General features: G+C 46.6%; 5 protein-coding genes across 6 annotated transcripts; 2 read left to right on the top strand and 3 right to left on the bottom strand.

The window, feature by feature from the left end:
- Nucleotides 1-13,213: 13,213 nt before the first annotated feature.
- Nucleotides 13,214-36,645, bottom strand: SHCBP1 (SHC binding and spindle associated 1). The gene is made up of 13 exons (XM_048516281.1): nucleotides 36,328-36,645; nucleotides 34,360-34,545; nucleotides 33,765-33,880; nucleotides 31,822-32,030; nucleotides 30,632-30,724; nucleotides 28,543-28,776; nucleotides 28,002-28,170; nucleotides 27,706-27,826; nucleotides 21,654-21,785; nucleotides 18,062-18,180; nucleotides 15,644-15,730; nucleotides 15,349-15,490; nucleotides 13,214-14,000 (listed from the first exon to the last, which is right to left on the bottom strand). Exons 1-13 carry the CDS (start codon nucleotides 36,584-36,586, stop codon nucleotides 13,687-13,689), a joined length of 2,181 nt encoding a protein of 726 aa, XP_048372238.1. The 5' UTR covers nucleotides 36,587-36,645; the 3' UTR covers nucleotides 13,214-13,686.
- Nucleotides 36,646-73,902: 37,257 nt separating this feature from the next.
- LOC125443635 (histamine H3 receptor-like) lies at nucleotides 73,903-83,021 on the top strand. The gene is made up of 3 exons (XM_048515875.1): nucleotides 73,903-74,153; nucleotides 78,550-78,716; nucleotides 81,434-83,021. The coding sequence occupies exons 1-3, from the start codon at nucleotides 74,024-74,026 to the stop codon at nucleotides 82,319-82,321; spliced, it is 1,185 nt and encodes a 394-aa protein (XP_048371832.1). The 5' UTR covers nucleotides 73,903-74,023; the 3' UTR covers nucleotides 82,322-83,021.
- A 2,908-nt stretch (nucleotides 83,022-85,929) lies between these two features.
- VPS35 (VPS35 retromer complex component) lies at nucleotides 85,930-111,092 on the bottom strand. The gene is made up of 17 exons (XM_048515849.1): nucleotides 111,012-111,092; nucleotides 106,685-106,783; nucleotides 105,882-105,978; nucleotides 103,768-103,891; nucleotides 103,060-103,242; nucleotides 102,662-102,875; nucleotides 100,804-100,887; nucleotides 100,320-100,429; nucleotides 99,230-99,326; nucleotides 97,595-97,743; nucleotides 96,451-96,658; nucleotides 95,401-95,556; nucleotides 91,575-91,697; nucleotides 91,284-91,463; nucleotides 89,519-89,758; nucleotides 88,415-88,558; nucleotides 85,930-86,952 (listed from the first exon to the last, which is right to left on the bottom strand). Exons 1-17 carry the CDS (start codon nucleotides 111,012-111,014, stop codon nucleotides 86,773-86,775), a joined length of 2,391 nt encoding a protein of 796 aa, XP_048371806.1. The 5' UTR covers nucleotides 111,015-111,092; the 3' UTR covers nucleotides 85,930-86,772.
- A 299-nt stretch (nucleotides 111,093-111,391) lies between these two features.
- Nucleotides 111,392-120,079, top strand: ORC6 (origin recognition complex subunit 6). 2 transcript variants are annotated; one of them, XM_048516189.1, is made up of 7 exons: nucleotides 111,392-111,548; nucleotides 113,551-113,680; nucleotides 114,353-114,516; nucleotides 115,685-115,774; nucleotides 116,269-116,381; nucleotides 117,413-117,487; nucleotides 119,224-120,079. In XM_048516189.1, the coding sequence occupies exons 1-7, from the start codon at nucleotides 111,484-111,486 to the stop codon at nucleotides 119,349-119,351; spliced, it is 765 nt and encodes a 254-aa protein (XP_048372146.1). In that variant the 5' UTR covers nucleotides 111,392-111,483; the 3' UTR covers nucleotides 119,352-120,079. The 2 variants fall into 2 exon arrangements, with proteins under 2 accessions (XP_048372146.1, XP_048372147.1); XM_048516190.1 differs by having other exon boundaries at nucleotides 111,411-111,548; nucleotides 113,556-113,680.
- MYLK3 (myosin light chain kinase 3) lies at nucleotides 119,583-142,068 on the bottom strand. The gene is given in 14 exon segments (XM_048516188.1): nucleotides 119,583-120,792; nucleotides 123,236-123,368; nucleotides 124,667-124,819; nucleotides 125,750-125,878; nucleotides 127,831-127,901; nucleotides 129,468-129,609; nucleotides 131,082-131,191; nucleotides 133,125-133,218; nucleotides 134,014-134,119; nucleotides 135,715-136,150; nucleotides 136,153-136,261; nucleotides 139,188-139,560; nucleotides 140,359-140,449; nucleotides 141,883-142,068. Coding segments are annotated over 14 exon segments (2,181 nt in total). The 5' UTR covers nucleotides 142,045-142,068; the 3' UTR covers nucleotides 119,583-120,720.
- Nucleotides 142,069-142,560: the final 492 nt, after the last annotated feature.

Genomic DNA, 142,560 nt, shown 5'->3' with positions numbered 1-142,560 from the left:
GTAAAACTGAGCTACCAATAGACAGTGTATGGGTTCCTTTATGCTCAGGGAAAAATGTCTATGTAAAAAAATAATCCCAATTGAAAAAAGGGTGTATTGGAGTCTGAAGATGTTTTAAAAGACGTGGAATTCAAAAGGAAGGAAGGAAGGAAGGAAGGAAGGAAGGAAGGAAGGAAGGAAGGAAGGAAGGAAGGAAGGAAGGAAGGAAGGAAGGAAGGAAGGAAGGAAGGAAGGAAGGAAGGAAGGAAGGAAGGAAGGTAGGTAGGTAGGTAGGTAGGTAGGTAGGTAGGTAGGTAGGTAGGTAGGTAGGTAGGTAGGTAGGTAGGTAGGTAGGTTCCAGCCCTTACAGTATCTTGTAGGGAGAAATGAGGTTTGGGGGAAATTCACAATGATTCATTTCTTCCTCTCCTGCTGATTCCTCTTAGATGGCCAGTTCAAACCTACCCAGTTCCAAAAAAGTACCACTGTGCAGTGGGCTGCTCCAAAGATATTCACATTATTACTGCAATCATATTTCCTTTCCACGGATAAACAAAGCAACACGTACTGATTAAATATCTCTTTCCTTAAAGGAGCCCGAACAAGCTGCTCTCAGCTGATTAACATGTTCCCCAGCTGTTTGTCATTCTGCTCCAAACTTCTCTGTTTGTCTTTTTAGCGAAGCAACTAGCTATAATTAGTTCTATCTTCTAAATTCTGTTTTTCTCCCTTGCTATTTACAAAAGATGTGTGATTACCCACTGGTTCTCTTGCCTGTAGCAAATGAGGAAGCCAAAATTCAAGAGAAAATTCACCTTCACCCAAATACCTCACCCGCCTCTCAGTGCTTTCTCACAACTGCAGTGCAATCCTGCTACCACATCTGACACTACTGCTGTTTCTTCCAACTTGAATGGTCATTTTTTTTCATTTAAACCCATGAATTGTATATGTTATGTTGAGACTTCCTCCTTTGAGGTCTGTGAGAGCCAGCATGGTATAGTGGTTAAAAGCAGCAGACTCTAATTGGGAGAACTGGGTTTGATTCCCCACTCCTCCACATGAACGGCGGATTATTATCTGGTGAGATGGGTTTGTTTCCCCTCTCCTCCACATGAAGTCTGCTGGGTGACCTTGGGCCTGTCACAGTTCTCTCAGAACTCTCTCAGCCTCGCCTACCTCACAAGGTGTCTTTTGCAAGAAGAGGAAGGGACAGGAATTTGTAAGCCACCTTGTGTCTCCTTACAGGAGAGAAAGGCAGAGTACAAACCCAAACTCTTTTTCTTCTGCTATGCTCCCGACTATAACGGCCCATTAGCTGCTGAGCCGTCCAGCTCCAGATTAATTCATGCATGTGTATTTTTAAATAACCTCATGGGAGTTTATTTTCCCCCACTTCCTTTTTCTCTACCTCTGTAATAAAATTGTTTTCCCTGCAAAACTACTGAAGGGAATGAGACTCAGGGACTGTAACGCAGTGCCTTCCTTGACAATGAAAAGGAAAGGCATGATCCAAAAGCCTTTTCCCAGAAGCTGCTACCTGAGATCCTTTGGTGAACAATGCCTGGGACTGAGCCTGGAACTTCCGACACACAACATCAAGGATCACACACGAAGTCACAGCCCCTTCCTAGGAATCTGATGGTTGACCGGCTGGCAAGGGAACTAGTAATCCTCATAGCAGAGGCTGATTGTAAGGCAGGGAAGCTATTGACTGATACCATTAGACCAATGCTTTGAGTTACAACCATAAGGGAACAATTTTTGACTGGTGACGACCAGTGGTGGGATCCAAAAATTTTAGTAACAGGTTCCCATGGTGGTGAGATTCAAACTGTGGCATAGCGCCAATGGGGCTGGGCGGGGCGTGGCCGGGCATTCCAGGGGCGGGGCATTCCTGGGTGGGGCTGTGGCAAGGACGCAACCGCTGCACCGGGCCTCAGGCAGAAAACAGATGCACGCAGGCGCAGGCTGCCACGCACGCCGGTGCACCTCCTGCTAGACTGCTTCAAGTTCTGCGCGCTACTGCTGAGAGGAGGGGCATAACTAAGGCAAAAATCAAGTGGCAAAATCACCAATTAGTAACCCCCTCTCGGCACACACAAATAATTAGTAACCTACTCTCAGGAACCTGTGAGAACCTGCTGGATCCCACCTCTGGTGAGGACGCTACACCTCGTTGTTGTCCACGTCAAGGAGGGTACAAAGGTGCCCAGAGGTCTTCAGAGAAAGATCATTGCCCTCTGAAAGCCCGTTTGTTCAAAGAACTCACCCGGTTTTGATCTGCTGTATTTGCCTGCAGAATCACTCCTGCTTTATGTACCTAAATGAATTCTGCTGTTCCGATGTTCTCATTCTCAAAGAGACCGCATCACCCCATATGTCCCTACACGGCCTCTCCGATCGGCGGAGGCCAATTTACTGGTGGTCCCTGGCCCTTCAGTGATGCGGCTGGCCTCCACATGGGCCAGGACCTTTACGGCCCTGGCCCCGGCCTGGTGGAACGCTCTTCCTCCAGCTGTCCGGGCCCTGCGGGACCTTGGGAAGTTCCGCAGGGCCTGTAAGACGGAGCTGTTCCGCCGGGCCTTTGGAGGAACCAGCCGCTAATAGTGCCCCCTTCCTTCGGCTCTTGACAACTGGGCCACCTGTCATCTAACGAGACTCGCCATGCCTCCCTCTCTGAGTGGGGAGGGATTTTTTATTACTGGAATGCTGGACGCCACTTTAATTTGCTGAGTTTTTATAATTGGAACAGGAATTGAAAACTTTTTATCGCTGCCTTAAATGGTTACTTATTTTATATTGTATTTTATATGTTGTGCACCACCCAGAGCCCTTCGGGGATGGGGCGGTATAAAAATCTAATAAAATAAAAAATAAAGAAAGAAATAAAGAAAATGGAAGTATTTTACCACCTTAAAAGGCAGGCAACCTTGGAGTGTAATAAACCACTGTACAAATACCAGGGTACCAAAAAAAAACCCCAAAAAAGAGAAGAAACAGATGTTCACCAACAGATTTCTATTTAGCTGGTTTCCAACAGCTTATTTACTAGAGCTGGATGAAAAATAGACAGCAATAAATGTTTTCTCAGTTTAACATGCAATGTAGGGTTGGTGTGTTGTGTGCGTGTGTCTGTGTGTGTGTGAGCAAGGCTTTTTTTGTGTTTTTAAACTCCACTTGCAAAAGAAGATAGAATTCTGGTTTTCCGTTATGATTTCCTGCAGTCGCAAAGATGCCACTTAAGACGAATGTGAAACCATTACAGTTATATCATGTGGGTTTTTCCAACTGCTGATGAGAAGCGTAGTTCTTTGGACCTGAAAAAAGCTGTTTCCATGCGCTAAAGATTCATAGTCAGCAGCAGGGTGATAGCACAGACGTTTCTCTGATATTCTGCATCTGAGAAAATCTATCTCACTTATGACAAGGATATTTGGACAGTGCAAAAAATTTTCAGGGAGGTAGCCACGATTGTTTGCAGTAGAAGAGCAAGATTCAAGAAGAGGAGTTTGGATTTATACCTCACTTTTCTCCCCCGTAGTTTCAAAGCAGCTTACAAACTCTTTCCTTTCCTCTCCCCACAACAGACAACAGGTAGATGGGGCTGAGGGAGTTCTGAGAGAACTGTGATGACCCAAGGTCACCCAGCAGGCTTCATGTGGTAGAGCAGGGAACCAAATCCAGTTTAGAAGAAGAAGAAGAAGAAGAAGAAGAAGAAGAAGAAGAAGAAGAAGAAGAAGAAGAAGAAGAAGAAGAAGAAGAAGAAGAAGAAGAAGAAGAAGAAGAAGAAGAAGAAGAAGAAGAAGAAGAAGAAGAAGCAGCAGCAGCAGCAGCAGGAGGAGGAGGAGGAGGAGGAGGAGGAGGAGGAGTTTGGATTTATATCCCCCCTTTCTCTCCTGCAGGAGACTCAAAGGGGCTTACAATCTCCTTGCCCTTCCCCCCTCACAACAAACACCCTGTGAGGTAGGTGGGGCTGAGAGAGCTCCAAAAAGCTGTGACTAGCCCAAGGTCACCCAGCTGGCGTGTGTGGGAGTGTACAGGCTAATCTGAATTCCCCAGATAAGCCTCTACAGCTCAGGCGGCAGAGCTGGGAATCAAACCCGGTTCCTCCAAATTAGATACGCGAGCTCTTAACCTCCTACACCACCAGATAAGAGTCCGCTACTGATCTGGAGGCGTGGAGGATCAAACTGGGTTCTCCAGATTAGAGTCCACCTGCTCTTAACCTCAATACCACGCTGGCTCTCACACACCTTGTAAGGTAAGTGGAGCTGAAAGAGATGAATCTTGATAAAAACTTTTTGCATTGTTCAAATAGCCTTGTCATGAGTGAGATAGATCTTCTCAGATGCAGAATATCAGAGAAATGTCTGTGCTAAAACCCCGGTATGAATCTTCAGAACATGGGAACAACTTTTTCCAGGTCCAAAGAACTACGCTTCTCATCAGCACCTGCCTCAGAAGATGTCTGTTGGGGGAGAGGAAGGGAAGGAGTTTGTAAGCCCCTTTGAGTCTCCTTGCGGGAGAAAAAGGTCAAGAATAAATCCAAACTCCTCTTCCTCCATTCTACTGGCATCCGGGGAAGGGAGTTTGGACTCTTGGAAGCTTAGGCCCTGGAAGTTCTGTTGGTCTTTAAGGTGCTACAGACTCAATTCTTTTTCTCGGACAGTTAAAATAGTCTCAAATAAAGGCAGGAAGAACTTCATGGAAAAGGGCAGGAGGTGCAAGCAAACTGTTATCCTGAAGGGCAAAGTAGCAGTTCCCATTATCTAACCCCTTCCGCACATGCAGAATAATCCACTTTCAATCCACTTTGGCTCATTCAGCACATGCAGAATAATGCACTTTCAAGCTGCTTTCAGTGCTCTTTGAAGCTGTGTGGAATAGCAAAATCCAGTTGCAAACAGTTGTGAAAGTGGTTTGATAACGCATTATTTTGCATGTGCGGAAGGGGCCTCTAATGCACTTTGCAGCTGGATTTTACTGTGCAGAATAGCAAAATCCACTTTCAAACAACTGGATTGAAAGTGCAGTATTCTCCATGTGCGGAAGAAGTCGAAGTCAACCTTTTATGCATATCGGGCACAGTGAGGGATTTCTTAAAGAGCTCTTTTAATAGTGACGAGGCTTGGCATCAGCTCTGAAGGAACATGGGTGCCTGATTTCCTTCCAAGTTGGAAAAAATGGCATCAGGGCTGCAGCCATCCAGGGGAGCAAATGGCCTTAAACAGGAGCGGGAAAATGAAAGAGTGCCAGGTGATTCGCACACATTTCAACACTGTTCCACTTAACAGTTACAAAAAAAGAAAAGATCACCCCCAAAATTCAGCACAGCTCTAAACTGTGCACCCTGCATTCCTTTGGCCATTTTGCACCACAGGTTCCGAGCATTTCCCATCGCTAGGACTGCACTCCAGCGACCATAAAAGAACACCTTGAAATTGAATTATCATTAGTGCAGAATCAGTGCAGGTATTTTATGTGCCTAATGAAAAGAAAAATCAATGGCCAGCTATTGTGATTGTTTTCCCCTGCTAAATCTTTATTGATTAGAAGGAAAAGGCAACTCTAAAAAGTACAGTTTCATTTCCTTCATTATTTAAGTGCAGCTTCTCCAAGAAAGAGGATGGACAGTGGTGCTTCGGTTGGCGGGGGTCGTTCCCCTCACCCAAGTCTTGATTCTGTCCCTTTAACATTCTCCTCACATGCAGAAATTCTGCTTTTCCAGGCATAACGATCAGCCATTTTCCTTCACTTTATCTCCATGTCGAGAAAAGCTTTACCCGCTTAAATTCCACATCCTGGGCTCCTGTTAAAACACAAGATCTTGCACATATTTATTCATCTTTACTACATGTTTGCAGGGAGAGGGGAAGACAAGACTCCGGGCTGCTGTTTCCAGTGGCAGCCATGGATCCACTGCAACGTGCACAGTACGCCCTGCAATTTCTGTTATCTGACATTTAGGATTTCAATTTTTTCCCCTTAATTTCAGAAGCATAACCATGTCGTCTGGTACTAGTCTAAACCAGGTGACCTTCTGCCCTACAGTCTTACTTAGCAGCTACTACTGGGTAGAACAGCAGGAGAAAAAAGCAGGGAGAGCAAGTATCGTGATGATGTATTAAACTCAGAAATGTATTGTCGAAGGCTTTCACGGCCGGAATCACTGGGGTGCTGTGTGGTTTCTGGGCTGTATGGCCGTGTTCTAGCAGCATTCTCTCCTGACGTTTCGCCTGCATCTGTGGCTGGCATCTTCAGAGGATCTGATCCTCTGAAGATGCCAGCCACAGATGCAGGGAACAACAGAGAATGTTACTAGAACACGGGCCACAGCCTGAAAACCACACGGCACCCCAAACTCAGAAATGTCATCGATAGTGCTCTAGGATTCCCCTGAAAACCACCGAGATTTGCAGAAATCCTAGAGCGTCATGCAATGTCATGTCTGGGTTCGCACTGTAAGTGATATCAAGGCATTGGTCCAATGTTTAGTAGCATATCTGCAGCCAACTGGAACTCCCACTGCTTGGCTGGCAACTCTACCTGCTACTAGGAAAACAAAAAGACCTGTTGTGGTTCAATGGAGACAACAAAAAATGACTCCTTTTTAACTGGTCCACTTCCTATCCCTTTTACATCTATACTCTTTACATTGATATTAGTTGTGACCAGATGCTGAATAAACAACTTGACCTAAACTACATTTCCCACCCAGGCTGGGCATCTGAAGGAGAGAAATAAAAGTGATCAAAGATTAAGTTCTCAGGTCAATCGATAAATTAAAAATTAACAGGCCATTAGCTCTGGGTGGGAGCAAATGGAGAGTTTTTTTAAAACCTCAAATGCAAACAGAGGACTAAGTATCCACTAAACCCCTCCCCATAATGGAACATTTTCCCATTATCTAAGTCCACCTTTTATGTTTATCAGGATACAGAGAGGGTTTCTTAAAGAGCTCTTTTAATAGTAATTAGTCTTGGTCGAAAAAAACATCTGTGCACAAAAACTCTGCAAGAGGCATGGGAAACATCTTAATGAGGTTGCACAGGCAACTGAAGATGTTTTCAAAATGCTTCAACCAAAGAATCATTTTAAAAGGGCATTCGTCTAAAACGTTTTGAGGCTGCGAATAAAATGCGTGGGGGTAAAAACAATGCAAAAACCCATGCAGGAAACATTTTATTTCCTGCCTCAAAACGTTTTAAAAGGTTTGTGCAGAAAGGAAAAGGGCTGTGTGGAAAGGGTCCTTGTTTCATCTGCTTTCTCTGCAAAATGCTCTGCAGGCATGCCAATAGTACTTCTGGCTGTTTTTAAAAATGGAACGTTTCCACTGACAGTACAAAAATCAGAAGCTGGGCCACTCTGGGGGGAGGGGGAATGCAGGATGGTGGATCCAATGTGCAAATCCTGTCCGCTGCCCATCAGATCCTCCCCATTGTTGGATCATGTTGTGTGTGACAGACTTCAGAGAATAAAGTCACTGTAAAAATTCCCTATTCATATGACTTCCTTCACGAAGTTTTCCCTTATCTTAGCCAGGTTGGTGAATGTTTCATGTTCCACAACTCCACCTTCTGTGGGACCAACAGAACAGCAACATCCGATGCATCAGGAATCGTCTTTCGCACTAAAAGATCAGTATGTGCCAAGATACTGAGAAGGAACTTCCACTAATTAGCAGGAAATGGAAAAAATTCAGTTTTAAGAAAACCTGCCAGCTGGCAACTTCTCTTTGTCCTAGAAAAAGCTCTTCCAACACATGGTAATGTATTGCTACTGGCAAGGCAGTTGCATTATAATACTTAATTATCACTTCTGACAAGGTACATCAAGCACAGATTTTAATTTCACAGAAGACAATGAGGTGGTCTGTTTCGCCTCCCTTTCATGGGCCACAATGAAAAGGCCGCAACGGTAATTGCTGACCTAGGCCATTCTCCACTTTTAAGTTTGCAGAATGAAAGGGTACAACACGCATCTCCCGTCCTGCATGCAGCAAGAAAGGGGGGTGGAGAAGGGGAGAAGAGATAGTCCACCAACATTGAGAAGTTCTTCAGCTGGTAAATGGAACTATTGTATAATGTAAGAGTATTCTGAGCTGTGTATTATATGGAAGAAGAAGAAGAAGAAGAAGAAGAAGAAGAAGAAGAAGAAGAAGAAGAAGAAGAAGAAGAAGAAGAAGAAGAAGAAGAAGAAAAAGAAGAAAGAGGAGGAGTTTGGATTTATATACCCCCAGCCCTTTCTTTCCTGTAAGCAGACTCAAAGGGGCTTACAATCTCCTTTCTCTACCCTCCCCCCCAATAACAAACACCCTGTGTGTGGGTGGGGCTGAGAAAGCTCCGAAGAACTGTGAATAGCCCAAGGAAATCCAGCTGGCATGGGTTGGAGTGCACAAGCTAATCTGGTTCATCAGATAAACCTCACCAGATAATCTGGTTCACCAGATAAGCTCAAGTGGCAGAGTGGGGAATCAAACCTGGTTCTCCAGATTAGAGCGCACCTGCTCTTAACCACTACACCACAGGGCTGCAGTGAACTTCTCCAAAACACTGCACATGACACCAGCTGGAGTTCTATAAATAACAAAGGGTTATTAATTCCATTGCAATGTAAAGTGAAGCCTGGTTTGCTTCCCCCTCATCGCTGGAGACACAGATGCTAATTTAAGGGTAATTCGGCTCATAAATACACATCCTTCGTTCCCTAAATGCATCTTGACAACCTCCTCTTTTATAACTAGATAATTTTAGACTATAATGCAAAACTGCACCTCTAATTTAAACATCAAAGTGCTTAAAAGAAACGCTAGCCGTAGGTAAAATGTGATCTTAAAAGGAAGAAATAAGGAATGGGAACCAGGCGTATTTCACAGCAGACTGCCCCCACCAGCTGCCCATTTACAGACACTCCCCCAAATTGGCAACAAGTGTTTTGAGTGTGCCTGCCCATCACCGTAGAGGACCAAGAAATCGACCCTGGTTAGATGGCATAGAAATTCTACCCTCTTTATGAGCATCATGCTTAGAGGGGGAAACCATCGCTTGGTTGTGGAGCATTAGGTTTGTGTACAAGACAGCCTCAGGTTTTGATCACCAGCAGCCAGAGGTGGGATCCAGCAGGTTCTCACCAGTTCTCCAGAGTGGGTTACTAATTATTTGTGGGTGCCGAGAGGGGGTTACTAATTGGGTCCGCTTTTCCATCTCCACGCCCTCGCCTCCCCGAGAGGCATCCTGCCTTTGAACGTGAAGGTTCCATATAGCAATTGCAACTAATAATGTATCTCCCTGAACTGGGTTAATCCCTTTCAGGTACTGCAATTCATTGATTCTCAGCCTTTTGTACCTTTTATCTCACCAGTCTCTATCAAAGAACCTGTGTGTTTCACCATTGCTGTGTTCAGATTTGTGAGTTGGGGCATTTTCTATAATGTGATGATGATTTAGAAATGACCTGGTGCAAAAAAAATTTGGGGGGTCGTGGTGGGGTGGCTGCCCATGGGGGGGGGCATCCAACTCAGGTTTTGCCCAGGGCCCAGGTTTGCCTAGGTACGCCTCTGCCCCCTTTGCTGAGGGGGGGCTGGCGAGGGAACTTGTTACTAAAATTTTTGGATCCCACCACTGCCAGCAGCCACTGTTTGAAGAACCTCTCAGGTAGTAGGGATGAGACCTCTCTCTGCCCAAGACTCTGATAAGCTGGTGCCAGCAGATAGATACAGATACCTTTAATGGCATAAGTTACAGAGGTTAAAATAAAATACAAACATTAAAAGATGAAAGTGCAAAGCAAAAATTAAGATTGTATTGCCGAAGGCTTTCACGGCCGGATTCAACTGGTTCTGGTGGACTTTCCGGGCTGTGTGGCCGTGGTCTGGTGGATCTTGTTCCTAACGTTTCACCTGCATCTGTGGCTGGCATCTTCAGAGGTGTATCACAGAGGGAAGTCTGTTACACAGTGAGTAACAGCCTGGAAAACCCAACAAAATTAAGATTGCTTGTTTATGACCGTGCATAAAAACCTGGCTGTTCCCTCCAGAGCATCTCTGGATTCATTGTGTAACTGATAAACAGTTTTCTGTTGGTCTGTCCAGTACTCTAAGGTTGAGAGAAACTTTGTTCTGGCCCCATTATGAAGGGGGCAATAATACAAAACACAATGTACACTTTCTGCTGTTTTCAACGTGCAGATGCAAAAATGTTCACTGCGAGGTGTATTGGAGCCTCTTTCATCCCTCAGGGCAAAAGGAAGCACATCGCATCTGGCCACAGTGACAGCATGTACAGAGCTAAACAGAATAATAGTCTGATCAGAAGGCAGGTCTGTATGTTTTGTTTTCTTCCCCTTGTCTCTATGAGTCACCCTCCTTTCCCAGTTCTCAGTCCCAGAGCAGAAAATGAGATGGCCATTAGTTTCTCCAGGCCTTCACTCTGAGAATGTCCATAAAATGGCGATTATGGGTAGGGGGTAGAGTCACAGATCCTTCCAAATAACTTGAAATGTCTGCAGGGAGAAGGAAAAAAAATCAGGAGGACTCTTGCCCAGATTGCGCAAGCAGGAGACTTTGGATCCAACCCAAAGATTTTTTTTAAAAAAAAAACACGAGTTACTTTTCAGCAAAACAAACTTTCATTTCTCTGTTCATCTCTCAGCAAAGTCAAATACTCAGGGGTAAAAACAGCCAGGTGACCACAGAGCCAAGTATCGATCGCTCCTGAGCAGTCTTATTAATCATTTATCAATGTTTTTAAGAGAAGCTCGAGGGATGCTGATTTGCCTCAAAGGACCACTGTAACTCCTGCACCCCCTCTAGCATGCGGAGTATTTTAAATTCTACTTTATTGACCAAGATGAAGACATCTAAATATCAACACTTAGTTATAATGCTTATGTTGATGAGGATACAGGAGGAAGATACGGTAAATTATAGCACAGTCCATGCAAACAGGTACTGATTCATGGTCTCCAGAGAGGTTGGTAACCTAATCCTTTCTGAGGGTGTCCCAATTTTCTATACACACAAAGTACCTAAATCATCTCACACTGGATTTGGACAAAATCAATGACCCAGGCTATTGGGGGATCCTTGTTCTACTCCGACAGTAACAAGTAAACACCAGGCTGGATCTCCATACAGTAATATGTTTTAAAAGTATTACTTTTTAAAATTTATATATCACCTTAAAAGCCAGACTGATAGATTCAGCAATTGCCTACATATTTTAAAAAATGATAAGCCGGAAAGGATTGACTCAACATGTTTCTCCAACGGAAGCATCTCAACCAAGCTGCTTTTTAAGAACCAGTGTGGTGTAGTGGTTAAGAGCAGGTGGATTCTAATCTGGAAAATGAGGTTTGATTCCCCACTCCTCCACCTGAGTGGCAGAGACTTATCTGGTGAACTAGATGTTTCCGCACTCCTACATTCCTGCTGGGTGACCTTGGGCTAGTCACAGTTCTCTCAGAATTCTCCCAGCCTCACCGACCTCACAAGGTGTCTGTTGTGGGGAGAGGAAGGGAAAGGAGTTTGTAAGCCACCTTGAGTCTTCTTACAGGAGAGAAAAGTGGGGTATAAATCCAAACTCCTCCTCCTCCTCTTCTTCTTCATTCCAAGTTCAAAAGCATGGATCCAAAAGGCGCTGAAGTCTGCCGTCCATTCTTTCCAAGCTTGTTAAAGTTTTAGCCAAAGTCATATCAGCAACAACTGCCCCTCTTCGTTTAGCTTTCTAACAAGAGGGAAAACACTGAGAGTATACAGGAAACGTAACATTTTCGAAACTAATCGATCGGCTCAAGGTTAAAGAGCCTTGGCTACAACACAAACTATCGTCTTCCCTCCCCAGTGACTAGGAAACAAGGCGATGAAAATTAGTTACAATCAACTCCCTGTAATTGGGAGACTAAAGCCACATTTGCTTTGCAAAGGCTCAATCGAAGGAAATAAATATTTGAGGTGTCCTAAGTGGGAGGGACTGAGGGTCGGGGGAGATAGAAAACAGCTTGAAGGAGCAATAAGTCCACCTCCTTGGTATCGGCAGCACAATTTGCAGAAAGGAGCTCGGAGTGCTGACAACCCAAATCTGTCTTTCACTACATTCCCGCGGCACTAACTGCAATCTGCAGGAATGCATTATAGTTTTCATCTGGACTGCAGAGTGAACGGAAGTTTACGTAAGGGTACATTTGCACAGAGAGGGGCGTAATGAGCATTAAGAATTTAAGCAGTGGCCCTGCTTGTTCTAGACAGCTTGTTAAAGTTTCAGTGTGAGACAGTCTTCACAAAAAAAGCCCCTCACAGTTTTGGAGTCTTGGTACCAATTTTATCGCTACTGGTTTAGTTGCTGATAGCATACACCTAGCACTTTCATAGCACTGGGAATAAGTATCTGTATCCTCAATCTTAATAGCAGCCTTGTATATGTTAATATTTATTCCCTTACACTAGATATAGGTGACTTTTGTGTTGAAGAACAGCTTAAGGCCAGCTAGCAAGTTTATGGAAGATTTGAAACAGAAAAATCCTGACTCAAGACTCTGTGCTACCTATCATTATTTGTAATTCTGAACGAGACTATAAAATGCGGATCAAAAAATCCACACAATGAGGCCATGGACAGACATGTAGCATTTTTCTACAAGCTTGGGGAAAATATGAAATGGGGGGGGGGGGGGGAAACCCGGTTGTTAGAGAAAATTCAGAATCACAGAAGCCATATCTACTTTTAAAAGTGTGTATAGTGAGAAGGGAAAGTTTAGTTGGGTATATTGTCCATGTCCCAGGGTGGGGAACCAATCAGTAAGTGTTTGGGTGGAACTTGCTTTGCAAAGGTGTGGTTGAGTGCATTGTATTGCGGGTGGGGTTATCAGTCCATTTTATCAGTCTTCTCACTAGACACAATGTGAAACAGACTTTTCTCTGCGATACACCTCTGAAGATGCCAGCCACAGCTGCAGGCGAAATGTTAGGAACAAGATCTACCAGACCACGGCCACACAGCCCGGAAAACCCACCACAACCAGTTGAATCCAGCCGGGAAAACCTTCAACAACTATCTAGATTCTTCACCAAAACCCAAAGACATTCCTCAGCAATAGACAAAATGTTGCAAAATTTGGGTTACCCCCTCCCAAAAAAAGTGCGTACTGCATTAGCATAAACTAGAATCTATCTTCAGTTTGCATAGGATTTAAAAATTTAGACAGACCATCTGATCTATATACAAAATAAACTAAGTCATTTCCTACATGTTTTATTTAAACACAGCTGAAATTAGAACACTATCATTACATGGGAAACACACATGACCTTTGAGTTGTGGTTGAGAGATAAAAAAAACAACCCTACATAATTCCCCCTTTTCTAGCAATGCCTAGGGCTTTGTTTTTTTTTATTAAAAAGGGGTGTGATATATTAGAGATAAATACTATAATAAAACAAGTGATGAACGGAACAAAAGAGAAGGCGCTTATCAAAGAACTGTCAGGGAACAAAGTTTTGTTGTTTTTCTCGAGTGAAGGGCTCTAAACCCGCTGCCGAGAATACAAGGTTTCATTTGTGCAAAGGATGTGTGTGTGGTTAAAAACCAGAAACAAATACGCCAGGATCACACTGAAGCATAAAAGGCATCAAATGAAAAGACAGAGGGGTGCTGGATGGTTTGAAATATTCTGGAGTCGGACAGATGTCCTCACCGCCACTCCTGGAAGTCAGTAAAGGAACGTTCCGAAGCTGCCTTTCCCATTTCGCCTGAACTGGTTGCCCGCGATGGACACAAACATTTCCTGAGACATCAAGTCGTTGTCTGCCTCCGTGATGCCCAGGATACTCAGCCGTTTCTTGCGCAACTGCTTCTTCTTCAGAGATGCAGCTGAAAGTTCGTTTGTGATTTCTGAATTGCCCTCCGTGTGCTTGGCGGCATCCATTCTTCCATAGGGGTCTAATTCACCACTCGCCCGTTCGGGTACTTCTTCGCCCACTGTGCAGAGAACTTCCCCAGAGGACGGGATATCTGTGATCTTTCCTAGGAAGGAAACAAGAACTGGCATGAAATGCATAAAGATCCCAGCAGCGACCCTATGTCCAACCTGACCAACGAGATGTTGGCTCTAGACTGGCAACAGTTCCACCAATTATAGAGATGTTACAGTTAAATTACTTTTCACTATGGCTAAATAGACATTGTATGGATGCCCCAACAAGGCTAGCCAGATGTTGTCAGATCTCGGAAGCTCGCATTTGGATGGGAGACCACCAAGAAGTCCAGGGTTGCTGTGTAGAGTCAGGCAATGGCAAATCACCTCTGAATGTCTTGCCTTGACCACCCTTGGGGTGGCCGTATGTTGGCTGCATCTTGACAGCACATCCCAGTTCCACACTTGAATGAATAAGCACATACTTGGTGACAACCAGACAAAGGAACAACCGTCTCTTTGCTCTGGCTACTAGATGCCGAGAGCCAACAAAGTCCCTGCTTCCTACCGGCATTTTGATGGATGGTCCTTCGTGAAGGCAGTGTTTTATAGTGGTTAAAGGGTTGTAACATAGTGGTAGTCCTTAATTCCAGCAGGATCATACTCCATCAGCCCCTGCCAGCATGGCCAATTGGCCATGCTGGCAGGGGCTGATGGGAATTGTAGTCCATAACATCTGGAGTGTCAAAGGTTCGCCACTACGGTACTATAGACTATAACAAAAGAGACCCAGATTCATTCAGTGGGTGACCTTGCACTGGGCATTCTGTCTCAACCGAACATAACCCACAGGGTCATGTTTCAGTAAAATGAGAAGAAACCGTGGCCCTTTCCGCACAACTCGCCGAAAACATTTGCAAAATGTTTTCGATTCCGCTTCGGTTCGCCTCTTGCCAAGAAAAGCTTACTGGATCCCCGTACGTTGGCTGCGACTGGACAGAACTTTCCACTAAGATATAAGGACTCTGGTGACGTATATGGACCAAATCACCCACCAACCTAATCCTTGGTATAATACAAACCAGTAGGTTTGTCAGCATTATTCTTTGACATAAACATGCCATCAAAATCAATCTCAAAGTAGGTCGACACACAAACATGAAACAGATTTTATCTCCACCACTGGCCTATGTCCGAATACATGTTTTTAAGGCAAACTCGAATGCTATTAAAACATACTTCCAGTGGAAATTCGGCTGGACTGCATTCAATCAATAACTTGTCTAATGGCTCTTTCGCACATGCAGAATAATGCACTTTCAATCCACTTTCGCAACTGTTTGCAAGTGTATTTTGCTATTCCGCACAGTAAAATCCAGCTGCACAGTGCATTGGAAGTGGATTGAAAGTGCATTATTCTGCATGTGCAGAAGTGTCCTCTGACCTACTTATTCATACCTTCCAAGCTCGCTAAAGTTGCTTCTGTGGCATCACATGAGATGGCAGGTTTCACCAAGACGACGCCGTACCCTTCGTTATTATGAATTACATTGCTCACCAGAGTGATCTTGGGAACCTCATAATGTTCATCCAGGAAGTCCTACAAGCCAAAATTATTTTTTAAAAATAAAAAGAATTAGAGACCTACCAACATGTGAAGCTGCCTGAACTGTGATGGAGCATTGGTTCATCTCACTTCGCTTGAAAAATTCAGCCCAATGCTTTGATATGGGATGGTCCCACTAGAACTCACTTTTATGAGGATTCCCTCTTTGCAGTGATGGATGCCATTTCCCATCAAGGTACACGTGCTGCCCGGATAAATTTCTACACCAGCACCCTAAAATTAAGAGGAACAACAGAAGAACATAAGAAAGAGCCTGCTGGATCAGACCAGAGTCCATCTAGTCCAGCTCTCTGCTACTCGCAGTGGCCCACCAGGTGCCTTTGGGAGCTCACCTGCAGATGTGAAAGCAGTGGCCTTCTGCTGCTGCTGCTGCTCCCGAGCACCTGGTTTGCTAAGGCATTTGCAATCTCAGATGAAGGAGGATCAAGATTGGTAGCCCTAGATCAGTGATGGTGAACCTTTTCAAGACCGAGTGCCCAAATTGCAACGCAAAACCCGCTTATTTATCGCAAAGTGCCAACAAGGCAATTTAACCAGAATACTGAGGTTTTCGTTTAGAAAAAAACTCCGAGGTGCGCGTTACTCAGGAGTAAGCTTGGTGAAGCAACCATGCAACGCTTCGAATGGGTGAATCACGACCCTAGGAGGGTTTACTCAGAAGCAAACCCCATTGACAGCAACCGAGCTTACTCCCAGGTAAAGGATCATGCCCAGGCTAGCCTAGATGTGTGTTTGGGGGGGTGATTTTCTGCTCCCCCCCCCCACATGATGAGCTCTGGGCTTGCGTGCCCACAGAGAGGGCTCTGAGTGCCACCTCTGGCACCCGTGCCATAGGTTCTCCACCACTGCCCTAGATCGACTTCTCCTCCATAAATATAGCTGACTAGCAGTAAAGCCCGCTGTGGTAAGGAATACAGCGGGTTCTAGAAAAGGTTCTAGAAAAGGGTGAGGGCGGGGCGGGGGGCACTCGGTAGGCTGGAGCCAGGCCCTGTTTCCTTTGGGGGGGAGGGCGAGCGTGGAACTTGACGAGCTGGTGCTGGGCCAAGCGGGAGGGTGTTTTGCCATCACTGTCCCACCGGGCTGTGCTTCTTCTTTGGGGGAGAGGCTGGGTGGGGGACTTGGCGGGCCGGTGCCAGGCCAGGTGGGAGGGCACTTTGCTGCCACTGCCTACCCAGGTCCTGCTTCTTCTTGGGGAGGGACCACAGACAGGGAACTGGATGGAGCATGTGGTGACTGGTTAGCAGTGAGTCATCACAAGTTCCAAGCTTAGCGAATTATGTCTTAAGATAGTGAATGAGTACTTCCCAACATAAGCCAGGCCCCCTCCAAAAAACCCAAACACATTTGGTCCAGTGACCCTCATTCATGAAGTGGGGATACTTCCAACGACTGAGGAAGTAGAGGAAGAGTTTGGATTTATACCCCCCCCTTTTTTTTTTTTTGGTAAGGAGACTCAAAGGGGTTTACAAATTCCTGTCCCTTCTTTTCCCCACCAGAGACACCTTGGTGAACCAGCTGTTTCTCCACTCCTACATTCCTCTTGGGCAACCTTGGGCTACTCACAGCTCTCTCAGAACTCTCTCAGCCCCACCTATCTCACAAAGTATCAGTTGTGGGCAGAGGAAGGGAACGGAGTTTGTGAGCCTCTTGGAGTCTCCTTGCAGGAGAGGGGGGGGGGGAGAGAGGACATAAATCCAAAGTCTTCCTCTTCTTCTGAAATCCCATTTTGCAATTTGTTATCAAGGACAGGGACGGTGATCAAATTCAATGCAATACCACCTCCATCGGAGATTGCCCACCAGCCAATTTGTTCACCTCACAACCGTGCACAATTCATTGAATATGATGTTCTCATGGTAGAGACGTTGTGTATACAGTGGTTCAGAGAATCTCTCTCCCTTTTTGGGCATGAGTGTATGTGGGGGTCTCGAATTATTGTTGTTGTTGTCCATTGTATGTATAGTTTATATGGTCATTGATGCATTTTAAAATGTTTATATTAAAATGGAGTTTTACACAGCAGTGGCGTAGGAGGTTAAGAGCTCGTGTATCTAATCTGGAGGAACCGGGTTTGATTCCCAGCTCTGCCACCTGAGCTGTGGAGGCTTATCTGGGGAATTCAGATTAGCCTGTACACTCCCACACACGCCAGCTGGGTGACCTTGGGCTAGTCACAGCTTCTCGGAGCTCTCTCAGCCCCACCTACCTCACAGGGTGTTTGTTGTGAGGGGGGAAGGGCATAAAGGAGATTGTAAGCCCCTTTGAGTCTCCTACAGGAGAGAAAGGGGGGATATAAATCCAAACTCTTCTTCTTCTTCTTCTTCTTAATTCTGTATTAGAGCCAGACAAGGGATTTGTTGTTTATGATTGACAGTTATCAAATTCCCCATGTTGTCCGTCACCTTTTCTATATGAACACTGGCTTAACTAATGCCCTTTTACATGCAGATCATACACAGCACCAGGCCCACCTGCAGCAATAATTTCCTCCTCCCCATGCAAAAAAACCCTACACCAGTCAGTTAGGAAGATCAATTTTTTTACCTTAGCACCATACAAATCTGAATTCTTCATGAACAGCTCAGCGGACTTGCGGACAGCGACACCTGTCGTCTCACACTGCAAGACGCAGTTCTCAAGCTTGGTTTTCCCTTGATGAACGCCTGAAAGAGTAAGACATTCTGGACTGGTTTAGCCAATCAAGCCAATTCAGATGTTGTCGCAGTAACTCCGGCAGACAGAAGCAAGGAATTCTTGGAGGCTTCAGTCACCCACATATTTCTGACAAGCAGGCACCTCACACGATTATTCAATATTTAACTCAGCCTAATATCTTTCTGTATAGGAGCAGCATGGCGTAGTGGTTAAGTGCTTGCACTGCCACTCACACAGTCAGGAGTTCGAGTCCACTGTGGGTCAGATATCCGGGCAGCTGGCTCATGGTCAACTCAGCCAGCCATCCATTCCTTGGTCGGTAAATGAGTACCTAGCACATAGCTAGGAGGTAAAGAATAGCCGGGGAAAGCAATGGCAAACTACCCCACAAAAACGGTTTGCCTATGAAATCACTGCTTGCAGCAGTACCCCAGGGTCAAACACAACTGAAGGGGAAACTTTACCTTTAATATATTTCTATTGAGAAGTTATCCTGATTGACTTGTTTTCAGATGGTACTTAGGGAAAGGGCAGCTAATAATAATAATAATTTAAAGCAATATCCCAACTCATTGGACAACACGATCCACTGGAATTTATGCAATAAATTACAACATTGGGGCAGCTAAAAACTAGTGGGAACATTGTCCTGAGAAAGTTATGGAAAACCAGAAGGTCAAGATCTCATGGGCCTTTTGCATCCAAACAGACTGTTGGCACACAATACACCAGACATCACAGTGATCGAGGACAAGAAAGTGGCCATCATCGTCACAGCAATACCTGGTGACAGCAGGGTCAATGAAAAAACATGAGAAGGTCATTAAACGGCATAATTTGAAAACTGAGATTCGACTACTACCGTGTTTCCCCAAAAATAAGACAGTGTCTTATATTAATTTTTGCTCCCAAAGATGTGCTATGTCTTATTTTCAGGGGATGTCTTATTTTTCTGCGTTCTGTTCGTCGGGCATGCTTCCAAACAAAAACTTTGCTACGTCTTACTTTCGGGGGATGCCTTATATTTTGCACTTCAGCAAAACCTCCAGTACGTCTTATTTTCAGGGGATGTCTTATATTCGGGGAAACAGGGTATGGCACCAACCAGCTGAGGTCGTCCGAGTGGTAATCGGCACCCTGGGCGCCATTCCGAAAACACTGGGGCAACACTTGAAACATCTCCAAATCGACAACATCAACATCTGCCAGATTCAGAAGGCAGCCCTGCTGGGATCCGCATGAATACTTTGTCGATACATCACAATGTCCTAGGCCTCTGGGTGAGGCTCAGATTGTAATGAGAGGCCAACCAAAAGCCAAAGAACTGGCAGCTGGGATATTAAACAAAATTAAATAATAATTTAAAGCAATACTGTTTCTTTGACATTTTGTCCAGGCCTCCCAATGATTTAGGATGTTTCGGATAAAAGGGGGGGGGGGAATCTAGGTCCAGGTCATTTGATTTAATTTGTTTGTCAGCATCACCAATTTCGGACAGCATGGTGCCTTGGCTCTGGAGTTCGTCTTCAGCACGAGCAATTTCCATCAGGGGGCAGAGCACGGCATTTTTAGTGGTGGCTCCCCCGGCTCTCTCCTCGCCTTCAATTCAACCTCAAAAACGGCTCACTAAATAGACTGGATTAGCTGCCGATTCCATTAACTGCATGAATAAGTTTGCGTGGGGGTTTACAAAGCAGCTCCATTTGTTTGCAGGTAGTTTGAGGCTGTGTCACTCCTAAAAACAAATCCATTTTTGTGGCTGATGCTCATTTATTTTGATGGTATTTTACGATGCTGCGCGCCGCTAAGAGCGCAGCGCCGCAAACGAGACTGATACATTTCATAAATAAATCAAAATCAAAAGTTAAAAGGAAGCATATTTTAGAGCATCTGTCTTTCATGACAAAACCACTTGACACAATTTGAAGGACATAATTCTCCAACTCCTGATTGGCAACCGGTTTTTCAACTTCGCACAAATTTGGAAGGCTATCAGGACTGGCTGAGCTCACCTAGCTCAGTTTCCCAAAGGGCAAAGGGCTCTCCCTTATATGAACAGAGGCCTTGGCCAAGTCCTTGCTTTAAGCATATCAGCTGCTTATCTCATTAGGCTTGGCAGCACTGTAAGGAGAAGTCTCCTGCTGCTCACTCGGAAACATATGAGACAAAAGAGCCCTTTGCCTGTTAAGGAGCCCTTGGGGGAAAGTGCCTGAAATACACAACGGTGCGCATGGCAGGGAAAGTCATTTGGATCACAAAGTAACGCTGTTGACCATATAGGAATTCTTTGTGGGCCTAATTTCCCCCACCCCGGACCTCCAGTTGTTCCTTCCCTCACTTAACACAAAGTTGCAAAAAAAGAATGAAGTTACTCATTTAAAAGAATCCTATTTCGGGATCTACAGTTAATGTAACTTCTCTCAGACAGTGGCCCAAGACCCTCAATTAAAAAAAAAAATCGGTGTGCGAATATATTTTCACATAAAAGGTGCCAAAATAGTCCTGCTAACCCGTCTTAATGTTTGTTATTCAAATCTACCTCTCAAACGATGAAGTGTTAATTATCACTTTCTCTGGAAGACAGAAGGGCACGGCAGAGAGGAATGTTGTCAAATGCAAAGGGTGGGGGGATGGGGGGAAGAGAAAGGGGGAAGGTCCTCTTTTAGAAAAGAGAACAAAATTTTCAAGATCAAATCCTGGAAAAATGTTCACATCCACCCATCTCCGCCGGATGCGCCAAAGTTCGAAGCAAGGCTGGATCTATGACGGACATGCGGCACATGTGATTATCTGATCAAATATAGGCTATCAGCCATGTGTTGGGGTCTGCTGTACACTGGATAATCCCCACCAAACCCCAATTTCACAGCCATGTGCAAGATGAGGAATCCTGCCCCAACCCAAAAATAGACCACTCCAGGAAGCAGATTTTTAGCATCGTTATCAATTGACAACGCTGTAGCTCAAGGGGGGATCCATCAAAATGCTCTCCTGAGCAAAGCCGTGCTGAAATGAAGATTCAAGAAGAGTTTAGATTTAAATCCCCCTTTCTCTCCTGTAGGAGACTCAAAGGGTTTTACAATCTCCTTTCTCTTCCCCCGCCTCCTCACAACAGACACCCTGTGAGGCGGGTGGGGCTGAGAGAGCTCTGAAGAACTGTGACTAGCCCAAGGTCACCCAGCTGGCGTGTGTTGGAGTGTACAGGCTAATCTAGTTCACCAGATAAGCCTCCACAGCTCAAGTGGCAGAGCAGGGAATCAAAACCAGTTCCTCCAGATTAGATTACACCTGCTCTTAACCACTACACCACACTGGCTGTCAGGGAGGACAGGTAAAGGAGTACAACCCCCCAAAAATTATACCCCCGGTCAGTTAGTACAATGGGGAAGGCTGATAGACTCTTCCGCCATTGGGGCTATCCCTTGCAAGCGGATATAATTTGGTAAATCGATCAGCCCGAGGCTCAGCTCAGAGCACTTACTTAAGATGCCTTCTATCGCATCATGCTGGATTAGCTTCAAGTTGGAGATTTTCACGTCAGCTCCCGCACATTCAACAAAAGCGTCTCCTTTCCCTCGTTTTTCTATCACGACGTCATCCGGGAAGCCGTAGCCTTTGGAATACAGTTAAGAAAAAACTAATTGGGTGGATTGCTACAGCTTGGGAGCCGGAAGATCCCCCCCCCCTCCGCCACCTCCCTCTGTTAAGATATCACCACATCAGGGGGGCTCCAGATTTTTCAGCCAAGCTTTGTGCTGCTAGGGCCTCCCTCGATTATTCCCCATTATCTGGAGTCATTAATCTTTCAACTGTGCCAGAGAAAATATCCTTGCCAAGGACGGAATCGCTGTTTGAATTTAGAGGCAATTATCCCCAACAAATGCTCCCTTCATTCTGCTAGCTGCTCTTAGTTCTTAGCGAACGAATAGCTTTGAAAACCCCACACGGATTGGGGTATTGAATATTTGTTGCCCTAAATCTTCCCCACTTTTTTTTAAAGTTCTCCGAGTAACAATAATCCTGGTTTATCTCATTTATGTCGTCATTGTGAGGGTTTCAGAAAGAAGGCATTGAAAGAAATGAGCAAATGAGCAAATGAGTTCTCCCCAGATGTTCTAAGCTCTTTGCATTCACCAGCTCAGCAATCCTACAACAACCATTAGCAGGGTCATTCAAAATTACTACATTACTAATGGGCACCATATTATTTAAGGTTATCAATGAGTTAATTGCCAAAGTAGGATTCGAATTTAGGACCTCGACCACAATGTAACATCATCTCTGATAAGTATGGGACAAATTCAGATAAGCTCTGGCTCTCCACGATTCTTGACTCTTATTTATCAGTCGATTGCCTTTGATTGATTATTGATTGACTCCAATTATGAACAACCCCCTCTTTGAAGTTATGTATCATATACCAGGTTATATTTCTCTGAGGCAAGGATATCATTCTACTATGGCCAAGCCACCAGTCCTGGTTCCTCTTCCCAGCCTGTCTCCGCATTCAATTTTGTTGTAAGTTGTCATTCATTTCAGTGGCATTTGGTGAAATCCTTCCCCCGTCCACTTTAACAACCCTCAAAAAGTGCTACAATGCTAACTAAGCTATCCGCAATTGTTTACATCGAACCACTTAAAGAAATTTACGAGCACGTAAAGCTTTTACGGCCTGTCACAGGGAAGAATAAGGACAGGGCAGGTGATAATGCAGATACCATTAGAAAAACAAGAGCCTGCACTTTTCCAGAATAAGAAAGAGCCCCCGCCACCCCGGGCTGAAAAGAGAGACCCGACAAGAAACGGCTCCCAAAAAAACTCAATAAAAGGAAAACAGTAGAAAGGTTTCCAAAAAAGCAAAAGGGTGGGTTCAGAGTCATTGCCCATAGAGGTCACAGGTGTGGACATACAACATACTAATGGCACACGGCTGGCTATTGTGCTACTGTTGAATCCCAGAAATAGTTAACAACCGAGTTTTGCTACTCACACAAGTGGGCCCAGTTGCAAGCTATTGCGACAGCTTGGCAACAGCGAAATCCTCAGCAAGCCGTAGATGCAGCCTTGACAATAGCAACTGCCTACACGTGCATACCATGTTTCCCCGAATATAAGACAGTGTCTTATATTAATTTTTGCTCCCCAAGATGCGCTATGTCTTATTTTCTGGGGAATGTCTTATTTTTCTGTGTTCTGTTTGTCGGGCATGCTTCCAAACAAAAACTTTGCTACGTCTTACTTTCAGGGGATGCCTTATATTTCACGCTTCAGCAAAACCTCTACTATGTCTTATTTTTCGGGGATGCCTTATATTAGGGGAAACAGGGTAGTTCCTATGTGCATTTGATATTGCAGGCAAGGTTGGCATGTTCGAAAGTGAGAGAACAGATTTCCCAACTTGATCGTGCTCTCTTCTCTATGTACGCTGATTCTGTACACACGCACACACACGACTCGTGGCTACCGGCCTAGTGAGTCTTCAAATCTGCTATTAATCAGAGGACAGAAGAGGTCTCCCACCCACCCTTCAATCTGTCTGACTCCTTTTTACTTTCAATCATTGGTGCTTGAGGACATCACAAGAGATTCAGGGTGGAGTAGTGGCTAAAAGTGGAGTAATCTAATTCGAATCAGGTTTGATTCCCCACCTCACTCATGAGGGACAGACTCTTATCTGGGGAACTGGATTTGTTTCCTTGCTCCTACACATGAATCCTACTGGGTGACCTTGGGCTAGCCCAGGGGTCTGCAACCTGCGGCTCGCCAGATGTTCATGGACTACAGATCCCATCAGCCCCTGCCAATTGGCCATGCTGGCAGGGGCTGATGGGATTTGTAGTCTATGAACATCTGGAGAGCCGCAGGTTGCAGACCCCTGGGCTAGTCATAGTTCTCACAGAACTCTTTCAGCCCCACCAGAGGTATCTGTTGTGGGGAGAGGAAGGGAAGGAGTTGACATCCCTTGCAGCAGAGAAAAGCGGGGTATCAATCCAAACTCTTCTTCTACTTCCACTGGCAATGAATATCAGTTAAATTACTCATTGAATAAAGTAGTATTTGTCTGAATTGAGCTTATTGTCCAACATTCATTGTATGCCCCTAGAACAGTGGTGGCGAACCTTTGGCACTCCAGATGTTATGGACTACAATTCCCATCAGCCCCTGCCAGCAATTGGCCATGCTGGCCATTGACCATGCTGGCAGGGGCTGATGGGAATTGTAGTCCAAAACATCTGGAGTGCCAAAGGTTCGCCACCACGGCCCTAGAATAATGGGAGAATGGGGAGGGAGTCTATCTAGCCATTTTCTTAACCCCAAGAATAATTTTATAAGCTTCTATCATGTCCCACTTTAGCGACCATTTTTCCAGGTTGAGAAGTCACACAGTTTCCAACCTTTCCCTTGGATCATAGAATCATAGAGAACCCCAAGGGCCATCAAGTTTTGCAATGCAGGAACACATAACCAAAGAACTCCTGACAGATGGCCATCCAGCCTCTCTTTAAAAACCTCCAGACCCCACGACTCTCCGAGGCAGTTAATTCCACTGTTAAACAGCCCTTACTGTCAGGAAGTTTTTTCCTGATGTTTAGGTGGAATCTCTTTTCCTTCATCTTGAACCCATCACTCCTGGTCCTAGTCTCTGGAGCAGCAGAAAACAAGCTTGCTCCCTCAGTATGCTACAACCCCTTAATCACTTTGGTTGCTGTCTTTTAGATTTTTGCCAGTTCCTCCATATCCCTTTGGAGACACGGTTTTACTAAGGACTAATTTTAGGTTTCATGATGGGGAGATTCTAAATTGTGGCTCTTTTATGTATTTTTTTAATAATCGTTTTGTTTTCGTTGTAAGACACCTTGACCTCTGCAAGGTAGAAAGATGGCCCAAAGATGTTCGAATAAATAATAAATCAGGCAACCGTAACTGCTCACATTTTTCCAAGGAGAAGGTGCCCCATAGTTTCATACAAACATGTATGGTTTCCCTCCTCCATTTTGTTTCCACATTAACTCTGTGAAGAAACTGGGCAAGATGTGATTGGCCCAAGGTCACCCAGCAGAGCTTCCTGTAGTTGAGTGGACATTTGTAGTTAGAGGCATAGTTGCAATGGGGACAACTGGGGCAGCTTGCCCCGGGCTCTGCCATTGCAGCCATTGCGGGGTGGGGCTGGGGTGGAATGGGCCATTTGGGGGGCGGGAGGGGGCGTACAGGCAGTTCATTCCCTGGGCACAGTTCCCCCTCCATTCATCACTGATTGTAGTCCAACACTTTACGGCACTGGCTCCCAGGAAAGCCAACAACGGGATGCAAAGTGGATAGCCCTTCCTGCTGCTGGCATACAGATATTCTGCCTTCAAACACGGAGGTTCCATTACTTGCCACGGACAGATGCGTGATGGGGTTGGTATCATCAGCTACTTTGCGAGTTTTTACCAACCAACAGGAGAGAAGCTGCTGAACAAAATAAATAATTCCCTCGAATTAGCTCCCATAGCCACATCTGGAGGCAGCATTATCTGCAAATTAGTTTAATTGCATGTTGTATCAGGAATGGACCTTTTTATTTTCTTTTTCTTTTTTGCATAAGTTTACGCCACAACAAATCTCCCAGCAGCGTGCCAACTCCTCCCTGCAGCCGAAACCCAAACAGTTAACAACCCAATTATCTTGTTGAAATGACTTTCATTGCTGGACAAGGAGTCCCGACCGCTCCGTTCTACTCCTTCGCTTCTCGTCGTACACCCCTCCCGCATCATTAACACTTCGCCCACTCTCGTTAATACCTTCGCGCCGTTAAAATGTCACCCGCCACTTTTTTATTATTATTATTATTTGCTCCACCTTCCGCGGCTTTCAAAAGAAAAGAAAAAGTCTTTCAGAACGACAAGCAATAACACTTCCCGACACTTGTTCGATCGCTGAGCCAGATCGGCGAATGAACTAAATGCACGCTTTTGTCCCTTAAAAGCTCGCCCGGCTTCAGTGTTGTCTGGCCCCCCTTTTCATTTCCTTGCTAGCGTTTCCCTGACCTCCCTAATAGGATGCAATTTGTCATAAACACCACCCTAAGTTCCCAAACCACCTCACTCTCAACTCCTACAGATAAAGAACTTTATTGCGATCCCTGTCTCCCGGAGCAGCGCTGCATGCCAGCGTGCATATCTCTAGGAATCAAGTCTTTGAGAAGGGAAGGCCAAAAAAGCCCCCTCCCTCCCCTCCAAAACTGGGCACACACGCGTGAGACAAGAAAAGAGGCAGAGGAAATCGAGCTGAACAGCAGGAAATTAAACTCTTCTGCTTTCTCTCCATTAAGGAATTGTGAGGAGATAAAAGATTGAGGCCGCTGCATAAGCCGGCTCCAAACAGCTGGGCCCACCCTGCTGTGATATACAACCCATCATATTAACAGGAGTGCAACAGCAGACCTGACGTTTTGAGTAAAAGCTCTGCAGACATAGGGCGGTCTGCGAAGTCCGCAGCATAGACTGCAACAAACTTGACTCGAGGCTGGGAGACCTCGTGGGACCCCCTAGGCACACAGACTGGGAGCCAGTGACGGGCGAGCAGAAAAAGAAATGGAGCTAGCGCAGCTCCGCTTGCGCAAGATCTTGTGTGACGCCTGTATGTTACAGTCCCCAGAAATCGACTGCACAAGATTTTGCAGAGGGAGAAACACGAGTGGGAACGCAACGACTTCGTGCAAGCAGCCGTTTGGCGTTTCCGCTCGCCTAAGAGCACTGGAGGAACGTTTATGCCGTCACGTGAATTCCACGTTGCGGGGGAAATCGGCTACCTATGGAGGTGGCGAGCCAATTGGCCGTGGTGTCAGGGGCTGATGGGAATTGTAGTCCATGAACATCTGGAGAGCCACAGGTTGCAGAACCCTGGGCTAGATGTATACTTGTCAGGGATGCTTTAGAATCTTGCCCTGAGAGGGAGTTAGCCTGTATGGCCCCTTCCGACTCTGATTCTATTAAATAAGCAAGTGTTTCAGAGGGAGAGCTACACAGCGGCCAATACAAGGTGTTGTCAGGTTCCTGCGCGCCGTGGCAGAAGCTTCAGATAGTGAGCCTGCAGAAGAGGAGGCTGTAGCTGGGCCATCAGGGACCCACAGCATGGCAGAAGCCTCAGATATGGAGTCTGGAGTAGAGGAGGGTGGTTGGGCTATCAGGGGTCCAGCCAACTCAGGCAGACTTGGAGCCTGAGCCTTATACCCCCCTTTCCCCCCTGCAAGAAGACTGAAAGAGGCTTACAAACTCCTTTCCCGCTCACAACAAACACCCTGTGAGGTGGGTGGGGCTGAGAGAGCTCTGAAGAACTACGACTAGCCCAAGGTCACCCAGCTGGCGTGTGTTGGAGTGCACAGGCTAATCTAGTTCCCCAGATAAGCCTCCACAGCTCAAGTGGCACAGCGGGGAATCAAACCCGGTTCTCCAGATCAGAGCGCACCTGCTCTTAACCACTACGCCACTGCTGCTCTCCAGGGAGGGGGAAAAACTTTAGCAACCTTTTCCAGTCCAAAAGGCTCTTACCTTCCAGTTCAATCGAATCCGCGACGTACAACGCTCCCTCTACTGAATAATGACCTGGACAAATTATGATCCTGTCTCCTTCATAGCAAGCATTCATAGCAGAGAGTGGATCACTGTGGAACTGGAGAGAGAAAAGACATACCCCAAAATTCAGTTTCTGGATTGGGGGGAAGAAAATGACTGGGGAGGGGCCGTGGGTCAGTTTCTTTGGAATTGGGTTTTTTTTTTCAACTAGCCAGAAGGAAAAAAAACTGTGAAATGAAATGAAGTTGTGGACACGTCTTCAGCTTCCATACCTGTATTTCTATCTCTTCATTACAAGAAGCTGGAGAAAGCTTGTCTCTGAGAAGACAAGCCAAGATGTTGGACGTCACGGTAGCAGATACCACGTGGGTGATCGTGGTGCCGGCCGGCCGAATCCCCTTTGCTTGAAGACGAGCGTGCTTTTGATAGCCAAATACGTACCTGCAAGAAGAGAACATAACCAGCATGACCAAAGGATGTCACTCACGGCTTGGCCAACATCAACCAGAGCCGGCCCACAGTTACCCTTGGGAGAATCTTGTCAAATCCAAGAACAACCCTTCCCACCAGAAGAATAGAAGAGTTGGGTTTTTACACCTCGCTTTTCTGTACCTCTAAGGAATCTCAAGGCGGCTTACAATCACCTTCCCTTCTCCTCCCCCCAACAGACACCCTTGTGAAGTAGGTGGGGCTGAGAGAGTTCGGAGAGGCTAGCCTAGGGGTCTGCAACCTGCGGCTCTCCAGATTTTCATGGACTACAAATCCCATCAGCCCCTGCCAGCATGGCCAATGGCTCCCAGGGGCCGGCTTTACCTCAAGAGAGGATTTTCTATCAGCTTCAGCTTTTGTTTCAAGTGCTCTATCCTGTCGTAGAGCTTCACCCCTTCCACCACGGAGACATTTTCTGCTTCGGAGTCAGAATCGCTGCCCGAGAGGCTGTTTCTGATGTTCAGGAACTTGCGGTAAAGCTCCTCGCACTGGGACAGAAGGTTGTGGTAGTCTGCGACGAGCGCGGAAGAGACACGGTTTTCCAAGATGTCATAATACCTGAAATTCAGAACCACAAAGCGGTCGGTGGAACGGCCGAGTGGTTCTCATCCCCAAATGTGTCTAAACCCTGTTCCAAGGTATCCAGAATTAAGGTTTGTAGGGTGTGCTCAATTGCTATCAATAGCGTACTAACTGCAGGATTTTGAATTCGACAAGACTAAAATATTTTGTCATAGTGTACAGCACAAAAACTGCAGTAACAGGGCATCAAGAGGGAAATCTGATGGGGGGGTGGTTGGACTTTGTGTTCACAGCCCAGTAGTTTTAGCTCCTAGGGTTTCACCCGCATCTATAACTGTCATCTTCAGAGGCATGTCAGGGTAACATGTATTTCTCTCCACAGAACAGTGTATTTGGGTATCAATATTTGGGTATTTGGGTATCTGAATTTGGGTATTTGGGTATCTGTATTCGGGTATCTATATTTGGGTACCTGTTTTGCCCATCTCCCAGGTGGAAGTGGAATGAGGTGCATTTTCATGCATCCAGGTGGAGGGAAATCTCACCTAGCACCAAAAATTCATGGGCAATCTGAAGAAAAAATGGCTGGTTATTGTGCCTCAAAGGAATTGGGAAACTACAAAATGACCTCAGCAGAACGGGCCATATTCTGAATGTGGTATAGCAGTAAAGAGCTCAAGAATACAGACTGGGAAATCCATGTCCAAAAGTCCTCACTCTCTCTCTGACACACACTGTCTGATCTGCCTTCACAGGGTGATTTTGAGAACAACATAGGGGAAGGAAGGATCACGTTGGCTGCCCTGAACTCCTTGGAAGGAGGATAGAACAAAAACATGATACAGATGAATAACTTTTGGACCAAGAAGTGGCGGGGCGGGGGGGGGGGGGGGGTGTTGGCTCAAAGCATTTGAGTTGATTCTAGGGAAGGATGAACTGCTCGAATTAAAAATACTTCTCCAATAACATCCACAATTGGTTGTGCAGTGCCATCTAGAGGCAAACTGAACTCATGCCTCAAATAGAATTAACACTATATCCCAACACCATCTCAAAAGGGCCCACAGGAAAAGAGCAGGAAAAAAATTGAATCCTTTTGTTTTATTACAGAGAGACAGCGTAGCCTAGTGGCTCAACAGTCACACCAGGATCTGAGAGACTCGGGTTCAAATAGCTCTTTAGTTTGGAGAGGAGATGTCTGAGGGGGGATATGATTAAAGTATATAAAATTATGCCTGGGGTAGGAAATGTTGACAGAAATTTTTCTCTTTCTCACAATACTAAAACCAGGGGTCATTCATTGAAAATGCGGGGGGGGGGGGGGGTTTACAACTAATAAAAGGAAACACTTCTTCACGCAATGCATGATTGGTGTTTGGAATATTCTGCCACAGGAGGTGGTGATAGCCGCTAACCTGGATAGCTTTAAAAGAGGCTTGGACAGATTTATGGAGAAATTGATCTATGGCTACCAATCTCGATCCTCCTTGATCTGAGATTGCAAATGCCTTAGCAGACCAGGTGCTCGGGAGCAGCAGCAGCAGGCGGCCATTGCTTTCGCATCCTGCAGGTGAGCTCCCAAAGGCATCTGGTGGGCCACTGTGAGTAGCAGAGTGCTGGACTAGATGGACTCTGGTCTGATCCAGCAGGCTCTTTCTTATGTTCTTTTAGCAACCAGTTCTCAGACTTCACCTGGATAAGGTTTTAACCCCAGCCACACTGACAGCTTTCCCTTCCCTCACGGAAGCCAGACTGTGCACAGACGTGCTCCCTCTGCAGCCTCGTCAGAGGTTTCGCCGTCACAAACACAGCACGGCGCTGGGCGTTTGCAACCGAAGCTACTCGAGAGCGATCCACTCCAAGGCTCAACAATGTTTCAAGAGGCACTCACAGCCGGAGGCGAGGTTCCACGCACCGAACGAAGTAATCAAAGTCGTCGTCGTCCTCTTCATCCCAGCTCCGCCAAACATGCTTGTAGAAAAATCTTCCAAACAAAAGAGAAAGTCAAGATCCTCTAAGGCTAGAGAGCTGTTCAACCACCCCCAAGAGGGGAGCAAGACAAGTCTCAGCACCTGTCTCAGCACCAGCTCTGCCGGGCAAGAGCGTCAGATCCAGGAGACCCAGGTTCGAATCCACAATCTGCCAGGGAAACTTGCTGAATGACCTCAGCCCAGGCACAAGTTCTCATTCTAATGTGCCTCAAGCAGCTACTGTCAGGATTAAAATGGAGGAGAGGAGACTGCGTGGCAGAGGGTTGGACTCGATGGCCCTTGGGGCCTCTTCCAACTCCTTGATTCTATAATGCCTTGGCTCCCCACTGGGGAGAAGGGGAGGAGCTAAAAGGAGCAGCAGTGGAGTAGGAGGTTAAGAGCTCGTGTATCTAATCTGGAGGAACCAGGTTTGATTCTCCGCTCTGCCACCTGAGCTGTGGAGGCTTATCTGGGGAATTCAGATTAGCCTGTACACTCCCACACACGCCAGCTGGGTGACCTTGGGCTAGTCACAGCTTCTCGGAGCTCTCTCAGCCCCGCCTACCTCACAGGCTGTTTGTTGTGAGGGGGGAAGGGCAAGGAGATTGTAAGCCCCTTTGAGTCTCCTGCAGGAGAGAAAGGGGGGATATAAATCCAAACTCTTTTCTTCTTCTTCTAAATGAAATAATAATAAATAATGCAAAAGACCACCACCAGCCAGTTCAGTTTTTGGCACCTCAAGTTAGAACAGCTCTGGTGGCAGGACTAGAAAGAAGAAGAGCTTGGGATTTATATCCCCCCTTCCTTTCCTGTAAGGAGACTCAAGGGGGCTGACAATCTCCTTTCCCCTCACAACAAACACCCTGTGAGGTAGGTGGGGCTGAGAGAGCTCAGAAGAACTTTGACTAGCCCAAAGTCACCCAGCTGGCGTGTGTGGGAGTGCACAGTCTAATCTGAATTCCCCGGATAAGCCTCTACAGCTCAAGCGGCAGAGTGGGGAATCAAACCCGGTTCCTCCAGATTAGAGTGCACCTGCTCTTAACCACTACGCCACTGCTGCTTAACCACTTTCAATCACCACTGAAACAAATGCCAGAAAAATGAAGCCTACCTGACGTGCTCAATGGCGAGGGCTGTCTGGTCAAACTCCCCGGATTCGTCAAATGCGACCCACAACTCCTGCAACAGCAGCTGATTCCCCTTCAGGGCCAGCAATTCCTGCATAAACCCCAAAGTGAAGGTGGCCCCTTGGGGCTCACACAAGAAAGGGTCGCTGAGTCGGACCACGGCCTTCAGAGTCGAGTACTCCACATCGACCACCTGGGGAGAAATGCCATCTTTATTTTCTTTGCTCCATGGAGTCACCTTTGGACAGAATTGCAGCTGTTTTAAAAAGGAGCTCGGCCCGTCCTGTTTCTAAGATCTAATCGATGGTTTATGGAGGAATTCAATTTAATTTATTAAATGTGATAGGCCAATGGTGGCAAACCTATCGCACTCCAGATGTTCATGGACTACAATTCCCACCAGCCCCTGCCAGCATGGCCAATTGACCATGCTGGCAGGGGCTGATGGGAATTGTAGTCCATGAACATCTGGAGTGCCATAGGTTCGCCTCCACGGTGATAGGCTGCCCCTCTCTTTCCGGGCTCGGGGTGGCTAACATCACAGCGAAACATGTTAAAATGCGCATAAATAGCAAAAACTTGTAAAAGTTTTAAAACATTCTAACCATCGGGCCATCCGTTGATCCGAGAGCAATATAACTATTCTGTAGGGGTGTGTCATAACACCGAACTGGTAACCAAAAAAAGAAGGAAAAACCAAAAAGGAGTTGTGGAAGGAAAGAGAAAAAGGCGGGGGGGAGGAAATGAGAATGGAAAGGAAAGGAAGGAGAGGCCAGATGGTATTTCAACTGCCTAAAACAGCATGAGAATTCAGGGCAGGCTAAAGAATACTCATGCACAGGGACTGGCTTGTGTAGACTGGCTTGGGGAACTCACTGCTACAAGATATGGGGATGGCCACTGGCCTAGATAGCAAGACAGTGGACAAATTCACGGAAAGCCTATTGACGATGGCGGTGAGCCGTGGTAGCAAAAGGAAATCTCCATGTTCAATTGCTAGGCGGTAACAGATGTAGAGGAATGCTTCCTGCTGAGCTGATGGGTTTCTCAGAAGCATCCAACTGACCACTTCTGGAACCAAGCACAGTAGACAGACTGTTGGTTTGATCTAGAAGGACTCTCCACATGCTTTTAAACACAGTAGAGCCCAACTCGGAATCTGCAGGCAGCATTCAGGATCCGCGCGTTATTAAAACCCACCTCTTCTTGCGCAATGCCGGTTTTAGCTGAAATAATGCCAGTTTTGGCTGAGACCCCCGTTTTGAAAACCGGTTGAGCAGGGTCGGATCCTGCCACTTCTCAGAACGCAGACCACCACTTAGAGACCGTCTTGCCAGCAAAGAGTAGAACTGTTCAGGACTGGACTCGCAAATGTATTTGGAGACTGAGGGGGGGGCATGATTGCTCTCTTTAAACATTTGACAGGCTGGGGTGCTGTGTGGTTTCCGGGATCTGAAGATGCCAGCCACAGATGCAGGCGAAACGTCAGGAGAGAATGCTGCTAGAACACGGCCATACAGCCCGGAAACCACACAGCACCCCAGTGATTCCGGCCGTGAAAGCCTTCGACAATACATTTGACAGGCTGTCACTTAAAGAAGGGCGGGCAGCTGTTCCTATTGGCAGCAGAGGATAGTACTCACAATAATAGGTTTAAATCACTGGTGGAAAAGTAGCAACGGGACTCTTTTTTTTTTACACAGAAAATAGTCCAGCCATGGAATCAGCCGCCTAGGGAGGTGACCAGGGCTACCCCTCTCTGGCAGTCTTCAGGCAGCGGCTGGACAAACACTTGTGTGGGATGCTCTCTGCTGATTCTCCATCAAGCAGGGGGCTGGACTAGATGGCCTGTACGGCCCCTTCCAATTCCACGATTCTATCGTTCCAAGCACAGAGTCAAACACGTGGAGAATCCAGGGGCATTTACCTCGACCAGAACTTCGAACACGTCGGTGCGCCAGATCGCCTGCCACCCGAATGGCTCGAGGACCTTTTCCAAATACTCTGCTGTGAATTCTTTCACCTCCGAGGCTTTGCAGTCAGCTGAAAAAAACAAATCGACGCACATCGCACACAAACGGTGCCAGTTTCCGCCGAGAAAGCAAATGAGAAAGCTGTCCCTTGAAGTTAGCAATTTCTAGGGCTCAGAAAGAGCGAAAATGGAACTAAAGCACCAGGAAACGAATGGGCAGCTGCCCGCAAATGAACACAGGCACTTTACTACAGAGCCACCATGGTGCAGTGGTTACAATCTGACAATATTTGGCTGGTGTGGGCCATCCAGGTCAAGGCAAGAGATGTTCAGAAGTGGGTTGCCGTTGCCTGTCTGCATAGCCACCCTGGATTTCCTAGGTGGTGTCCCAACCAAGTACTACCCAGGAGCGACCATGTTTACCTTCTGAGACCTTCTGACAATATGGGGCTAGCCTAAGCAATCCAGGGCAACGATCCACATGAATTATGAAACAAATCTGGAAGAAAATCGGTCTTGACAACACAGCCTGAGCAGCAAAGATGCTTACCCAACATGTAGTCCTGGTAGGCCTTGAATCGCTCGTAGAACAGGAGATTGTTCGTCTGGAAGGTATCTGGGAAAGGAACGTCCCCTTCTGACCCCAGCCGCTGCAGTGCTGTTCCCGGCTTGTCTCCATCCCCATCACTGCTGCAGCTGCCTCCTCCTCCACTGTCAGCACTTTCGTCGCCTGTGTCTGGAGTCAAGAAGAGGGGAAAAGTTTACCTTCCCCATTTATTTCCCTTCTCAAACGAAGACCCACCAAATCAGTGAGATCAACAAACTATCAAGAAATAGCCTTTTTCTTAAACTTCCCATCAAGTCACAGCTGAAAAGAGATTCCACCAAAAAAATTAGGAAGAACTTCCTGACCATCAGGGCTGTTCGACAGTGGAATTCACTGCCTCGGAGAGTGGTGGAGTCTCCTCCTTTGAAGGTTTTTAAACAGAGGCTGGATGAACATATGTCGGGAGTGCTTTGATTAAGTGTCCTGCATGACAGGACTTGATGGCCCTTGTGGTCTCTTCCAACTCTATGGTTCTATGACTTACAGAGACCCCCTAGTGGGGCTTCCAAAGCAAAAGACATTCAGAGGTGGTTAGCCATTGCCTGCCTCTGCATCATGCCGCTTTGAGGTCTCCCATCCACAGGGTCAAGGCTGAGAAGGTGACTGGCCAAAGGTCACCCAGCAGGTTTCCATGGCAGAGTGGACAGTCCAACTGGGATTTCCTAGATCCTAGTCCAACACCTTTTTTTGCTATGCTGGCTCTCACAAAATAGCCTGCTGGCTGCAAATGCAAACTTTTCTGAAACAAGACATGCTATATACAAACCATAATCTGACAATAACAAACACTGCACTTTTTCATAGAATCATAGAGTTGGAAGAGACCCCAAGGGCCATCAAGTCCAACCCCCTGCAATCCAGGAACACACAATCAAAGCACTCCTGTTAAATGGCCATCCACCCTCACTTTAAAAATCTCCAAAGAAGGAGACTCCACCACACTCTGAGGTAGTGCATTCCACTGTCAAACATTCCTGACGGTCAGCCCATTCCCCACTTACCTTAAGCCCCGCGCTATTCGAGGAAAGTAGTGCGGGGTCCCTCGGCACTCCCCAATGAGAGAGGCGGCGACAGCGCAGTCGCCCCGACGCTGCTGCTGTCGCGCCCCTCAGCGCGAGGCATTCCTGGCGCTCTTTCAAAGGGCGCCTTTTGATAACCCCGCGCAGAGTGCGGGGTCGTGGGGACGCCCGGGCGCGCACCAGGGATGCCGCCTGCTGGGAATTGTGCGCAGCAACCCTTGGAAAAGGATAAGTGGGGAAAGGGCCATAGTTCACTTAGAAAAAAAATCTTAAGACTATTCAGGGATGAAATTAGCCCAGCACTGCTATAAGGCATAAAAGTTAGAATTTTCTACAGGTTTTCTTTTCCCCCTCAGAGAAATATAGTTATATGGATCAGAGATCTGGATAAGTTTCCAATCCAAGAGAGTGACTGATCACACAAAGGCAGAATCATAAGACAGCCTAAAAACAAATTCCTGAAAGGTGGAAATTTGCTGCAGCCAACACATTTGTGAGACGTACAGTGGCAGAAGCTTCCGTGAAGGAAAACTCAAATAAAAGGCTTATTCCAGACAGACAGCCACGCGGATCTGTAGCCGCAAAAGACAAACAGAAGCAAAGCTCACTCCCCCCTCCCCAAATCAGCATAAGCCACAGCTCACTTCATCAGGTGCCAAGGAGGGTAACAATCCACTTCAGCTCCCATTCACAAAAACTTCCACTGGAGTCAATGTGGGCAGTCTATCGAGCATTGCTGGACTCCGACTTTATTTTGCACACCTCAGAGGTCCGCAATCCGTAGTAGCACCCCCATAATATCATAAGCCAAGGCGAGAGACCACTTAGAGTCGGTGCAAGGGGGCCCGATAAAAGGGAGATTTGGGGACAGGCAAAAGGGCTGTGTCGCTACCTAGCCTCAGGACGTCTGCATCTTCCTGGTGCTCAGAGTCACCCAAGTCCAGCGCAGGTTGGGGGGTCTCCCCTTCCTCTCCGTTTCCCCCTTTTTCTCCTTCCTCCTTTTTCTCCTCCTCCTCCACCTCCATGGCAGTTTCCAGATCTTCCTCCGGACGACCTTCGCCTTCGCCCCTTTCCTCCGGGGGTGCCGCGAGGGCTTCCACTGCCTCGTCCTCTCCCCATAGCTGCGCCCCAGATCCGGTTTCCGTCTCCATCAAACCGCCCTAACGAGCCGCCGCCAGCCGCGCCCCACCAGCCCAGCCTCCGTTGTAAATTTCAAAACTTCCCGGGCAAGGAAGTGGGGCTTCCTTCACGACGCGCGAGCGAGCGAGCGCCCTGATTGGTCAACGGCGCGCCCTCCGAACGTTGAAAGAGCCAATCGGCAGCTGGGGAAGGGGGGGTTCTGGAACGTTGGGGCGCCGGCCGAATGAATGGGTAGATGACCGGGCAGCCGGGGGGCGGGGAGGAGTGTGTATAGATTCATCAGAAATGAAAGGGAGCAGGTTTATTTCATAGAAAAGTCCCACTTGGCTCGGTGGTTTTACCCGCAAATAGGTGTTAAATGGTTGCAAGCGGATTGATTCTTTTATTTGGAAATAATACTTACTGCTAAGTCAAAAGACGTACCGCTAGGTAAACATGCACAGCAAACCCCCCCCCCCCCAACACACACACACACACTCGTATTTATTTTATTTCTCTCAAGGGACTCGAGGCAGCTTACACATTGACACATAATAAAAGATAATTGTATAAAAACGATTCAAAAATATAAACGTTAAAATCAGCTAATAACAGAATGGCATAACAACCTACCTGACAACATAAAGGACATGCGTGTTACACCCATAAGATCATAAGAACTAGCCTGCTGGATCAGACCAGAGTCCATCTAGTCCAGCACTTTGCTACTCGCAGTGGCCCACCAGGTGCCTTTGGGAGCTCACATGCAGGATGTGAAAGCAATGGCCCCCTGCTGCTGCTGCTCCTGAGCACCTGGTCTGCTAAGGCATTTGCAATCTGAGATCAAGGAGGATCAAGATTGGTGGCCATAGATCAACTTCTCCATAAATCTGTCCAAGCCCTTTTTAAAGCTATCCAGGTGATGTGTAGTGGCCATCACCACCTACCCAGGCGAAGGCCATACATATATGTATGTATGTATGTAGTTTATTATGGTCAACTGACCCATACAAGCATGTTCAAATTACAAATATGGTACAAAAAATCAATCAACTAAATAATAACATAAGTTTTGGGTTTCTCTGATTTGTATATCTGAATACTTCTGTCCAAAATTTTGCTACCTCCAGTGTGATCCTGAGATACTTGCCTTCCACCAGATAGTAGATGCAAGATTGTACTGAACTTCCTCTTTGTGTGTGTAAAAAATTCTGTCACCAGATTCCCAGAGCTCACAATGATATAAGACAGCCAGTAAGTAGCAATATAGAAATATGAGGGTGGTCTAGGGGCAAGCTGCTATATAATACCAAGGAACAAAAGAAAAATCAACACTGACACGTTTGTTTATTTTGATATTTATTGCAACATAAGCTTTCTTGGGCTTCATCAGACACAGCAAACAAAATCAAGCTACAAATACCTGGGAATGAACGTGTGAAATGTACTTTATTTTCAACAGGCTTTTTCACGGGGAAGCATTGAAAAATGTGGGTGCATCTCTCTAATCTGAAGCAATGTTATTCATTCCACAATCTCTGAACTTTATTACTTTCTTAGGGCCACATTCTGCTGCAGGCCCAGACCAGACTACTGACAGGTTTCTGAAACACTGGCTGTCAAGAAAGATTCTGGAAAGGGAGCCATGTCAGACTGTTGTAGCAAAATAAAACTGACGTTCTGGTGGCACTTGAAAGATTAATAGCATATTCTAGCCTGAGTCAGCGAAGAAGTGAATTCTGACATATACAGAAGCTTTTGCTGCAATGTGTTTATTTATTTAGTACATTTCAATCCCGGCCTTCAAATGCATCCCAGGGCGGGCTACGCAATATAAAAATCCATCTAAACAATTACCATAAAAACATCATCATCCACGTATAAAATCTCCAAAAACATACCTAGAAACAATTAACCAATAACCAATGGCAGAAGGCACTCCCGTGAGTAGTCTGGTCCCGGAAGGGAATAAGTGCTATTAATTTTTAAAGTGCCCCTGGGCTTCTGTTTTGTTTTGTAAAGATACAAACTTTAAAATGTGGTTTAATTATTTCTGCCACAAGGGGGCAATGCCACATTTCAAATGACCCTGGACATCTCCATGCCAGCATGCCTTCCATCCGTTGTTGATTTGCTTTTTGCCATCATAGACTTATGGAGACCCCATAGGGCAGTGTTTCCCAACCTTTTCGACACTGCGGTACCCTTGACCTCACTCTTCATATCTCAGGGTACCCTTGAGGTTTGTTTGATTTTTTTTGGAATTTTTTAGGGTTTTTTCTGTTTTTAGTCTGTAGTGGACGCATTATTAAGCTAGCAGCACCACAATTTCAGGGTGTCTTCAGGAGACTCTCCTGATGATGCCACCCAGGTATGGTGAGGTTTGATGTAGAGGGTCCACATTATGGACCCCCAAAAGGATGGTATCATCAAGAGTCTCCTGAAGATACCCTGAAAGTTTGGTGGCTCTACTTTGAAAAATGTGCACCCCACAAACACCCCAGAAATTCCGCATTGGCTGCAATGGAGCCACTTCAGAGCAGAGAATCTGCCAGGCTCTGTCAGCAAGTTCTATGGTGGGAAAAATTGTTTTTTTTCCCCACCATAGACCTCAATGGGGCTTGCTGCTATGCCTAGCTGGCTCTGTGATGGAGATTTTATTGGGGGCTCTGGTGGGGTTTTTGTTCTGGGTAGGGGCACCATATTTCCCACAGGGATGCTTATGAGTCTCCTAAAAAGAACCAGTCAACTTTGCTGAAGTTTGGATGGCTGGGCACTCGTTCTGTGGACATCAGCTTCACCTTCAATTGGGTGCCCTCAGCATTTCCCCCCCCCCCCATGAAAACTTCGAAAAAGTTTGCTGGTTCCTTTCAGGAGACTCACCAGCAGCCCTGCGGAAAATTTGGTGCCCCTACCCTGAGCAAGACCCCCAGTAAAGCCCCTCCCACTGAAATCTCTACCACAGAGCCAGCTGGGCATAACAGCAAGCATCACCCCATCCCACACTTCCCACTGCTTTTTTTGCACCATTGTGGCACCACAGAGTGTGGGATGCATGATTGTTGTGTTCAGACATGTAGCTATGGACTCGGGCTGTGGTGTGATTGTGATTTTGGGGTGACAGTGGAAAAATCAAGAGGATCCATGATGATCTGTGCATTTTTACCTCATGAGTGATTGTTGTGGGGGGTGTAGCAAGCAGGGGCACTGGGAGGGGAAGGTGGGGGTAGTGACAAGCAGGGGAAGGGGAGGGAAAGCAGCATTGACAGCTGCATTGTTTGTTTGCCTAAATTTGGCATGGATTGGGGGGATTTAAAGGGAGAGCTCCCTTTAAAACCTCCACCAATCCTCGCCAAATTTGGGCAAATAAAGCAATGCTGCTTTTCAACATGGTTTAAAGGGAGCCCATGAGGCTCCCAAACCCCCTCCCTCAAATCCATTTGATTCCATTGGGAGGGGGGCAGCAGCATTGCCAGGGTACCCCTGGGACGTGCTCACAGTACCCCAGGATACAGGGACGTAGGTATAGATTTTGTATGGGGGGGTTGGGGGTGGGGCCACACCCCCACCCACCCCTAGGGCATGGCCACGCCTCTCCAAGCCCCGCCCCTGGCCTAGCGCTTATAAAAGCAGCTCTCCGAGGTCGGGGATGGCAGACTCCCCTGCCTTGCCCTCCCCTGCCCCTCCCCTCCGGGCAGAGGCATAGAGGGAAAATGGAGCCTGGTGCAAAAGCTGAGTTTTGTGCCCCCCCTCCCCTGGGCAGCTGCTGTGATGCTGGAATCTGACAATTTTAAAACAGCAACAAAGTCAGCATAAAATGTCAAGTTATACTATCTCCCAAAACCGTAAAACAATTTAGATTTTTGCTATTTATCTAGCTAAACATCTAGCTATTATGCCCTCAAAATAGTATCCCCAGTCCACAAGAGACCCTCACTAATTCGTTGAGCACACAAGGAGGGAGAGCAGATAGATACCAGTGTGCCAGCTCCACTCGCTGCCTCCGTGCTATCACAAGACCGTCTTCAGGGGAGACACTGTGGAGGAAGTGACCCCAAAGAGGTGAGGAGGAAGAGGCAGTAGGAGGGGCCAGTGTGCTTCCACCTGCTGTCCCTGAAACGGAAAACTCCAGCCAAACCCACAGGAACACTTAATAAATTGATGACCAGTAGTTCTGAAGTTTAAGGACTGTTAAAATACGAGCCTCTAGAATTATTTTTATCAATAACAGCCCAGTTGGTGGAGGGGGGGAGCTCTGCAGCAGCTGGGGATGATGCAGAGAAGGTGGCACAGTGCCACCTTCAAAGTGTTGTGGGCAGCAGGGAAGGTGCCAAAGACGAGAGACCTCCTGCTATCTGAAAAGCCCGATTGTAGAAAAAGACTTAAGCCACACTTTCCAGTGGCGTAAGCCTATGTCTGTGGAGGGCAGGGGCAAGATGTGGGGGCAAATGTCCCTGGGCAGTGCCCATTTAATCACCTGGGGGGATAAAATGGCCCCTCCACCCCCCACCCCTGCCCCCTTGGTCACCCTCCAGCCAGCCTCCAGGGCCCCACACCCCAGCACAACCCACCCATGTGACTTGCCAGTCCACGCAGCTCTCCTCCCCTCCTCCCCAGCCCAGCCAGCCATGACCTTCACCCTACTGCCTCCCACTCCCTCCAGGTAGGGGTGCAAGCAAGATGTGGCCCTTGGAGCTGCTGCTGCTGCTGCTGCTGCTGGCAGGGGGCCTCCCACTGGAGGGAGGTTGTTTTTTCCGGGCTGAAACCCTGATGAAAGTCGAATAAAGTCAGCTCCACCCAACAGGAATACCCCTGCCCCTCCTTCACCCCCCACCCCACTGTGCCGGCATGCTCTTGGACACCGGCGTAACTCCTAGGTGGCAGGCACTTCCAGATTTGGGCACCATTGAGCACCATGGCACCCACACGCTGCCGTCTTTGCTCTCTCCACCAGAGTAGGTGCCCTTTACATTGGCAGGGTAGGGAAACACACTGGCGCGGGCCTCCACCACTCCCACAAGCAATTCCCCCCTTCTCATATGGATTGGACTCTAATGATGCTAAAGATTTTATTTTAATGTTCAGTGGCCAAGTGCCACTAAACCCAAGTTTAGAGTTTAAGGTTAATATTCGGCCCACAGAAAACTGGAAGTCTCTGAAACAAGTACTTTATAATTTGGTCAATCTTTGTTTTTATGTATGTTTTGAATTTTAGCTTGGAAGTCCAAAGAAAAAATGGTTGCTACAGAGCGGCCGTGTTCTTCCCTGGCTGGATTTTTCCCGACAAACACAGCATTAACAAAAGACGCTCTTCATTAATGATGCCGCTTCAAGCATCCGCTTTATCTGGTCAGATTCCGGTTTGGCGTTATGTTTTTCAATGAAGAGCTTTTGTCCAAAGAGTACCAATAAACCATAACCCTCTGCAGTTCTCGGAACAGAATGAGTATCTCATTCAGGAAAACTCTGAAAGCAATTACACTCAAATGATAGACTGCTTTTTCTCTTCTTCTTTTTTTACAGAGGTAGAAGCAATCAGGATTCGCTTTTTGATTTTCAATGATCTGGACCTTGTTCTTTGAAGGCTTTGTTGAGGTGACAAAAATCTCTCTTTTGTAAGTTATTTTTCATTTTAAACAGACATGATTTAGGCATGTTATATAAGCAAGTGCCATTCAGCGGCAATTACTACAGCTGGCGAGCTTGTCTAAATGGTTTCCGAAATCATGTCTGAAAGGCCGTTTTGACTGCATAATAGCCACGATGAAAGCCAGGGTGACCGAGGCTGGCTTATTGGCTTGCGGCCTACAAAAGCGAAAATCCCAACTTCTTCGGTTGACATCAATACCCTCTCACTTCAATCAGAGGTTTTTTTTGTGATGTGTAGCTAGATGGAGTTTGTGCAAAGGAGGGGCGTTTTTGTGCACAGACCTAAGTCTCTGTGCGGTTGTGTATATGGAATTCAGTAAGAAGCCAGGCTGTTCCTTAAATACGCGCACAAAAAGAAAGGCAATAAAGAAAGCTATTTCCTCTTCTGCCGTCAATAGCCTGATTCTGTGTGCGGTAGCTTTGTGGGGGTGCCTGTTGTGTGGGGTGGGCTGTGTGCGTGAATAGCTTTTCAGTTTCTGAAGTGTACCGGGTGTCATGCAAGGCTACCGTAGAAGCAACGCAAGCTCCATTTGAGTCTGCAAAGCCATCAGGGTGACTCTTTGGATCTCAGTATGTGGATTTGTTTTTGAGTCTTGGAATCTTGGAGCCAACTGGTTGCAAGCTGGCTACTGATGCCGTCCATTTGGGTTGAAAAAATAACAGAGCTCTTCATCTCCCCAGGAGACCTGATGACTCAGCTACTGACGATGGGGTGGGGAGAGAGAGGGATTGTCACACTTCCCAGCGTGGCAAGAGCTTTTTTTGGGAGACAACACAAGACACCCACAGAACAGGCAACAACAATGTGCTGTTGACTGAGAGTCCTCTTTGTTAGTTGACAGTAGGCGCTGAAGTACCCAGAAAAGTTTAGCAATAGATAGGTACTAAATGGACAGATGTGGGTATTTTTGTGAACTGAACAGAAGGCATGCCTTCTGCACGCCATATACCACCTTCTCAAAGCCAAGCTACTTATAATGTTGTGGATTTGCAATTGGATCTCCCAGCATATGTGCTGATCTTTAATAATTCAGGCTGAAACTGTGACCTTTGGACCAAGGTGGATTCTCTTTCCCTATTTCCTAAATAGAATTTCCTGCTCAGCCTGAGGGGTGGAGCAAGTAAGATACAGATGCCTCGATATTTTTTTCTTTGATGGCCTGTCTTTTTTCTCCATCGTGGCTTATGTGTGGAGAAAGTAAGATACAGATGCCTGGATATTTTTTTTCTTTGATGGCCTGTCTTTTTTCTCTATTATGGCTTATGTGTGGAGAAAGTAAGATACAGATGCCTGTGGTTTTTTTTCTTTGATGGTCTGTCTTTTTTCTTTATTATGGCTTATGTGTGGAGAAAGTAAGATACAGACACCTGTGTTTTTTCTTTGATGGCCTATCTTTTTTCTCTGTAATGGCTTGTATGTGGAGCAAGTAAGATACAGATGCCTGTTTTTTTTCCTTTGGTGGTCTCTGTTATGGCTTGTGCGTGTAAAGCAGTGCAAGTCACAACTGGCTTACAGTGACCCTGTGGAGTTTTCAAGGCTGGAGACGAACAGACGTGGTTTGCTGCTGCCTGCCTCTTCAGAGCAGCCCTGGATTTCCTTGGTTGTCTCCCATGCAAGTACTGACATGGCCAGCCGTGTTTAGCTTCTGGGAAGATCACACTCACCTGGGCTATTAGGGCTGCTACAAATATTGCTGCAGGTGGAAAGTGCCATCAAGTCACAACGAAAGGCAAGATTTGAGCCCTCATCTCAAAGGTGCCACTAGACTCCAACGTAGCTGGAGAGCCAGTGTGGTGTAGTGGTTAAAAGCAAGTGCACTCCAATCTGGAGAACTGGGTTTGATTCCCCACTCTGCCACTTGAGCTGTGGAGACCTATCTGGTGAACTAGATTAGCTAGTTCTGCCTACCTCACAGGTGTTTGTTGTGAGGGGGGGAAGGGAAATGAGTTTGTAAACCCCTTTGAGTTTCCTCATAGGAGAGAAAGGGGGATATACATCCAAACTTCTTCTCCTCCTCCTCCTCTCCTGGAGAAAAAGTGGTCCGCCAAACATGCAGATTCATGGCAAAATGTTTTCCTTATTATCTAGTCATTTTCACATACCATCTCTGAACGGTGGGCTTGAGTCGAAGTCAAGTTTTTTTTCTCCTCGTCTACTGAATACGTTCTGAAGCAGATGCACCACAGCAGAGTGTCAAAGCAACGCACCCCAACACTGAGAACAGGGAGTACACAAAACCATCTAAAGCTTAGAGTTCAGCCACTTGTAGCATGTCTCACTTGCTGTGTGGGAGTGATTGGTGTCTGGGAATCTGCTCCTTATTTTCACGCAAATGTTTGAAGAGGACATTGACGGAATAATTCCACGCGTCAGCCTTCCTGTCACTGAGTCACTCGGAAAGATGTCTCTGAGAGCTTGCAAGCCCGATTCTAGAAGGAGCGGTACTTTTTGAAAAGCCAGAGAGGGCCCGTGGTTCAGTGGAGAAACCTCTGCTTTGCAGGCAGAATAACCAAGGTCTAATCCTCACTTTACAGAAAGGTACACAGTGATTCATTGAGGGATGTCGTAGTTTTGTTATTGATTGCTAGATGGAGTGAGTGACAACTGAAGGCTGTGGCAACCTATGGGAGTCAAATCAATTGTTTGCCCATTTCCTCGCCCCCTATCCCTTGTTCTGTGTTAGGTGCCACTCTAACAAACTCTGTGTTTTATAGTGGAGTGTTGATACTGTATGCTGTTGTGATGCCTGGGCTCTGTTGGTGGGTTTTCAGTCAGGTCTGTGGAGAGGTGTATAGGAATGGCACTTTTGATGAGTCCATTTGGACTAAACTATTGATGAGACTCTGAATGGCTGCTGTAACTATCTGTCTTTTATGGACAATTGTTTTATTGTTTTATTGCTTTATTGTATTAGTAGCTTTCTCAGACCCATTTTAAACAGTCCATTCTCTCATGCTGCAAAATGCCTGATCCGAACCATGGAGATCCACACAGAGGGGTGTGTGGATTCTAATGGCTCTGCAAGCGACACACAATGCATTTATTTAATTAGTTATTCTATGTATAGGCCACCCTTTCCCTTGTGGGCTCAGAGCGCCTTCCAACCTAAGATAACAATACAATCCATGCAATCTTTCGGCATACAAAACGATAACAATCTAATATAATTCCATCCAGGTGGCATTAAAAATCCAATAGATTCAAAACAGATAAATCCCCTGTTCCTCGCTCTTAGCAGCATAAGGAAGAAAAAAAGGACTAATAAAAGGAAACACTTCTTCACGCAACGTGTGATTGGTGTTTGGAATATGCTGCCACAGGAGGTGGTGATGGCCACTAACCCGGATAGCTTTAAAAGGGGCTTGGACAGATGTATGGAGCAGAAGTCGATCTATGGCTACCAATCTTGATCCTCCTTGATCTCAGATTGCAAATGCCTTAGCAGACTAGGTGCTCGGGAGCAGCAGCAGCAGCAGCAGCAGCAGGCCATTGCTTTCACATCCTGCATGTGAGCTCCTAAAGGCATCTGGTGGGCCACTGCGAGTAGCAGAGTGCTGGACTAGATGGACTCTGGTCTGATCTAGCAGGCTCTTCCTTATGTTCTTATGTTCTTAAAATAAAGCGAGGGAGGGAAGGGGAGAGGAAAAGGCAGCCCGCTTGATGGATAAAGTCGCTGCCTCGACCGCAGGGCAGATGGTACAGCTCCATCTGACAGGCCCTGTGAAATCGTGATGCTCATTAGGTCCCATTCAACTGGCAGGATGGGACTTGCCCGCAAGTGGAGTCAGATAAGGCCACTGTATTCCTAAAGCGCCACAACTTCTGAAAAATCTTGGCGATCTGGACTCAAATCTTGCTCTGAAACACTGGTGATGATCATGACATTTTTGCCCTGCCACAGTGAATGCAGGTGAACGTACATACATAACAGCGGCAGTGGACACCTGTACAACCCATGTACAATGTACACTTGATTTTTCTTAATAGATGCATTGAGGAATTCTTGTTTATTTTATTTGGTTTTTAAATGTATTATATTTTTTCATTGCCCTTCCCTGGAAGGCTCGAGGCAATCTACACCCTTCGTTAAAACAATGCAAAGTCACGATCAACATTTTAACCGCATCCTCTTAAAAACACATTTAAATCTGAAATCAGTGGCATAAAGCTATCGCAGCCATCAGACGGTAAATGCCTCTCCCTCTGCCACCAGTCATTTGGTTTAAGTGAAGCCCCTGCAGACAGAATTGGCAGAACAGGTGGGGGGAAAAGAAAGGTAAGGAAGAGAGGGAAATTATTCTAAAAGACAAAAAAGGAAACACTGGTCCCTGGTTTCAATTGCATAGTGAATGCGCACCTTGGCTGTTCATGCATTCACTGTATGCTAGGGGCGTACCATCCTGGGGGACATACGGGGTCAAATGTCCCCTGGCTGTGGCCATTTAGTCACAGAAAATCGCCCCCCTTCCCCCCGGGTCCATACACTGATTTCAAGACCTGGTGCAAAAAAAAAAATGTTGTTTGGTTGTGGTGGGGGAGAGGGGTTTGGCACAGAAAACTCAAATTTTGCACCAGGCTACATTTTTGCTAGATACACCCCTGCTGTGTGCGTTCACAAATGTACATGTGTTCACTGTAACGTGCAAACAGGGCCCTGTAACGTGCAGCGGGCCTAGACTGGAGTAACTCTGTTCCGGATTGCACTGTAAGACTCATCCATATTATTCTGTGCATCGCTGTGGAAGCAACCAGAGGAGAGAGCTGGCAGCTTACTCTCTGCTGCAGTCTGGCACCACCTTGGGTCACAGGTTGTTAAGTGGGAGTGAGCGACCCAAAGGACCAGCGGTGTTCCAGACGGTCCTTTAAATCTGCTGGTTGGGGCTTGGCACCTCAGTCTGAGCAATTCATGGGTCACCTGCTCAGGTTCTTGGACGGCTTGCCTGTTTCCCAGCTGAAGCATAGCAGCCTTTCCAAAAAAAAACCCCCAAAACACTGTACTTCCTCTGGAATCCCAGATCTGAAGCTACTGCTAAGGCAAGACAGCAGAGCCTGACTCACCAGCGATCATTATTTCAAGAAGAATGCATTCCCCCAAAGCTAAACAAATCTGCCGGCTCAACCGGTTTTTAAGGGGTAGTAGTACTTATCGGTGCAGCATCGACAAAGCAAAATTAAATTTATTTGTAATTGGAGTGGAAGGGAGACAGCTGCTTCTCGCCGTCTGCCGTGGTTTGATCAATGGGTCCTTTTGTTTTGCTTCAGAATGTTCAAATACACATCCAGAAAATTAGACACAAATGACATTTTGCTGAGAGAGAGAGAGAGAGAGAGAGAGAGAGAGAGAGAGAGAGAGAAGGTTTTAGGACAATCACAGAACAGCGGCATTGTCGGAAGGACTCAAAACATGACAATTACAGTCTCCACGCTGAAAACATTACATAGCAGGTGTGTGTGTGGTTAATTATAAGCCTCCTAATAAATGGTCTCTGGAGGGAAGGTGGCCTGGTAGAGCCTGATCCTGTCAGATCACAGAAGTGAAATAGAAATAGGAGCAGCAGTGGCGTAGGAGGTTAAGAGCTCGTGTATCTAATCTGGAGGAACTGGGTTTGATTCCCAGCTCTGCCGCCTGAGCTGTGGAGGCTTATCTGGGGGATTCAGATTAGCCTGTACACTCCCACACACGCCAGCTGGGTGACCTTGGGCTAGTCACAGCTTCTCGGAGCTCTCTCAGCCCCACCTATCTCACAGGGTGTTTGTTGTGAGGGGGGAAGGGCAAGGAGATTGTATGCCCCTTTGACTCTCCTGCAGGAGAGAAAGGGGGGATATAAATCCAAACTCTTCTTCTACTACTACTTGGATAGGAGACCATGAGGGATGGCTCAACATAGGAAGGAAACTGCTTCTCACTTGCCTTGAAACTGCTTCTCATTTGCCTTGAAAGCCCCTGGCTGGGATCAGCTGTGACTTGAGGGCACTTTATACACACAATACATGGGATAGTGAAGTGGCTAAAAGAAGGATGTACGATCTGACAAGTCTTGGGTTCAAATCTTATCTCTGACACAAATTCAGACCCTAGACAAGCCCCGTCTTTCTTTGCCCCACATTCCTTAGCTGCAATGCGGAGTCAGATCTATATTATTTTTGAAGAAAGGCAAGAGGATAAAATCATGCCCCGCATGTATGTTTTTATGTTTTTAGGACTGTCTGTTTTAACGGGGCTTTTAACCCCATTAGGTGAGCCACCCTGGGACTTCGGTGTACAGCAGGGCATAAATGGAATAAATAAATAAATAAATATAGTACATGCTTTTTCTTTGTATATACATATATAATCAATATATATAATAGACATTTCTACCGGTAATCAATAAATCTTTTAAACAGACTAAATTGTGATGACTGTATTGAAATTATCTATCTATTATCAATGAAATTCCTCCTAGAATTCCTTTTGCTGTTTAAAGCCAAGGAAGTTCATAGGTAGTCATGTATGTTTGATGAGAGGAAGGCTTGAACTCCAAGACATGTTTGTTGAGAGTCATTCCAAGGCATGAATGCTGGAAAGGGGAGCAGCAAGTGAAGGGCAGGGGGGCGGCTATCCTAAACGAGAGCTCTTGCATGCTCACAGGATCAGTTTTCCAGCGAGGCGGAAATATGGCACAGAATTCAATATGATGGGGGAAATTTAAACTCAAAACAGAGATGCCAACATGGCAGAGCAATCCCCTTTACACAATGACACTGCTTCTGGGTTACGCTGAAGTGAAATCACAAGGTCAACAGTTAGGCCTCTCCCTTTCCATGGAAGTCTTTTACTGGCTAGCAACCCTACATGGCAACCATTTCGTGGTCATTTGCCCTATGACCCATAGCATCCTTTTTGTGGGGGTAGCCTCTCACTGAACTCAACATTCCAGCAGTGTCCATGGGCTCAGTGAGTTTGGGGACTCCTGGGGCTGGGCCCAGGCTAAATTGGCAATCTCAACCAACCATCCTTGGTTCTCTAGACATTCCACATGTAAGTCCCCTGTCACTCAGGAGCAGCTTTTCATGCAATAGAGGAGGCAGGCAGGAAACTCCCATTCCATTGGCAGAAAATTAAGTCTGGTCCTACTTCCTGATCTACGCATCAGGGAGTCCAATCGCATAATATGTAGGAGCCTATTTGATCCAGAAAGTTGCCTGTTTCGTACAAATTAACCAGCAAACGTTTGAGCTTTTCTCCCATTAAAAAAAAATAATGCCACTCTAGAAAATTCAGACGCAGCTTGAAAACCAGCTGTGATAATGATTTAACAACAAGTTTTTCAGTGGTTCCCAAAATACCCTTGCAGAGTATTTACCAAAAAATAATAATCTCATAACCTTTTAACATTCTCAAGGGCATTTTTCCCAGCCCAGCTATTAATATTTACAAATTACAGTCATACGCCACTTTAGTTCTGTAACACACCACTGTAAAAATGCCTTTTTTTGAAAATTTTGATGGGGTTATTACTGTTCCATTTAGCAGTATGTGACGGATGAGAACGCCGTGTGCTTGGCTTAGAGTTTCTTGCTATTTCTTTGACTTTGCATGGCAGAGAAACAGCAGGACGCCAAGAAATTCTTCATCTTCCAAAACACCCAGAGCCGCTTCCAATGCAAGGAGCCAGATATTGAGTCAATCGCCGTAGGCAGCTTTTCACTTATGGAAGAAGCCTTCTGGGCACCAAAGCGGCCTTTCCGTGAGCAGAAAAGCACTTGGCGAGCTAAACTGGTTTCACATTAATCAATCCCCTTTTCCAGTTATATGCCTTGTTCTATTTATTTGTTAGTATTAATAATGGTAATAACCTTCTGTCCTGACTTGGAGGCTCAGGCTAGCCCAGTTGCTGGTGGATATACATTATTAGCAAAGTTTAGCAAATACTAGGAAGTTGCATTATATGGAAGTTTACTAGCGGAAAGGGTAGGGTTACCTGGAGATAAAACAATAAATACTGTACTGTACTGTTACATGAAGTAGCCGCGTGGCATAGTGGTTACGTGCTTGCACTGCCACTGACACAGTCAGGAGTTCGAGCCCCCTGTGGGTCAGATATCCTGGCAGTTGGCTCATGGTCAACTCAGCCATCCATCAATTTCTTGGTCGGTAAATGAGTACCTAGCTCATAGCTAGGGGGTAAAGAATAGCCGGGGAAAGCAATGGCAAACTACCCCACAAAAGAGGCTTGCCTATGAAATCACTGCTCGCAGTGGTACCCCAGGGTCGAACACGACTGAAGGGGAAACTTAACTTAACTGTTACATATTTACAGTTGTTTCAGCAAATGGCTCAAACTGGGGGTCTCAAGAACAAAGAAAACAAGCTACCTTTATAACTTCGGGCATATGTGCTCGCAAATATATAAGCAATGGCTATTCAAACTGGTCAACAGTCAGAGGGACATTGTCCCTGGGCGGTGCCCATTTAGTCATGTGGGGGTGGAAAATCACCCCCAAGACCCCTCCTCCTTCCCCCAGGTCCCGTGTAGCCAGCACTCTCCATGGAAGGAAGGGCCCACCCCTCTGTGGATAGAGTACCAGGCCAGTCACCCCGAGGATGCTGCTGGGCCAACCCCACCGCTGCCCCGTCTGCGTGCCTTCTGGGTGGTGGCCCCAATGGGCAGCAGAGCAAGTCGAAAAGGTGGATCCCCCAGGCTCCTGGCCATTGCCGGCCTCCAGCACCTCTCCTTGCCCCAGGGGCTTCCCCAGGCTCAATTTTCTGTCGCTATGCCACTGCCAATAGCTAATCAATAAGTCAGCTCATCAGAATGTGACCTCAGCCCGCTGTTTACACACAAACAGAGAGCTAAAACTTTCATAACTGGTTGGGACAGACACTTGCAAATACGAACACCAATCTTGTAACATCTTCGGAAGCTAAGCAAGGTCAGGTCTGCTTAGCGCTTGGATCAACCCACTTCCAAGAGTGTTGAGAGGAGACCTGGTTGTATGGCTTGGAGACGTAGAGTGGCAGTGTGGGGATTCCTCCCTGGGTCTCCCAGATCTAGCCACTACACTACACTACACTGGGTTATGTATAAATAAGATCTGAACAAAATACTCAGGAAACACAGAGACAAGCCAGTCATTCACGGAGCGGCTTTTTAAAAAGCCCAGCACATCTCTAAATACAACTGGAGATGTCAAAACAGGAAAGAGCTGCCGTTTTCAGTTTGCACATTATTAGACACCTCCAGGGAGATCTTGTTTTATTCATATAGAGGAAAGGATGGTCTTGGGGAACTAGTTATCTTGGAAACCTTTCCTGTTCACCTGTACAGGTCATCAGTCCGTAGATCTGTAAAGAACAGGGAATTTGCTTTTCAGGGAATTACATGGCACAGTGCGTCAAATCTGACCCTGCAGCCTTTTTTCCTAACATCCTCATTTCCTTGCTTGTCAGGAACAGAGAGATTCGTCAACAGCGTGCTGCATTTTCCCTTGTCGAATTGCAAGCCTGCAGTCTATGGGATACGATCAGCAAACAGCAGCCATTTTAAACCATGGGGTCGTCGCAGTGAGCTACCCCTTTGATCCCAGTCATCGAATCTTAAAACCTGAAATACCAATTGGAGGTTTGTAGAGATTTTCGCACGCAGAAATGCACGCATTCCTGTTTAAGATAGGATTCTTGGCATGCTAACTTGCATCCACACAAGCTGCTGTACAACAGAGGTTCCTATGTATAGAGTCCTTCTTAGCAAGCAAAGCACTGAGGCACGACACAGAGGCCCCTTCCGCACATGCAGAATAAGGCACTTTCAATCCACTTTCACAATTGTTTGCAAGTGGATTTTGCTGTTCCGCACAGTAAAATCCAGCTGCAAAGTGCATTGAAAGTGGATTGAAAATGCCTTATTCTGCATGTGCGGAAGGGGCCTTGGAGAAAATGGCTGTTTCAAATGGTGGATGCTATGGCATTACACCTCACTGACTTCCATCCCGTGTTCATTCAAAAACAACAGCCAATCAGAACGCGGGACACTGGGAATATTTGTGCATGCGTGGATATGCTTGTGATGTAAATAAAAAAGACCCGGGTTTGTGCGAAACAAACTGGAGTATTGGGGTGCTGTGTGGTTTCCTAGCTGTATGGCCGTGTTCTAGCAGCATTCTCTCCTGACGTTTTGCCTGCATCTGTGACTGGCATCTTCAGAGGATCGGATGGTAGGAATATATATATACTGTGAGGTCAAAAGGTGAGGCCATCTGAATAGAGTAGCCTGGCATGTGAGTCACAGAGAAGTCTGTAGCATGGGAGTAACAATGAAGATAGCAAGGTCAATAGGTGGATGGATCTGAATAGAAGTACCTTGGTCTTTGTTCCCTTTGATTGCTACAGTCTATAGTTGTCCTGTGTTTGTGTGGAGCTGATCAGTCACTGTCTTGATTTTAGAGTTTTTCAACTCTAGAGTTTTTGACCTCACAGTATATATCAGTGGTGGCGAACCTTTGGCACTCCAGATGTTATGGACTACAATTCCCATCAGTCCCTGCCAGCATGGCCAAAGGTTCGCCACCACGGGTATATATATTCCACTTGCTTTCCATTCCTACCATCCGATCCTCTGAAGATGCCAGCCACAGATGCAGGCGAAACGTCAGGAGAGAATGCTGCTAGAATACGGCCATACAGCCCGGAAACCACACAGCACCCCAGTGATTCCGGCCTTGAAAGCCTTCGACAATAAACTGGAGTATTTCCTCCTGGTCTTCACTTGATTCCTTCACAGAACTGGGCAGCCATGCAAAAGGAGAAACCGGGATAAATTAGACCCGGATTGTAAAATTCCGATTGTGACCTGGTATAATTGTGCAGTGCAGAAATGGCCATAGAAAACAGGTTACCACCCAGGCCTTCTGAAATGGATGAATAAGCTTCCAGAATACTCAACAAGGGCAAAGCTATCCTCTTTGGCACGTAGCAGAGTATGAACGGAGATCCTTTTTGGATTATACTAATTAATTACCTACAAACTAATTACTTGTATGATTAAAGATTATGAGGACTATACGGATAAGGATAAATGATTGAGTCTGTATTTTAATTTCTTGAGTTTTTAAAATTACTATTGGGGTTGAAGGTGCTGTAACGTCGGATGATAATAGATGTATTCAAGCATCACAATGCTATGTCTGATTTTAATTCCACGCCAAAAAAAGTTTTTAAAATTATAAATTACAAAAATAACAATTATGGATGAAAGAGAGCCCGATATAAGCCTGGATGTTGTGTTTCCAAGCAGCCATGGTAACAGCAGCAGGTTCTGCTGAAGGGTGAAGGCACACAGATTAATTATAGAAGGGCATTGACTAATGGACTTCATGTTACGCACTGGGCTGAAATAAGACTTTTCCCCCCAGATCATAACTATTCAGTTCCACTTAGTGTGATTGAATTAGGTGAGGTCCTGCTTCCGCTACTGACTCTCGAGCTTTCATTTCAGTGATGGCCGGAGATTTTGTTTATTTGCTCAGACGCCAAAACAGACGGGGATGCTGCTCCCAGCATCAAGATGGAAGGGACACCAGCCAATTGGACACAGCCAATCAGTGCCTGACCCACCCTAACGATCAGCCAAGCGATGAAGCCATCTGCTTGGCAAAAGGAATATTTGTGTCCTCCGAGAGCTGGGAAACGTTCCTCCATAGAAGCCAATTGCCACCAGCTGATGCCTGCATAGCTCTCCAGCTGATAGGCAGAAGAGTCAGGACAGATGAAAGGAAATCTTTCTTTATGACAAGTGATTAAAATGCGAGAGTCTCTTCCAGAGGATGCAATGATGGCCATGGGTGTGGAGGGCTTTTCATCCATGGAGGATGAATCTAGCAGTGGCTACTAGCCATGGTGACTGAAAGGATCCTTCATGATCAGAGGCAATAAATCTTGGAATATCAGTGCCAAAAGGCAACCTGATCAGGGGAAGGCCTCCGTCTGTATGCCCTGTTGTTGGACCTTCAGAGGAACTGTTAGGCTACTATGGGAGACAGGATGCTGGACGAGATGGACCTATGGCCTGATCCAGCAGGTTCTTCTTACATTCTGAGAGCTGTCCTGTTCACGGACCAAGAGATCTAATTTCAGATGGTAGGTGCAATACCCTCCACTCCCTGACAGGGACAGAGGCCCGGTAGGGGAGTGTGTGGGGACTCCGTTGATAGCTGCTGTTAGCCTAGGCACCCACCCCACTTACGCACACACAAGCCCTTTAGGCAAAATCCTGTCAGGAATCAGACACTGCCACCTTTTTAGAGGGGAAAATTGAACCCTTAGAGGCTTTTTAACAGTAAAACAAAACTAGAATTTATTAACAGGCTTTTTCTTCTCAGTTTGGTGGTACAGAGAGGTTTTAAGTATTTCTTGTTCTTTAGGCAGATATTACTTAAATGTTATGCATAAAATGCTGTTTCACAGAAATGGCTGTTTCAGTTTCAAATTATAACTTCATACACACACAGTGGTCTCTTTTAAGGGTAAACCTTTTCTACATGGTCTTGAACATTCTCCTAAAACACTCCTTTACTCCTCAGGGTTTCATGCGGGCTTGGGACAGAGCAAGCTCTGGGGTTCCTCTAAACCAGTGGTGGCGAACCTTTGGCACTCCAGATGTTGTGGACTACAATCCGCACCAGCCCCTGCCAGCATGGCCAATTGGCCATGCTGGCAGGGCTGATGGGAATTGTATTCCATAACATCTGGAGTGCCAAAGGTTCACCACCACGGCTCTAAACCCTCACTTAATTCTGCCAGTTAAGCCAACACACCCTCAGGAACTCTTTGGTCCCAATATCTAGGTGTGGTCTCTTACTGAGGTCTTACAAATGTCCCTGTGAAAATAAGTTTCCCTCTTGTCTTCCACCAACACCTGGCCACCTAGCCTCTGGTGAAAACAAGGATCTGTCCCACTCTCAGTCTTTGAGATACCAGTCACAGTGGGTATCCTGCCTTGCCCAGTCTTGGTGTCTACCCACATGCTATTTGTATGTTTTCTAAACAAATACGAAAAGGATGTCCAAAGTTTTTCACTCTACTTCATCTAACCTAACCTTGATCTTGGTGTCCCTAGAACTTGGCGTGAAATGCATAACAGAGCATATGGCTGCTCTGGAACATCTGCAATACTAATTTGCAACGGGGAAGAAGATTAGGGAAAACATGGATGTTGACTTTTCAGCAAGCCAACTTCCACCCAGAGAGTTTTGCCCTAGAAGGTTATTTTCCACATCCGTTTCAGCTGCATCTGGTAGATAGCTTGAGGAGCAAAGGTCCATTTCACACAAGATAATCCCCCTCCATGTTATGGCTCAGCCTGGTCTGGCTGGGGACCCCTGGGAGGAAGACTCAGATGGAGAGGAGGGAACAGTTTTGATTCCAGAGTCCCAGGCACTGCCTGTAAACGCAGAGCCTGAGCAGTCAGTAGTTCCTGCAGGACCAGGTGGCTCGGGCAGAGTATTCAGGCTGGGTTCCACAGCCAGGTCCAAGCTCTGAGATTCTCCAGCCAGGGTTTAACTCTGAGAGTCTTCATAATGAGCCAGAAGGGATCCTGCCAGCCTTGTCTATAAAAGTCTATAAAATTATGCCTGGGGTAGAAAATGTTGACAGAGATAAATTTTTCTCTCTTTCTCACGATACTAGAACCAGGGGGCATTCATTGAAAATGCTGGGGGGAAGAATTAGGACTAATAAAAGGAAACACTTCTTCACGCAACGTGTGATTGGTGTTTGGAATATGCTGCCACAGGAGGTGGTGATGGCCACTAACCTGGATAGCTTTAAAAGGGGCTTGGACAGATTTATGGAGGAGAAGTCAATATATGGCTACCAATCTTGATCCTCTTTGATCTGAGATTGCAAATGCCTTAACAGACCACGTGATCGGGAGCAGCAGCCGCAGAAGGCCATTGCTTTCACATCCTGCACGTGAGCTCCCAAAGGCACCTGGTGGGCCACTGCGAGTAGCAGAGAGCTGGACTAGATGAACTCAGGTCTGATCCAGCTGGCTTGTTCTTATGTTCTTATGTCACCCCCCACCCCCACCATTAGGAGCAATGCAGGAGGAGACTGTGTGCTAGGTTACAGCAAAGGAGATGGCAGCAGCAGGTTAGCAGCTATGGGGCGAGCTGGATTAGGTGCAAAGTCTTTGCAGGAGCCAGACTAGAATAACCCAGTGCAAGAGGTTATTGAACTAGGGAAATGGGAGGCTGGCTATAAAAGAAAGGTTGCAGCTGAGCTAGCTTGTGGTAGCAATGTTGTGGTTCAGTTTGCAGGTCACTGTTTCTAGCCTTGTCTTGGTCCCAGGCTCTGTGTTCTCATTAAATGACTGACCCCACTAAGAACTGTGTCTGGACTGTCTTTGGTTCCTGAGGACCTTTGGTTCCTGAGGACCTGCGACGCTCAGCAACTTTCCTTTCTGACGCTCAGAGACAGAAACGCAGTAGACGGAGACTCTTCAAACAAGCTTCCTCGAGACCACCTGGGAGCTGCTTGCTTTCAAAAAAGAAAGAAGTAAAAACAAAGCATCACAGATCTTCCGAGCTCTGCTTGTGAGGTAGAGTTGTCAGTGGATTCTCCGGGGGGAACAGAGATGGGTTCTGAAGCTACCGCTGAGTGGCGAAATAAAAGGGGCCCAGCAATGCTGCATCTTGGATAAATATGAAATATGATAGCCACATATCAAACAATACAGAGGAACAACAGTAGCAATTCAGAAAGATCCCAGGCAGATCTGCTTTTTCGCTGTCCCCCTCGTTCAGAGACAGGCTTGGCGAGGCACCGCGCTGTGATTCAGAGCTTTGCTTTTTTTAGGGGGGAAAAAATCCCACCGTTGCCCTGCTGTGATAAAGCAGGCCTGCCCAAAGGGAATATGTGTGTTATGTAAAGGTGACGCTTCCCACTCGATGCAGGGTCAAGGAGAATGCACGTGCACCTGGCAACTCGGGAAACCTTCAAAGGACTGACACAGCCAGCAATTAATTGCTGATAAAGAGATCCTCCCATATCACCAGTTCCCCCATATCGACATTTATATATCCAAAGCCCTTTTGAGCATCCTTAAAATACAGGGCAAATGAGGTTAAATACCTACGAGAGGGCCATTTGCACATGCCGAGCAATCTCATCCCTTGTCAGGGCACCTGAACATAAACAAGGTACTGGGACTAGACCAGGGGTAGGGAACCTGTGGCTCTCCAGATGTTCAGGAACTACAATTCCCATCAGCCCCTACCGGCATGGCCAATTGGCCATGCTGACAGAGGCTGATGGGAATTGTAGTTCCTGAACATCTGGAGAGCCGCAGGTTCCCTACCCCTGGACTAGACGATGTTGTAGGCCTTGCCAAGGGAAGGGCTGTGACTCAGTCCTAGAGGGGTCTGCTTTGCATGTGGAATTCCCCAGGTTCAATTTCCATCATCCTCAATTACAAGGTTCTGCTAGCAGGTGATAGAATCATAGAGTTGGCAATCAAAGCACTCCTGGCAGATGGCCATCCAGCCTCTCTTTTAAAACCTCCAAAGAAGGAGACTCCACCACACTGCGAGGTAGTACATTCCACTGTTGGACAGCCCTGACTGTCAGGAAGTTTTTCCTGATGTTAGGTGGAATCTCTTATCCTTTCCTTTGAACCCATGACTCCTGGTCCTAGTCTCTGGAGCAGCAGAAAAGAAGCTTGCTCCCTCACCAACATGACATCCCTTCAAATATCTGAACATGGCTGTCATGTCACCCCTTAACCTTCTCTTCACCAAACTAAATATACCCGGCTCCCTAAGTCTCAGCTCGTAACATTTCACCAGCATGAATGTTTGGCACAGAGGTGAGATCCAGCAGGTTCTCACAGGTTCCCGAGAGTAGGTTACTAATTATTTGTGTGTGCCGAGAGGGGGTTACGAATTGGTGATTTTGCCACGTGATTTTTGCCTTAGTTACGCCCCTCCTCTTAGCAGTAGCACGCAGAACTTGAAGCAGTCTAGCAGGAGGTGCACTGGCGTGCGTGGCAGCCTGCGCCTGCGTGCATTCGTTTCCCGCCCAAGGACCGGCACAGCGGCTGTGTCCTTGCCACAGCCCCGCCCAGCAATGCCCTGCCCCCGGAATGCCCAGCCACGCCTCCATCGTGCCCCGCTCAGCCCCATTGGCGCTACGCCACAGTTTGAATCCCACCACCATGAGAGCCTGTTACTAAAATTTTTGGATCCCACCACTGGTTTGGCATCTTCAGAGGTATGTCATGGCAAGATGTGCTTCTCTCTGTGGTATATGAAGTACATTATGCTGTGACATGCCTCTGAAAATGCCAGGCGTAAATGCAGGTGAAACATCAGGAGCAAAAACTACCAGACCACGCCCCAGAAAACCTACAACAGCCAGTAGATTCCAGCTGTGAAAGCCTTCGACAATACAAAGCAGAAGACTAGATTTTCATATTCAATTTTTCCTCTATCTTAAGGAGTCTCAAAAACATCTTATAATCACCTTACCTTCCCTTCCCCTCCCCACAACAGGCACCTTATGAGGCAGGTGGGGCTGAGAGAGTTCTGAGAAAACTGTGACTGGCCCAAGGTCACCCAGCAGGAATGTAGGAGTGCGGAAACACATCTGGTTCACCAGATAAGCCTCTACCGCTCAGGTGAAGGAGTGGGGGATGAAACCCGGTTCTCCGCCTACTCTTAACCGCTATACCACGCTGGCTCAGTTGCTCAGGGACAGTTGCTCTGATATTTGGCAGGCCCAGCTGCATGTAACATAAAGTTCTGTCCTGCGCTATGACCTCCTCCAAGCTACATATACGTTGAATCTATGAATCATTTTTGACTCCTTTCTCCCATTTATGAAATAGCACCCGGAAAGGAGATAAAAGAAAATAGTCCTGGACATTGTGCTCTCGCTTGCTGGAGTACAAAATGTCGGCAGAGTCCCAGAGCACATTATAAGCCCATTACCGTTTCCCAGGCTGTCAAAAGGAAACAAAGGAACCTGCGTAACCTTGAGTTCAAAACACCAGCTTTGCTTCTAAGCACCGTGATGCGAAAGAATGTGCCTCAGTCGAGCCGCTCTTGTGTCAGCGCTTCGGAATTGTGACTTATAAGAAAATGAGACTTATGTGACTTATAGGAAATGAATACTAGCAGGGCACAGTGAGTCAATGTTCCTCCTTTTCCACGGATCGAGTCTGCCCAGCGAACGCCCACATAGCAAGGGCATTCGATTTAGTCATCTTTGGGGGAAAAAATTAATTGAAGCTACCTTCAAACATTAGGTGTCCGGAGGGTAAAGGTGGCCACAAGGGGCATTTGAATGTTCAGAGAAAGTCCTGATTTCCCAATGAAGAAGCCGCCCTCCAGGTGGGAATCTTCTGGACTTACAGCCCAGTTGCATACAACAGAAACCTGTTCCTCTTGAGAAAAATGGATGCTTTGGAGCAGGGGCGGACTGCCCAAGGGAACATATGGCGTCAAATGTCCTGGGCTGCTGCCATTTAGTTGCCACCCACACCTCTTTTCCTTCCCCCGTGGTCAGAGGTGGGATCCAGCAGGTTCTCACAGGTTCCCGAGAGTAGGTTACTAATTATTTGTGTGTGCCGAGAGGGGGTTACGAATTGGTGATTTTGCCACGTGATTTTTGCCTTAGTTATGCCCCTCCTCTCAGCAGTAGCGCGCAGAACTTGAAGCAGTCTAGCAGGAGGTGCACTGGCGTGCATGGCAGCTTGCGCCTGCGTGCATTCATTTCCTGCCCAAGGACCGGCGCAGTAGCTGCATCCTTGCCACAGCCCCGCACAGGAATGCCCTGCCCCTGGAATGCCCGGCCACGCCCCTGTCGTGCCCCACCCAGCCCCATTGGCGCTATGCCACAGTTTGAATTCCACCACCATGGGAACCTGTTACTAAAATTTTTGGATCCCACCACTGCCCGTGGTCCATACACTGACCCGGTGCAAAGAAGTTGTTTGGTCATAGTGGGGGGGGGGGGCAGCCACTCACACTGGAGGAGGGGTGGTGGAAAACTTAGATTTTGCACTGGGCTACATTTTTCCTAGATACGCCTCTGCTTTGGAGGGTGGACTGTATGCCCCCAGTGAGGTCTCCATCCTCCCCCGGCTCCATCCCTAAATATCCAGGGGTTTCCCAACCTGAATATGGAAATGCTACCCCTGATCCCCTGCCAGTGGCCAGGGGGGACCTGGCAACCCTATTTCCAAAACTGCTTACTAGCTGGACCAGTGTATGGACCACAAATTGTTTGGCTGCCCCAAGGCACGCTTCCACCCGCCCCCAGGGAACAAACCAGACCACACTCAGAATAGACCCACTGACCTCATCACTGTAACATGGGTTGGGTTGCCAATCTCCAGGGGGAGACTGGAGTTCTTAGATTACCACTGATCTCCAGACTATATTGATCAGCTCCCCTGAAGGAAATGGCAACTCCAGGGGGTGGAGTCTGTGGAATCACAGATATTGATCACTTCAAACAATAATTCCAAATGTTATTGTTCATCCCCCTCCTTACTGCCACCCCCAACCCATGTGGCTTTTGCTCATGTTGGTCCCATGATTCCCAGCAAAGCTTTGGCTCATTCCGTACATGCAGAATAATGCACTTTCAAACTGCTTTCAGTGCTCTTTGAAGCTGTGTGGAATAGCAAAATCCACTTGCAAACAGTTGTGAAAGTGGTTTGAAAACACATTATTTTGCATGTGCGGAAGGGGCCTTTGTTGGCTGGCCCAAGGAAACTTGTTCGCCCTTTTTCACCAGAAGAAAAGCTTGCTGGATCCCACCCACCCTTTCTCATCTGTTTCAGCCTAAACTTCCTTACAGTGCTGTTGCCAAAATGAAACAAAGATGGGAGAAGCATACTTACTGCCTTGGATCCTTTGGACAATGGGTGACCTACACAGACATACTAACGAAATAGTTGCTAGCTTTGGTAGAGAGTATCTCCACAATTTACACTCCAAATCCTCAGTCCAAAGAAAAGTTAGGCATGCGCAAATTAGCGGAGGAGGTTGGTCATGACTAATTAATTCCTGCAGTACTTAAGCACATGTTTGATTTTTATATGCAAAATATGCCAGCCATCCCCTTACATAAATCATAAACATTCGCTTATTTTCTTCGTTGCAATGTTTAATAGTGGTTAATTAACAAACAAATCTGTCCTATCGTTGCAAAGGGCATGACATTCATCCTGCCGGAAGAATGCAGAGATGGTCCATTTTGTAATAAATGCATTCTATACAGATCTCTCCTCCTGAATGAGTCTATAATACACTGACATTGCCATCTTAAACTAAGAAGCATCCTTCTGCGTGCACTGAAATTAATACACCCACAAGGGTTTAATTCTGCTTAGGTTTCTACTGTCACTTAAACATCGTATCCAATATCCCACAGAACCATTCATTAACGTGTTGCAAGCAAGATTTATTTTCTAACAATGAGCTGTTGTCATTGTGATGGTTATCAATTCATCACAACTTGCACATGTTTTTTTCTTCAGTTAACCCTTTAAGTTTTTTCTTCAGTTAACCCTTTTTTCTTTCAGTTAACCCTTTTTTCTTCAGTTAACCCTTTCAGGAAGACTTAAGGGAACAAGGACAGCCTTGCTGGATCAGACTGGTTTCCATCTAGTCTAGCATCCCATCTCTCCTTGGATGCTGCTGGTCCCTGGCCTGAAAGGTGTCCAGCTTGCCTCAACCAGGGCCAAGGCTTTTCTAACCCTGGCAACAACCTGGTGGAATGTGAAGGTCAACAGGTATATTTATATATGTAATCCTGTAAGCAGAATAACAAGCAGAATGTAGCTTGTGTGCCACTGTAAATAAGAACAGTTCTCTTGGTGAAGACCAGCCTTTTTACCTCAGAAATCATAAACAAAAGAACTTTACTCATACTGAGAGAGAAAGAGACTATATACACATAGTAACACTTATATACTGATACATTTGCAGTTCATCGTTTGCTTACAATTTGGTCACCATACAAGTATCATTTACAGTATTAAACTTTCAGTCAGAGACTGTTACATAGCTTTAGTTAACAGAACACTTAGCAACATCTTTCCTCAGCAGAAACAGAGAGCTAACTCCATGCGGACCTATCTTGCAAAGCATGACGGAGGTTCCAATTCTAGATATATCTACTAGGGAGTAAGCCCCACTAAATTCACTGAGACTTCTGAATATATGCACTTTTTTATTGCACCGGATGTTTTTCCCACACTGGATGGAGCCTAAAAGCATAATCAACCAAGCAAAATCAAAGACCAACATTAAACAGAACAACAACTCTGCCAGAACAGAAAAGCTCTTAAAACTAAAAACAGACAAGCAGGATGTGCAGTTCGGCATGGAGCCTTAATTATGTCGATTGCCCAGGGGCCATGATGCAGGAGATACAGGGTCACATCACCATGGAGACTCAAATATTAAATTCCCACTAGCAGTAAAGCCCATTGAAGGAACAAATACAATGGGCTCTAGAAAATGGTTGGTGGGTTAATGGTGCCCATGGAGGGGGCCAACCCCTCCTGCATTTCTTCCCTGCTTGGCCTCACAATGTACCACGGATAATAAAAGCTAGCCAATGGGAAGAAAGCTTACTTACAGATTCCCAACTTCCACACACAGAGAGAAAAAACAGGCTTCCCTAACTTTGCAAATGGGCACTCCTTTCTCAGAGTCTCCCGTCGCCAGGAGAAGCACACCATGGGGGGAGGAGGTCAGTATTGCTTCCGACAGCAAAGGTTGCTGGGAAATGTAGTCCTTGCCCCTCTGGGAGGAATTGGAATCAGCCTCCCCCCCTCTTCCCAGCAGTCCTTGCTTTTTCTGGTTCATCGTTGGGAACACGCTGCTCAATTATATAGTGAAATAAGCCAACTCGCTTAATGTTTCCATAAAAGTCTTTGAATACATAAGACCGAACAAAGGAAATAACTGCAATAAATTATACAGAAAATTAAGAACCTGCAACATACTGTTGTTTGTTTACAGTTTATTGGGTTTACATTAAACTCTAAGTGCTAGCAGCACACCTGGGGCAGTGGTGCTATGACTTGACACCCCAAAACCTGCTTGGGCCAAGTGGCATCCTCCACACAACTTGGCTGGGTTTGGCCCCAGCTGCCACACAAGTCTTCTGAGCAACTTGTTACCACACAACCTTTGCAATGTGGTCATGCTTGATAGCAGTGGTGTAGTGGTCAAGAGCAGTGGATTCTAATCTGATGAACCAGGTTTGTTTCCCCATTCATCATGAAGAAGAAGAAGAAGAAGAAGAAGAAGAAGAAGAAGAAGAAGAAGAAGAAGAAGAAGAAGAAGAAGAAGAAGAAGAACAAGAACAAGAAGAAGAACAACAAGAAGAACAACAAGAAGAACAAGAAGAAGAACAACAAGAAGAAGAACAACAAGAAGAAGAACAAGAAGAACAAGAAGAAGAAGAACAAGAACAAGAAGAACAAGAACAAGAACAACAAGAACAACAAGAACAACAAGAACAACAAGAAGAACAACAAGAAGAACAGCAAGAAGAACAGCAAGAAGAACAAGAAGAACAACAAGAACAACAAGAAGAACAAGAAAAAAGACGATGACTCCTCAAAGGGGCTTACAAACTCCTTTCCCTTCCTCCCTCACAACAAACACCCTGTGAGGTGGGTGGGGTTGAGAGAGCTCCGAAGAACTGTGACTAGCCCAAGGTTTTTCCAGCTGGCATGTGTTGGAGAGCGCAAGTTAATCTAGTTTACCAGATAAGCCTCCACAGCTCAAGTGGAGCCGGTGGGTGACTTTAGGCTAGTCACCAATGTTTCCTGTAAGCTGCACATGTGCACGGCCATGTGGCCACCATATTGGTGCTGTGCATATAAGGGGTTGCCCGTCCAGGGAAGCTCTCTTGGGTTGCTTAGTTCCGCTCAGTATTTTGGAACTTCCGTTCAGTCCCTTGGAAGGATTAGAGGGTAAGTTGCTAGTCACAGTTCCCACCAAACTCTCTCAGTTCTACCTACCTCACAAGGTGTCTGTTGTAGGGAAAGCAATTGTAAGCCACTTTGCAACTCCTTGAAAAGGTAGAGAAAATGGGGTATAAAGAACAACTGTTTTTTTTCTTCTTCAGTTGAGAGATGCTAGTTAAAAAATCCAAAGACACAGAAATTATAGAATAAGCATATTGCTGCTTTGAGGCTGGGACTTTACTTATTTTTCTATTACATTTATTAGCCACCTTTCTTCCATACAGAGCTCAAGACAGTTTACAATATGGAAACATACATTTCTTAAAATAATCTATTAAAAAACCAAACTTTTAAATCAGTTTGGGACTGTTAGCACATTAATCAAATGCATTCCTAAATAAAGCCATTTTTAACAGCCTCCTTTAGATCAGAAATCTAGGAAAAAGCTGTTGCTTTTGACTCGGCCTTATTGAAGTATAAAATATTTCTATTGGAAACTTTGTTTAAACTTAACACTTTCTTGTGGCGATTTGAAAAGGAAGGGTCGATAAGCATCAGCCTGATGGGGTTACTCCTTGCAAATTTAATTAATCTAATTAATTTCAGCAGCTTCAGAACATTAAACAGAGTTTTCCTAGTCATGCTAGGAAGCATTTTTTTAGACATTAAAAAGGAGGGAGGGAGGGAGAAATATCTCAGTGGAAGCGGCCAGCCCAGAGCATGATTAAACATCTAAGAAAATGAAGCATAGAGGAGCTGATAGATTCTGTTCCTGCGTTTGATGTGAAGAATACTTATGGTCCCAGCAATTGATCTGTTTCTCGTGAAGAACCAGGCTGTACTGTAATAACTAACATTTGTACCCTGCTGCCCAATGCATTTCTTCCTGAGTAGCAATCAGATCCTCTTTAGATTAGTTTCAGCCGAAGCTCCTTAGATTGCACAGAATCAGCTTCCAGGTACAACGAATGTCAGGGACATCCACCATGATGTCCGTATTTCATCTTTTGGCTGTTCCAAGTTCTGCTTGATGCCATATCAGCTACCCCATGGCTCTTGATGAAGCAAAGGTTCTTTCCCTGTGGAAAGAAGAAGAAGAGTTTGGATTTCTATCCCCCCCTTTCTCTCCTGTAAGAAGACTCAAAGGGACTGACAATCTCCTTTCCCTTAACCCACACCCCACAACAAACACGCTTTGAGGTGAGTGGGGCTGAGAGAGTTCTGAAGAACTGTGGCTAGCCTAAGGTCACCCAGCTGGCATGTGTTGGAGTGCACAAGCTAATCTGGTTCCCCAGATAAGCCTCCACCGCTCAAGTGGCAGAGCGGGGAAATCAAGCCCGGTTCTCCAGATTAGAGTGCACCTGCTCTTAACCACTACATCACGTTGCTCTCTTAAGAGATTATAGAGTGCCCCATAGCAGCTGCCCTGTTCTCTCTTGCTTACCTGGTTTCTTTCACAGCCATGAGGTCTAGTCTGTCTGTGCATAAAGGTCTGTCAAGTTACAGTCAACTTATGGCAACCCAAGAGGGCTTTCAAGGCAAGAGATGTTTGGAGGTGGTTTCCCATTGCCTTCCTCTGCATAAAATCCTTGGGCTTCTTTGGTGGTCTTTCACCCAAGGTCTGACCAGGGCAGATCTTACTCAGCCTTTGAGATCTGACAAGATCATACGATCCAGGAGAGGACATGGCCTAGTGCTACAGAAGAAGAAGAGTTTGGATTTATACCCTGCTTTTCTCAACTATAAGATGTCTCAAAGTGGCTTACAAGTTCCTTCCCCTCCTTTTGTTGCAACAGATCCCTTGTAAGTTGGTGGGGCTGACTCAGTTACTTCAACCGCTTAATCACCAGGTCACTATAGTATTGTTCGGATTCGATCTGACTAAGCGCTTGCTCAGTTGATGCTGTGAGTTTTATATATTTTGTTTTTGTATCAGTTATGCTAATGAGAAGGATTAATTGGGCGTATAATAATTGGGAGGAGATAAAGGAAGGAGTTCTCTTCCGCTCCTTTCTTTGTACCGTGCATAATTTTCAAAATCTCCACCGCGTAGCACCCCGTTATCTTTTTTCCTCTTCCTCCCTCCCCCAGCTAAAAGGCCCCAAACAATCTGAAGGTTTTCCTCTTAACTACAAAACGTGCCAAACGCGCACACAAAGAAGACAGCATCTCAGTTAATGGAATAATAATCTTGGGGGGGGGGGGGAGGTTGCGCACTAATGTAACAAGAGTGAAGCTATCCACTGCATTGCTTAGCAACCGAGAACCCCTCTGCCGCAACAGGTTTGCTTTCGACAACGCCATTCCTCCGATCCCTCTTTTTAAAAATAAGTTTCTTCGGCCAAATGTCCATGTTTGGCTTCGAACGGGTTCCTCTTGCCGGAGCATATGGGCAAAGGTGTCAACCTGCTAAAAAGGCGAGCCTGCCTCCGTTAGCCTGCAGCCGTTTGGGCCAGCATTCCTGACACGGTTAGCCTCTGAACAGCCTGTTGCAAAAAGCACATACAAACAGCCCCCTCCTGGGGAGTCCCGGGTTCCAGAAGTCGCATGGGATTCACGCAGCAGCAGGATGATTGCCAAAGGGCTCCAAGGAGGAGGGAGGGTTTTGCTTACTAACACATTTTCCCGAGGAGGGAGGTGTGGGAAGTCAGAATAAATATGTTTATATGTTAGCAGCTGAAAAAGACTTTGTAGTTCAGAGCAGGGGTCATCAGCATGGTGCCCATGGAAGCTCTCCAACTCTTTTCCTCGTGCCCACCGAGTGTTTCTATAAAGTGGGCGGGCCAAGTGGGGCTTGTACCCAGCGGGGTTTCTGCTTGTCCAGTGGAGATCTGATTGGCTGTGCAGATTAAAAGGTATCCCGATAGACAGCGCTTCTGCCTTGAATATTGAAGAGTTAATAGGAGGGTTGTGCATCATAATGGTCCCTGACATTTGGTGGTTGGCTCCGCCTGCTGTGGAAGCCGTTTTGTTGTTGGGCCCACCACCCCGTGTCAGAAGCCAAAGGTACCCGCAGGATCAAGAACAAGAAGAAGAAGGAGAACGACAACGACAACGACAACGACAAGAAGAAGGACAAGAAGAAGGACAAGGACAAGAAGAAGAAGGACAAGAAGAAGAAGAACAACAACAACAACAACAAGAACAAGAACAACAAGAACAAGAACAACAACAAGAAGGAGAAGAACAACAACAACAAGAAGGAGAAGGAGAAGGAGAAGGAGAAGGAGAAGGAGAAGGAGAAGGAGAAGGAGAAGGAGAAGAAGAAGAAGAAGAAGAAGAAGAAGAAGAAGAAGAAGAAGAAGAAGAAGAAGAAGAAGAAGTTCTTACACCTTCTCAGACACTCACCTTCCCTTCCTGTCCCCACAACAGATATCTTGTGAGGCAGGTGAGGCAGAATTCTGAGAGAACTGTGACTGGCCCAAGGTCACCCAGCAGACTTCATGTGGAGGATCAGGGAAGCAAATCCAGTTCACCAGATAAGAGTTTGCTGCTCATGTGGAGGAGTGGGGAATCCAACCTGGTTCTCCAGATTACAGTTCGCCGCTCCCAGCCTCTACACCATGCTGGCTTTTTATAGGAAACAAACAAATATTATCAAATAGGAGATCTTTGGATGCAGGACAGGAAATATTCTTGCCCGTGTCTTGAAGATGCACTGTGGAAAAGTGAAGAAACTGGGAGTTGTATGACCCTGACCTGAAAATAATATGAACAAATATAGCCTCCAATAATGTCCAGGTTTTGCTTTTGACTCCCTGCAGTGCATTGATCTATACAAGTGAGAGGCTGGTAGCTGGAAAGCTTTTCATGGTCTGGCCGGTTCTGCTCAATGATTCATCAGCCAGAGAAATTAAAAGCTTTTATCAGAGAAGGCTAAATTTAATGAAGTGCCTGCAGAAAATCTATCATGCTCATTTCCTGCCTACTTACCGGCCAGTGCTTGAGGAATTAACATTTCGTTTCCACATGGATTTATTTGTAGCCAAAGCATCCCTTTGGTCATCTCTGACCAAACAACGGGATATCTCACTTTGTTTGCCAGTGAGATTCTTTCTGATGTGTTAGAAGTTTGAGCCGGAGTAATGCCTTGGTCAGAGGGCTGGATTAGGATCGGGGAGCCAGTGTGGTGTAGTGGTTAAGGGCAGGAGGACTCTAATCTAGAGAACTGGACTTGATTTCCCTCTTCTCCACCTGAATGACAGACTCTTATCTGGTGAGCCAGATTTGTTTCCCCATGTCTACATTCCTGTCATTGCAGTGGACTCTATGGCAACTCCATTGGTTTTTCAAAGCAAGGAAAATTCAGAGGTGGTTTGCCAATCCAGTGGACTCTATGGCATCCGTGTTCAGTTTTCTAGGGTAAGAGACATTGGGAGGTGGTTTGCCATTGTGATGGACAGAGTTGTGAAGCAGCTGTGGTATTTCTTGGGGGTCTCTCATCCAAATAGAAGGTGGTGATGGCCACTAGAAGGTGGTGATGGCCACTAACCTGGATAGCTTTTAAAAGGGCTTGGACAGATTTATGGAGGAGAAGTCGATCTATGGCTACCAATCTTGATCCTCCTTGATCTCAGACTGCAAATGCCTTAACAGTCCAGGTGCTCGGGAGCAACAGCCGCAGAAGGCCATTGCTTTCACATCCTGCAGGTGAGCTCCCAAAGGCACCTGGTGGGCCACTGCGAGTAGCAGAGAGCTGGACTAGATGGACTCTGGTCTGATCCAGCAGGCTCTTTCTTATGTTCTTATGTTCTTAAATACTAGCCAGAGTCAGAGCTGAGAGTCTGAGACTGGCTCAGCCACCCAGGAAGATTTCATGGTGCTGGTGGGGTTTGAATCTGGGTCTCCTAGGTCCTAATTCGACACTTTAACCACTACACCAGCGCTGGCTTTCACTGGGCCATTTACAGAATGACAACTTAAAATGTGTGTTCTGTATGTTAGTGGAGGTTTTAACATTCATACCGTCCTGGCAGGTTTTCCCACTTTTCTGTCACATGAAAGAAAAATTATTCCCCTTTTTGCAGCCTGCAGAGTGTTTTGCAAATTGCTGCATTAATACATCGTTAATACATCATTAATACATTGGCTCCCAGTAGAGTTCCGGATCGTTTTCAAGGTGTTGGTGTTGACCTTTAAGGCCTTACGCGGCCTGGGACCCTCGTATCTTCGAGACCGCATCACCCCATATGTTTCCCCACCACGTGACCCCACTCTCTTCAGTTCCGGTAGAGAGCCAATCTACTAGCTTGGTCCCCGGCCCCTCGATGATCGCGGTACAGGCCTCCCACCACGGAGCCAGGGCAGCTTTACAGCCCTGGCCCCAGCCTGAAGATAGGGTGCTGCCTGCCCCACCAGCTGTCCGAGACCTCTGCTTGAGGACCTTGAGTGAGTTCGCGCAGGGCCTGCAAAGGCGGAGCTGTTCCATGGACGCCTTTGGAGAGTCCAGCCGCTGATGGTGCCCCCTTCCGCTGGCCCCCTTCCGCTGGCCCCTTTCGCTGGCCCTTCCGCCAGCATCTACATCTGGGCCTATAACATCTATCTAGAGCCTACCGTTCTCCCTGGGGGTGGAAGAATTTAATATTAGGCACCGGGCGCCACCTACACCTATGCCTATATTTATTTTACATTTAAATGCTAATGTTTAGCTAGTTTTCGCTGCTTTTATAAGTTTTAGCCTATTTATGATGTTTTAAAATTGTATTTATTATCTGCTGTACACCGCCCAGAGCCCCTCGGGGATGGGGCGGTCTAGAAGCCCAAAGTATAAATAAATAAATAAATAAATAAAATCGTTCCATCTTTGAATGCCTGAGGGCACACCTTTTGTACTAGCCTTCTTCTTCGAAGCTGTTCTAGCTCCTTCCAGATACCTAGACCTTAAACTTCTCACTTGCAAAGAAGATTGTACTATTAAATGGTACTGAATATGGAACAGCGAAAACATAAAACCGTGCATCCTTTAAAGCAGTATTTCTTCTGAAAGAAAAGGCGCACCCTTCTCTGAAGGAAAATTGAAAGTATTCTAAACTATTATAGACGCCAAAAAAAATGCATGCAAAGGGGAGGAGAACTGACCACCCTCAAGGAATCCTCTCTGTGCAGATTCTCTGCGTGAGTCACTGTTCTAGGGGTGCCTCCAGTTTGGAAGAAGTCCATAATGACAAACGTGCACAGAGGTCTAGATCTCTGCATTGTATGTGACTGAACCATTCAGAGACACCATAACGCTGATATGCAGCAGAAAAGAGACATTCTTATTGGAGGCTGATTAGGAGGACCCAAACATTGACTCAGACAGAGATATAACAGACAGACCTCGATGTCAAAGGGCAGTCCTGCAACCCCTCTGCAACAGGAATGATGAAATGATCCAAATACACCCAAACAAGGGAAGCAGATTGATGGGGTGAAGGATGAGTGCAGCAATTCATGCAAAGATACAACAGGTATACTCCTTTGAATGTGCGTTATTTCGGCAGTTTTTTGCATCAATAGCAATTCACTGATCCATTTGCATCTGATTCACAGGTTGACCAAAATCGCTTAACCTCAGCAGAGGTCGCTGGTTGTGTTAATTTGAACTTTGGACTCTCATGAACCCTTCACCATTTAATTATTTCTGATGTTTTGCTCTGGAACACCAGCAGTTTTGGTATGGAGAATCACTGGGTGGTTAAGAGCAGGTGAGTTCACCTGCTCTTAACCGCTACACAAGCCAGCGTGATGTGGTGGTTAAAAGCAGGTGCACTCTATTCTGGAGTACAAGGTTGGATTCCCCACTCTGCCACTTGAGCTGTGGAGGCTTATCTGGTGAACCAGATTAGTTTGTGCACTCCGACACATGCCAGCTGGGGATCTTGCATTAGTCACAGTTCTTCGGAGCTCTCTCAGCCCCACCTACCTCACAGGGTGTTTGTTGTGGGGGGGGGTGGAGGAGTTTGTAAGCCCCTTTTGAGTCTCCTTACAGGAGAGAAAGGGGGGACATAAATCCAACTCTTCTTCTTGGGTCTGAGGGTGGGTGCTGAAAATACCAAGAACACCCATTACCGAGATGCCACACAAACATGAATTGGGCATCTGTGCTTGCCGAAGTGAGATGAGCAATTCACAAAGGCGATAGTGGAGCAACTAAGTGTATTGGAAACACTCTGTCTGAGGGCAAATCCGTTTGCCAGAATTATCTGTAAGAGGTGGGAGACAGCGCAAGAAGAAGGCTTAATATTTGCAATTGGAACTGCGGTGATATCCATGTCCCTGAGTCCACTGAACAGCCAGGACTTGAATGTGAAATGACATGGTTTGAGAGCAATACCCCCATAATTTGATAGGAGAGAGACTGTCTGGCACAACCAATTCCTTTCCTCCTGCCAGAGGCAACCTGTAAGGGCAACTGAGGCAGTGAGAAGACAGATGATTGCCAGAGAAACATATCATCTTGTCCTGACCTTACCTTGGATGAAGTCCCATTGAACAAAGCAAGAGATTTCTGAGCTGAGACATGTAGGAGTTGGCTGCTGTTCATCTATGAGCCATTCAGCCCCTCAACATCCATTTTTTGGGAGGAGGGTTGCTTTTGTTTGATTGATTTTTGGGGCCAAGTCACATTAGACATATGGCAACCTTGGTAGGGTTTTCAAGGCAAGTGACACTCAGAGGCAGTCTGCCATAGCCTTCTTCAGCACAGAAAAATAAGAGTTTGGATTTATACCCCACCTTTCTCTCCTGTAAGGAGAGTCAGGGGGGCTTACAAGCACCTTTCTCCCCACAACAGACATCTGTGAAGTAGGTGGGGCTGAGAGAGAGAACTGGGACTAGCCCTAGGTCACCCACCAGGAATATAGGAGTGCGGCAACATATCTGGTTCACCAGATAAGCCTCTGCCACTTAGGTGGAGGAGTGGGGAATCAAATCCAGTTCTCCAGATTAGAATCCACCTGCTCTTAACCACTACACCACACTGTCTCTCTAGTATTCCTTGGAGGTATTCCATCCAAATACTTGCGTAGATTCTGGGACCTGACAAGATCAGGCTAGCCTGGATCATCCAGGTCAGAGCAGTTGGTTTGTGAGATAAATGTATATACCTTTGCTCAACCATTGCATGCCAGGCAGTTTCCAATTCAAAACAGCTACCTACAATATAATACACATAAAGAAAAGGAGTACAGGAAGGGAAGAGAAAACCAACCACGTGAAGATAGGTATTCTTCCAACTTAAGTGGCTCCTCCAAAGAAAAACTCCCTTAAATTGGAGGAAAGCTCCTGAGATAGTAACCAGGCTTCCAACCAGAGCTCAAAGGAAGGGGTGGGTGGGGGTGGAATAAATATTTAAATTAATAAATACCCTTTTCTTAATGGAATGGTATGACAAAGTTGAATCTACCCCAACCCAGATCAAATAGTACATGTAAAAACATTATACCTTTGGGAAAATAAATGTCTTTGTGTTTACCATGAAAAATGGAATCATCTAAATCAGCCAACCCAATTCATAGTTGTATTGGTAGTCCCTCCATGGGGTTACTAAAAGTGAAGATGTAAATAAAGGAGGGTAGACTAGAATAATAGAATCATAAAATGCATAGAATCATAGAATCACATACATAGAATTGTAGAATCATAAAATCATAGAGTCAAAATGTTTTTTATTTACTTATTAAATAAAATGCTTTTATTTCAGGGGGTTTTTTTAAGCAAAAGAGAAAAATGCTGGGAGATCGAACCACAGACTTCTGGTATTATGTTAAAAATCAGCGGAAGTCGTTTGGCACCTTAAAGACTGACAGGTTTTTATTGGTGCATTCCGTGTAGTCTGGCCTTGAGGCACAAAAGGGACCCTAGTCTACCTGCTCAACATGTTAGATGCATACCGAGTTGGGCTTGCAGATGGGTCATATACATTTTTGCTTTTGACTCTTTGATTACTTTTTGATCTCACCCTTCTCCAATTTTGGGAAGTACCCATGAGCTGTTCTCCCACCCGCCCCGTTTTATCCTTACAACAACCTTGTGAGGGAGCCTGTCGAAAATAAGCCTTCAGAAGAGTGTTCAAACCTAGATCTTTTCCAGACTCTAACCATTACACCACACGACCTGCCATTTCACAAAGCTTCACGGGAACGGCCTCACCACTTCTCCACCCGCCTCCAGCTATCTGAAAAGCAGCATGTTCCCTCCAGGTGCCTTGGGGGGGCGTTTCTTAGCGGACACTGAGTCATTTGGCCCCTGGAAAAAAAAAATTTCCCCTCCCTCGGAAGCTCCAGAAGGAAAAGCTTTTGCAGGAAGGCGAGCTTGCATGCTCCGAGATAGGAGACCAAAACAGATTACTCTGGGATAACGGGACACCTGGTTGAACCAAGTCCCCTGTGAAGGCAAGCCCCTCCCTTCCCTGGTTGCAGGGGAAAGCTGAACTAGAGGCACCCAGTTCTCCTCTGGGCGATTTTCTCTCTCGCTGCCTTTCCCTTTTCTATCCCTCCCGTCAACCAAACGCGTCCCCCCCCCCCCCCCCGCGACTAAACTGGGTAGCGGAGGTTGTCCAAGGAGAGAGAGAGTGAATCACTTAAGCGGGAAGCTCCATTGCTCGCTGCGCTTTCCCCAAGAGCCGTAGCCGGAGGGTCCTCAGCCAAGGGATGGAGAAACCTTTGTGAGAAAAAATACCCTCCCCCTTTCCACCCCGACCCTTCGCCCCCTCCCCAGCTTCTGCAGCGATGTCCGGGGAGGCTCTGCTTCCCAATTCCTCCTCCATCGCTTTCCTGGGCAATGAATGCGCGGCGGGCGACGAGCGGCACTTTCAGCACCACGGACAGTTCTCGGCGTCCGTCTCGGTCCTGCTGGCCGCGCTGATGGGGCTGGTGGTGCTGACCACGGTGCTGGGCAACGCCTTGGTCATCTTGGCCTTCGTGGTGGACAAGAGTCTGAGGACCCAAGGGAACTTCTTCTTCCTCAACTTGGCCATTGCGGATCTGCTAGTCGGTGAGTAGAGCCCAACCGTTGAAGGGACTCGGTAGACCTGGCTTCCCCAGGGACAGGGGACTTCCGTCTGGAGAAAGGGAGAGGGTGCCAGCAATGCAGAGGTTCGAAGAAGAGTTTTGGATTTATATCCCCCCCTTTCTCTCCTGTAAGGAGACTCAAGGGGGCTTACAAGCTCCTTGCCCTTCATGGTCAAACACATGAAACCGGCTTATACGGAATCAGACCATTGGTCTGTATTGTCTACTCAGGCTGGCAGCCAGAGCCTCGTGTGGAGTCAGTGGGGTGTAATCTGGAGAGTCCAATCTGGAGAACTGGGTCTGATTCCCCACAACGACACATGAAGGCTGCTGGGTGACCTTGGGCCAGTCGCAGTCCTTTCAGAACTCTCTCAGCCCCACTCACCTCACAAGGTGACTGTTGTGGAGAAAGGAAGGGAGTTTGCAAGCTGATTTGAGTCTCCTTACAGGAGAGCGAGGGGTATAAACCCAAACTCTCCTTCTTATTCTTTTGGTTGGATACATGTAAGACTGAACTAGCCATCTCCTGCTGTTTCATCCAATGACACTGGGAAAGTGTCTCAACCTGGTCATTGACCATAAATAGAGTTCAACATGTAGCCAATTAATTGATTGAAATGTTTTCAGGTGCCCAGCTTGGCCAAGCAGTAGAGAGGGTTTTTTTTAAAGAGGTTTCATCATTTTTAGAACTTGGTAGGGGGTGAGGTCTGGTCTAGGAAGAGGCACTTCTTTTCCTCCCACATGGGACAAGGAGCAGCAGTGGTGTAGTGGTTAGGAGCAGGTGCACTCTAATCTGGAGAACTGGGTTTGATTCCCCTCTCTTCCGCTTGAGCTGTGGGGACTTATCTGGGGAACTAGATTAGCTTGTGCACTCCAACACGCTCTAGCTGGGTGACCTTGGGCTAGTCACAGCTCTTCAGAGCTCTCTCAGCCCCACCCACCTCATGGAGTGTTTGTTGTGGGAGAGGGAGGGAAAGAAGATTGTAAGCCTCCTTACAGTGAGTCTCCTTACAGGAGAGCAAGGGGGGTATAAAGCCAAACTCATCCTTTTCTTCCTCTTCCTATTCTTCTACTAAAATGGAGCCCCCTATGAAACAGTCTGTGCATGAGCTACAAGCTACAAACACAACCTGCTTCTATCCCTTCAGAAGTTTGGTTACATTCCATTAAATCCGCACCAGCACCTTTGATCAACTTGTCTTCGTTAGCCAAATGAGGATGATAACAATGAAATGCTTGCGAAGGCAAACCTGAAACCTCAAGCCTCTTGCAATGCAACAGTGTGCACTAATAGTCTGTATTATTTTCTTGTTTTTAATCAATCAAAGAGGCAATAGTGTGTCTTAAATTGAAATACAGCAATGATCCACGGGTCGATCAAGACCAGACATTTCCACAGAGGAAAGGATTCTGCTGCCAAAAACATGATTTTGCCATCGCTCACGGAAGCCTGAAATGTCTCCTGTTCTTGGGGAGAGGAACCCACCAGGAACAGGATTTGGGTGGGTGGGAGGGAATTGGGGCTGCCCCAGGAAGTGGGAAGCAGGTTTTTTAAAATCACTGTGTTATAAATCTTTGCGCCTGTATAAAGATTAGTCACAATCTGAGGCACAGCGGTTTAACTGCAGTAACTCTGTACATCATTGCACTGCGAAGCTAGTTACGGTAGAGAAGGTATCTTCTGGGGCGTCTCTTTTTCAGCATCAGTTCTCCATCAACAGCCCTGGATTAACCATGAATCAAAATAAGCACATGTTTAGGGCCTTAGGTAAAGAGGGTTTTTTCTCCTTATCTCTGTTGAGAAGAAGAGTTTGGATTTATATTCTTTCCTGTCAGGAGACTCAAAGGGGCTTTCAATCTCCTGTCCCTCCCCCCACCCCACAATCAACACCTTGTGAGATGGGTGGGGCCGAGAGAGCTCCAAAGAACTGTGACTAGCCCAAGGTCCCCCAGTTCATGTGTGTTGTAGTACACAAGATAATCTGGTTCACCAGATAAGCCTCCACAGCTCAAGTGGCAGAGTGGCGAATCCAACCCGGTTCTCCAGATTAGAGTGCACCTGCTCTTAACCACTACGCCACTGCTGCTAAGTATTAAAGATTTGTCACATCAGATTAATTTCAAGGATATGATCAAAGACTCTGCAATTAAAAACTGCAGCAGAAAACATTTTTGTAGTATAAAGTGGTATGTAAGCAACAGTAGACATCCTTTTGCACCGTTGATTCGTGGAAGTTAAAATGCTCCGTATCTTCAAGGCAAGGAAGCAATGGAATAATAGGGGCTTTGTGTCATACAAATAATATTGATTCATTTGAATATATATATTCTACTGTTCACGGTTGTTTTTGTTTTGAATTACATATGCAGTGTGGGACCATAACCTTTTCAGTGCCTTTTTTGGGCCTCAAAAGGTCTTAATCCAGCTCTGCCCATCAGTAAAAAAATGAATAATGAATTTCCTCACCTGGGTACTGTGAGGTCAAGTTAAGACAGGAAAGCTTTTTTGGGGGGGGGGGGGAGGAGGAGATGTTATATAAATGATCAACAGGAGAAAATATTATTAATGACTGCAGGTACACTCCGTTTGTGGTAACGTTACGGTTAAATGACTTCAAACTGGGGATAAAGTACTTAAAAGCTGCCTTTTGTTTTCTTTTGCAATCTAAATGGATTGCAACATCCGGACGCAGGAAGGGCTTTGGCCTTCAGGCTTGCTCGGCCTGGAGAGGGTTGCTTGCCTTCAGGGTAAGGCACGGAAGCCTTCAACCAGTTGCACCGTCTGAGCGAGAGTGAAATGAAATCCCTGGACAAGAGACGCTTCACTGTGCCGCTGTGATCCATGCGACAGTGACCTCCAGGCTAGATTGCTGCGACTCGCTCCATGCTGGACTGCCCTTGAGGCTGCTCCAGGGATTGCGATTGGTCCAGAATGTGGTGGCAGGAGTGCTCACCAGGACTCTGGCGAGGGAACACTTACAACTTGTTCTTCCACCGCTTGCACTGGTTGCCAGCTGAAGTCTGAATCATTTCAGTACTAACTTTTTAGCAATGGCGTATCTAGGGGCGGGAGGAAGGAGCAGACTACCTTGGCACCATTTGCCTGGGTCACATGGAGGGTGCATTTTGGCCCCCACCCCCTCCCTCTCCCCCATGCCCAGCCCCCCTTGCACAGCCCACCCTGCTTGCCTGGCATATGCCCAGAGGTGGGATCCAGCAGGTTCTCACAGGTTCCCGAGAGTTGGTTACTAATTATTTGTGTGTGCCGAGAGAGGGTTACTAATGGGTGAGTTTGCCACGTGATTTTTGCCTTAGTTACGCCCCTCCTTTCAGCAGTAGTGAGCAGAACTTGAAGCAGTCTAGCAGGAGGTGCACTGGCATGCGTGGCAGCCTGCGCCTGCGTGCATTCGTTTCCCGCCCAAGGACTGGCGCAGCGGCTGCGTCCTTGCCACAGCCCCGCCCAGGAATGCCACGCCCCCGGAATGCCCGGCCACGCCCCATCAAGCCCCGCCCAGCCCCATTGGCACTAGGCCACAGTTTGAATCCCACCACCATGGGAACCTGTTGCTAAAATTTTTGGATCCCACCACTGCATACGCTCCTTGCTCCCCAGTCGCCTGGCCTGCGATGCCATTTGCCTTCCTTTTCCTTCCACGCCCAGCCCCCAGCTGAAGTTGCCTACTGCCGCTTGCCCAGCCTGGCCTGCTTCCCTGCCCCAGTCCCCCAACCCCTGCCGCTTGTCCCTGCTCACCCAGCCTGCCACACCACTTGCCTCCCTCTCCCTCCCTTCCACGGCCAGACCCCAGCTGAATGCACCCACTGCTACTTAAGGTTAAGAGGTGACATGAGAGCCACGTTTAGATATTTGATGGGATGTCATGTTCGTGAAGGAGCAAGCTTGTTTTCTGCTGCTCCAGAAACTAGGACCAGGAGTAATGGGTTCAAGGTGAAGGAAAAGAGATTCCACCTAAACACCAGGAAAAATTTCCTGACTGTCAGGGCTGTTCGACAGTGGAATGCACTACCATGGAGTGTGGTGGAGTCTCCTTCTTTGGAGGTTTTTAAAGACATAGCCATCTGACAGGAGTGCTTTGATTGTGTGTTCCTGAATTGCAGGGGGTTGGACTCGATGGCCCTTGGGGTCTCTTCCAACTCTATGATTCTATTATTCTACTTGCCTGACCCACTTCACTCACCTGTCCTGCTTGCAAGGCCCATGCTCAGATGGAGGAAAAGGCTTGGAGGTTTCTTGCAGGGGCAGCGATGCAGCGATGGTGGGGGGAGAGTATGAAAAAGCCTGTGTGCACATATAAAACCACCTTCGCATCAAAGCCACGTATATGCCAGGATGATCTGATTTGTCTTCTCTTGGTCTACAGGTGGATTTTGCATCCCTCTTTACATCCCTTACATTCTGACTGGGGAGTGGAAGTTTGGGAAAGGATTGTGCAAGCTCTGGTTGGTGGTGGACTACCTGGTGTGCACGGCCTCCGTCTTCAACATCGTCTTGATCAGCTTCGACAGATTCATCTCCGTCACCAAAGCAGTAAGAGCATTTGCTGTCTATTGAACAATACGTCTGACACTGTAACTCCTACGCAGTTCCTGCTGAGGGCTGATCCTTGAAAGGAGGGTGGGTATTCAGGAGATGGGTTGATATGAATAGCAGACATTTGTTTTCTTCTTTGTCGACTCCAACGCAGTATCAATCATCTAGTTATTAACCTTCAGCAGATCTTAGCTAATGTTTAAGGCATCAAATCTCAGCCAATTTATGGTGACCCTGTGGGATTTCCAGGAAAGAGGCAAACAAAAGTGGTTTATCATTGCCTGTCTCTGCAAAGCGCCCCAGGACTTCCTTGGTGGTCTCCCATCCAAGAAAAAGAATAAGAGTTTAGATTTATATTCCCCCCCCCCTTTCTCTCCTGTAAGGAGACTCAAAGGGGCTTACAATCTCCTTTCCCTCTCCCCCAGCCCCAACAAACATCCTGTGAGGTGGGTGAGGCTGAGAGAGCTTCGAAGAACTGTGACTAGCCCAAGGTCATTCAGCTGGTGTGTAATGGAGTGCACAGGCTAATCTGGTTCCCCAGCTAAGCATCCACAGCTCAAGTGGCAGAGCGGGGAATCAAACCCAGTTCTCCAGTTCAGAGTGCTCTTAACCACTACACCACACTGGGTCTCCAAGTACTAACCGGAGCCGCCCCTGCTTAGCTTCTGAGATCTGATGAGAGCAGTCTGGACTACCCAGCTCAAAGTGTGGCTGCCAACAGCATTGCAGAATGAAATGTCATTAGTCTCCAAGTGGTTTGGATGACCTTCAGTAGAACCCTGGCGGGGGGGGACACGCAGCGTCCCTCGATCCCAGCTTCACTTCCGCCTATTTAATAGGCCAGTTTGTTCAGTGGTTTTTCATGAAAGTAACTGATTTTATTACATTTCTTTTCCCCCAGTCTTTTGATTCATGGTGCCACTCTATTCACCTCTAAATGTGCACAGTCTCTATGATAACAAGAGACATGCGGCGCAGCTTTAGGAAAATCACTGACTCCCCGCAGACACCGGCCCTGCGACAGACACGCGAGATCAGAACTCAAAGTTGCTGAAGCTCTCTGCTTGTGCCCACATGCAATTAGTGTTTGGGAACAAAGTCACTTGTAGTAGGAAGAGAGACTTTGAATTGTTAAGCGCCTGCTTGAAGCCTTTGGTGCAGTAACCTGCGGCGGACTATCAGCCGGCTAATTAAATTGTGCATGAAACCTTCCGCACTACGCATACATAATCAGCACTGGGACTTCCTGGGCCCACACCTTTCAAAGGATACCTGTCGTCATTCCGTTCCTGCCGACAGCTTGGGCCACCTCCTGTTCTAAACCTCATGGGAGTGTTCTTCCCATAACTAGCGAGCTTCAATGGTGTAGTGGTTAAGAGCCATAGACTCTAATCGGGAGAACCGGGTTTGTTTCCCGACTCCTCCACATGAGCAGTGCACTCTAATTGTCAGGAGTGGTGCCTGCCTGCCACCTTCTGACTTCAGTCAAAGAGGCACCAAGTGGCACACCTGGGCTAAGGAGGAGATCTGTTCAACTGGGGGGAAGGTGCGGCTACTGACCTTCTCTATCTCAACACCTGTTATATGTTAATTGACCTTTTGTTCTGTATCACTGCACTTAGCAACATAGTTAACATAGGGGCTTTCCCCACTGACAGAGTTGAACTGGTTTCTACCTAGGTTCGTCTGTGAATCCCCCCTGCCACTGAGCTCAACATTGTTTTGTCTCAGTTCCCCTCCCCTCAGAACTGCGACATCCTTGTCGCAGTTATGAACTACACTTTTCTGCCAGAACAAGGTCGATACCGCTTCGAAGCTTCGAAGTGGGGAAGCATCGAAACGACACCTCATCTGTTCAACCAATCACGAGCTGCTTTTGTGGCATGTGCAGAACGGGAGAGTTGTGGCAGGCAGAAAGCGCATGTAACTGTAAACTGTGAAAACTGTTTAAAAAAAGAACGCTCCCGTTTCTTGCTGTAACACAAGCGCCAATCATGATGGAGGAGTGAAACAGGCACCAAGATGATCCCGCCCACTTAGCTCAGTTCCAGGGGGCCAACTCAGTTGCTGTGGGGACAGCCTGGAATCGCCCTCCACTGAAGGGAAACGAGTCGACCTTAGCTCCCTTCTGTAGTGGGGAAAGCAGCAGTGGTGTAGTGGTTAAGAGCAGGTGCATTATAATCTGGAGAAACTAAATTTGATTCCCAGCTCTGCCACCTGAGCTGTGGAGGCTTATCCGGGGAATTCAGATTAGCCTGTGCACACGCCAGCTGGGGGACCTTGGGCTAGTCGCAGTTCTTCGGAGTTCTCTCAGCTCCACCTACCTCACAGGGTGTTTGTTTTGAGGGGGAAAGGAAAAGGAGATTGTAAGCCCCTTTGAGTCTCCTTACAGGATAGAAAGGGGGGATATAAATCCAAACTCTTTTTTTTAACTAGAAGCACCCCTACCGTGAGCTCTGGAAGGAGGGAGGGGGACGGAGGCCGCAGGCAGGAGTCCAACAGAATGGTCTTGAGACACTTGCTTTCCCAAACCAACCTGGTGAGGCAGGTCTGTTTCTCTGCTCCTACACATGAAGCCTGCCAGATGACCTTGGGCTAGTCACAGTTCTCTCGGAACTCTATCTGTAAGCCAGGCATTGGCCTGACGGCACTTTACACACACAAATGTACCTGCTAGAGAAATGCCTGAGTTTTTTCCTTGCCTCTTCTCCCAGGTCAGTTACCGAGCTCAGAAAGGGATGACTCGGAACGCGGTGGTGAAAATGGTGATGGTTTGGATGGCAGCTTTTCTCCTCTACGGCCCAGCCATAATCAGTTGGGAGTACATCGCCCAGCACAGCATCCTCCCCGAGAAGGAGTGTTACGCAGAGTTCTTTTACAACTGGTACTTCCTCATGATCGCTTCCACCATCGAGTTCTTCACCCCCTTCATCAGCGTCACCTACTTCAACTTGAGCATCTACTTCAACATTAGGAAACGGACACCCATCCGAATGGGAAACCTCCCGCCAGACCAAGAGGACGGTGGACTACACTCCCAAGGGAAGAAACGAGAACACGCCGTGTTTTTCGTGAAACCGAACAGCCGAAAACAAGGCCAGAGGAGGGCCAACGATCTCTCGCCAGCTCGGCCTGCCACCTCTGGACTCGAAGCCAGCAATTTGGAGAGGCCCTCTGTGGACTTTAACATCACTCAAGACCTCCCGCCTTTACAAGTAGACATACAGACCAGGTCACCATGGGACAGTTTCTACAAAGCTCTCGAGAACATTTCCAGCAACACCAAGAGGATGAACGTTGCCAACACCATGGCTAGCCGTTTCCGGCTTTCCCGGGATAAAAGGGTAGCCAAATCCTTAGCTATCATCGTCTGTGTTTTTGGATTGTGCTGGGCACCCTACACCCTCCTGATGATTATCAGAGCTGCTTGCCACGGCCGATGCGTCCCCCACTCTCTCTACGAGGCATCGTTTTGGCTTCTGTGGCTGAATTCAGCCATTAATCCCATCTTGTACCCACTCTGCCACATGAGTTTCAGGAAGGCTTTTTTTAAACTGTTGTGCCCCGGTAAGGCGAAAATTCACCCAAATATGTTTACGTGAGAATGTCTTTGATGAGACAGCAAGTTTTACAATTGCTTTTAAGAAGAACGCTGGGCCAGGCACTCTAGCCAGAGTAAAAACCTGACCGCGTTAAAAAACTGCCTTCAACAATTCTACTCTGAAATATATAAAATCCATGGAGTTTTTTCCAGTTTTTCAACTGCGTTGAAAAAATATGCACATTCCACACTGCTTTAAAACGCAAGATTTAGCAACCACCTCTTGTGAATCAAGCATACACTGTGAGAACTGACTCCTCCAGATCCACACAAGAGGCTCTACACGTCTTCATTTTGACAGCTCCTAAATTCTGTTCCCCAATGAATCCTGGGAATACATTTGCAAAACCTGGAATTGCCAACAGCTCTCTGGTTTTTCAAACTGGAGCTTTCATTCTTCAGAGAGTCCACACAGTCCTTTGCAAATGAGCCTCCCCTATAGGTAGGGGCTTTGCTGGGGGCACGGAGATTGCCAAAATCAGGATTTCTTCTAAAGATTCTTTCTACAGATTTAAACATTCGGCATTTTATCCACTTTGTGGCGCACCAAGTTAGGGACCGAAGAGGAAAGTCCATTTGGCATCCCCGCTTTGTGCGAACTGCCGATGTGTTTTGCAGGGACTTTGCTATTCTTATGAATGCAGCAATTCATCTTTTGTTGTATACAATTTGGGTTATGTGATTAAAACCAGCTTCTGACTGCTCAGGCCTGCTCATGTAAGGGCTCCTTGTGTGTCACTCACCTGAACCCCAGCGCAATGTCCTGTTTGCCACACGCTCAGATGTGAAGCTCCCACTGTATTTTTAGGTTTCTTTCACAAAGGGGTCTCCGTTACTTATGGCCCTCCAGAGTTCATGGACGACGATTCCCATCAGCCCTCTGCCAGCATGGCAGCAATTGCCAGGGCTGGTGGGAATCATAAGTTGGAGACCCTTGTCCTAGAGCAGGGGTGTCAAACTCACGGCCCTCCAGATGTTCATGAACTACAATTCCCATCAGTCCCTCCCAACATGAGCATTGGCTATACTGGCAAGGGCTGATGGGAATTGTAGTTCATGAACATCTGGAGGGCCACGAGTTTGACACCTGTGTCCTAGAGGATGGTTTCTCAACAGGGAGAATCAGGCCCCGTTATATGACCAATACACACTTTCCACTGTAGGAGTGAAATGGGAGGGGAGGGGGCCTAGTCTTAGATGGGAAAAAAAGCCAGAGATCAGTCAATTATTGTGGTCAAAAGCTGTGTGTGTTGGACAGGAGGTTGTTCTGCCGCTGAAAGGAAAACCAGCCACTAATCTGACAACCCACGTTTGATTCCTCACTCCACTTGAGTGACAGACTCTAATCTGGTGAAATGGGTTTCCCCACTCCAACACATAAAGTTTTCTAGGCTAGTCACTCTCAGAACGCTGTCAGCCCCACCTACCTCACAAGGCAGGGAAGGAGTTTGGAAGCTATTTTGAGACTCCTTTGAGAGCCAGACTCCTTTGAGAGCCAGCGTGGTTTAGAGCAGGTGGATTCTAATCTGGAGAACTGGATTTGATTCCCCACTCCTCCACCTGAGTGGCAGAGGCTTATCTGGTGAAGCAGATGTGTTTGCGCCCTCCTACATTCCTGCTGGGTGTCCTTAGACTAGTCACAGTACTCTCTGAACTCTCTCAGCCCCACCTGCCTCACAAGGTGTCTGTTGTGGGGAGAGGAAGGGACAGGAGCTTGTAAGCCCCCTTGAGTCTCCTTACAGGAGAGAAAGGTGGGATATAAATCCAAACTCTTCTTCTTCCTCCTTATGGTGGAAAATGTGGGGTATACATCCAAACTCCTCCTCCTCTTCTTCTGTGCGAAAGGTCCTTATCTACCTGCTAAGGTGAGGCTGGTGGTAACTAGACCTAGGTCCTGGAACAGTGGTGGCGAACCTTTGGCTCCCTCTCCTCCCTTCCTATGTCTTCAAACGAAAGGTCCTTATCTACCTGCTAAGGTGAGGCTGGTGGTAACTAGACCTAGGTCCTGGAACAGTGGTGGCGAACCTTTGGCACTCCTCCTCCTCTTCTTCTGTGCGAAAGGTCCTTATTCTACCTGCTAAGGTGAGGCTGGTGGTAACTAGACCTAGGTCCTGGAACAGTGGTGGCGAACCTTTGGCACTCCAGTTGTTATGGACTACAAATCCCATCAGCCCCTGTCAGCATGGCCAATTGGCCATGCTGGCAGGGGCTGATGGGAATTGTAGTCCATAACATCTGGAGTGCCAAAGGTTCGCCACCACGGTCCTAGAACGTTCTCCATGATGGTAGCCCATGCATGGAATTCCCCCTCTGCCCAAATTCAAAGAGCATATCAAATCTATCACCTCTGCAGCTCCAGTTCACAGTGCTTTTATCCTTCCAAGCATTCGCCCATTACTTGGTTTCTCATCAAGCCGGCTGCTTTTTTCTATTCATTTTGTCTTGTTGGTTTGGAGGCTTTGCATTATTTTAATGTATTGGGGTCACCTTGAGGGCTTTCTAGGCAGAGTACAATTAAAAATGAATGGAGTTCCATCATAAAGCAGCACACACAGGCAGTCTGAAAGCAAGACATCTGCTGTAAACCGCCGATAAGCATTATCAGCATGACACACACACCCCTTCCTGCGAAAATAAAGTTGGTTCGTAACGAACAGTATTTGTTAGCCATTTTTTAAAAAGTCTGCCAATTGCAGCCATTGAGCATTAGGAAGGAACCACAATTAAACTTCTAGCTATTTACTCCAGTCAGAGCGGCCCTGCAAAGCAATTCAATAAAGATCTAAATAGCTAATCAAAAGTACACCCACACACACACAATGTTCACACAAAACTTTGATTACTCCATAGCAGCAGCAGTGGACACCTGGATACTAGAGGGGTTAGAAAACTTCACAGGAGGAAGCGGTCCATAGCAGAGTAGCTTCGATAATTATCCTATTGGGTCCGAGCAGATGGGACAGGAACTCTATACAAAACAAAAGGTCTTTCTCTCTGATCAACCCTGAAGGAATCGGACTCACATTCATTGGTGACAATACTGATCACTATAGGTTCATAGGGAAGCCAAGTTGGTCTACAATAGAAGAGATAGATTGGAGACCGGCTGCGAAAAGTGGGGCATAAATCCAAATTCTTTTCTTCTTCTACAGAGGCAGCGTATCTCTGAGTAATAGATGTAAAGGGACAAACAGAGTGGAAAACCAACTCTGGAGAGCCAGTGTGGTATAGTGGTTAAGAGAAATTGGTTTGATTCCCCACCCCTCCATCTGAGTAACAGAGGCTTATCTGGTAAACCAGATGTGTTTCCACACTCCTACATTGACCTTGGGCTGAAGATCGTTCTCTCAAACTCTCTCAGCCCCACCAACCTCTCACAAGGTGTCTGTTTGTGGGGAGAGGAAGGAAAGGAGCTTGTAAGCCCCCTTGAGTCTCCTTACAGGAGAGAAAGGTGGGGTATAAATCCAAACTCCTCTTCTACATCCCTAGCTGGTAAACACAGCAGACCATATGGGGCTTAACACACCAATGATGAGTCTTGTTATAATGCGATTTCATAGGCTGATGGATGTGTCAGGTACAAACAATACCGAAAGACAGACAGCATCACTCGTTAATAGCAACTTTTTAATGTTTTCACCGGTGAAAATTCATGATAGAACTGTGTAATGCATTCTTTCCCTCCCCTTCCCCCCCGGCCAATTTTACAGTCATGAGGGTTATACATATAACTATACAGACAACAATTCATCTATTACTTTTTCTTAATACTATGTGAAAACAAAAGTTATCATCTCGATAAATAATGCCCTGTGCAACATAGTGGCTCTCACCGAATGTCACAGAGTCTCCATATGCAAAATATAGCTTCTGGCTTTTGAGAAGTTTGTTTCGATTCCAAAAACATGCATTGATATATTTTGGGAGGGGGGGGGGGAGTGTGGAAAAGACTGGACATTACCTTGAGCTGCATTTTTAAAAAGAAAAAGCTGAATCCCACATACAGGAAAATTGGGGGAATGGGGGAGGGGGGGAAATCTGTAAAAATAAACCAAATACACATCTAGAACACTTGAAATTAGAAAGCCAGATTAGGTGTTAAGAGGAGAAAAAAAAATAAACAGAGCAACAGAACTGGTAAGACGTCAATCAGATTGCAGAAGACGGAAAGGGAAGGGTCCCGTCAGAAGGACTTCGGTCATGCTAATTTTGACGTCAATCAAGCCACGGGTCCAAACTGCCGGAACATTTCGGGAGAAGCAGAATTTGGAAGTGCATCAATGAATGAGTCGCACAGCAGCGGGGGCGGGAAAGCAACCGGGCAGCCTAAATTGGCACTTCTGAAAGGCACAATCTATGAATTCTAGCGTAAGAGAGAGGGGAAAAAAATCATGTACTGTGTATAAATGAGAAAGGTAAGCAGGACAGTGTTTGCGCGGGCTCTCGCTTCTCCTAAATGACCAGCCCTTCGTAGATGGGCCCTTCTGACTCCGGCGACTCTCTCCGCAATCGCAAATGCTCCAGGGTGTTGTGAAAGTGTTTGTTGATTTGCTCCGTCTCCTCGGTGGATTCCAGGTTCGGAAGATCTTCGCGGATCTTTTGAATGAGCTGATTCAAAACCTGAATTGTCACCTAAACGCACAGAACGCAGAAGGGGGGAAATTAGGCAGAGATACTTATGACAACCTACAGAAAGAGAAAGAGAGCTTTCAAGAAGAGTTTGGATTTATACCCCGCTTTTCTCAAGTGCGAGGAGTGTCAAAGCAGTTTACAATCACCTTCCCTTCCTCTCCCCGTCAAAGACACCTCGTGAGGAAGGGGCTGAGAGAGTTCTCAGAGGGTTGTGACCACCCAGGCTTCATGTGTAGGAGTGGGGAAACAAACCTAGTTCATCAAATCAGAATCCGCCTCTCATGTGGACAAGTGGGGAATCAAACCTGTTTCTCCAGATTAAACTGCTCTTAACCAATACATCATGCTAGCTCTTAGTGTATTCGCAGGGAGAACAGGCTTTCGTTGGAATTGGAGCTTTGCCGAGATTAATTTTTGTGGCTAACAAGGTATGCAGCACATTTATGCTTAGAGAAGCATAACAATTAACCACCAAATGGAACTATCCAGGTGCTTCTGAGCCATGTTCAAAGGATCTCTGCCCCCACAACAGAAGGAGGAAGAGAAGGAAGAATAGGAGGAGAAGGAAAAGGAGAGGAGGAGAAGAGGAGGAGGAGGAGGAGGAAGAGGAGGAGGAGGAGTTGTTGTTGTTGTTCCTGGCAGAAGTTACCAGAGAAAAAGGTCAGCTTGCCGACAGAACTCAATTTTCCTCCAAAAGGAACAGCATCCCAATACCATCTGAAGCCTGCCTGATTTTTATGTGCAAACAGAGGCAACGGAATCTCAATGAACATCATGCATGCCGCATGGAAGCTATTTGGCACAAGGGAGGAACAAAGGGAAAATTCTACCTAACCTTTTCCCACTTTGCAAACCCTGACCTCAGACGTTTCCAACCCTGTGATTTCAGAGAAGAGTTTGCAACACTCCATCCCTGACCCCCTTCTCCTCCCCACCAAGCAGCTTCCCTCCGCCCTCATCCTCCCACAGCAGCACACCTCTGCTTCAACTCTCCTCTATGCCAACAGTGGACTGACCATTAAGGCCACTGGGAAAAGCCCCGGTGTGCTGAAGGTTGGGCAAAGAGTTGCTGAGTGTTACTTGGGGCGTGGCCGGGGGAAAGAGGAGCCAGGCTCAGCCATATACAGAGAAGGGTAACTGGGCGGACTTTACCTCCATCTTTGGGGAGCAGGGCCCTTCCCCACCCCCCTCCCAGTATGCACCTACTGTTCTTACACCAGAGGCCTAGACCCAAGGGGGAGGGTGGTGCGCGATGCACCGGGCACGCGCCCCTGTGAGGGGGTGGCAGGGGTTCCAGGGGCGTGGGGGGGGGTTACGGGGCGGAGGACACACCAGTGCACCGGGTGCATTCCCCCCTTGCCTCTGTCTCACACCACTTCATAGGAAAGAGGCGGCAGGCACCTGCGCACCTTGAGTTTGGAGCGTTAGAAACATGGAGCCTCAGAAACATGACATCACTTACTGCGTCGTTTTCCTTTTCATAAAAGTAGACATATCTGTTCAGGATCTCGATGAAGAGCTGGACTTGGAGGGAGGGGTCCATGCACTGGTTGGCAATTTTCAGTGCCTTCTTCAAGCACTCCATGACTCTCTTCCCGCCGTGCAGCTAAGGCAGCAAGACGAAAGAAAGGCTGGTTGGGTCGCCACTTCCACATCAATGTGCTAACCAAGCTCCTCCTTAACACTTAGTGAACCCGAGAAACTTGCTGGGGGACCTCAGGCACACTCTGCAGCCTCAACCCTGGCAAATATTTGGATGGTAAACCTCCAAGGAACACCAGGGTCATGATGCGGAGGCAGGCAATGGCAAACCACCCTGAGCATCTCCTGCCTTGAAAACTCCATCAGGGGGCGCCATAAGTCAGCTGCGACATGACAGTGAAAAAGGTTTTCTTTGCGGTTTTCTGCCTCCTTAGGCTACCAAGACTTTTTTAAAAGTATGCATTATTTTCTTTATTTTTCATATTTTTATCCTGCCCTACCTTAAAGGGCTCAAGGCAGGTGACAACAGCTAAAACAATTAAAACCAGTTCAAACCCAATAAAACCTCTAACTGTAATATTTAGAACGCCACCTATAAAACGCCTACAACGTTCCAAACGGTAGATTAATAACGATTTATAAAAAGAACACAAACATATAACACGGCACAACGTTTTGTACTCCCAAACGTAAAAGCCCAAAGGGGGTACTTGCAAAAACTCACGAGACACAAAGAAACACCGTCTCCTCCCCTGCTAAGACTCCATAAATGTATCTGAACACTGAAAATGATCTTTCTGGGTCTTTTGCTAATATGTGAATTTAATTAACAAGGCAGGATTCCGTACAGGATGAAACAAGATATACAGGAGAAGGCTTGAGTCGCAGATAGCACCCTTCAGGGCTCTCCACCTACACAGAATGACTCAGAGGTCAAGCTAGCTACTGCCCGCAAAACCTATCCCAAATATGTGAGCAGGGGACGATGGTCCAAGTGGTTTCCATTTGCATCTCAATAGGCCACCCCGCCCAGACAAAAAATCACCGCAAAACCAGAAAGCTCCTTCTTGAAGTCGCCTCTCACCTCTTCCCCGTTCTTATCCGTGTTCCGGCCAGACCAGAAGAGGTGAGCGCAGGTGCTGACGGCCCGGCACTGATCCGGCTTCTTCAGCAGCTTGGAGGCGGCCAAAGCGCACTGCGTCCTCAGAGGCTCATGATTCTCCTCGCCGAAGCACTTCATCCGCTCAAACGTCCCAATTATCAAGGTGATTGCGGCCAGCTGGGCTTTGGAATCGCTGATTTCATCTTCGTACAGAGAGAACGCCTGATTTGGACAAGAGGCAAGAGTTGGGGGGAGGGGGTTAAGTAGAGAGTTCCGACTGCCGTTTTCCCTTCTGCAAAAAAAAAAAAGACCCTTGAGCCGTGCTTAATCGGTCTTTTAAGTTATCTGTGCACCATCAAAGAAGGACAGGCTTGCAACAGTCACCAAACGGACAGTGGTCGATTCCGCACTTGTGTTATCGACCTAAGTTCGAGCTGCGTTCGACCTAAGTGCTCCGCACAACCACTGGGATCGACGTGGTTTTGTACCAGCTTCGCCCCGTGTAACGGTCAAATTTCCGACTCCGGTTGGGAACTACTACTTTTTCAGGGAACCACGCTCGAACTCAGCTCAATTCCAGTAAAGCGCGGAATCTCTGGTGCCAGGAGTCCCCCATTCAGCCAATCACAGCTGAGTGTTTCAGGCATGCGTACAGCTGGCCAATCACAAAACGCCACCTTCGTCCCTCCATTCCTGTGGCAGTTTTTTTAATAACGTGTGTGGGGATAGACGGAACATGGCCGTAGAACAGTAGCCAATCGGAACAGAGCGGCGAAGGGGCACAGGATGATTCCGCCCTCTGAGCTGGTTGCAGTGGGGAACAACAATAGCTTCAACCTAGGTCAGTACCCATCTCAGGGAACTGGGTCGAACCTATTTTACTCATGTGCGGAATCGCCCAGTGTGCACTCACCCCATAAGAAGAAGAGGTTGGATTTATACCCCACCTTTCTCTCCTGTAACGAGGCTCAAGGTGGCTCACCAGCTCCTTTCCCTTCCTCTCCCCACAACAGACACCCTGTGAGGTAGATGGGGCTGAGAGAGTTCAGTGAGAACTGTGACTAGCCCAAGGTCACCCAGCAGGAATGCAGGAGTGCGGAAACACATCTGGTTCACCAGATAAGCCTCGGCCACTCAGGTGGAGGAGTGGGGAATCAAACTCTGTTCTCCAGATTAGAATCCACCTGCTCTTAACCACTACACCACGCTAGCCCACATGTATTTGTTTGCTCATCCGCACGTGATGAGACCAGGTAGCCCGGATGGTCCAGGTAAACCCAATCTCATCAGACCTCGGAAGGTAGGCAGGTTCAGCCATGGTTAGCACTTGGATAGGAGACCACCAAGGAAGTCCAGGGCTGCTACACAGAAGCAGGCCATGGCAAACCACTTCTGAATGTCTCTTGCCTTGAAAGCCCAATGGGGTCACTGTAAGTCGGCTATGACCTGACAGCACCTTCCATCACCGTAACATACAAGGAGAAAAGTGCAGGTTGTGGCACAAAGATCTTGCCCCAGAAGAATGGTACAAAGTCTACTTAGGTTTCGTGAGAGACGGAGCAGAAAGCTCCAACTCACAATGCTGCCCATTTTATATCCAAGAAATAGCATTTCATGTTCAACAGGGCACCCGCATTCCAACTTGCAGCTGAAACAGGGAGGCTTGAATGGGCGCACCTGTTGAACTAAGATTTTTACAGAGTTTTCTGCTTGGTTTTTTAGAAGCTACGAACTGTGGATCTCCCACCTGGGACATGAATTCGTAGGCCACCGTCTCGTGGTTCTCAAACCCGATCTCCCCGGCAGCGAGCGCCCCCTGCAGGAAAAGCCGCAAAGGCAGCTCCGCCAGCTCGGCTTTGATCAAAGCGCTGATTGTCTGATGGGCAAAGGAAAAGATCTTCTGGCATTTCTTCTCCCATTTGTCATCCTAAACAAAGAGAAAGAAACAAGGAGGCTGAAAAGAAAAACTTCTTTTTCTTCTTCAATAGGACCAGTGGTGAAAACTACACCCGGCATCCACCTCGGCTCGAGCCCTCACCACTTTGGAGTTCTCCTTATAGCGGAACGCAAGCTGGTAGGCCACGAAGACCAAAGGCGGCAGCGTGAAACGGATGCGCTGGTTCCCCCCGGCTCCGAAGTGCTTCCGAGCGGTGTTTAAGATCTGAAACGAGAGAAAGGTCCGCACGTTGGAACAGGCCAGGCCGGGAGGGACGTGGAACATTTCAAGGGAGAGGAAGAACCAGCACTACATGTTAAAAAATGCAAATCAAGAGAGGGAGATATGGAAGAGGACTTCTGATGGAACAGAGTTTCATCATTATTATTATTATTATTATTGATTGATTGATTGCATTTGTATACGGCCCTCCCCTGAAGGGCTCAGGGCGGTAAACACAAAGTATACAGACAGAGCACAGGATAAAATCAACAAACAACCAAAAAGAAATTAAATATGGCTCTGTACAATTTAAAACTAAACCCCATTAAAACACTGCGTTCTAATTACAAAGCACAATAGATGGCGTCCCGCAACCTAAGCCCCTTAAGAAAAAAAAGGGGGGGGACGGCAGGGTCTACTGATGTTACAAAGAAAGGGAAGGGGGCTCAACATTCTAGTTGAGCCTCTGAGTGCTCCCAGACTACACACCATTGATAGGGACTATTTAGCCAGCTATAGAGCACGTTTTCTTAGCTCCGGCTTCCCCGGATATTGGGGACCTTAAATCTGACAGGTGACTTGGAAAGAAGAAGAGTTGGATTTACATCCCCGCTTTCTCTCCTGTAAGGAGACTCAAAGGGGCTGACAAACTCCTTTCCCTTCCCACCCCCAACAAACACCCTGCGAGGTGGGTGTGGTCGAGAGAACTCAGAAGAACTGTGACTAGCCCAAGATCACCCAGCTGGCATGTGGTGCACAAGCTAATCCAGTTCACCAGATAAGCCTCCACAGCTCAAGTGGCAGAGCAGGGAATCAAACCTGGTTCTCCAGATTAGACTGCACCTGCTCTTAACCACTATACCACGCTGGCTCTCCCTAGATCTAGATTTTAGACCCATTGGTTCTGGAAAAATCCAGAATCAGCAGTGTGAGCTTCTTAGAAACAGCTTCCCCATTTTCTTTGCTTTTCTCATTGTCAGTCTTTTCCTTTATTTTCTCTTCCCTTTTTTATCTCTTATTTTTCAACAATAAGTGGAGTTGAATATGGAAGAACCAGCAAACCAAGGATGGGAGAAGTAGTTCCCCCCGTTTTCAGGAGCTCTACAGCTGGCACCTTTCACAATAAAATCCCACTTTTTTACACTTCATATGTTTCTTAAGTGGTAATTGAAAGTTATTGGGATTTTTTTTTTAGTCACTCTTTTCAAAGGAAGAAAGATAGTCATGAAGAATTTCACCGTTCTTACAATTTCAGGAAACGCTGATGATTACTACTCAGCGAGTCATATTAAACCTCTTCATTTCCTCTATTCATTAAGTCAGGCAGCTGGAAGGAGGAGATGTACGGGCTGTCAGCAGGAAGTGGTTTTAAAAGCAGCATTTTCTGCTGATAAATGTGCTTCTCTCCCTACTTGACGCCCCCCCCCCCCTCAGAAAGGTAACCCAAGGCAGCTCATAAGGGGAGTCCACACAGTGCGAGTTGACATTCCAAACCAGAATCGTCAATTTAAACCGTCATTCAATAACTAAATAATCCAATAAAATCTCAGGCACTTTTAGATCACTGTTCTTCCAACGAAGAAGAGAAGAGTTTGGATTTATACCCCACCTTTCTCTCCTGTAAGGAGTCTCAAAAGTGGTTTACAAGCTCCTTTCCCTTCCTCTCCCCACAACAGACACCTTGTGAGGTAGGTGGGGCTGAGAGAGTTCCCAAGAACTGTGACTGGCCCAAGCTCACCCAGCAGGAATGTAGGAGTGCTGAAACACATCTGGTTCACTAGATAAGCCTCTGCCACTCAGGTGGAGGAGTGGGGAATCAAACCCAGTTCTCCAGATTAGAATCCACCTGCTTTTAACCACCGCACCACGCTGGTTGTCCGTACTAGATCAGCACAGACTGCAAAGTTAGTAATTCACCAGAATCCACGGATACTATTGTACAAAGTGTCCAAGGTGGTGATGCAAGTTGGAAATCTTGCGGTGTTAGGAGTGACACCTGCCCACTCCGTTCTCAGACCACAAGGCACCAGGCAACCCATCGGGGAAAGGCCCAAGATTGCGAATTTTGACCTATGTATCTACACCTGTCAAAAGTTAATGGGCCTTTTTTTCTGTATTCAATGCGCTTAGTAATGTAGATAAGTAGTGCACCCCTGTTGGGGCTCCAGAAGGGAGGATGGAGGGATGGAGGTGGTGAGCGCAGCCCAACAGGAGACTATCACAATGGCCGTGAGATACTTGCTTTCGAAAACAAAGTCTTTCACACCTGTTGTTCCCACAATCTGTGAGAAGAAGGGAGGGGGGAGGGCAGGGGGACAGCAATAGATAAATATTACTGTTGAAAGCCAGATTCCCCAGAACTGGCTTTCTGAAACTGAGTGCCTGTTGCCAATCCAATAAAGGCTTCAGATTTCATATCCAGAGTCCGCGAATTGATCTTCGGTCCAGGACCTAACATGCAGACAATGTCTCATGTTTTCCCTGCATCCGCTGCTACTTGTCTTTTGAGTGTGTGAAATGTGCAAGACATACAACTAAGCACTACAACTAAGCTTGGAAATTTACTGCCAGGCTCTGGTGAATGATGGACACTCTATCTGACCTGCAAAAAAAATAATAATAAAAAAGGAGCGGCTACTGCCGAGCTGGGAAGTAACTAGATTAGTGACGTTAACCGCTCTCAAATGACGCACTTATAAAATTATCAACTGCGGACCGGGGTCGGAAACCGATACCTCTCCTCATAATAAGGAAATGTGAGCCACATGATAAATGTTCAAACAGACCCACCCGTTGGGATTATTTTAATTGCAAAAGTGTGTGTGCGAGAGAGAGATGATCCATAGCTAAATTTAAGAAAGAGAGAATGATCACCGCTCAGAAAAAAAGATTCAGAACATAAGAAAGAACCTGCTGGATCAGACCAGAGTCCATCTAGTCCAGAACTCTGCTACTGCAGTGGCCCACCAGGTGCCTTTGGGAGCTCACATGCAGGAGGTGAAAGCAATGGCCTTCTGCTGCTGCTGCTGCTCCCGAGCACCTGGTCTGCTAAGGCATTTGCAATCTCACATCAAGAAGGAGGAGGAGGAGGAGGAGGGGAGGGGAGGAGGAGGAGAAGAAGAGGAGGAGGAGGAGGAGGAGGAGGAGGAAGAGGAGTTTGGATTTATATCCCCCCTTTCTCTCCTGCAGGAGACTTAAAGGGGCTGACAATCTCCTTGCCCTTCCCCCCTCACAACAAACACACTGTGAGGTGGGTGGGGCTGAGAGAGCTCCAAGAAGCTGTGACTAGCCCAAGGTCACCCAGCTGGCGTGTGTGGGAGTGTACAGGCTAATCTGAATTCCCCAGATAAGCCTCCACAGCTCGGGCGGCAGAGCTGGGAATCAAACCTGGTTCCTCCAGATTAGATACACGAGCTCTTAACCTCCTACGCCACTGCTGCTACCAAGGACCAAGCTTGGTAGCCATAGATCGCCTTCTCCTCCATAAATCTGTCCAAGCCCCTTTTAAAGCAATCAATTCTCTTCCGCCTATCTCCAGCAGTGAATATGAACGAAGTGAACTCTAGATGATGAATCTTCTGCAACATGTCTAGTCCTGTCCCTGCTCAGTACATGTTGAGACACACAAAATATGCAATGTGCTTCTGATCGCATTGGCAGAGAATTATGCATTGGATTTGTCAAAGGCGCAACAAAGCATCCACACCATGTACTGTTGATCGGGATCGTCGGAGCGAAGAAGGTGAATGAACCTGCCCACCAGGCCCTGCTCGTCGGCAAAGTCCTCGGGATCCGGGTCTTCAGCAGGCTGATCCGGCTGGTCCTGGATCAGCGTGGATACCAGGTTCATGATGGAATCCACCTACAGAAGGCAGATAAGGTTACGTCAGGTTTGAAAGAACAACGGCTCTGAATCAGAGCTCCCAGAAGACAACAGTCTAACTGTGAAAAGGCAGCAGAAAACTGAATCTGTTCAGAAAGGTATTACCCGCCTCTCTTGGATGGTAAAAAAAGCATCTGAGTTGGAAAGTGGAGACAAGCAGCTCGGCTGAAAGGAGGTAAGATGCAGGAATGGGAAGGATCAGCAATCACCCCATGTATACACAAACAGGTCAGAAATGTTACACCTGGCGCAGCCCCAATTTGCCAGGTGTAAGGGTAAATCTGGCCACGCAATCTGCTCAACCCCACATGGGCCGAAGTCGTCCCAGAACCACCCACCTGAACAGCTATTGAAAGGCAAATGCCACCAGCCAGCTGTCCTTCCATTTCAGACGAACACATCCCAAAGTGAGTCACAATCACAATTCAGACATTCCACAAATTAAAAATATAAATCCACATCTAAAATTAACATTTTAAACAATTTTAACACAATTTAAAATTACAGCAGTGAAATTATTTATTCTTCCCGCCGTCCCTGCTTCCCTTTCCCCCCAGAGACTGAAAAGATGTCGTTCAGACAATCCAGCTGGCTAGTTGGAAAAGGCCTGAGAAAATATTTGAAGTTCCAATTTCAATAACTTTCAATGGGACAAATTAAGCTCAGATCAAAGTTGAAACTATTTAGAACTTGAAAAATGACGTGAGCTTTTGCTATATAAACGATGAAAGACTACCAACTTGAAAAATACTGTTAGACAAAAACAGCCAAGAACGTACAACAATAGTGCTCCATGGCAAATTTCTCTTCTCGGAAGTGCTCCGCGACTCAAAAAGTTTGGGCACTAGCAGTTGGCTTGTGCCGTTTCCTTACCTGGTCCTGGGAGACAATCTCCGTGTTGTAATCTAGCACATTGCTAAGCACGTAACAACTCATGCTCTTCCTAGACTCGTAGTCGAAATACTCAAAAAGGGGGTGGAAATGTTTCAGCTTCAAGACGGTCAGGGCGTTGTTGTAAGTATCAACAGGAATCTTCAAGAGCCGGGTCAGCTCCTTTGAAACGGCACTGCTGGTCGCGATGCTAAAGGCACAAGAAGGCGAGTCAGAAAAGAGGTCATGGATTGACACAGGTCCATTCCCCTAAATAGTTTGCCTCCGAGGAAGCATGGAATAAATCAGTGATGGCGAACCTTCTCGAGACCGAGTGCCCAAATTGCAACCCAAAACCCACTTATTTATCGCAAAGTGCCAACACGGCAATTTGGCCCGAATACTGAGGTTTTAGTTTAGAAAAAACGGTCAGCTCTGAGGCGTGCATTACTTGGGAGTAAGCTTGGTGGTAGTCGGTGGCTTTGTTTTGAAGCAACCATGCAACTCTTCCAACAGGTGAATCACGACCCTAGGAGGGTTTACTCAGAAGCAAGCCCCATTGCCAGCAATCAAGCTTACTCTCAGGTAAAGGATAGCGCTTTAGTTCGTCGCATGAAAATCAGTGGGGTTTAACAGCGCTTAACAGGGTTACCTACACTGCTTCCCCAAAACTAGGTCTTAGATTTAATGCTAATAATCGAGCCCAGCGGCCCAGGCCAGCCTAGATGTGGAGGGCGGGGGGGGCGACTCTTTTTGCACGTGCCCACAGAGAGGGCTCTGAGTGCCACCTCGGGCACCCGTGCCGTAGGTTCGCCACCACTGGAATAAATGTATGGAGCAGATATCAGAAACAGAATATTTCCCACAATTCCTGCAATGCAGACACTCCTGCGGCTCCTTGTCAAGGTCAAACAGTGCAGAGAACATTTCATTGTTTGTTGAGATCAGAGAATCATCATGGTAGGGGGGGAAGAGAACACAAAATACACACCGTGCTTCCGTCAGCTCTGTTGGCCCTCAGTGCATATGAAAACAGCATTTCTCAAAGGTGCTGTCTACTCATCCCAAAATTCAAGATGCAGCCTTGCTGTCTACACTCCCAGGGGATACTGTTGGACTAGACATGTCAAAGAAAACAGCCACTTACTGTTCCAGATTAAGCTTATTGAAGATTTCCACTGTCGTCTCCAGGACTTTGTCCACATAGTCGACACGATCTGGGTAGCACTTCATGGCCAGATTAATGAGAGAAACTTGCAAGGACACCACGTCTTCCGAAGGCATGTCTTGCCTGGACTGAAATATGAACCAGTGCAGAAGGAGACAAGCAATTAACAAGGGACCCTAACCCTCACAATTTACACTCGAAAGAATCACAGAATCATACAGTTGGAAGAGACCCCAAGGGCCATCAAGCACAATTCCCCTGCCATGCAGGAAGACACAATCAAAGCACGCCTGACAGATGGCCCATCCAGTCTCTGTTTAGAAACCTCCGAAGAAGGAGGCTTCACCATCCTTCAAGGCAGCATATTCCACTGTCAAACAGCCCTTACTGTCAGGAAGTTCTTTCTAATGTTTTGGTGGAATCTCTTTTCCTGCACCTTAAATCCATTACTCCTTGTCCTAGTCTCTGGAGCAGAAAACAAGCTTGCTCCCTCTTCAACATAACATTCCCTCAAATATTTAAAGATGGCTATCGTGTCAACCCCTAACCTTCTCTTCTCCAAACTAAACATACCCAACTCCCTAAGCCACTCCTCATAGGAATGCAGATTAGGGTGCAATTCACACCAAGCCTCAGTTTCTCTCCTCCCCAAGTTTTCACTGTAAGACTTCCCAGGTGATTTTCCCTTCACATATCCACCTAAAGGGGAGCAGCAATGTCGTAGTGGTTAAGAGCAGGTACACTCTAATCTGGAGAACCGGGTTTGATTCCCCGCACTGCCACTTGAGCTGTGGAAACTTATCTGGGGAACTAGATTAGCCTGTGCACTCCTACACATGCCAGCTGGGTGACCTTGGGCTAGTCACAGCTTTTTGGAGCTCTCTCAGCCCCACCCACCTCACAGGGTGTTTATTATTGGGTGGGGAAGGGAAAGGAGATTGTAAGCCCCTTTGATTCTCCTTACAGGAGAGAAAGGAGGGGATATAAATCCAAACTCTTCTTTTTCTTCTAAAAAAGGGAGCTGAGATTTAAGGCAGTCCATAGAGAAATAAAACTTGTTGGTTTTTTCACTATATTTATTAAAACAAAAGAGCATGTTCTTTCTCTCTCTTCTCCACTTCAATTTATATTTCTTGATTCTTCTATTGGGAGTCCATGTCATCAAATAATAATGAACGGGAAGAATCCATGCATAGAATTAAATTGAATTGTGGGCCTACGGGAGTTCCCATGCTGGAATATTTTTTAAATTGAACAGTGTGTAATTGTAATTTTAAGTATTGATAATGTTTTGTGTATTTTTCAGAACTTATGTTTTATGTATGGTTTTTAGAATGACAGAAGCCGCCCTGAGACTTTTAGGGAAGGGTAAGGGATAAATCTAATAATAATATTCAAAGTTGCCATGAGGTATCTGCAGTATTTGATAAAGAGAACTGATACCCCTTCCTCACACAATCCAAACCTCTGCAAAGGTGTGTTTAGAGTCACACTAAGTCCGGCAAATCAGCCTCCAACATAAAGTCACCCACAAATAACCTGTTATATTAAGAGAGCTGGAATAAATCCAGGATCTGAGCCGCTCTTCGTGGAATGAACCGGCAGTGGACTTACCTGTATGACAGTGGCCACCTGTTGGGAGAAAATGTCAAACAGTTTGATATCAGCGGGGATCCCTGGTCCATCTTCTCGATGAGCAAACAATGCGAGCCTGAAGCCAGAGAAAAGACATGTCACACAAATGCAGAAAAGGGCTAAGTTTTAGTTCCACTGTGCTTTTTAAAAACAGTAATCGTGTGCTGTCAACTCATAGCGACCCAAAGACCACGTGGTATTCAAGGCCTGAGAGGAGCAGAGGTGGTTTGCCACTGCCTACCTCTGCATAGCGACTCTGGTCTTCCTTGGGGGTCTCCCATCAAGTACTGACTCTGTTTTACCTCCCAAGCTCTGGCAACATCAGGCTGGGATGGGCTATCTAGTATAAATCTTTATTAATTTCAAAATTATAAAAACATAAATTACATAGTTTCCATTTCATCCGTATTCTAATTTAACAAATATTTTGCTTCCTCATTATTACAATCTTAAACTTAAATCTCAAATTAATTCCTAATTTTATATATCCATCCTTCTTTCTTTCTTTACTTCATTCAAAGCTTAAAGACAAATTTCTGTTATACTTATATACATTTTAACTTTGACCTAAACTTGGAACTACGTCACCATTTTTCTCTTTTATCATGTATTTCAGCAGTGGATCCCAATCTTTTAAATATTTATCAATAGATTTTTGATTGACTGGGATGGGCCATCAAGCCGCTAGTGTTCTTTAAAAATTAATCATTTGCTCTCTATGTTTTTGGGATGTCTTTGGATCGGCTTCCTGGTACAAATCAATTACCGTATATACTCATGTATAAGTCGAATTTTTCAGCACATTTTTAATGCTGAAAAAGCTCCCCTCGACTTATATGCGGGTCATTAAAATTTTTGTGTGTGTTTTTATTTTGCCGGCCAGCAGGGGGCGCAGTTTTTATGCTAGTAGCACCAAAATTTCAGGGTACCCTCAGAAGACACTCCTGATGATACCAGCCAAGTTTGGTAAAGTTTGGTTCAGGGGTGCCCCCATTCGTTGACAGATAAAGCATCAGGAGAGACAGGCGCCTGGCAAAGACATCCTCTTCGAAACTGAGTGTGTACTCACCTGTCGATTAATGCAATGATAATGTTTTTGACATTCACATTTTGGTGCAACTCTGCACATGCTCGGAGGAAAGGATTCAAGGTTTGGAGGTGAAATTCATCCGGGAAAACCTAGAGATAGCAAAAACAGTCAGCGGTTTGTTGGATCCGTCTTCCTGTCTGAATCTACCATACGCCGCTATAAGTAAGTAAAACGGTGGAGGTTTATAATTATAAAAATATTATAAATAAAATGTGGCATGTGCATTCTGGTGTTTTTGTGCTCCCCTAGTGGGTTGTTTTTGCGCCATCTGTGTATCTGTTTTTATAGCTTATGTATTTATGCGGTTTTAAACAATTATTTTTTCTAGTGCTTATTTGATTGTTTTATTGTAAGCAGTCTTGAGTTGCAGAGATATGGCGGGATATAAATGTAATAAATAAATAAACGATGCAACACGCTACTTATGACAACAGCGAACAAGTCAAGCTACCAGTGCACCTACCTGTATGATACACTCCATGAGGTATTCTTGAGCTAGCGCATCCCTGCAGTTTACTACCTGCTCCAATATACCAGGCAAGACGATCTGGGAACAGGGAGAAAAGAGACGTATTCGTTTCCCATTCTCCTTTCCCATAGCAGTCACTTGCTTATTTGAGAGATTTTAGAGGCTTCAAGCGGACCTCTGAAGAGGCAGCCCACACAATTAGAACAAGGGGGAAAGAAGAAGAAGAAGAGTTTGGATTTATATCCCCCCTTTCTCTCCTGCAGGAGACTCAAAGGGGCTCACAATCTCCTTGCCCTTCCCCCCTCCCAACAAACACCCTGTGAGGTAGGTGGGGCTGAGAGAGCTCAGAGAAGCTGTGACTAGCCCAAGGTCACCCAGCTGGCGTGTGTGGGAGTGTACAGGCTAATCTGAATTCCCCAGATAAGCCTCCACAGCTCAGGCGGCAGAGCTGGGAATCAAACCCAGTTCCTCCAGATTAGATACACAAGCTCTTAACCTCCTACGCCACTGCTGCTCCTAAAACATTAAAACCGCATCAGAATTAATATTCACAACCAATAAAGCCCAGAAGCATAAAAACCATGAGACCATATGATTCTCATGCACACTCCAATAAGGATCTAAATACTGGTTTTATATTTGTGTTTGTTCTATCCAGAATTAAAGTACCCAAGATGAGGATTTTCAAGTAGTGGTATTTTTGTTTTACTTTTTCCTCCCCTATACCTTATCATCCTTTTTTCTTCCTGGAGAAAAAAGGAGCAAGCCCAAAATCAGACCAAGGCCACTAGTGCAAAATTGGTAAAAATAATTTATTACTCATATAAAAACTGGCTAGTGTTTTAATTTAAAAACCAAAAATACATAAAACCTTTTTCTTCCTCCAGGTACACTTTTTATCTCTGGTTGTAAGTCTATCCTGGACCCTTAATCTAAATATATTGACTTTTTCCTCATACCATTCGCATCCTTAATGGCATCGTACATCAGAGACACTACTGGTTTTATTAACTGGGAAGTACATCTAATTTAAACAGGGAAATCCTTTCGGTAACATTGGATATTGTTTCACTCGACACTAACATTTCTCGGAGAGAGAAGCATCATCTATCATAGAAGAAACCATGAAAAGAGAAATAATAGGAATTGCCCAATTCATTTTTTGTTATCTGTAGCTGACACAGTGCTCTTAAACAACTTTTGTTTCATTCAATGATAAATTATGCCGCGCAAATTAAAAGCATCACAGCGAGATCCTCAACGGCAGCAGAAGTTGCCAATTTATATATGGGTACTTCTGAAGATAAGTTTATTTATTCTGCTAATAACCCTTTTTATAGTTGCATTTCCAAATGGTGCTGATATCTATAGTATATCTTTTTATTACAGAAAGGTGACCACAGAAGTCTACTGGAATTTTACATGTGGCTGGACACATAAGATGAAAACATTAAATCCAACCTTCACACAGATGACAAGAAAATTAACTTTTTAAACTTCATGGTCATAAGGTAGCAGGATCAACACAATACAAATCTCTATAAGGGGATTTTTTTTCTGAGTAATAAAATATAGCTAAGCATTTTGCACCATCGACCTCGGCCTTATTTTTCATCTCCTGTGACTGGTGCGGTCCTTTTATATCTCCTTGTTTCTGCTTTGGAGGTTTTTAAACAGAGGCTGGACGGCCATCTGTCAGGAGTGCTTTAATTATGTGTTCCTGCATTGCAGGGGGTTGGACTTGATGGCCCTTGGGGTCTCTTCCAACGTTATGATTCTAGTAACACAAGATAGACATTTGGGGGGGGGGAGGGGGTACCAAGATGCAAAAAAGGGCCCTTCTTTCTCTCACCTGCTTATATCTTTCTACGTTGACTCCCTCCAGCTGGCTGAGACGGACCAAGTTGGTTCCCACCAGGATTCTTAGCTCCTGCCTCTCTCGTTCTCTCTTCTCTCGGTCCCGACTGTGTCCTTGGTGCTGCATGCGCACCCAGAGCTTGTTCATCTCCGCAAAGTTCAGCAGGACGAAGTCCATGGAATCGCTGATGTCCCCGGTGGTTTCTTCACTGTGAGTCAACAGAAGAAAACAAGGGTTTCAAACCCATTGAAAAAGGACATGAGAGCAAGCTCTTTGAGTGATGCTGCCTCGTCTCAGCCCAACCCACCTCACAGGGTCATTGAGAGGGCGTAATGAGAAAACAATCAGCCGAGCTCTCGGGAGGAAGGATTTACCAAAACAGTTTCTCTTACTCTGTTTGCTCTCCGTCATCAGGCAAGATATTCCGCGTGCACTGAAGAAGGTAGTTGCGGAGAAAAAGACCTCGCAGCGGATGCTGGACTCCGCGGCACATTTCCACCAAGTCTTTTAAAATGTCCTTCCTGGACTGAGGGAAGGACTTCACATAGACAACCCCAACGGTTATCAGTAAATAGCTGGAAAGATCAAAGAGGAAGTGACTTCAAAAAAGAGAACATTCCACTAAAACCAGGAAAGCACAATCCATAACGTTTAGCAATAAAGTCGCACAAGAGAATCCTTTGCAGCATCTTCAGCGCACAATTCCTTCCATACCCAGAATCCTCCACTTCTCAGATCTGGGACTAAGTAAGATATAGGCTTTTGTAAGAGCAGTCATAATGGATCAGGACTGCAGCCCCCTGTAGTTCTCCACAGTGGCTAACCCTGGAGGAGTGGGGAATCAAACCCAGTTCTCCAGATTAGAATCCACCTCTAATCCTCCAGATTAGAATCCAGATTAGAATGCTCTTAACCACAACACCACGATGGCTCTCTGCACTGGAGCAGTGCACAGGATTGCATAGTCCAGCGACAACAAATGTTTCCCCTAAACATGCTCAAGCAGGTAACATAAAGCACCATGAACACAAACCCACAATCTTCCCTCACAACCAAGAGTCACAGAGTCAAGGCTCTCTACCAGACGACGCTTTACTCACAGGCGTGGTATGATGTTCCCGGCGTACTGCACCAGCTCATAGAGATCCGCCACTTTCCGCCCTTTGGCAAACTCTTCCGTCAGGTATACTTCCATGTAGTGGAGCTCATCGGAAATGGCCATATCTGTTGCTTTCAGTTAAGGGTTAACACGTGGCTAGAGGAACACTTGGGGGCTGCCCAGAGATGTCAAGTAGGAACAGAAACATTCCAGAAGACTGGAAAATTCAAAACAGGTGACGTGAACAGCCAGGAACAAAAGGTGAGATTTCAGAGACCACAGGAGAAGAGTCAGTCTACAGGCAGTGGCGTACTGGGCTAAATGGCGCTCCGGGGCATGATCACCTCCCCGTGCCCCTCCCCCCGCCCACCTCCCCATGCCCCACTTACAGGAGCCAGTGGGGAGGCCAGGGGAAGGTGGGGATCGGGGGTGGCTGGGGAGGGCAGAAGCCAGCCTGCAGGGGGGCGGGACTCAGCGCCCCCCCACATGACAAAACAGCATGTGCCCAGGGACATGGGATACCCCATGTCCCCATTAGCAGTACGCCATTGTCTAAGGGGATAACGGGACAGAATGAAACTGAGCCTGTTGAGAAAAACAGAGAGAAAAGTTCTTTACAGACCGGAGGGTGGAATGGAAGGACCTTCTGATTTAATACCACAATTTTGGATCCGGGTTGGGCCCACTGTAGCTGGGACTGCTGCCAGAGGAACAGCGGGTGTGGGGAAGAAAAGGGCTAGCCCTTCGGGCCGTTGGCTGTCAGCTTCGCTGCAAGAGACACTCTGTAGGAGTCTTGTCAGCCCCTCGTCATCAACACTCAGTTGAAACATTCAGCCATGATATTGTTTTGAAACTCCAGATAAAGTGTGGGCCTGCAAGATCCGCGCTGGCAGCAGGCCATTCAGGTTCCTCTCCTTGACTTGCCCAGACAGAATCCCAAAAAGTCCTTCCCACCAGCTGAACAGATTCTACTCAAACCCCATTATCTCAACCCCAAGTAACACCAGGGGTGGCTTCCTGGCTCTATCTGGACAGCATTCAGACACCTCAACAAACTGAACTTAATAGCACTGAAGTCGAGAGATCTGAAGTCGTAGCTAAATTTCTTTCTAAAGTCTTGTGCGGTTAGGAATAATACCTAATGTTTTGCTAAGCTTAACCTTGTATTATGATTTGATATTTTTCCCCCTTCTTGTTTTGCAAATGCCTAATAAAGATGATTGAACTGAAACAAACTTCAGGTCAACAAACATAATATGACCAAGTAAACAAAACCTATTAACAATAAAGATGTAATTTCTTATAATGATGCTATCATTAGTGTTACAAGCCAAATACAATAAACAATTGTTTATAATTGTTTGTTATGTTTAGCTTGTAACAATAGTACAATTATGCCATAAGAAATTATATCTGCATGGTAGACACAGCTTTTGTTTATTTGGGCATATTGGGTTTGCTGTATATTTAGCCTTTATATTGTCCAATTCTTTTGTGCTTTGGGTACACAAATATAAGCATGATCCTGGCTTATGATACAGCTCAGAGGAGTTCTTCATTCCTCCCTCCCCACAGAGAATGTGCAGTTCTTCTTGTGAGACAGGGAGAGAGAGACAGGGAGAGAGAGAACACAACTGCCTTCAGCAACAAGCCAGAATCATTCACGTTTTTACTTAACCATGGCTCTGAGATGCAGTCTGTTTAGATCAGGGGTCTGCAACCTGTGGCTCTCCAGATGTTCATGGGCTACAAATCCCATCAGCCCCTGCCAGCATGGCCAATCAGACAGAACTGTGACTAGCCCAAGGTCACCCAGAAGGAATGCAGGAGTGCGAAAACACATCTGGTTCACCAGATACGCCTCTGGAGGAGTGGGGAATCAAACCTGGTTCTCCAGATTAGATTTACTTCATCTGGGGTACCCTTCAATGTTGTTTGTTGATGTGTTTTTAACTGAACTATTTTATCATTTTAACTGTATGTTTAACAGCTGGAATGTTTGAGGTTTCTACATTTGCCACCTTCCGGACTCTGATCGGATACAAAGACGGAAGAAAAATGTTTTAAACAAAGTAAGCGTCACTGTCAGCGTACCCACCAGCGTCCAGAGGATACAGAGTTCGTAATAGCTCTTTGGGGACAACAAGGAAGTCCGTAACTCGCCCAGCATGTTGGAGGCATGCTTCAGAGCATCCATCAACTTGCTTTTATCCTACAAACAAGATCAAGACCAAAATATCACCCCGTCTTTTCCTTTCCACAAGCACAGAATTCTGTTGTTAGCTTCTGAGCAGACCTTGAGTGTCATTCAGAAGTCCCGTTTCTTTTTTGTTCAAACCGCCTCTTCGTCAACCCCTCTAGCATGCCCTGCCATTTAATTTTACACAGCATCGGGGCCACCATTTCAAAAAGGCACTGGGGGACCATTTACAGCAATAACTTATGCAGTTAAACACAAACTTAAAACCAGGGTCGATTATTTATTTTATGTATTTATTTATTAGATTTTTATACCGCCCTATCCCCGAGGGGCTCCACCTGCTCTGAACCAGGGGTCTGCAACCTGCGGCTCTCCAGATGTTCATGGACTACAATTCCCATCAGCCCCTGCCAGAATGGCCAATTGGGATTTGTAGTCCATGAATATCTGGAGAGCCGCAGGTTGGAGACCCCTGCACTACACCATGCTGGCTCACCTGTGTAGAAATGGATTGATAAGGAAAGATGGGTTAGAACTGTTTTTTTTGGGGGGGAAGCTGGCACCACAGAAACCAAGCCCTCCTGGCTACTCCACTGGGGCTGCCAGCAGCAGAATTAGGACCAGTTTCAAACAAGACCTGTGCGAACAGACATAGTGGATCCAAACGGGTGAGAAAAGTTGGAAAACTAAACTCCATTCCTCTTTGCAGAGTTCTTACCAAGCATCGTTTCATCTGGAAAGACTGGACTTTAACGGCCTGAATAGCTTCATCCAGGAGTTTCTCCTGCTCATCTTGCGGGGACTGCTGTGTGGTCGGCTGCGGAAAGAAGGGGGGGGGGGGGGAAGGCAGGCTGATTTCACACAGTTGTCAAAAATGGACGTGTAAAGCTGCCTCCTGCCGAGTCTTTGGTCTACCAAGTTCAGTACTGTCCACCCTGATTGGCAGAGGCTCTTCAGGTAGAGAGGCCTTTCACCTCACCTAGTGTGTTACCTGTAGACTGAACCTGGGACCTCTTGTAAGCCAAGCAGATGCTGTAGGACAGTGGTGGCGAACCTTTGGCACTCCAGTTGTTAAGGACTACAATTCCCATCAGCCCCTCCAAGCATGGCCAATTCCACCAATTGGCCATGCTGGCAGGGGTTGATGGGAATTGTAGTCCTTAACATCTGGAGTGCCAAAGGTTCGCCACCACTGCTGTAGGACTAAGACCTCTTCCGCACATGCAGAATAATGCACTTTCAATCCACTTTCAATGCACTTTGAGGCTGTGCGGAATAGCAAAATCCACTTGCAAACAGTTGTGAAAGTAGACTGAAAGTGCATTATTCTGCACGTGTGGAAGGGACCTACGCCAGGGCTTCCCCAATGGCAAGAGAGGGCTTTGCTCTGCCCCCCCCTCCCCATTTCCCTTGCCACTATCAATCTCTGCTCCCAAAAATCACATCTGGAAAATGTTGGATTCTACTAGCTTTTCCACTAAGAGAGAAAAGGACTCTTTCGGACCACCAGACGCCGGAGACTGTGAGACCGGGTAAAAGCCACACTGGAAGCAGGGGGGAAATGGAGTGAGACCAGTTGGAAAAGCTGCCAAAAGCCAGAAGAAGCAGCCTGTTAAGTTAGAAGCAATGAAAACCGTGCGGAGGATGGCACACACCAGCCACAACATAGTCATATACCAACATCCCCAATATTCATACATCCCACACGTGTGACTCTAGTAGCGGTTTACTCCTGGACAGAAATGCTAGGCATAGGGCCATTTTGCACACAGGCAAATACTGCTTAGGCTTTCTTGAGAGTACACAGCATGAGGGCGACCACCACACAGACTTTTGTGTTGCAACCAGACTGAACCTTGTTTTAGCACAAACGTCACATGCTCAGATCGTACCATTTTTGAGCAGAATTACATGTAAAATTTGTTAGAACATGTATAAATGTTTAGATGGGCAAAATCTAAATGACAGTTGTACCCTCCTCCAAACTGGTGCCGTGAAAGGGGACATGAAAGGTGCCCATGAAAGGGGACATCCAATTGGCAAACCCGCGCTTGGCTCCCGGGCATGGAAATCCAGAATGTAACAGTCACACACAGAGCGATTGTTCAAACATTGGGCCCAATTAGGAGGGCGTTGCTGACTTCATATTCATGTTGGTGAGAGCCCCACCCCGACCTAATCCAGCACGGCAAGTTTTTAGGATTGTTGAAAAATGTAATTCAAAAACGATCAGCAGCCCCAGCTAAAATATCCATAGTCCATATCCTCAATATTACATGATAGCACAATTCCATCACTCTGACGCTTTGAATTTACATGAAGGGAATAGGTACAGCCACATCTGTGAACAGTTTGTGTACAGTCTGGGAACCGCAATTCAAGAAGGATACTGACAAGCTGGAAAGGGGCCAGGGGTGGGCAACTAAAATAATAAAAGGTCTGGAATCCATGCCCCTACGAGGAGAGACTTAGGGAGCTGGGGATGTTTAGTTTGGTGAAGAGAAGGTTAAGAGGTGACATGATAGCCCTGTTTAGACATTTGAAGGGATATCATGTTGGTGAAGGAGCAAGCTTGATTTCTGCTGCTCCAGAGACTCAGACCAGGAGTAATGGGTCCAAGGTGAAGCAAAAGAGATTTCACCTAATCATCAGGAAAAACTTCCTGACAGTCAGGGCTGCTCGACAGTGGAATGCACTACCTCGGAGTATGATGGAGTCTCCTTCTTTGGAGGTTTTTAAAGAGAGGCTGGATGGCCATCTGTCAGGAGTGCTTTGATTGTGTGTTCCTGCATGGCGGGGGTTGGACTTGATGGCCCTTGGGGTTTTTTCCAACTCTATGATTCTTGGGGTCTCTTCCAACTCTATGATTCTATCTTTCACAAAGGAATATGCTTATGGGTGTACTTTAGGCCAACACTTCAGCAGACGTGAACTCTGGTTTGGTCTACTCTACAGACACCAGGGAACAAAACCAATCCCCGACCTGAATCCTAGATTCCACTTCTTGGTCACATCAGAGGGTGATCCCATATCAGGAACTGGCTTCTTAAATTTTATTTACTTAATTTTATTTATTTGATACATTAATTTACATGCATAAGATATGGGAGACACCCAATGTTGTGTAATGGGACAGAGCCAGTAGGGTATGGTGATTAGAACACCCAGGCTAGGATCTGGGAAAGCCAGGTTTAAATCCCCACTCTGCCACAGAAGAGTCCTGAGTGTGCCTGGGCAAGTCACACACTCAGCCTAGCCTACCTCACAGGGCTCCTGGGAGGATGAAATAGAGAAAAGGAGAACAATGCAAGACCTTTGCATCCCGCTGGGATGAAAGTCAGGGTATAAATGAAGTATGCACGTACGCAAATATTCTGCCAATGATCTATTACAGTTTGCAGCCAATATGGGCTTCCAAAGTACCTTATTCCAAATGAATATCTATCTCAAAAATATACCTCGAGGTATGGGGGATGTACAGATACTATGCAACAAAGGTTATTCTGAACCCTGAGATTTCAGCATTTGGTTCAGACACTTTCTTTTTACTATTTTGAATGAACGGCTCCTTTAGCGACAATTGCAAGTAACCATTTATGGCAAGAAGCTTGTTAAAAGTTGTTTTTCCTTTTCTTCTAGGGAAAAAAATAACAAAAGTTCAGTAGCTTCAATCTAATTATCAATTATTAATCAGTCGTGATGTGTACATCCCAATCCAAGATGATCTGGACTTAATTGCTATTTGGCGATCGTATTTATTATTGCGATATTTATATGTTTTATATACTTGTATGATTTAAAGTTTATCGTATTATTGTTGTCGTACGCTGTCTCGAGTCTGAAAAGGGAGGGGCCGGACAGTAAGAGTAATAAATAATAATAGTAATTGGTTGTTGTGGGCTTTCCGGGCTGTGTGGCCGTGGTCTGGTAGATCTTGTTCCTAACGTTTCGCCTGCATCTGTGGCAGTAAGCATCACTGTAGACAATAAGAATTACTGCGCTGTAAGTATGATGCACCAGAACACAGTTGGACAGCATGACTTCTGTATATTTATTCACAAACAATCCCACTATTACCACCGCGCTATGTTACACACATGCCCAAGGACTGTAGTGTTTTGACAACAGCAAAATTATAGAACCATATGGGTCCCTGGAAAAATTCCAGACATTCTAGCAACATTACCTCTTTCAATTAAAACCAACCAAAACATCCTACAATGGCATGTTATACCACAACTCTTTTACTGCAAACCTAAGGGGAGCTACTGTCGTTTAAGATCATTCATTTCAAAGGGCTCATACCAAAGTGACTACACGCAGGACTGCCCTGTTTGTCACCCAGCCCAGCATTCTGAGTGGTGCAAAAGCTCACATTATATTGTGGCATACGAATCAGTCACAATAAAAGATGGGTACTGGCAGATTAAAGTTTTCAGAACTTTACTCACCACCTCATCGCCCAAGAGAACGCCAGGGGGGGTAAAGAGGTTAAAGTGTCAAACTTGGACCTGGAAGAGCCAGGTTCAAATCCCCAGTCATGCCACAGGAACTCACTGGGGGGGGGAGGGGGGGCGCTCAGGCTAGCCTACCTCACAGGGCTGTTGTGAGGCTAGAACAGAATGGCATAACCTGCTTTGGATCCCCATTGGGGAAGGAAGGCAGGGTCCAAATAAACAGTGAGCTAGCTGTTACACGGTCCCTTACTCACAAAGCGATCCTGATCCTGATTCGAGGGCTAAGCACAGGTGGCAGCCTCGATCCGGCAAGCACTGAGCCATAAGCAAGCCCCAGTAGATTCAGTGGGCTTTACATCTACTCACAAGCAAGCCCCAAGGGGATCAGGGGACTTTGACAAGCATATGGTCTGCTTGCAAGGGGGCCACACCTGGGCGACCCCTCCCCTCCCCCACTGCTTCAGCAACAGGAAGGCCAAAACCCTCCCTTGACCAGAAGCTTCCTCCAAAACCAGCCCCTCCTAGCAGGATGAGACCCCCACCCAAGGGACCCTCCCCTCCCCACAACTGCCTTTCACTCTCACTCACCATGATGGTCCGTCGCACCCTGCAAAGCCTGCAGAACCCACCCCTGCCTCCACCTTTGACGGACGCCTTCGCAGCCCTCCCCCACTGTCATGTGACGCCCCTCCTCAAACGCCCGCCTCCTCCTGTCTCCTGCACCTCGCTCATTGGCCAGCGGGCGCCGTGAGCCTCGATTGACTCAGAGACAGACCAATAGGCAGCAAAAGAAGCCGGTTTGCCTCGCCTCCCCCCCACCTGCTGACGCAGCCAGCCCCTCCCTTCTCTCCTGCGATTGCGCGTCGCGTTCCAGAACAGGGAAGAGCGGGGGGAGAGGATGTCTCGACGTTCGGAGAGGGGGCGTGGCCGGCGGGACTAGCGTTCGAAGGGGGCGTGGCTTCAGGGCTGAATGTAGCCAATCGGAGTGGGCGATGTTCTGTGCGAGTGCGGGGCGCGCGGGAACAGGATCAGTTCCGGCTTGGTAGCGACCCGGGTGTCCATGGAGCACACGATGATCCAGCGCTTGGCAGCCAGGATGGGCGTCGCTACACCCGGAGTTCTCAGGTAGGGGCTGAAGCGATCGTTAGATCGACACAGATAAAACACATCGACTGAAATACATTAGAAACCTAAAGCCTCTTTAGTTTGGGACTCTTTAGTTTGGAGAGGAGGCGTCTGAGGGGGGATATGATTGAAGTCTATAAAATTATGCATGGGGTAGAAAATGTTGACAGAGAGAACTTTTTCTCTCTTTCTCACAATACTAGAACCAGGGGGCATTCATTGAAAATGCTGGGGGGAAGAATTAGGACTAATAAAAGGAAGCACTTCTTCACACAACGTGTGATTGGTGTTTGGAATATGCTGCCACAGGAGGTGGTGATGGCCACTAACCTGGATAGCTTTAAAAAGGGCTTGGACAGATTTATGGAGGAGAAGTCGATCTATGGCTACCAATCTTGATCCTCTTTGATCTCAGATTGCAAATGCCTTAGCAGACCAGGTGCTCAGGAGCAGCAGCAGCAGCAGAAGGCCATTGCTTTCACCTCCTGCACGTGAGCTCCTGAAGGCACCTGGTGGGCCACTGCGAGTAGCAGAGTGCTGGACTAGATGGACTCTGGTCTGATCCTGCAGGCTAGTTCTTATGTTCTTATGTTCTTAAAGCCACAATATAAAGTCAGAAACAGAGGACTACTAGTAAGCTTAACCAAATGCAGTTCTAGGTAAAACCGCCTTCCTCTGCCTCCTGCAAAGGGAACCAGGCACACTTTTATGGGGAGGTTGTTCCATAGTTGCGGGGCTGCTGCTGAATAGACCATGTTTGGTGTACCCACCTTGATTGCCAGGACAGTGATCTTAATTCCCAGGCAGGAATATTCCCAGGCAGGCCAAAGGCATGTAGAGCCTCAAAAGTCAAAATCAACAACTTGAACTGGGCTCAGGAGTGGATCAGTAGCCAGTGGAATTGCTGTAGAGTCAGGATCACATTCCAGTGATGGATGAATGACCTTGGACTGCCAGCTGGCTTCTACATTTTCAGCCTGATGTCATTTGCAGGATTGCTGTTCAGATAAAACTACTCTGAGATCTCTGGAGAAAGGGGGGAACGAAGAAGAGTTCGGATTTATTCCCCACCTTGCTCTCCTGTAAGGAGACTCAAAGCGGCCTTGCAAACTCCTTTTCCCTTCTTCTCCCCACAACAGACATCTTGTGAGGCAGGTGGGGCTGAGGGAGTTCTGAAGAACTGTGACTAGCCTGAGGTCACCCAGCAGGAATGTAAAACCCAGTTCTCCAGATTAGAATCCACCTGCCCTTAACCCGGGGGTCCCCAAACTACGGCCCGGGGGCCAAATGTGGCCCCCTGAAGGCATTTATCCGGCCCGCCAGGCATGGCAGCGATGGCTCCATTCATGTGCAGTGGGGGCTCGAGGGAGAGGAGGAACCGGCCCCAACGGCTGTTGATTGCAGTTACATGATGGCACCCCCCAATCTCCATGAATTTTCTGACCCAGAGTTGGAAACCTTACACGTGGCAACTCCTGCTCCGCCCTTCCCTCTTGGCTACTCCATGTGTTGCTCTCAGGCTTTCTGTTCCGCCTCACTCCCATTGGCATCAGCCAGGCTGGCGAATCACTCGCTGGCTGCTAGGGAGGAAAGAACCCAGGAAGATACCTAATCCTGGGTTAGATGGAATGCTTCATTGGGAAAGTTCTGCTTTTTTTTTTACAGCGGAAGGTATTCCACAGCCTCCCCAACAATATTTGGAGCCCACCCTGTACTTGACATACTTTGGTCACTGTTCTAAAAATAGACCATGACAGAAAGGCTGAAAGGTGAAATCAAACATTTTACAATCATTTGTGCATAGGAATTGTTCATAGTTTTTTTTAGTCCGGCCCTCCAACAGTCTGAGGGACAGTGTACTGGCCCCCTGTTTAAAAAGTTTGGGGACCCCTGCCTTAACCACTACACCATGCTGGCTCTCAAAAATGTTTGAAGTTCATCCTCTTAGCTCAGGGATGCCACAGGTATTGATTGATAACTTCTTCTCTTTGTTCATTGGTAGCAAAGCTGAGGAATATTTGCGGCTCTCTCAAGTGAAATGCGCCACCTTGCTGGTCCAGATGACGGCTACAAGCAATGCTGTCATCTGCCTGGACTTAGCGGCAAGCTTCATGAAACACCCTGTGGACAAAGTAAGCTTGTTCTTTAAATTATATTTTGTCCTGTCTACATTCCAGTTGAATCAGCTTCCGTGTGGAAACAGAATCCTTTGGTGCCGTTGCTAAATTGAGCACATTTTCCAGAACTGTGCAAGCCTTCTTGCCTTCTCCGTGGGTGCTAAAAGCCTTTTAACATGAGAATATACCATGGAGGCAGATTGCATTGTCAAATGATGGGTTGCATGCTCTGTTGCTGTTAAGGTTAAAATAACTACTAGAGCTTGAATAGTGGAAAAATCGGGGAGATGTAAGCTTGGCGGCAAGCACCCCTGTTAAGTTGAATCCATCCAACTGAGCTACGGAACTGCTGCAGCCGGCCTTCTCTCTCTTAAGCTAAAAATTGCCTGGTCTGGTTTCAGGAAGAGTGTATCGCTATCGAGAACAAGCTTGCAATACATAATTGACTTGGAAGGAAACTGCCCTCATCCAAATTGATGGTCTACAAAAATAGTTAAATAGCTGTTATTAAAGGCTTTGGTCCAGATTGGGGGGTGGGGGGAGATAAACCTCCTTTTGTTAAACTTTGTTGTGTGATGATTGCCTGGAAGAGATTGCCGTTTACCCTAGTGGACCAGGCCAATTGCTGTTCACAAGCTGGAAGATACCGAAGTGTCATTCATTTATGTGCTTGTCTTTCTCCTGAAGAGCTATGTAGTGAAACTCTCTGGTTTGAATAAGGCTGCGTACCAGAGCTGCTTGAGGTCGTTTGAAAGCTTGCTTGGTGTGCACTCCAGTGTTGGCATCCGAGATTTGGCTGTTCAGTTTGGTTGCCCAGAGGCAGTGAACTTGGCCTCCAAAATACTGCAGAGGTAAGGGATGTTGAAGTGAGAAATATGCATCCTTAGATTTGGGTGGTGGTGGTGGCTAGATTCCTGACTTTAAAAAAATATTGTTTAGATTTAACTGCTTGTTAAGAGTCAAGTCAATGGAATGCTCAGAATTTCTCTTTTCAGACATACAAAGGTTTTTCCGCATTCTCAGTTTCCGTGAGTCTAACTTCCTGTTTCTTGAGAGAGGGGGACAGTTCTGCACATGTTTCACTCCCTCTAGTGACCAGTTTGAGATAACACCAATTTATATCAAGTTGAAAAACCTACAGTTTAAATCTGCAGGTTTTTAAGCTGATTACAAACTGGTGTTACATTAATCAACCACTAGTGGGAGCAACACTTGTGGAATTGGAAAAAGACCCATAAGAAACAGGAAGTTGGACTCAAGGAAACTGAGAATGCAGCAAAGCTCAAGGCAGTGTTCAAATTGAGTTTAAACAATCCAGCGTCTCTTTGAGTGTAGTCTAGAATGGTTGCTGAATGCATGGATAAAATCAGATAGGGAGAACCAGTATATGATGTATCAATCATATGGCAGCAGTACTATAGAAGTTGCAAACAACTTTGGGATTACATTCTTCCTATTTGCTCGCTGAAAGCGAGGAAGTGTTTAATTTGTCATAGAAAGATGCTAGGCCTGAGGCTTGGGTGGAAACTTTGCTATTTGCCTTAGAAGCCCTGTTCCTTTTATCTTCTCCTTTAAACGAAGATAAGCTAGCATTGCCAGTCAGGAGATCCCCCACTGTTATATCTGATCTCCAGGCGACAGATCAGTTCACCTGGAGGAAATGCCCACTCTGGGAGGTGAACTCTATGGCATTATGACCTACTGAAGTCCCTCCCCCTCCTCAAACCCCACCCTCCTCAGGTTCCACCCCCATATTTCCTAACCCAGAGCTGGAAACGCTAGCTGCAGCTAAAGGTGGGAGGCGTGGCATTTAATGAAATAAAACAATTCCGCTGGCTCCTCAAAGACTGATAACGTTGATTTCAATTTGAGCTTTTGTGAGTCAACGTCCCCTTTGTCAGAGAAATATGATGGCAAACCCTACTGTGAAATCTTATGGGGAATGTTGGGGGAGGGGGGAAGGATTCAAGAACATGGTTAAAACAACTGCAGTCTCATAATTCGCGTTCGGCATTTCAGGTACGAATCCAGCCTGCCTGGATCTCAACAGACTGACCTCGACTTGTCCAAACCCTTATTCACAACAGCTGCACTGTTAACGGCTTGCCGGTAAAGTTGACCCCTTTTCCACTTCTTCCTGCTGCCTTCGGTACCGGGGGGCTTTCCTTGTACTCAGTTGAGATAAACAGGCCAGTTGTGGGATCTTTTGGAAGTGACGATCTTTGTGCTGTCTGTTAGCTTCTGATGTCTGAGGGAGACTTCAAGTCTACACGGCTTGTTCGTTGACCTTGGAACCACAAAAACTCAGCATGCCAACCTTTCTCTTGTAACACTGTTCAGGAGTGGCAGTCTTGCCACAGGGGGGCATCCTTCCCCAAAATTGAGAGGCAGGAAGGAGGGAAAGTTTCTGAGGCTTCTTTGAACCCCAGAAATGATCCTCAGAAAAAAAAAAACTTTGCTATCTTCGTTTTTCCTCATTTTCTTGGGATGTTCTGCCTGCAGAGTACAGATGCTTCTATTGTGCCAGCCTCCTCCGTTCTGTAGAATGGCGTAAAATGATTGCTGTCTTTTAAAAAAAAAATCACTTGGCTTTTTGTTGGCAGATCCTTGAAGGTGAAAGTGGATAAGAGCAAGATGGTGGCCACATCCGGGGTGAAGAAAGCCATTTTCGACCGCCTTTGCAGCCAACTGGAGAAGATAAGCCAGCAGATCAGCGGTATGTATTTCGCCCCTCCCAGCCCCAACCTGTTTCTGGTGTGTGCAGCAACAAATGCTACTTCAGAGAGGTTACTTCTTATGAGCAGGACTGTCATTTGAGTTAGTATATCGTAGGCAAGTAATTCTATCAGAGTTACGGCCGTGTAGATTTGCATGTGTGTTTCAAAAGAAACAAGCAAATTTTTTTTGCTTTTTAGATAACATGCCGACACGCTGTTGTAAGAAATCTTTTCTCCAAAGTGGGAACGTGTGCTCCAAAAAGGTGCCTGCCACCTGGAGATTTTTTTAAAGAAGTTACATTAAAATAAATTTTATTTTTTAAAAATTGCTATCTAATTAATCAAGAGCACTTAAACATCAATTCATTGACTAAGTGTTGCAGCCTTACTTATAAGCTCTTTGGATTATGGAAAGTTTTATTTTTTAGATTTATTTGCTTAGGAGAGTTCAGTCTAGTGGCAGCATACACGGAGGTGGAGACCCATAGCTGTGGGGCAGCTGCCCAAAAAGCCGGTGGAAAAGCTGCATCTGAAACTGCCACATATCAACGCAGACCACTATTACTTCTGTTAGAATATTTGGCATTCCTAGGCCTTTCCCCATGAGCCAATAAACATAGGTGAAGTGCGGGATAAAACTTCACACGGTTCCCGCCCCTAACTTGGGTCTAACCCGCCCCTCACCCACCCTATTGGACGCAGGGTGGGTTTTTTGAGAATCGCATTGTCAGCTATTCTTTTATTTTAACACTCCTCACAGCTGCGCCCGAGCGAACGGCCGCAGCTGTGACCTATGTTCGGGAGATGCAATCAAACTAGAGAATCGCAGTTCCCGGCTCTCACATCACCAGCCACGGAGGGTCCACGACTTCTTGGATTGCAGCTGCACTCAGAGGCTTTTGGGGTTCAAAACCATTCATAACAGTTGCCACAAGACTTTTCAAGTGGGGATGTTGTAGTCTGAACTGTTGCTTCAAAGTCCAAGGTATCATGAGCCCCGGTAAGGAATTTGTCCCCTTTCTTACCAAAGGTGAAAATGTTCAGCTGACCGCCAAAGCGACGAACCCCCAGAAGACTTTGCAGGAATGCCTTGGAGAGGAACACAGTAAGTGTCATCCGCTAGATTCATCTTCAGTAAGGCAGGATGTCCTAGCACAGTGGTGGCGAACCTGTGGCACACGTGCCAGAGGTGGCACTCAGAGCCCTCTCTGTGGGCACGCGCGCACAGAGTTCATCATGTGGGGGGAGCGGAAAATCACCCACGCCCCTTCCACACATACATATCTAGGCTGGCCTTGCTTCTGAGTAAACCCTCCTAGGATCGTGATTCACTGATTGAAGCGTTGCACGGTTGCTTCACCAAGCTTACTCCCAAGTAACACGTGCCTCAGAGCAAACAGTTTTTTTTTCTAAACTAGAACCTCAGTATTCAGGTTAAATTGCCATGTTGGCACTTTGCGATAAATAAGTGGGTTTTGGGTTGCAGTTTGGGCACTCGGTCTCGAAAAGGTTTGCCATCACTGTCCTAGCAGAAGGTTCGGGCAGCTTCATCCAAAGCCCGAGGTAGCTGGCGACGGCACCACTGCCTCCAGAGGGCTTTGAGGCAGTATGGGGTGGCTGAAAAAACAAAAAACCTCCCCAACTGCCTAAAAGCCGTCCATGGGACTAAAGCGACTTACATCAATTGGGTGGTGTAAGTCTAGGGCACTGGCTGTGGCACCCACAGCGTGGAAGCCCACGTGGAAGCTGACTATAGTTAGCTCCACCCCCAGGAACACCCCAGCCTGTCCCCCTCCCCATGCTGGCATCCAGTCGGACTCCACTATATCTTCACAGCAGCAACCATTTCCGTGACTTGCCACTGTGGAGCTGAGGGGTCTCTGGACATGGGGCGGGGGGTCCCCCTTTCACAACAGAGGGGACAAGCACTGGTGCAAAGCCATGCAGAATTCAAGCTGTGATTCCCACCCACTTTTGGATGAGGCTGTAAAGTTCTCAAAGGCCCCTTCCGCACATGTAGAATAATGCACATTCAGTCCACTTTCACAATGGTTTGAAAGTGGATTTTGCTATTCTGCACAGTAAAATCTAGTTTCAAAGTGCATTGAAAGTGTATTATTCTGCATGTGCAGAAGGGACCTAAAGCAAAGTGCTCTAAGCTGAGCCAAATCCTCTGGTTTACTACAAGGGTGGCACAAAATAGGTGGCGGTCAGGAAAAACAGACACCATTTCTGCATATTTGACCTAGGCTCATGGGTATTTACATGCGACTCAGTATAACATACACAGGATTGGGGTGCTGTGTGGTTTCCGGGCTGTATGGCCGTGTTCTAGCAGCATTCTCTCCTGACGTTTCGCCTGCATCTGTGGCTGGCATCTTCAGAGGATCTTTTAATTGTTTTTAATTGGTCACGGAAACCACACAGCACCCCAGTGATTCCAGCCATGAAAACCTTCGACAATACATACACAGGATTGTTGGGTGTGCAATATTAAATGCTCTGTCATGTTGGATCCAATTGAAAGGAAGGGGGAAATGTTCTGCAGGCCATGAACTGAACACAACTGTACACAACTCAGCAGTCTTGATTGAGTGAGATGAGTCTTGATTGGTTTGATGAGCCAAAACCAACTCCCTCCAGTGACAAACACACACACACCCAAGCTGAGCTCATTCCATGCCTCAGTTGCTCATTTGAATTCCCTGTATACTATAGACAGAAACCCCAGCTATCAAAGGATGTTTTTAATTGGTCACGACAGCTGGAAAAGTTGTGTCTGTTCTCAAGACTGCAGTGACATGAGAGCGCCTTTTCAGTGTCTTTTGTTTTCTACAACAGTCGTCGGGGCCAAAATCAAGACACCTCGCAAGCGCCCGCAAAGCACAGACGCGCCCAAAGACGACTACGAAGAATGGAAGCGGAGGATTCTGGAAAATGCTGCCAAATCGCAGCAGGATGATAGTTGATTTGAATGTGTCAGAACGCAGCCGGTTTGGGGGGTTTAGCTTGAAATGTGTTTCAGTGTTGCCTGTTTCTATCAACCTGTTAAGGCATTGGCTCCTAGTCTTCCCCAACTAGGTGCTGTCCTACCTCACTACAATTGTGAGTATTGTCTTCTTGGGGGAGATATGTAGCTCCTTGTCTTCTGTAAAGACTGGAACTGCAGGCTCCCGAAATGTGAATCACCTGAACAAACATTTAAGGCTTCAACAAACCATCTTATTTTATTGCTGAAACCCTCACAGACGCTTTTCAAAGCGCCTCAAGTTTCTGTTGCTTTAAGCAAGCCGATTCCCATGTGACCAGATTCTCAATACGCAGCCTAGATCACCTTGCCAGATTTGGGATTTGGTGCTACAGTAAAGTCTGTTGTCTTCGCTAGAAATTGCTTACATTTAAGAGACTTAGAACCAGAACCAACCACATTTTGGTTTCAAATGTGAACACAAGAATTAGTCACCTATTAACTGTCCCTTCTAACTCTCCAAAGACTTCAGGGACGTACAGGGAGAGTGACATTTGACACTGGAAATTTTTTAACCTATAGATTTTTAGCCATTTTAAACAACAATAGACTACGTTATAAATACGGTGCGTCATCTGAAATCTTCTGTCTTCCTGACGACTTTCTACCTTGTCTGTGTAGACTTGCCTCTTCTAGAGAAACAGTAATAAATTTTATTATACATTTTAAGTCCTCATTCTTTCTTTCCTTGCAAATATCAGAGGTTGAGATTTAATTTTGCTTTTGTGCCGCTCCTCCGCAATGTCGAAACATCCCGAATGATCAAAGCAATGAGTCGTGCAGCCAAAATAGTGTCCCCGGCCTCAACAAGGTTAGAGAACCCTGCTGTAGTGTATTGGATCAGCGTGGGCAAATAAAAACAAGAACAGAGCCATAGTAGCAAAAGAATGCCAAAAAGAGCAGATCTATTTCATCATACCCTACTTGCTGTTTTCACGGTGAATATCTGAGAACAGCCCAGCAAAATCACCATAGGAGTTGTCTTCCATTCCTTGGGGATACCTTCCGTCAAATGCTAAGGTTCACTACCAGGACAAAATCCTTAGTTTCGTTCAAGAAAAAAAATGGTATAATTAGAGAAAGGAAAATATGTTTGACATATTTCAAGCTTTTCCCGTGATACTTTGTCAAACAGAACTGACTTCCAATCAAGTGAGATAGAATCCCATTCTATCCTGTTAGGCCTGAAGACAGACTTGAGCATATTTGTGGCTAATGAGATGGAGAAGAAAAAGGGTTTATTGTCAAATAGGGAGGAATGGGACTCTTGCTGAAATCAATCAAGTCCGTTGGTTTTCACCCGACGCAGCTTATGCAGGGTTCTCAGTCCGACTTGGGAATCTCCTTAGTCTGTTGGCAGCAGTGACCACATAGAAATGCTTCTGCAAAAGAAGAGAGAGACAGCGGGGCATTACTTTTGAGAGCCAGAGTGGTGGTCAATTCCACTGTGAGCCCAAAGATTCTTCACCTTCAATCCATTATCACCCACTATATATCTAATGTTATCATCAAATGCCTCCTAAAACACAAGTAATAAACGTGACAAGCCACCTTATTTATCTAGATGTATTTATGATCTATGTGCAAACGGCACATTGATCTCAGGCATACATTCAAGAAGAGTTTGGATTTCTACCCCCCTTCCTCTCCTGTAAGGAAACTCAAAGGGGCTTACAAGCTCCTTTCCCACCCCCACAGCAAACACCTTGTAAAGTGGGTGGGGCTGAGAGAGCTCCAAAGAGCTGTGAGTAGCTCAAGGTCACCCAGCTGGTGTGTATTTGAGTGCACAAGTTAATCTGGTTCACCAAATAAGCCTCCACAGCTCAAGCTGAGCGGGGACTCAAACCTGGTTCTCCAGATTAGAGTGCACCTGCTCTTAACCACTGCACCAAGGAGACTCAATGCAGTTTACAAACCCTTTTCCCTTCCTCTGCCCACAACAGACACCTTGTGAGGTAGGTATGGCTGAGAAAGTTCCAAAGGACTGTGACTAGCCCACAGTCACCCAGCAGGAATCTAGGAGTGGAGAAACAAATCTGATTCACCAGATAAGAGTCTGCTGCTCATGTAGAAGAGTAGGGAATCAAATCCGGTTCTCCAGATCAGAGTCACGGAAGTTTGCTGGGCGACCTTGTGCCAGTCACGCATGCTCAACAAACTTCACAGGGTTGATGTAAGGATAAAACAGGAAGGGAGAAGAATGTAATCTGTTCGAGGTCCCCATTGATAAGAAGTCTGGGGTATACGTATCTAAAGAAATAAAGCATTGGGTGATTCCTGCAAACCATGAGGGAGAGATGCTGGCAGTCCTAACAAACAAAAACCATCTCAATTCCACTCCAGAAAGTAGACCTTGGCTATTTTGGCCAGGGTCATAGCCCTGTATACTCCCTTTGCACGAAGGAATCTATTTTTATTTATTTGTACAGTCGTATCCCATCTTTCAGCCCTGGAGGAGCTTCATAATCCTGTATCATACTTGCTGCAAACTCTATCCAAGAGCCGGCGTGTCATTCGCTTAAGTGTGGCTGCCCTGCGGTCTGTTACAACCTTTTGAGGATTCAAGGTGTTGACAAGATCAAAGGGAAAAATGCAGCTGTCCGATATTTGTTATTCCCACCATGCGGAATGATGGTTCAGTTCCCCCGCAGGGGAAATCACAACATTTCTTTCTTTATAGAGCAGGTTCCTTCTTTTGCCAGTACTCCTTTTGGGGGTTACTATAGGGCTGTGACCAAGGCAATTGGAAGCCCCAGAAATACAGCAATTTGAAAGAAGACAGATTCTAATGCACAGAGGAGAACCTTACAGCTTCCAAAGCATATATGACTTAGAATTCCCTGGTGGCTCTCTGCATAAGAGCCAGTACATAGCCATAGCACAGGGGCCATTTTGAAAGTCGAGCTGGTGCATTCATATGTAGACCTCAACATGATGCCCACGGGCACTGTAGTGACCTGTGACGTCCTTTCCTGCCATTACCAGGTGTTCTTAGGAAGCGGACAGGAGTTTTGGCTGGTAGGTCACTTGGAGATCTGATTGGCTGTGCAGATTTTGAAAAACGTTGCATTGGCAGCAACTGGCAACACAAGGATCTCCCCTGTGCGACTGAAGGAAAGCAGCCTGTATGCAGGACAAGACCTTGTGAGGTAGGTGGGGCTGAGAGAATTCAAAAAGAACTGGAAATAGGCCAAGGTCACCCAGCATCATGTTGAGGATCAGGGAAACAAATCCAGTTCACCAGATAAGAGTCCGCTGCTCACGTGAAGGAGTGGGGAATCAAACCCGGTTCTTCAGATTAGAGTCCACCTGCTCCTCACCACTACCCCACCCCAGCTGAAAACATTTGAGAACCACAAGCCGATGCTGCTGAAGATGTGATAGGTGGAGACCCTCTTAAGCCATCTCATGATTTCAGTTAGTTCATTGACTAAGGCCCTTTCCGCACATGCAGAATAATGCACTTTCAATCCACTTTGCAGCTGGATTTTACTATGTGGAAAATCCACTTGCAAACAATTGTGAAAGTGGACTGAAAGTGCATTATTCTGCATGTGCGGAAGGGGCCTAAATGTTACAGCACTCAGCCTAGAATTGCCACCCTCCAGGGGAGTCCTCAATCTCTCATGGAATTACAGCCTATCTGAAGACTACGAAGGTCCGTTTCCCCTGGAGTGAATGGCAGCTTCTATAACATCACATCCCTGCTAAACTCCTCACTCGCTGTCCCCAACCTCTGCCCCCCCAACACACACACACACGCCAGGTGTTAAGGAATTTCCCAAGCTGTACGTGCTAACAGCTGGAATCCAGTGTCACCTTTACCTTCCATTTTCTGTGAGTCATGTAATTCTGCAGCCGCAGTTGAGACTTCAAGTGGGCCTTCGATTTCTGGGCTTTGCCAAAAAGGTCCAACAGCCATTCATGTTTCAGACAATTTGCCGCGCTGATCCTGCCGCTGTGAATTTAGGAAGAGAGAGGACTTGTAGACGGGCAGCCTGTAAAATCATTGCTGCTGTTTTTTTCTAGCGAGTTGAGTCTTTGGAAAGAAATGGTGGCCATTTTCAGCTAACCGGGTCTGCTTATTATAGAACCCCATGAAGTGCTGATAAGAAATGGAAAAGCAGGTGGAAAGAGATCGTTTGGGGTTGCCAGCTTAAGGAAATTGAATTTCCATGCCACCTGTTCAACACCATGGGTTGATTTTCACAAGTGATGCTCTGCAGATGTGAATGGGCCATCATGGCTGTAACACTAGAGAATTTCTTTCATACCACTTCACTGTTCCAATAGAGTCCGTTTGCAGAGTAAGGTTCCAGTCTTTAAGCATACAGGGAAGAGTCACATGACGTGTGTTTGTGTGAACAAGAGTAAATAAGATCTTATCTGTAAGTCAGGTGGGACCTATATCTGGAAGGATAAGGGAAAACTCAAACTGGGGCAGACAACAGAACACTGATCTTATGACACCTTGTGTTTTAGGCCAACTCCTCCTATGAAGATAAGATTGGAAAAACAGCAACTGACTCTGCCTAAAAGCGGGGCACAGTCTGCTGACTCAAAGGCCCCTTCCGCACATGCAGAATAAAGCACATTCAATCCACTTTCACAATTGTTTGAAAGTGGATTTTGCTATTCCGCACAGTCTCAAAGCGCATTGAAAGTGGGTTGAAAGCACATTATTCTGCTTGTGCGGAAGGGGCCAAAGTGCTGCAAAACTGCAGCAAAGCTGCCATAAAGCACATTGCTGAGAATGCAGTAAGACGCAACACCACAAATTGTTTCCAGAAAAGCTAGCTCAGTGTTGGCATAATTCAATCAGAGCCAGTGGTGGGATCCAAAAATTTTAGTAACAGGTTCCCATGATGGTGGGATTCAAACAGTGGCGTAGCGCCAATGGGGCTGGGCGGGGCATGATGGGGGCGTGGCCGGGCATTCCAGGGGCGGGGCATTGCTGAGTGGGGCTGTGGCAAGGACGCAGCCGTTGCGCCAGTCCTTGGGCAGGAAATCTAGATGCGAGCGCCAGGCGAAGGCTGCCGCACGCGCGCCCGGTGCAACCTCCCAAGCTAGACTGCTTCAAGTTCTGCTCGCTACTGCTGAGGAGCGCGCTACTGCTACTCTCGGGAACCTGTGAGAACCTGCTGGATCCCACCTCTGATCAGAGCTTCAAGAAAGTCCTACTGGCAGTATCTCATGGAGGACACGGGGGATATAAAAGCCTGGGCTGAAAATAATTTTGAAGAAGAGGCCCCATACCTCTTCTCCTTCACTAGGAGTCTTGAAACAAAGTCTTTTGCTTCCTCCGACACTTGTTCAAATGCGTCTGCGTCAAAATCCCAGCTGCAGTTCACAATGTAATTCATCGTCTCTGTGTCTGTTTCTCCCAGGAAAGGTGATAAACCACTCAGCCTAAAACAATTAAAAAAGGAGACCCTCCAATGAAAATACTTCCTCCCCTTGTATGTAATGTAATTTTCAGTCAGGCTGTGTTTTGACAAAGGGTCCCCATTTGGGCAGAAGGTTAAAGGGTCCTCAAAAGAGTCACAGAAAAGGTAAGACCTAAGATTGCCAAACCTGAACACTCCTATGCATAGATATTTCAGACTTTTCCCTGAGAAGCTACCTTTCTGTCGGCATGGAGAACAGAACATACCGATGAATGTAGCTTTGCTATTGCTATATTGCAGTGATGGTGAACCTATGGCACGGGTGCCAGAGGAGGCAGAGCCCTCTCTGTGGGCACACGCAAACAGAGTCCCCCACACACACACATCTAGGCTGGCCTGGGCCGCTGGGCTCGATTATTAGCATTAAACCTAAGACCTAGTTTTGGGGAGGCAGTGTAGGTAACCCTGTTAAGCGCTGTTAAACCCCACAGATTTTCATGCGAAGAACTAAAGCACGATCCTTTACCTGGGAGTAAGCTCGGTTGCTGACAATGGGGCTTGCTTCTGAGTAAACCCTCCTAGGGTCGTGATTCACCCGCTGCACGGTTGCTTCAAAGAAAAGCCACCGACTACCACCAAGCTTACTCCTGAGTAACGCACACCTCGGAGCCAACTGTTTTTTCTAAACTAAAACCTCAGTATTCAGGCTAAATTGCCGTGTTGGCACTTTGTGATAAATAAGTGGGTTTGGGGTTGCAATTTGGGCACTCGGTCTCGAAAAGGTTCGCCATCACTGTTATATTCTAACATGCCCCCTCACCCCATTATCTGCTCCCCAGTAATCCCACTGTGATCCTGCAGCCATTTTTGGCAGGGTTGCTGTATGAAATATCATCCTACAGAGGTCATGTTTTCATGACTGTGCCCTGCTCTCTGGGAATGTTTTACTCACAGCATGTAAGTGATGACGCCCACACTCCACATGTCCGTGGGGAACGACACAAAGTCGTAGTTCACCACTTCAGGAGCCAAGAATTCCGGTGTGCCGAAATTCACCTTCAGCTTCTCGCGCGGCTTGTACCTGAACCGGAAATTAGAAAACCAGTAGAATATTCCGCCTGACCAGTAGAACGTTCCTCCCAAAAGTCACACGGACTATTCCAAAGAGTGAGAAGATTATTATTTTTTAACTCTTCAGAATTCTAAACCAGAAAGGAAAGCTGAAACCCATGTCGATCATGCCAATGAAGCATTTTTGCATATATTTGTGGGAGGGAAGAACCGCGTGCAGATATTCAGATGGAGTCCTCTGGCTATAGGCACCAGCAGTGCATAAATACAGACGTTAATGGACTTAGCACCGTTGAGTTTGCATAAGATCTTTCACAACACCTAGCATTTCCTTTCCTTCGTATTATAGTGCCCAGAAATTGATCGCACAAAATCAGACACTGGCAGAAACACAAGTAGGGGTACTGTCAGCTTGACTTGAAGCAAGCAGCTAAGCTAGTCTTTTCCTTATGTTTCTGCCTGTGCAAAAGCTCAAGCAGGAGTGGAAATTTTGCACTGGATCCAGCCCTTACAGCCCAATGCGGAGCAGGGGGGAGCTTTGCAGCGACTGGGAATGGTGCCGCCAAGGTAGTGCCACACCACCTCCAAAGGGATTTCAGGTGGCACAGAAAGGAGCAAAATTAAAAACGCTCCTGCTGCCCTAATAGCCCCATGGACTAAACAGGCCTCCGCCACACTTTCTGGTGGCTCAAGTCAGCTGCAGCAAAGCGGGCGGGGGGGGCATTCCCAGGCTAGAAGGCCAGTGGACACCAACTCAAGTAGCCTCCACCTTCAGGAATGACTCCAGCCCGCCGGCATCGTCCCCGCCCCCGGGTCGGCATGTGCTTAGACCAGGGGTAGGGAACCTGCGGCTCTCCAGATGTTCAGGAACTACAATTCCCATCAGCCCCTGCCAGCATGGTCAATTGGCCATGCTGACAGAGGCTGATGGGAATTGTAGTTCCTGAACATCTGGAGAGCCGCAGGTTCCCTACCCCTGGCTTAGACCATAGGTGTCAAACTCACGACCCTCCAGATGTCATGGACTACAGTTCCCATCATCCCGTGCCAGCATCATGCTGGCAGGGGATGATGGGAACTGTAGTCCATAACATCTGGAGGGCCGCAAGTTTGACACCTGTGGCTTAGACACTGGCATATCTCCTGACCAAAAGCCACTTGCAGGTTTGGCGACCACAAAGCTGTGTGGCACCCAGAGGCATATCTAGGGAAAATGTAGCTCGGTGCAAAATCTGAGCTTCCCACCTGCCCGCTTGCCCGAGGATGGGCGGCTCCCTCATCACAATCAAACAACTTTTTTGGCACCAGGTCTTGAAGTCAGTGAATGGACCAGGGGGGAAGGAGGAGGGGTGTGTGGTGTGGGGCGATTTTCCACCCCCCCCACAACATGACTAAATGGCCACAGCCCAGGGACACTTGACCCCATATCTCCCCCTGGGCGGTACGCCCCTGGCACCTGCATTCCAGCATCTTTGCTTCCCTTCCCCCTCCCCAGCACAGGCAGGGTGGGCAAAGAAGATGGTGTGGCCCTCTGCTGTTCCCACAGGCCTTTCCATCCCCCATTTCATAGGTGTCAAACTCGTGGCCCTCCAGATGTCATGGACTACAGTTCCCATCATCCCCTGCCAGCATGATGCCGGCAGGGATGATGGGAACTGTAGTCCATGACATCTGGAGGGCTGCTAGTTTGACACCTGTGCCCCATTTGGATCAGGTCTTTAGACTCCAACTACCAGACCCAGCTGCCTGAACATGTGTGAACACCTTTCACATCAGATGCCAGCCACTTAGCACACTTTATGTGATTTGTCTGTGACGAGCACTGGATTTAAGTCAGCTTTCACACAGGCCTGCAAAACCTGGAAACTGATTTAAATCTACTGCAGGTCTGGGGTGGGGGGGTGGGGTGGGGGGCATAAATGAGAACAATATATTAAAAAGAAGAAGACCCAAGTGTTTTACCTTCTTGCTAGTCCAAAATCGATTATTTTGATCTGGTTCCCAGTGTGATTCACACAGAGGATATTCTCGGGCTGCAAAGAAAAGAGCACGCCAAAGTGACACAGAACTTTTGTCTTCAAACTTTCCAGATCTGGAATCGGTTTTAATCTCCAGCCTGCTACATGTCACTTATGTCTGACAGACTGACAGCTGCTGCCTGCCTTGCTCCAAAGATAGTTGCAGGTGGATACAGTGGTGGGATCCAAAAATTTTAGTAACAGGTTCCCATGGTGGTGGGATTCAAACAGTGGCGTAGCACCAATGGGGCTGGGCGGGGCACGACGGGGGCAGAGGCGGGCATTCCGGGGGCGGGGCATTAATAATTTCTCTGTTACTGTAAAAAACTCTTACTGTAAAAAAAAAGTTCCTAATTTCCAGCTGGTATCTTTCTGTCCATAATTTAAACTCATTATAGCAAGTCCTATTGTCTCCTCTAATTGACTGCCTGTCAAATACTTCATACTTTCAAATACTTAATTTTGTTTCTAGAAATCAAAAGAAGGATACTTTGCTTAAACAAGGAACTTTACCATATTTCTAAAACATGTTTTTAAAACAGCCCAACAGGGAGAATTATCCTGTTTTCTACCTTCGCTAACCAGCCACATAGGAAACAACAGGACTTCATGATTTTTGGACCTAATGGAATTTCTAACAGAAAAGCAGACCCAATTAGTAATCCCCTCTCGGCACACACAAATAATTAGTAACCCACTCTCAAGAACTGGTGAGAACCTGCTGGATCCCACCTCTGGGTGGATAGCTGTGTGTAGAAGAGCCAGACTCAAGTCTGGTAGCGTCTTGGAGACCAACAAGATTTTCAGGGTATGAGCTTCCAGAGCCAAAACTTCCTTCAGTAGCTTCTACCCCAGAAATCTGTCTGGACTTTAAGGTGCTACTGCACTTGGATCTTTAAAAGTTTCCCAGCCTGGACCTGTCATCTCTACCCTTCCATCCCGGTCTGGTGGCCAGGAGGAACCCAGAAACTCATTCTGCATTATAGGCCCCATCTGTGGCTGGCATCTTCAGAGGTGTATCACAGATGGAAGTCTGTTACACAGTGGCTTAGTGGCTAAGAGTAGTGGCTAAGAGCAGGATCACTCTGATCTGGAGGAACTGGGTTTGATTCCCAGCTCTGCCGCTTGAGTTGTGGAGTTTTATCTGGGGAATTCAGATTAGCCTGTACACTCCCACACATGCCAGCTGGATGACCTTGGGCTAGTCACAGCTTCTCAGAGCTCTCTCAGCCCCACCTACCACACAGGGTGTTTGTTGTGAGAGGGGAAGGGCAAGGAGATTGTAAGCCCCTTTGAGTCTCCTACAGGAGAGAAAGGGGGGATATAAATCCAGACTCTTCTTCTTCAAACTGTGTCCAGATGCCAGCCACAGATGCAGTCGAAATGTTAGGAACAAGATCTACCAGACCACGGCCACACAGTCTGGAAAACCCACCACAACCAGTTGAATCCGGCCGTGAAAGCCTTCGATAATACATTTCTCAACAGATTTTGCCGGGAATTGCTGGTGCATTTAGACATGACCATCTCTGAATGCCCGTTGAGAATCAGTTGAGAATGCCCGTTGAGAATGCCCATTACCTTGAGGTCGAGATGAAGAATGTATTGTTGATGGAGGTAGTGGATTCCTTCACATATTTGCTTAGTAAACAGGATAGCGTCCAGTTCAGTCAGATGGTAGGCTTCGTCTGTGATCCGGTCAAACAGTTCACCTCCATCAACACTAACATAGACAAAAAGCAGGCAAGGAAATAGATATTTTCACATTAGCTCCATCTGCTGCTTTTTTTTTCACTTTGCATTTCTTGAAAACCCAGACCTGGATGGCTCAGGCTAGCCCAGTGGTGGCGAACCTATGGCACGGGTGCCAGAGGTGGCACTCAGAGCCCTCTCTGTGGGCACGCGCAAACAGAGTTCATCATGTGGGGGGGAAATCGCCCCCCTCCCCACACATCTAGGCTGGCCTGGGCCACTGGGCTCGATTATTGGCATTAAACCTAAGACCTAGTTTTGGGGAATCAGTGTAAGTAACCCTGCTAAGCGCTGTTAATCCCCACTGATTCTTATGCAAAGAACTAAAGCGAGATCCTTTACATGGGAGTAAGCTTGGTTGCTGGCAATGGGGCTTGCTTCTGAGTAAACCCTCCTACGGTAGTGATTCGCCGGTTTGAAGAGTTGCATGGTTGCTTCAAAGCAAAGCTAATGACTACCACCAAGCTTACTCCTGAGTAACGCACGCCTCGGAGCCAACCGTTTTTTCTAAATTAAAACCTCAGTATTCAGGTTAAATTGCCATGTTGGCACTTGGGTTGCAATTTGGGCACTTGGTCTTGAAAAGGTTCACCATCACTGGGCTAACCTGATCATGTCAGATTTCAGAAGCTATGCAGAGTCAGCTCCGGTTAGTACTTGGACACAAGACCACCAAAGAATACCAGGGTCACTATGCAGAGACAAGCAACGGCAAACCACCACTGTTCGTCTCTTTCTTTGATTACCCTGCAGGGTTGCCATCAGTTGGCTGCAACTTGATGGTATTTTCCACCTTTTTTGGAAGCTCGCCCAAACAATATGCAAACAATACAAATGAAAATGCAATATGCAAATGAAAGTAGAATCATAGAGTTGGAAGAGACCCCAGGGGCCATCAACCCCAATTCCCCCGTCATGCAGGAACACACAATCAAAGCTCTCCCGACAGATGGCCATCCAGCCTCTCTTTAAAAACCTCCAAAGAAGGAGACTCCACCACACTCTGAGGTAGCGCATTCCACTGTCGAACAGCCCTGACAGTCAGAAAGTTCTTCCTAATGTTTAGGTGGAATCTCTTTTGCTTCACCTTGGACCCATCACTCCTGGTCCTGGTCTCTGGAACATCAGAAAACAGCTTGCTCCCTCACCAACACAACATCCCTTCAGATATCTAAGCATGGCTATCAGGTATCCTTAACCTTCTCTTCACCAAACTAAACATCCCCAGCTCCCTAAGTCTCTCCTCGTAGGGCATGAATTCCAGACCTTTTACCATTTTGGTTGCCCTCCCCTGGCCCCGTTCCAGCTTGTCAATATCCTTCTTGAATTGTGGTGCCCAGAACTGTACACAATATTCCAGGTGAGGTCTAACCAATGCAGAATAGCAGCAGAACTTAAACATGATGTAGTAGTTAGAGTACCCCGAGAACATTTAGGACTCACTATTCCATGATTAAAGTGAGGTTGTTCTTGCATTCAAAAGCATCATACAGCTGGATCAAGTTCACGTGGTTGAGCTGGTTCATGATGTTTATTTCGTTTTTCACTTCTTCCTGAAATATCAGAAATTAGATATTGTTAGCCTTAGCAATGGTAGGTTAGCTTTATGATTATCATCATCACTATATGCTATAACTAAATAATCAAATCCTGGCCTCATAAAGATTAGATGTGGATGTCTTCATGCTCAGTGAACCCCGTGGTCATACAAAAAATGAAACTTTGTGCATTAACTGAAAGCAAACCCAACATTGCCCTAAGGAGGACCAAGCAAGAAATGTTGAGAGTCAAAGCGGGGGAAACACGGAAGAAAAGTTAACCTACCCTGGCCTCAAAATACACTGGAGAAGTAAATGGAATGCAAGAATGTTATATAAATACAACAATATATGAACAAAACATGTGAGCCATTTAAAAGATAGCTAAAATGATAAAAACAACTCAGTTAAAAACACAAACAAACATCACTAGAAGGAGGACCAATCATGATTGCTTGGGGGGAGGGGTTAAGAACGTAAGACCATAAGAACAAGCCAGCTGGATCAGACCAAAGTCCATCTAGTCCAGCTCTCTGCTACTCGCAGTGGCCCACCAGGTGCCTTTGGGAGCTCACATGCAAGATGTGAAAGCAATGGCCTTTTGCGGCTGTTGCTCCCGAGCACCTGGACTGTTAAGGCATTTGCAATCTCAGATCAAAGAGGATCAAGATTGGTAGCCATAAATCGACTTCTCCATAAATCTGTCCAAGCCCCTTTTAAAGCTATCCAGGTTAGTGGCCATCACCACCTCCTGTGGCAGCAGATACCAAACAAAATAAAAAGTCTTCAACAGTCTTCAGCTGTTGGTGAAAGACGCCAGCAGAGGTAGATAGATAAATCTCTTAAGATGACGGGGCTATAAAAGCTGGAGCTCTGAAGATGACCAGAGTCAGTGCATGGGTAGGGTCATAGGTCATAGGGGAGGAGGCGTGTTCCTGATTGGTGCATGGACTGGCCACTTGACCTTTTGCTATAATGCTGGAAGGTGGGTGACCAGTGTTGGCCTCGCACCCTCAAACACCAACAGTTGGGCACTTCGGTGGATCAGCAGCCAGGGAGACAAGCTGTCCTTCGAAGAGACGTGTCTGCCATTGCTGAGCTTCCTGTTGACAATCCCTGGAGCTTTTAAGGAACCCCAGAGCTTGAAAACGGTCAGACTAACATTTGCGATCAAACCCCGTTGTGCCTTGCTGCAGAGTCAGCATTTGCTTTGCTGAAGTCACAGAACCGTCACTCAGTAGAGTCGCAGCTTGCTTGCAGTTCATCTAAGAGAGTCAGGAGTCACCTGATCTCATCCGTCAGGATTCGGCCAGCTTTTGCTGTTCAATCTTTTAAGCACGCCTGTAGAGAGCTTATGCTTTTTCTAAACATTGGGCAGCAGAATGACGTTTTCCTGGCTTGCCCTCTTCACTGCAGCTGACTGATTTCCACAAAATGCTGAAGGGGATGGGACGTTGACAAACGTTACAGGCGGGTTTGCAGCGGAAAAGGGTAATGTAATAAGGGGGTAATTGAGAGCCAGCGTGGTGTAGTGGTTAAGGGCAGGTGGATTCTAATCTGGAGAACCGGGTTTGATTCCCCACTCCTCCACCTGAGTGGCAGAGGCTTATCTGGTGAACCAGATGTGTTTCTGCACCTTTGCATTCCTGCTGGGTGACCTTGGACTAGTCACGGTTCTCTCAGAACTCTCTCAGCCCCACCTACCTCACAAGGTGTCTGTGGTGGGGAGAGGAAGGGAAAGGAGCTTGTAAGCCACCTTGAGTCTCCTTACAGGAGAGAAAGGCAGGATATAAATCCAAACTCCTCTTCTAATATGTGGAAATTGCCAATTGAATTGGGATCCAAACCACCACATAGCAATGCCCAGAAGCATCCATTTGTGCTGATTCCATAACGTGCTGGAAACCCTCCGCATCCTTCTTTGTTTGACTAGAGGACGGCTCCTTACCCTTTCCTTTGCTGCTTTGACCTTGATGATCTTGGCCGCGAGACACAGCCCGGTTGACTTTTCTGTGCACTTGTGGACTTGACCAAAACGCCCCCTGTTGATGGATGGAGAAGACACATAATGAAGCCCAAAGGGAAAATGGCTTAGGGGACAAAGATCTGCAGTCGCCTCTAGAGAGGAACTATTCTTATCGTCAATTAAAAATAACCTGGTACAAAGCGAACAGAATCGGGAGGTCAGGAGCATGGGAGCTCCTCTTTCTCCCGGCTTAGGGAGGATTACTCTTGATCTTTCCAGCCAGTTGCTCAGTGATTATGTTAAAATATTACCTCCCGCTTGGTTCCCTCCATTTGCGATGCTATGACGACCCAACTCTAGTCTCCTTTCAGACCGTAACTGCACAGTCTCCTTTCAGACCGTAACTGCACATTCCTCGTCTTCTGTCCTTCAGCAATGCATTAACTAAAGTTACAGCCATGCAGATATTTAGGGGCAAATTGGCTTGTTTTCTAAATGACATGAAGAAGAGGAAGAAGAGGAGTTTGGATTTATATCCCACCTTTCTCTCCTGTAAGGAGACTCAACGTGGCTTAGAAGCTCCTTTCCCTTCCTCTCCCCACAACAGATGCCTTGTGAGGCAGATGGGGCTGAGAGAGTTCAGAGAGAACTGTGACTAGCCCAAGGTAATCCAGCAGGAATGTGGCAGCACAGCTGGTTCACCAGATAAGCCTCTGCCACTCAGGTGGAGGAGTGGGGAATCAAACCCGATTCTCCATATTAGAATCCACCTGCTCCTAACCACTACACCCTGATTTAAAAACAAGCTATTGTTTCTTTTAATATTTCAGATGCAGGGAACATTTTGCCAAATGCATGCAGCCACACTTACCCTCCCAAGACTTCATGATGGCAAACCAAATAGGCCGCTGACACCTCGGTTTGCTTGATGCTGACGATGCGATGCTGGAACGGAGCAGGGGGCGGAGGGCTGTCATCTGCAAAAAGCAACAGCCGTTGCATTTATCCAGTTTGGCAGCAGACAGCCTGCTCACAAAGTTTGATTTATTTTGCCCGCACGTCGCAAAGGGGATGTATCAAAACGCAGCCAAAAGGATTAAATAAATACACGGGAGATGCAGCTTTCCAACCACTTAAGAGTACATCCAAGTAACTGCACCCAAGAACAGGAAAGAAAACCCAGACAGACCTGCATCTCTGCAAACACATGGACATGTACCGGTAATAATAATACTATTTAGAAGAAGAAGAATCGTTTTGATGTATATCCCCCCCCCCTTTCTCTTCTGTAAGGAGACCCAAAGGGGCTTACAATCTCCTTTCCCTTCCCCGCCCCTCCCCACACAACAAACACCCTGTGAGGTGGGTGGGGCTGAGAGAGCTCTGAAGAACTGTGACTATCCCAAGGTCACCCAGCTGGCGTGTGTTGGAGGATAGAAGCTAATCTGGTTCACCAGATAAGCCTTTACAGCTCAGGTGGCAGAGCAGGGAATTAAACCCAGTTCTCCAGATTAGAGTGCACCTGCTCTTAACCACTACACCACGCTGGCTCTCTTTAGCATCTGAAATGATGAGGCTCTCTTCCTCATTAAATCCGTTCTCTTATGACTCAATCCAAAGGAGGCTGTATTGCCACTCTGGTGCAACAATGCTGTATTTACTGTGGTTAAAAAGAAGAGGAGTTTGGATTTGGGAGTAGCAGTGGCATAGTGGCTAAGAGCAGTGGCTAAGAGCAGGTGCACTCTGATCTGGAGGAACCGGGTTTGATTCCCAGCTCTGCTGCTTGAGTTGTGGAGGCTTATCTGAGGAATTCAGATTAGCCTGTACACTCCCACACACGCCAGCTGGGTGACCTTGGGCTAGTCACAGCTTCTCGGAGCTCTCTCAGCCCCACCCACCTCACAGAGTGTTTGTTGTGAGGGGGGAAGGGCAAGGAGATTGTAAGCCCCTTTGAGTCTCCTACAGGAGAGAAAGAGGGAATATAAATCTTCTTCTTTTCTTCTTCTTCTTCTCCTCCTCTCCTATAAGGAGTCTCAAAAGGGGTTTATAAACTCCTCTCCCCACAACAGGCACCTTGTGAGGGAAGTGGGTTGAGAAAGTTCTGAGAGGACTGTTCCTTCCTGACCCCAAGATCACCCAGCAGGCTTCATGAGGAGGAGCAGGGAAACAAATCTGGTTCACCAGATAAGAGTCTGCCGTTTACATGAATCAAACCCAGATCTCCAGATTAGAGTCTACCAAGCTTAACCACTACACCACGTATTGTCAGGGAAAGTTTCAAGGTCACCCAGCCGGCTTCATGAAGAGGAGCGGGAATTCCACACAGCAAATGTATAATGGGCTGTAGTCATTATAAAGGAGCATGTTTTCCCTGTTCCCGTTCATTCACAGGCAGCAATTGGAGCCCATGGAAACAACCCGGATTGTTTTCACGCCTTTGCATGGAGACGCTTCTCTATTTTTTTTAAATTTCCCGCAACACATGCGTAGCTGCGCAGGCATACAGAAACGTACCCCCGCAGTTTCAGATGTGCAGTAGCTGTATGCATAGGCTTGCTTGCCAATAACTTACCAATGATCACTTCTTCAATTTTACCCGATTCCACCAAAGCGCTGTTTCCGGATGGTTTCCCTGCATGCTGACTGGATCCACTTTCCTGCTGCGCTGCAGGGGCGCCGCCGGGTTCTACAGTCTCCAGTTTGCCATCTTTTACAGAGTCTTTCCTCATCGTTGCCCCTTCTTTGGACCTTTTCACTGTGGCTCCCAGATCTTTCCCAGAATCCTTTGCAATGGAGCCGGCCATCTTGCCTTTCAGGTCTCCTTTCTCCTCGGCCTTCGCAAGCGGCTGCGGATCCCCCAGCTGAGGCGTCCGCTCACCTGGCTTGTCCGAAAACGTGGCCCCTTTTCTGCCTTGGGAGGGATCAGTCCTGCCGCTCTTAGAGGCCTGCTTACCCTTAAAGAAGTCCGGGCAACGTTTCGTTCCTTCACCTGCCAGAGGTGGAGGCCGAAGGGCAGAGCGGCTCTGGGGATTTTGCCGGTGTGGCCCCCTCCGACGTTTCCTTGTTGGCTCTTTGGAGGCTTCACTTGAGTGTCGCTCATTTGGACGTTGATGGAAATTCTGCAAAGCAAACCTGTTTCAGCTCCAAGCTGCCATGCCAACACTTGGACGGGAAGGGATCTTAGAGGTCATCTAGTCCAGCTCCCCTGCACAATGATGGAAATTCACAACTAGCTTCTCCCCCATTCCCCAGTGACCCCTGCTCTATGCCCTGCAAAAAGGCAAAAACCCTTCCAACATCCCTGGGCCCATCTAGCTAGGAGGAAAGTTCCTTTCTGACCCCAAAGTGGCAATTATCATTACCTTGGACCAGTGGTGGGATCCAAAAATGTTAGTAACAAGTTCCCATGGTGGTGGGATTCAAACAGTGGCATAGTGCCAATGGGGCGGGATGGGGCACAACGGGGGCGTGGTCAGGCATTCCGGGGGGGGGGGGCATTAATAATTTCTCTGTTACTGTAAAAAACTCTTACTGTAAAAAAAAAAGTTCCTAATTTCCAGCTGGTATCTTTCTGTCCATAATTTAAACTCATTATAGCAAGTCCTATCGTCTACTGCCAACAGAAACAACTACTTCTCCTCTAATTGACTGCCTGTCCAATACTTCATACTTTCAAATACTTAATTTTGTTTCTAGAAATCAAAAGAAGGATACTTTCCTTAAACAAGGAACTTTACCATATTTCTAAAACATGTTTTTTAAAACAGCCCAACAGGGAGAATTATCCCGTTTTCTACCTTCACTAACCAGCCACATAGGAAACAACAGGACTTTATGATTTTTGGACCTAATGGAATTTCTAACGGAAAAGCAGACCCAATTAGTAACCCCCTCTTGGCACACACAAATAATTAGTAACCCACTCTCGGGAACTGGTGAGAACCTGCTGGATCCCACCTCTGCCTTGGACATATTAGAAAGGGCTATGAGAGCCAACACCGGCTCCTCCCTTTCTGCCCTCCCTCTCATGATCTGCCTGCATTCACAGAATCAACATGGCTGTCAGGTGGCCATCTAGCCTCTGCTTAAAGTCCTCCTAAGAAGGAGAGCCCTCCCACCTTCCAAGGAATTCTGTCCCACTGAGGAACTGCTTTAGTTGCCAACTTGAAACCGGCAGCGATGGCGCCAACCAGCTTCCCCATCACCACCACCACACACCCTGCTGTATGCCCTGAACAGCACTTCCACATGCATTACAGCAGGCAGGGGTGAGTTTAGAAGCAATTCATCGCCGTATTGAAAACGATACTGAGATTCGGCCCAGGCTCCTCTTCATGGCGAAATGTTGTTACTGGTGGGTCATCGTGGTTGGGTTTAAAGGGAAGCACGCCAACTACTCGGCTGAATCCCACAGATCAATTTTGCTAGTGCAGGCCCTTCCCATTGGAGGAGAATCGGCAGGATTTCACTATTTGTTTATCACATTTATACCCCGCCTTTCTCCCCAGTGGGAATCCAATGCAGCCTACAACACTGTCCTCCTCTCCTCCATTTTATCCTCAAAACCACCCTTTGGGGTAGCCTGGCTGAGAGGCGTGACTGACCCTAGCAAGCTTCCGTGGCACAGCGGGGATTCAAACATGGGGCCCTGAATCTAGACAACACTTTAACCCCTATCTCTCTGTTTGGGAGCCAGTCTCAGGGGGGTTTGTTTGTTTGTTTGTTTGAATATTATCTTAGCAACACAACCTTAGAAACTTGGAGCTCAAAGGCAACCCAAAAGTCATCTAGTCCCTGCACAATGCACAGAATTCCCCATAAATTCGGGCTGGTAACAAAAGTGGCAGTCAATTAAACTATCATGAACCGGGGGAGGAAGCATGCATCAGATAAGTCCCGGTTCTTGAAATACTTACAGCATGGTTTCCCCAACATTTTTGACACCAGGGGCATTTTTTTTTCTAATTTCAGCCACACTTTGAGAAGATACAAGGAGAATAATTCTCAATATGAGAGCTAGAGTGATATTTCTGCATCCCTGTTTCCCTCTGTGAAATGGGGGTGTGTAGTTAATCATGCAGAGAAGCAGCAGGAAACCTCCCATGGAAATGGAGGTCCTTTGGATTCAGAGGAATCTGTAATTGAATTCATTTCTCACAGCAAATTACTGACTTAAGACAATGAGGCAATAAGCCTGTCATGGGCCTCTTGCATCAAAGCAGTCGGGACGGGCACCAGAACTATCAACCACATCTGGATCAAATTTTGGTTCCCATGTCTATCAGTGAAGGAATCTAACATGGTTGCAACACCAAATCACTATAACTGTATTTCTATAGGCTTTTGCTCCATCTGCTGGACAAAAGCAAGATGCAATCTAGCACAGCCATTTGGCACTTTCTGTTTCTACCACTCAGCAAGTCTTTGGCCCCTTCCGCACACACAGAATAATGCACTTTCAATCCACTTTCAATGCACTTTGCAGCTGGATTTTACTGGACGGAATAGCAAAATCCACTTGCAAACAATTAGTCAGTCAGTCTGTTTATTCGGTCATTGACCCAAAAATAAATGAGTAAAACATATCCAAGTGAGCAGATATACTTCCAACAATTAACAGTCATTCTATTACAAGGAAATAAGCTCACATCAATTGTAAAAAGTTAAACGTTTCATAAATATTTTTTTTAAAAAAAATCTAAATACATTAAATCTTAGGATGTCGTAATCTGTGGCAACATAAAAAAATTTAGCCACTTCATATGTTGTATTAGGAACTTTATCTTCCAATAAAAATTTAATTAAAATGTCATCCAAACTATTAAAAGAACAGGGGTAGTCACATCGCTGTGATAACAGAGGTAGCGCAAACAATTGTGAAAGTGGATTGAAAGTGCTTTATTCTGCATGGGCAGAAGGGGCCTTTGAGAGCTGTTTTTCTTCCCAATCCCATCCCAAACCCTACAAAATGAGAGATTGCTGCCTCCACGCTCTCAAAAGACCTCACTCCTTCCCAGTTTGAAATTCTAAAAGTCATGCCTTTACCTTGTCCGTATAACTTCCCCTCCAGACTTGGAAGTGGACGGGGCAGCTTCCTGAGTTGGAGAAACGGGTTGAGAAACCTCCTTTTCGCTTTCCTTAGGATTTGGACTGACAGTCTTTGTCGGAGGTTCTCGGTCTGTAGTTTCTGATGCTGTTAGATTGCCTCCAGTGACGCAGGAAAGGCTATCGTTCTTGGCCAGGGCACCGATACTGGCATCTTTTTGCTGTTGGCAACCCAAAACTTCTGTCGATTCAGCCTGGGACATCCTTTCTTTCCCACATGGGATGGAGCCAGCATTGGAAAGATCTGTTCTAGTCACGTTCACCTTTTCACAGACTCCGTCTGGTTCATCCAATTTTTTCTCCCTTTTGTTTTCTAAGGTGAGAATTAGATTAATTGACACATGCAAATTACACTTGCAAACTGAACCCTTAACACTGTTAACCAATGCAAATGGTTCCTTCTCCCACCCTGGACATTCCACAGGTATATATACTCCACTTGCTTTACTACCATCAGATCCTCTGAAGATGCCAGCCACAGATGCAGGCGAAACGTCAGGAGAAAATGCTACCGGACCACAGCCATACAACCCGGAAAACCCACAACACCCTAGTGCCGTGGTGGCGAACCTTTGGCACTCCAGATGTTATGGACTACAATTCCCATCAGCCCCTGCCAGCATGGTCAATTGGCCATGCTGGCACAGGCTGATGGGAATTGTAGTCCATAACATCTGGAGTGCCAAAGATTCGCCACCACTGCCCTAGTGATTACGGCTGTGAAAGCCTTCAACAAATTTGATTAATTATATACATTCTCCTGTATCACTGCATCCCATTTTCTGAGGACAGAAATGCATTTGCAACCATGCAAACTTTAAAATAAGAACGTTAAAAATGGAAATTTGAGGTGAAATTGACACAATCGTTTCTTCTCCCTGGTGTCTTTGCAGCACTTCTGTCCCTGTACTGACAAAAGGAAATACTTAATGAACCTGCCCCCCACACGCACACACACACACAATTTGCAGCGGGTGACTTCCTAAGAGGTGCAAAGGGCTTCCGGCCTCTTCATATGTAGCGCACCCCTGCCTGGAAGTGAACACTGGGGTCAATTAAGCTAAAGCTGTCTTCCCAAAGTGCCCTGAAATGTCAGAACAATACACTGTACCTTCCAAGGAATTCTGGTCTTCGACCTGGATTCCTTTCTTGATGGGGACATGCTTTCCTTTTGACGCTTTCTCTTCTGGTTTATCTTTCGTCTAAGAAACAGAACCCAAGGGAAAGTTCAACTCTGGTTTGTCCAAATGTCCTGTTTATGTCCTTTAAAAAGCAAGCAGGCAATGAGCGAACCTTTTCCGGGAACTGCCATTCGGGAAAAAAACAAAGGAACTTAAAATGGACGGGCAAGACATGCGTTCGAATCCTGGGTCTATCCTGAAGTTCACTGGATGATCTTGCATCATTCAGGGCAGACCTTTGCACAAAACCTTTCACAGAGACTGAACGTAGTGAGCTCTAAGTCCATCATATGAATGTATGCAAATTATCCCCCCATCATGCATGAACATTTTTGGGTGTATTTGAAATCCCGTCAAAAGCAGGCTTGAGGATAGCATGACTCGCTATCAAGTGAATATCAGCAGTGGAGTTTGCTACCCCAGTGGCATGCCCTTCCCCACTCCATCCCACCCCACCCTGACCACACACACATTCAGCCTCTGTGTGATCTGTGTGATCTCTAGGAGCAGCAGTGGCGTAGGAGGTTAAGAGCTCGTGTATCTAATCTGGAGGAACCGGGTTTGATTCCCAGCTCTGCCGCCTGAGCTGTGGAGGCTTATCTGGGGAATTCAGATTAGCCTGTACACTCCCACTCACGCCAGCTGGGTGACCTTGGGCTAGTCACAGCTTCTCGGAGCTCTCTCAGCCCCACCCACCTCACAGGGTGTTTGTTGTGAGGGGGGAAGGGCAAGGAGATTGTAAGCCCCTTTGAGTCTCCTACAGGAGAGAAAGGGGGGATATAAATCCAAACTCTTCTTCTTCTTCTTCTTCTTCTTCTTCTTCTTCTTCTTCTTCTTCTTCTTCTTCTTCTTCTTCTTCTTCTTCTTCTTCTTCTTCTATGTGAAAAAGGCTTATTTCTCAAGCTAGCCTACCTCACAGGGTTCCTGTGGCAATAAAAAGGGACAGACATGCACTATCCTGCCCTCATTAAAGGGAGGGCAAGGTCAAAGTCTAATTCTCATACTTTTGTTCTTAATCTGATTGGGACAATTTGCAAGAAAAACATTTACGTACAAGGGTTGAACCAGTCCTGGGGTGCACTGCTCAGAAAAAGGGGGGGGGGATGAAAATCTGGGATGGAGTGACATAGCTACAAAGATACTAAAAAAGTCCAAAGGGTTAAACAAGGCAAATAAAGGCTAAAGGGGTTTGTTTTATTTTATTTAAATGTCTATCCTACCCTTCAAATACGTCCCAGGGCAGGATACTCAATATAAAAATGCATCTGACATAACAATAAAAAACATTATAATACATATATAAAATATTTCCTAAAAACATACCTAATAACCAAAACCAATATACCCCAAAGCCCACCCTTCTTTCCCTAGCCCACATTTCCTGTAGTCTGTCAAAAAGACATTCCCAGTGTGGCAAAGTTAAAAATGGAGAACGACCGACAAGACCAACTAACCTCGTTGAGGATTTCAGTCGGGGTCCCTGTCTTCCAAGGAACACCACCCTTCAGAGTGAAATCTATCACCTTAGAATTCTTTAACGTTTCTGCCAAATATTTCACAACTTGGTCCACCGAGTCCACCATCCCCTCCATCTTTTCCAGCCTCTCCCTGTACATTGTGTCGTCTTGATACACGGCTTTCATCAGTTTTAAAACCTCAGAGCACATGATTTGGGTGTCGGTCAAGGGAGCCCCGTCCTCAAACTTCACATCCCATTTTACCCCGCCAATTGGATCGGCGGGTGCTTGCGATGCAGTGAGTTTGTGAAGGCCTCTCCCCAAGTTGCCGATCCCTCGGTCAACCCTCTGCAGTTTTCCCGTCAGGTCTTCTTGAAAGTGTAGCAATTTGTCCATTTTTTCGTTCAGAAGATTCAGCTTTTCGTCCATGGTGCTGAAACCTTTTCCCTCCACAATTGGGGACCTGATTAAAAAATCTTCTTTCGACACCAGATTGCCTTCCGACATTTTGAGCAGAGAATATTGGGCTATGCTACAAGGGAGGGCGGCTCTCCGAAACATCCATTTCCCATAGTCCCTTTTAGAAAATTCTAGAACATTCTGGAAGGGTGCTGTTGATAAGCCGCTATGTGGAATGTGTGTTTGGGGGGGTGGGGGATGGTTCTGGGGTTATGT

This window comes from Sphaerodactylus townsendi, linkage group LG14, assembly GCF_021028975.2.
Source record: "Sphaerodactylus townsendi isolate TG3544 linkage group LG14, MPM_Stown_v2.3, whole genome shotgun sequence".
Taxonomy (NCBI): Eukaryota; Metazoa; Chordata; class Lepidosauria; order Squamata; family Sphaerodactylidae; genus Sphaerodactylus; species Sphaerodactylus townsendi.
The sequence above is the reverse complement of the archived record's forward strand: the minus strand, read 5'-3'. Positions and strand labels throughout refer to the sequence as shown.

Bases quoted from the DNA above. Each gene is read 5' to 3' on its own strand.
- SHCBP1 (XM_048516281.1), bottom strand. From the start codon at position 36,586: ATGGAGACGGAAACCGGATCTGGGGCGCAGCTATGGGGAGAGGACGAG. The intron at 32,031-33,764 runs GTAAATGCCCCT...ATTTCTCCCCAG, and splicing joins TGTTCGAAGTTCTGGTCGAG to GTGGTCGATGTGGAGTACTC. The intron at 15,731-18,061 runs GTAAAAAAATTG...TCTTAATTTTAG, and splicing joins CAGATTTGTATGGTGCTAAG to GGTGCTGGTGTAGAAATTTA.
- LOC125443635 (XM_048515875.1), top strand. From the start codon at position 74,024: ATGGGGCTGGTGGTGCTGACCACGGTGCTGGGCAACGCCTTGGTCATC. The intron at 74,154-78,549 runs GTGAGTAGAGCC...CTTGGTCTACAG, and splicing joins CATTGCGGATCTGCTAGTCG to GTGGATTTTGCATCCCTCTT. The intron at 78,717-81,433 runs GTAAGAGCATTT...CTCTTCTCCCAG, and splicing joins TCATCTCCGTCACCAAAGCA to GTCAGTTACCGAGCTCAGAA.
- VPS35 (XM_048515849.1), bottom strand. The intron at 105,979-106,684 runs GTAAGAACTCTG...TCTTGTTTGTAG, and splicing joins TCCAGATGAAACGATGCTTG to GATAAAAGCAAGTTGATGGA. The intron at 89,759-91,283 runs GTGGGAGATCCA...TGTCCAAATCAG, and splicing joins CCTACGAATTCATGTCCCAG to GCGTTCTCTCTGTACGAAGA.
- ORC6 (XM_048516189.1), top strand. From the start codon at position 111,484: ATGGAGCACACGATGATCCAGCGCTTGGCAGCCAGGATGGGCGTCGCT. The intron at 114,517-115,684 runs GTAAGGGATGTT...TCGGCATTTCAG, and splicing joins GCCTCCAAAATACTGCAGAG to GTACGAATCCAGCCTGCCTG. The intron at 116,382-117,412 runs GTATGTATTTCG...TTCTTACCAAAG, and splicing joins GATAAGCCAGCAGATCAGCG to GTGAAAATGTTCAGCTGACC.